At 37.2% G+C, this 141,330-nt stretch overlaps 12 protein-coding genes across 19 annotated transcripts; 5 read left to right on the top strand and 7 right to left on the bottom strand.

The window, feature by feature from the left end:
* Positions 1-2,220: 2,220 nt before the first annotated feature.
* On the top strand, positions 2,221-19,633 carry LOC137955999 (tRNase Z TRZ3, mitochondrial-like). 4 transcript variants are annotated; one of them, XM_068803273.1, is made up of 14 exons: positions 2,221-2,632; positions 4,089-4,109; positions 6,221-6,694; positions 7,470-7,559; positions 9,395-9,439; positions 9,525-9,579; positions 9,801-9,844; positions 9,968-10,462; positions 14,528-14,793; positions 14,868-15,015; positions 15,140-15,190; positions 15,334-15,812; positions 15,902-16,517; positions 19,278-19,633. In XM_068803273.1, the coding sequence occupies exons 3-14, from the start codon at positions 6,377-6,379 to the stop codon at positions 19,596-19,598; spliced, it is 2,928 nt and encodes a 975-aa protein (XP_068659374.1). In that variant the 5' UTR covers positions 2,221-2,632; positions 4,089-4,109; positions 6,221-6,376; the 3' UTR covers positions 19,599-19,633. The 4 variants fall into 4 exon arrangements, with proteins under 4 accessions (XP_068659374.1, XP_068659375.1, XP_068659376.1 ...); XM_068803274.1 differs by having other exon boundaries at positions 6,490-6,694; XM_068803275.1 differs by lacking the exon at positions 2,221-2,632 and having other exon boundaries at positions 4,047-4,109; positions 6,221-6,307; positions 6,490-6,694.
* Positions 19,634-26,115: 6,482 nt separating this feature from the next.
* Positions 26,116-27,454, top strand: LOC137957124 (peroxidase 24-like). Its single transcript, XM_068804846.1, has 4 exons — positions 26,116-26,397; positions 26,486-26,677; positions 26,784-26,949; positions 27,042-27,454. The coding sequence occupies exons 1-4, from the start codon at positions 26,116-26,118 to the stop codon at positions 27,452-27,454; spliced, it is 1,053 nt and encodes a 350-aa protein (XP_068660947.1).
* Positions 27,455-35,155: 7,701 nt separating this feature from the next.
* Positions 35,156-36,538, bottom strand: LOC137956947 (peroxidase 24-like). Its single transcript, XM_068804622.1, has 4 exons — positions 36,326-36,538; positions 36,011-36,202; positions 35,749-35,914; positions 35,156-35,609 (listed from the first exon to the last, which is right to left on the bottom strand). Exons 1-4 carry the CDS (start codon positions 36,536-36,538, stop codon positions 35,206-35,208), a joined length of 975 nt encoding a protein of 324 aa, XP_068660723.1. The 3' UTR covers positions 35,156-35,205.
* Positions 36,539-39,127: 2,589 nt separating this feature from the next.
* LOC137957019 (peroxidase 24-like) lies at positions 39,128-40,530 on the top strand. The gene is made up of 4 exons (XM_068804720.1): positions 39,128-39,340; positions 39,464-39,655; positions 39,753-39,918; positions 40,058-40,530. The coding sequence occupies exons 1-4, from the start codon at positions 39,128-39,130 to the stop codon at positions 40,459-40,461; spliced, it is 975 nt and encodes a 324-aa protein (XP_068660821.1). The 3' UTR covers positions 40,462-40,530.
* Positions 40,531-45,483: 4,953 nt separating this feature from the next.
* LOC137954813 (probable 1-deoxy-D-xylulose-5-phosphate synthase, chloroplastic) lies at positions 45,484-49,922 on the top strand. The gene is made up of 10 exons (XM_068801716.1): positions 45,484-45,937; positions 46,571-46,696; positions 47,028-47,192; positions 47,309-47,459; positions 47,700-47,971; positions 48,117-48,390; positions 48,483-48,790; positions 48,868-49,149; positions 49,232-49,516; positions 49,600-49,922. The coding sequence occupies exons 1-10, from the start codon at positions 45,800-45,802 to the stop codon at positions 49,747-49,749; spliced, it is 2,151 nt and encodes a 716-aa protein (XP_068657817.1). The 5' UTR covers positions 45,484-45,799; the 3' UTR covers positions 49,750-49,922.
* On the bottom strand, positions 49,896-54,182 carry LOC137954814 (NPL4-like protein 2). The gene is made up of 2 exons (XM_068801717.1): positions 52,948-54,182; positions 49,896-50,444 (listed from the first exon to the last, which is right to left on the bottom strand). Exons 1-2 carry the CDS (start codon positions 53,929-53,931, stop codon positions 50,190-50,192), a joined length of 1,239 nt encoding a protein of 412 aa, XP_068657818.1. The 5' UTR covers positions 53,932-54,182; the 3' UTR covers positions 49,896-50,189.
* A 9,622-nt stretch (positions 54,183-63,804) lies between these two features.
* Positions 63,805-75,581, top strand: LOC137955599 (serine/threonine-protein phosphatase BSL1 homolog). Its single transcript, XM_068802611.1, has 21 exons — positions 63,805-64,302; positions 64,431-64,491; positions 64,592-64,670; positions 64,764-64,843; positions 65,082-65,176; positions 66,458-66,557; positions 67,514-67,583; positions 71,143-71,244; positions 71,538-71,619; positions 71,718-71,888; positions 71,967-72,153; positions 72,258-72,480; positions 72,588-72,758; positions 72,835-73,073; positions 73,301-73,385; positions 73,463-73,561; positions 73,639-73,838; positions 73,928-74,003; positions 74,705-74,840; positions 74,926-75,065; positions 75,128-75,581. Exons 1-21 carry the CDS (start codon positions 64,098-64,100, stop codon positions 75,206-75,208), a joined length of 2,682 nt encoding a protein of 893 aa, XP_068658712.1. The 5' UTR covers positions 63,805-64,097; the 3' UTR covers positions 75,209-75,581.
* Positions 75,582-75,770: 189 nt separating this feature from the next.
* Positions 75,771-78,721, bottom strand: LOC137955849 (uncharacterized). Its single transcript, XM_068803024.1, has 8 exons — positions 77,947-78,721; positions 77,687-77,781; positions 77,474-77,577; positions 77,261-77,361; positions 77,073-77,176; positions 76,556-76,993; positions 76,306-76,437; positions 75,771-76,227 (listed from the first exon to the last, which is right to left on the bottom strand). Exons 1-8 carry the CDS (start codon positions 78,193-78,195, stop codon positions 76,044-76,046), a joined length of 1,407 nt encoding a protein of 468 aa, XP_068659125.1. The 5' UTR covers positions 78,196-78,721; the 3' UTR covers positions 75,771-76,043.
* Positions 78,722-80,822: 2,101 nt separating this feature from the next.
* LOC137955895 (nodulin homeobox) lies at positions 80,823-100,070 on the bottom strand. 3 transcript variants are annotated; one of them, XM_068803101.1, is made up of 19 exons: positions 99,874-100,070; positions 99,128-99,180; positions 98,986-99,037; positions 88,603-88,728; positions 88,352-88,510; positions 87,789-87,872; positions 87,552-87,680; positions 87,082-87,306; positions 86,823-86,954; positions 86,588-86,683; positions 86,343-86,504; positions 85,942-86,221; positions 85,726-85,851; positions 85,568-85,637; positions 85,137-85,197; positions 84,905-84,985; positions 82,086-82,580; positions 81,955-81,989; positions 80,823-81,867 (listed from the first exon to the last, which is right to left on the bottom strand). In XM_068803101.1, exons 3-19 carry the CDS (start codon positions 99,025-99,027, stop codon positions 81,318-81,320), a joined length of 2,853 nt encoding a protein of 950 aa, XP_068659202.1. In that variant the 5' UTR covers positions 99,028-99,037; positions 99,128-99,180; positions 99,874-100,070; the 3' UTR covers positions 80,823-81,317. The 3 variants fall into 3 exon arrangements, with proteins under 3 accessions (XP_068659202.1, XP_068659201.1, XP_068659203.1); XM_068803100.1 differs by having other exon boundaries at positions 84,905-85,018; XM_068803102.1 differs by lacking the exon at positions 82,086-82,580 and having other exon boundaries at positions 84,905-85,018.
* Positions 100,071-100,684: 614 nt separating this feature from the next.
* On the bottom strand, positions 100,685-108,509 carry LOC137956444 (NADH dehydrogenase [ubiquinone] 1 alpha subcomplex subunit 8-B). Its single transcript, XM_068803943.1, has 3 exons — positions 108,369-108,509; positions 108,089-108,285; positions 100,685-101,289 (listed from the first exon to the last, which is right to left on the bottom strand). Exons 2-3 carry the CDS (start codon positions 108,274-108,276, stop codon positions 101,154-101,156), a joined length of 324 nt encoding a protein of 107 aa, XP_068660044.1. The 5' UTR covers positions 108,277-108,285; positions 108,369-108,509; the 3' UTR covers positions 100,685-101,153.
* A 9,186-nt stretch (positions 108,510-117,695) lies between these two features.
* Positions 117,696-122,790, bottom strand: LOC137956297 (probable protein S-acyltransferase 17). 2 transcript variants are annotated; one of them, XM_068803736.1, is made up of 11 exons: positions 122,675-122,790; positions 122,089-122,249; positions 121,393-121,486; positions 120,566-120,635; positions 120,259-120,358; positions 120,099-120,171; positions 119,938-119,990; positions 118,591-118,682; positions 118,452-118,504; positions 118,255-118,380; positions 117,696-118,171 (listed from the first exon to the last, which is right to left on the bottom strand). In XM_068803736.1, exons 1-11 carry the CDS (start codon positions 122,750-122,752, stop codon positions 117,911-117,913), a joined length of 1,161 nt encoding a protein of 386 aa, XP_068659837.1. In that variant the 5' UTR covers positions 122,753-122,790; the 3' UTR covers positions 117,696-117,910. The 2 variants fall into 2 exon arrangements, with proteins under 2 accessions (XP_068659837.1, XP_068659836.1); XM_068803735.1 differs by having other exon boundaries at positions 120,259-120,426; positions 120,541-120,635; positions 122,675-122,789.
* Positions 122,791-123,193: 403 nt separating this feature from the next.
* On the bottom strand, positions 123,194-130,460 carry LOC137956994 (serine/arginine-rich SC35-like splicing factor SCL28). Of its 2 annotated transcripts, none has more exons than XM_068804686.1 (7): positions 130,133-130,460; positions 128,714-128,791; positions 128,325-128,489; positions 128,167-128,228; positions 127,413-127,449; positions 123,536-123,950; positions 123,194-123,448 (listed from the first exon to the last, which is right to left on the bottom strand). In XM_068804686.1, exons 1-6 carry the CDS (start codon positions 130,309-130,311, stop codon positions 123,560-123,562), a joined length of 912 nt encoding a protein of 303 aa, XP_068660787.1. In that variant the 5' UTR covers positions 130,312-130,460; the 3' UTR covers positions 123,194-123,448; positions 123,536-123,559. The 2 variants fall into 2 exon arrangements, with proteins under 2 accessions (XP_068660787.1, XP_068660786.1); XM_068804685.1 differs by having other exon boundaries at positions 128,167-128,231; positions 130,133-130,459.
* Positions 130,461-141,330: the final 10,870 nt, after the last annotated feature.

Raw genomic sequence — 141,330 nt, forward strand, 5'->3', positions numbered from 1 at the left:
TTTGTATTTTAAAATCAACCATTATATTGAGCCGGTTTTTAAGAGCTCCCCAATTTGAAATATTAATTCCATCTTTACATTGTGTATGTTTTGCAAATTTCATTAAAAAACTTTCCTGAGTTGTTGATTACTTGAGTAGGTGCATAGGAACTAGAGTATCTATTTGTTTGAGCATAGATTGTTAAATTGGCTTATTAAGAAGCAAGTTATGTTGAACTACATAGTGAGCAAGAAATCCTTGTTACTTGGGTCAAGTCATAGGTACACAAGACCTTTCTTACCAAAAATTGTTTGACAAAAGCTATAATGGTTGAGGTATTGAGGAGGAAAAGGTTTATTAGTTATTGAAGGGAATTTGTGAGAAATTCTTTGTGGTTGAGGTGTAGTGGCTAAAGTGTAGTTGTTGAGAGAGTATATTAGTTGTTGAATATTAAGTGAGAGAAGTTGACAAGCGGCATTAGCTGTTGTAAGCTGTAAGACATTGTGTAGGTAGGCGGTGCAAAAAATCCTTTTGTGGGACTAAGTTGGTGTGCCTAGTGAGTTGCTAAAAATTCTTGTGTGGGTCTACGCTTGTATAGCCTAGTGAACTATTGGAAAAATCCCTTTGTGGGTCTAGGCTAATGTGCCTAATTAGTAAGCAAATGAGTATTATTGTAAATTGGTTGTTATGGCAAAATTGAGTGGCATAAGTCCTTGTATGGGTAGCATTTTAAGTAGTCTTAGAGGTAATTTGTTGTAGACGTGGTAGGACAACCAAAATTTAGTGAAGCCTCAAGCTACTAAAAACATCTTGGGTCGTGGACTAACAATCCGTTGAAGGATTGTGAACCACCTACAAAGCCTTGTATACTTTGTCAATGATTGTTTTCACTTATACTAATTATTGTGTATAAACATAAATTATAAGATTGACCCTAAACTTTTATTATTTGAAAGGATGAAAACACACACATAAGGATTGAGAGAAAAGGGTTAAATCATAAACAAAAATTAACTATCAAATATTTTTTTATTAAAAAATCATTTCCCAAATATATACACAACTGAAAAAAATAAAAAAATTAATCAATAAGATACACATAAATTCATTTTAAATTAATTTAAATATTTTAAATTTTATCTAAATTAAACTCTAAACTAAACATAATTAATTGGTTCCATGATTTAAGTTATTATAAATCAAAGTATAACAATATTTTGTATGGTCATGATGCACATTATATATTGATCGAGTCATGTTAATGTAATATGATTTTAGTTAAGCAATTAGTTGAATTATTGGTTAAGTAATTAATTAATTTTAATTATTAAGTATAATCTATAGTATAACAAGACTATTGTTATTAAAAATGTATACATTAGGGATTAATTAATCACCAATAATCGAGTAATTAAGTAATCGATTAACTAATTCACAGTAAGTAATTAACTAGTTGGTACTTAAGTAACTAAATAACCATTTTAATTAAATAATTGAGTAGCTAATTAAGTAATTAACCGAGTCATTACTAGATTGATATTTTGATTAATCATCTAATTAATCAACTAATAGAATAACTAATTAATTGAGTGAGAATTAATAATATAGACTCATTGAGTAACTAATTAACTAAGTAACAATTAATAATGCAGATTAAATAAATTACATAACTAATTAAGTGATTAATATTTTGATTAATTGATTAATGAATTGACTTCATAAATTATAATTAGCAACATAATAATAAGTGAACAATAATCTAAATAAATAAATAAACTAAATTAGTTAACTAAAAATGAATTGGTGATTAAGTAATTAATTTAATAAACTAATTCATTAGTAATGAATTAATAAATATTTTTCATATAATAGAGTAATTAATTGAATAATAATTAATTAATTAGAAATTAATTAAGTAACCAAGTAACTAATCACAAGTAATTAATTAATTAATTAACTAATGGTAAGTATTTAAGTAAATAATTAATTAATTAGATAATTGATTTATTAATTAAGAAGCTAATTAATTAATTAATTAATTACCTAATTATGTATTTAATTAAGCACTTAACTAATTATTGAAAATTATTTATAATACTAGTTTATTATTTATTAAAAAAATTTCGGGCACTTAACTAATTATTGAAAATTATTTATAATACTAGTTTATTATTTATTAAAAAAATTTCGGGCGGGATTTTTTTCTGCTGGCTGGAAGCTCAAGGCGAAAATCCCATCATCCCCTCTCTGCTCCTCTACTTACCTCTCGACACTGCCTGTCTGTTGACGCTCTTCTCGCCGACGCTGCTTTCTTCTCCACACTTCCAGAGCTTCGACGCCTTCCTATCGCTCTCTAGCCTTCTCGCCCTGTCGTCGTCCCTGCTTCCCTCTCGCTCGGCCGCTGCTCCCCTGCTATCGCCGGTCGTCCTCGCTCTCGACGCCTTGCTCCCTGCTGCTCTCTCATCCTCTCAACCCAATCTTCGTCTCAGCCACGTCTCTCACCCTTTTTATCCGTTCCCCTCTGTTCATTCTCTCGCCGCCCCCTCTCTCAAAACCGAAGCATCCTGTCGCCGCCCTCTATCTCTCAAAACCGAAGCCGTATTCAACACCTCTAACCTTCTAAAGCTGAATTTAAGAAGCCGAGTGACCCAGGTAATTTTTTAGGGTTTCTGTTAATTTTGATGAAAATATTTTTAAGGTTTCTGTTAATTGAATCTAATTTCTGTATTTAATTACTGCATTGATTTTGATTTAGGTATTTAATTACTGTATCGATTTTTTGTAGTGATTTACTGTTTAATTACTGTATTGATTTTTCGTGTGATTTACAGTATAATTTCTGAATTTCTGTTAATGAAATTTCTGTCAATTACAGATAAATTGAAGTTATTACTGAGTTTAATTGAAACTTGATTGAATTGATATCTGCATTTATTAATTTTATGTATTTTAGTTTACAGATTTTCTATGCCATTGAATGTTGTATTTTATTTCGGTAAATTGAGCAGATTATTCAATAATGATTATTTTGAATTTTGTATTTATTTCTGTTAATTAAATGATGATTTTGTTTTAATGGATGATTTATTGAAGTTGATTTCTGTTTTTTAATACAAATTGTAATTTTGTGTGTTTAGGGCTTAAACCCTTTCCAATTTTTTAGGGTTTAGGGTTTGAAGCTACCAACCTACCTTTGAAACCCTCAGCCCTCAACCCTAAACCCTTAACCCTTAACCCTAAACCGTATGCCTTATGCCCTATGCCCTAACCCTAAACACTAAACTCTAAGGCCTAAATGTAAAAATCTAAGCCCTAAGCCTAAACCCTAAAAACCCTGTGGCCTAAGCGTAAAAATCTTAACCCTAAACCCTAAGGCCTAAGCCTAAAAACCTAAACCCTAAGCCCTATGCCCTAGGCCCCAAATCCTAAACCCTGATTTATGGAAGTTGATTTTTGTTTTTTAATAGAAATTGCAAATTTGTGTGTTTAGGGCCTAAACCCTTTCCAATATTTTTAGGGTTTAGGGTTTTTATTAGTAAAAAGTTAAATAAAACCATCTTATAAAAGTAAATCTATCAAAGTATTTTCATATAAAAAATACCTGATTTATGTATTTATATATATCCATGACTTTTAATATTATATTAAATTACTAATTTAAGAGTGATAATTTAGATATTTTAAAAGTTAGAATTTGATTAAGTATCTAGAAATTATAAAAGTAACCATGTTTGTTTAGGTATATTATTTTTTATATTTAAATAAATTAATATTTTATTTTTAATTTATAAATTATTTATCATATTTTATTAATTGAAAAGTTACATAAACTATCTTAATAAGGTTAAATCTATCAGAGTATTTTATTAATAAACTCATTCTCCTCTTTCCACCACATTTTCCATTATGCACACTAACACAAGAAGGTACTTTACATTGAGCACACAAACACAAAAAAACCTTTCACTTTTAACTTTTACTTTCACTAGTTCATTCACCTTCTCTTTCCATTTTACTTTGAAAATGCACTAACCCTCCTTTGCTTTTTTATCTTTCCTTCCTTTCCTCTTTTGCTCGGTCCTCTCTATATTGCGTCGTTGGCGTCCAGTCATCGTTCCACCGTCACCAGGTAAGCCGTGCATATTTTTTATGGCTGTGTGTTTTTTTGTCGTCATGCTGCTGCTGGGGGGTCGAGGGGGGAGGGGAGGAAGGAGGAAATCATAATTTGCAATTTTTTAGTATATTATTTTAATTCCTGGATTAAATATTTATGGAAACTATAATTGTGGATTAAATTGCATTTTAAGAGTGAAGGAAGGGGAGGGGAGGAGGGAGGAAATCATAATTTGCAAATTTTTAGTATATTATTTTAATTCCTGGATTAAATATTTATGGAAACTATAATTGTGGATTAAATTGCATTTCAAGAGTGGAGGAAGGGGAGGGAGGAGTGGAGGAGGGTGGAAATCATAATTTGCAAATTTCTAGTATATTATTTTAATTCCTGGATTAAATATTTATGGAAACTATAATTGTGGATTAAATTGCATTTCAAGAGTGGAGGAAGGGGAGGGAGGAGTGGAGGAGGGTGGAAATCATAATTTGAAAATTTTTAATATATTATTTTAATTCCTGGATTAAATATTTTTGGAAACTATAATTGTGGATTAAATTGCATTTTGATATGTTTGTTACATTTTTTTGAATAACGATGTCTAAACTATTAAAAAAGAGGGAGAAGAATACAAACGATATGTTTGTTATATGTTTGAAATTTTATAAAAATATTATATCATTACTCCAGAATTATAGTAAGTATTATAACTTAATATTATTTATTTTAATCCATTAAGTTAAATTTAAAATTCAGAATTATATAATCTGTGATTTGAATTATCATGTAATTTAGTTGATTCATTTATTTTAAAAATTCATTGATTTAAATTAAATTAATATATTTAAAATCTTTTTCTTTTCTTTTGTAAAAAAAGAAAAGCGACGATGCTTAACCCATCCAGTAAACAAGTAGGTTTGCATCTACTAAATTAGGTTTGCTTCTTCTACAAACAATATGCATCTACTATCAAGGAGAAATCTTTTGTGAATCCTTGGAGTTGGTGCGTACATAAAATCTTGACTCTTACATGATAATGATAGTTGGGTTGGGATCTGTTGCAATGTGATAAGTGCACAATGCTACAACAGCCAATAGGTTTGCGCTGTGTAGGAAACTGCCGTGGTATGAGTCATGTGGGTTGTTGAGTGATTTCGCGTTGGTAGCCCCAATAATGTGAAGTCTCTACCGTTGCTGGATCAAGGGTATATGCGCTTTTGACTGCGATATACTGAAGTTGGAGTGAATACATCAACTTTTGAATGCATACTCTTTTTTTGGGAAAACATATTTGATTTTTATGTACCCAAGTTAGGTAGTGGTGGCGTTGGATTCATTTCTAGTGGAGTTGAATTCATATCTAGCGGTGCTAGATTCATTTCCAGGGCTTAGCATTGGATCCATTTTTAGTGGCGCTAGATTAATTTTCAGCATTATTGGGTTATTTTTAGCAGCATTAGATTCATCTTCAGTGGCATTGAATTCATTTTCAGCTGTGTTGGATTCTTGGTGGGCTGTTTTTTCACGTAGAGTCATTTGACATTCCATGTAACTCATTTCATGCATTCATTTATGCGGCATTCTCCTATTGGTGGTTTCAATATTGCACACTTATTCAATTTCAGCCAACAAGAACTCAATTGGTAATGTACTTTGACATGATAGAACTTTTAACTTTTGATACGTGACCTGGTTTTTTTAACTGCTTTTGGTGGAAAAGGTAGACATAGATGATTGATTGATTGTCTGGTCTACTCTATAAAGATCATTATTGTTGCACTTGAAAGTATTAAAGAAAGACAAAAATAAAAATAAAATAAAATATTGTTGTAGTTACTCCAGATGTTGGGAAACGAGTCTTAGTTTTGCTTGTTAAGATATTTTCTGAAGGAGTACTCAATTAAGATAATTTCATAATAAATTATTAACCAAATCTGTAATCAGACTAGTTATCTAATATTGATATTTACTTTATTGTCCTATTGCCTAGTTTACTTTATTCTTTTTATTTTGGCCAATGCCTTTATTTGTTGCACAAAGTGTAAGCTAGTTATTTAAACAATTCTTCTGGTGTAGACTCTTGAACAAATAATTTTTGAAAATTCACTGTTTGATACTACCAGCAGGATCATAAATCCAGGTGATAGAGTAAAACGAATATCGGCTGGAACTTCGGTTCGTGGTGCTTGTGTTTCAAGGACTTCAATCTCAGGGTCTTCTCAATCTTTGTGCACTAAGTGGTTCTTAAACACATAAAGAAAACTCAAATGAATGTCTGAAAGATGCCTCTACCGCGTCTTTCTTCTTCCTCCTTTCTCTTCTGTTCTCATTCTCTCCAGTTTCAGCAAAAAACCTTAAAACCCTTTCTCATCACTGCTTTCTCATCTGCTGCCAGAAGAGAGAAAAAAACTGCTCCTTCTAGAAGAAGCCACACTACTGTTAGTGAACCCAAGGAGAAGTCAAACTCACCACTGATGGATGAAACAGAGAAAGTGGCCTTCAATCGAAAAAGAGCTGAGGGAGGAGATAAGAGTAGCACAAGAACTCTTCAGTTGAAAACACGCAAATTGAACCCTGTTAACACAATATGCTATGTTCAGGTGAAAATATCTTTCCTTCCATTTATCTCGAATTTTACATGTGTCACTTCTTGGTGCCCTATGGATTTTGTGATGTAAATTCTTGTTTAGATTTGAATATTTTTTCTCTTTGTTTGAAATTGGATTGTTTGTATTTATGTCCAATTATTTCTATAGTTGAACCCTTGTATTTTTGTATCTAAATCTCTTTGTAATTCTCCTTTTCTTTCAATGAAATTTCATCATTCTTTAAAAAAGGAAAAAAAATTGTATGCTTGCAATTTGTTTCTTTGCTTCAATCTTTATATTTCTGATTCTGCTTGGATAACTTGTTATTCCTTGCTCTTTATTTTATCTCATTTTTCCTTGTTATATTTTATTTTTTTTGGTTTTGATGGTAGCTTATTTGCTGTTCTTTGTTGTTCATTTGTGCATTCTTACCCCCCCCCCCCCCCCCCCCCCCCCCCCCCCCCCCTTTTAATAAATTCTTTCTTTTTTCAAAATGAAAACTTTAATTAGATTGTGTTATACCATCTGTTTTTCGTTTTTGGTTGTTTCCTTGTGTCATTTCAATGTTCAGATTTGGTTGGAGTTCTTCATAATATCTCTTCGTACCTCTATAGTTTTTGGATGCCCGGGTCTGCTGTTTTTCATTACAATTCACAAATATAAGATTTTTGGGATTAATTAGATTGGAAGCGTTATACATATGCTCTTTTTTCTGGTTCTATTTTCTTCTGCAAGCTTTATTTGGTAAATTGTAGTAACTTCTCCCTTTTTGGGTTGATTTTCATAGATTCTTGGGACTGGGATGGATACACAAGATACATCACCGTCAGTATTCCTGTTTTTTGACAAGCAGAGGTTTATCTTCAATGCTGGGGAGGTATGTATGAAATGATATTCAGAATAAATTTTTCCTTAAAGTAGGGAAATATTTGGTGGGGAGTCTCGGTACCATTTAGGTCAGCTAACCATTTAGCTGACACTCAAGCTAAATTAGGTGTTTCACTTCAACACCTTGTTGTGGAAGAAGGCCCTTTTAGAAGGTACCGATGTTTTGTTTTTTTATGAAAGTGCGTATATTGATAACAAGAGGGGAAATACAAACCTAGCTTTGGGGGCCTGACTCCACAACAAAGTGTTGGAGAGACACACCATCCTTAGCCTGAGAGTCTGCTAAGTGATTAGTAGAGTGAGGATTGTGGTTCCATATATAGTTTAATCCAAATGAAATTTGTCTCGGTACCAATGTTGACAATAATATTTTAGGTTTTCACAAAGAAAAAGATAACAATATCTCTGGTCTTCATGAGAAAAAAATAATGATATCTTATGTCTGAAAAATAACCAATGCTGGCCTCCCTTTTTTGAGTTGTATTACAACAGGTTTCTACCCAGTTAATCCCCGAATATTCAATCTTGAGACCTCCATCTAGAGATCCTCCAATGAGCCCACTTACCTCCTTGTATAAGCTCAATCTAGGGAGGGCTAGTCATGGGTACTTCTTCATGACCTGAGATTATATAGACGCTGCTTCTCTTTCACCCTTGTGGTGGAAGGATGATTCTTGCTCTAGTCCTTCATTGCTAAAACTAAGGTTTACAGCCTTAAGTGGCTGTTTTGCAAGTGAATTCTTTATCTAGGGATGGTACTCTTTCTATGTCGTTTGGGTGTATCTTTGGGATGGCAATGGGTCGGGTTGCTGTTGTGTTTCGCGAAACCTGACTCTATGCTACCAGCCCATCTCCTCTTAAACCCATACAGGGCCTGATGCAGCACTGTGGTTTAGATTCAAGGAATAACAAGTTGATGCTTCCTCTAGAGTGTGGGTAACTTAAATTTCAGCAACAACTAAGAAAATTACTATCTGAATTCAATCAATGGATGGAAAGTAGGGTTTCTGCAGCTATTAATAAAAGTAGCAAATAGAGACAAAAAAATAGTAAGGATAAGTTTATCCAAGAGAAAACCAAATCTAGAATTTTAATCAATAGCAAAAGAGTGATTTTTGTGTTTGATATAAAGGGTTTTTATAGGCATACAAATCAATAAAATAGGAAACTCCTATACTGTCCTCTCTAGGAAATAGACTCTAACTAAGACTTACTAAATCTAGTTTTACTTGTTAGAAGAGCAATTCAAAACAAGAAATAGTTTCTAACTTAAATACTTGCTAACTTTAGGCTATACTAATTTGGAAACAAGGATCCAAAAACTTTAAAACTATTACTTGAGAAGACTTTCTAATTGAAGTCTTTAACTAAAACAGCAAGTTGCTAGAACAAAAAGTTACTTATATAGTTAAAACTTCTTATTTCAGCATGCTTGAATTAGGAAACTGCAACTTAGTCCAATTAAGGACTTTCTATTCTTGGGACTTGTCATTACATTATGATGTACTGCATCAGAGTTGGATTACCAATGCCATCCCCGCCCTGTGAGCACTGCAAAATAAGGTTGCTAGACAAAGTTGTGTGTATGGACAACCCAGTCTTAGGGTTTCCACTACTTCAAATTCGTGACTTAAGTGATAGCACTTTTTGCCTGCCAACTTTTACTCTATTTATGTTAGATTCTTCTTCTTAGCACTGAATGACGTTGTGCATAACATTTCTTTTTCAAAAATCTTCTTTTTTGTTTTTAAAGTTTTAATTTTGGAAAATATAATCTCTATACTTAGTGATTGGAATTTTTTTTTTTTTTTTTTTTTTTGCCAGGGATTACAACGTTTTTGCACTGAGCATAAAATTAAGTTATCAAAGGTAAAATATTTCCTTTACATTTTTTGTACAAAACAATCTTATGTTATTGAAACTTATGGCAAAATTATTTCCTAATTCTTTTCAGATCGATCACATGTTTCTCACTCGTGTTTGCTCAGAAACTGCTGGTGGACTTCCAGGTATGCAGTTCCATGCTGGTGTTTCTTACATTTTATTCTGCTGATGTGGGGGTTCTTAATTGTGTATCCAAAATCTTATCAAAATGTGCATAACATAACTTAACCCGTCAAGTTTCCGTGAAGAAACTTCCTATTTTATGTTGGCAATCTAACTTCAGATGTTAAACTTGTAAAAATTCCCATGACCTAAATATTTTACCTTAATTTATTGTGCTGTGCAGGACTTCTACTAACTTTAGCTGGCATAGGGGAGGAAGGGCAGTCAGTATGTCATCTTTTCAATGAGCTGTTATGCAACTTTTGCTATCCTCCAATTTTATGGTTGATATATTCCAATTGTAACTTCATGCTTCTCTTTTTGATAAACTTTGTATTTTTATTCATGAAGGTCAATGTTTGGGGTCCTTCTGATATTAAGTACTTAATTGATGCAATGACAACATTCATTCCAAACGCTGCAATGGTTCATACCCATAAATTTGGTTCTACCCTCAATTGTGGTGAGATCTCTGATAAGGATTTCAAAGTGGGTCCCTTTGTTCTAGTAGATGATGAGGTTGTCAAGGTATCAGCAATTCTTTTGCGGCCAGGATTTTCTAATGGGAGACAAAATAAGACTGAAGATTGTGAAATTTTAAATTCTACTGATGAGAGTGTCAGTTCTTTTTGTACTCCTCTTGTATCATGTTCACAAAATTCACTTGGGAGGGTGAAAGCAATACTGAAGCCTGGTGATATTTCTGTTATTTATGCCTGTGAATTGCCTGAAATCAAGGGGAAATTTGACCCTGCGAAAGCTCAAGCGCTTGGTCTGAAAGCTGGCCCTAAATATCGGGAATTGCAATTAGGAAACTCTGTCCAGTCAGATCGGCAGAACATAATGGTAAGTTAAATTTGTGGTTTATTGATTCTGCAATTTTACACTAAATTTGGTTGCTTGTGTATGTCTCATTCTGCATTTCCTTGATACTTTCTTTCTGTTGAATTTCCGGAAAAGAGAAATATTTCATTGACGAATTGTAATTTAAGTAGAATGAGTTTCTATTTATAATAGAGAAAACAAGTAGAATCCAATTACAATTAAACTATATTTGTCCCAGCTACTTCCAAAGTTAAACACTAAAAGATAAGTTCTAAAACAATTGAATAACTGAATATAAATATAAAACTAATATAACTAAAATACCTTTAACTGAGATTTTTTTGTGAGACCTCCTCTTGTGAGATTCTTGTAAGACTCCACCATATTAGTTCTGGCTCTATGAGACTTTTTGCTGTGAGAGTCATGTAAAACTCTTCCATACCTACTCTTCAACACTTTCATTTCTCATTTAATTGTTTAGAACATCACATATGTTTATGTGAGTGAGAGAGGTATGATACTCATTTTTTGTTTCTTGCTTTCATATTTCAATTTTTAGGTTTAGTCAGCTAACACACTCGTTATGTCATGAAGAAATTAAAAGATACGCCCATAAGCATGTCAGTTTCTTGTCTATAATGTGTCATGTGATCTCTCTTACAAAACAATGATGTGAGCCCACTTACTCTAATTTAGAATAATGGGCCCATTTCAAAACAGTGGGCTCAACATTCTAACGTGGATCTTGTTAGGTTCAGCCACATAAGATGTGTAAGAACATATTGAAATGCGTTGACTGATTGGCCCATGTTAAAAAAGAGGTGTAGGAACGTTGCTTTAGTAAGTTGTTAAGAAAAATGTTACTCTACAATCTGTATTTTATAGTTTTTATCTTATGCATCCAGCCGAGGTTGGCTGCATCCAACTTTTCTTCATTAATGTAGTGATTATGGGAGTATAATTAAGAAAGCTCCCAATGGAGAAAAGTTCAAGCAAGAGAAGAAAAGCTGCACTCAACTTCTTCTCCATCTATATATGACATGAAAGCTTGTTGGATATGATATTTGTCTTATTTTTCGTCCCTGGAATTTGGTTTGGTGTTAATGTCAACCAGCAAGTGGTTCGTCTCATGTGAATCTCTAGATATCTTGCCAAATCACCCAAAAAAACATGGAAGCTTTATGGCTTAATGGGAAATTTATTAATGGTAAATTATGCAGAATTTGATAATGTGGTGTTGAACAATAAAATATGAGTCTTTCGGAAAAAAATGAGTGCTTACATGCTTATTAGTTGACCTAGCTTTTTGGAACTTTAAAGTCGTTTATTTAATGCAATTTCATGATTTTAGAGAATGATGTGGCTATTTTCCTATTTTGACTTATCTAAAAATATGCGTTAACCTTCCATGTAACCTGAACCAATAGCTCCTAAAATCTTGCTTTGAATTCCTCATATGAGCATAAGTAGCTTTTGTTTACTGTTGACATTTTGTGCTAGTGGCAGCAGTTTTTTGGATTTTTTTTTTGAAATGGTAGCAGTTTTTTGGATCGAGCAATAGTGAAGTGATAATTTTGCTAATAATATGGAGTATGTGTAGAATTCTTAAAGGGGAAAAACAACATTGCAAGTAAAACCTTATCTATTTTTATATGTTGAATTTTTGGAAAAAAAATAAAATAATTCACTAACTTAACATAAATAGAAGACTAACATAACTAAAACAATTTTAACTGCGACTCTTTTGTGAGACCTCCCACTCTTATTAGATTCCACCATATTAATTTTGGCTCTATTGTTGTGAGAGTCATGTAAGACACTTTTATACTTGTTCTTCAAAACTCCCCCTCAAGTTGGAGTTTATAAAGGTTGCAATGAAAATGATTCTATGATCTTCAATCTTGGTTTTCAATCTTTATTGGCTAATTTTTTCATAGATGTAAAATCTTCATATTTCGTTTTCCCCCTTTCTTGAATATTTTGGTCACTTAAAAATTACCACAATATGTGAAACAAAATACCTTTTTTTGTACTTCTTTTTTTACTTCTCCCCCCAAACTAGGGATAAAAAGGACATAAATACGCAACTTGGACAAAACATAATATGGGAGAAGAAAATTATTCCTAGTTGTATGAAAAAACTCTATACACCAGTCAAAATGATTATTATCTGAAACACACTTTGCTCAATTTTAAAGGCAGAAAACAACCCAACTTTAGGGCACAACAAAGAGACTATTCAGTTTTTAAGAGTGATTTAAACACAAATCACCTCTTGGATCAAGAACAAAAGACTTAACTCAAGATGGATGTTGGACACACTCGTATGCTTTTTAGGTAGTGGGTCTAGGCATTGCTCTGAAATAATGAAAACACAAAATGATAAACTGAAAAAATACTAGAGGAAAAACAATTTTAATCGGAAGGAGGCGACTATGCAACACTTATACTTCTAAACGAATCTACAATGTGACATTTTTTTTCAAAAAAACTAGGGAGACTATAATGGTAGAACTTAATAAATTTGACCCAAACGTTTTTGGGGAGAACACAATTTTTTGGAGTTGACGATGCGGAAGATACATAACCAAGTAAAAAAGAAGCAAAATTTAAAAACAATATCGAAACAGGATATTGCATACTTTGAATGAGCACATCATGGAGTTATTACGTTTGACCAAAACTCTCTGATTAGAAGAAAAAGTTGGCTAAAAAATTAGGAATTTAGGAGAAAAGAAAACTTAATTCACATAAATGCATGGAGAGATAATAGGAGAGAAAAAAGGAAAAAGAGAGATTTTTGGCAAAATTGACCTTGGTACTTCTAATATTGATATATCTCAAAATATAATACAGACCCACAAACGATTTGTTGATCAAGAAACTAGACTCAAATAGCTTTAATTTGATATAAAAACCTTCGTTCTTGAATATTTTTTGCTAGACTTGCTTCATTTTGTAACATGACCCTTGTTGACTCCAATGAATATCTACTTACATATAGATCAGATTGACATGAAAGTTACTCTTTCTGAAACTAGATTTTGATATCTTTCATTCAATTATGATATTTTTTTACGAAACATACTTTTTTGAGAGAAATAATCTAATAGATTTTCGACACTATAATCCGGCCGAATTGAATACTCTTTCTTTTTTGGCCAACATGACCATTGACGACTTGTCTAATATTGATCTCCTTCTAGAAAACTCAGATTGAAAATTGGGTTGATAGGTTAGAAAATTGATTTACAAATCTTTCTTTTGACATATAGTTTTTCATATAAAGTTTTGCTCTTGATGACATAAAACACCTCAAAAGTTGAAGTTTTCTATTGTTGCTCAAACCTGTCTTGCTGTCTGACCTTTGTTGTTTCATATATCTATTTCTCTTTGTAGAAAACTCTAATTGCCAAAATTATTTCTTCGTTCAAAAGTAAACTCTAAGATCTTTCCGACAATATATAATTTGCAATATGAAAAGTTCAGTATGGAGGTACGAACGCTAAAGAAAAAATGAGTACTGGGACAAGAAAGAAAGTAAAAGGTGGATTACGAACCTAAACCACAAAATATAATAAACCAAAAAAGAATCACATTATCTTTGTGAGTTGATCGAGTCAACTCATATAACTTATTTTGATACCATGTTGAATTTTTGGAAAATAAAAATACTTTACTAATTTAACATAAATAAAAGACTAACATAACTAAAACACTTTTAACCTAGACTCTTTTGTGAGACTCCTTCCATGAGACTCTTCTTAGACTCCACTATATTAATTCTTGCTATATGAGACTTCTTGTTGTCAAAGTCATGTAATACCCTTCCGTACCTACTCTTCAACATCATGTATATTCAGAGATGTGAGAAACCATATCACAGGTGGTCTTGTTGGACTGTCTCCTTAGGCATAAACATAATGCTAAAATAAGAATTGCCAATGACATCTTATTCCTTTGTGTGTGTGTTTCTCTTTCTTTTGAACCGTGTCACTTGTGTATGTTATATCCTAAGAAACTCCAAAGATGCCTATTACACAATAGCTGAATATCTAAGCTATTTCTTTTTGGATGTTTATGTAGGTTCATCCAAGTGATGTCCTTGGTCCGTCGGTCCCAGGCCCCATTGTTCTCCTTGTCGACTGCCCCACAATGGCTCATTTACAAGAGATGTTATCACTAGAATCACTTAATGATTATTATGTGGATTATGGTAATGCCAGTCAGATCTTGAAGTCTGTGAATTGTGTTATTCACTTGGGTCCTGCATCTGTCACAATGACTGGTGATTATGAGAAATGGATGAAAAGATTTGGTGGGGCTCAACACATCATGGCTGGACATGGAGTGTAAGTTTGTATGTGTTTTTTTCTTAATTTTCTGCTCATCAACATTTATCTAACTCCTATTGTTTTTTTAACAGAAAAAATATGGAAATTCCAATCCTGAAATCTAGTGCGAGAATAGCAGCAAGGCTCAATTATCTTTGCCCTCAACTTTTCCCTGCTCCAGGATTTTGGCCTTTTCAACCCTCCATTGGGTTCCTCCGCAAATCTGTTGGCATGAACAAAGTATGTTTTGATGGCCCTGTTTTCGGAATAAACCTTGTTACTGTTCTTCACACTCCACTTGCTTCTGTTGGATATGGACACTTCAATTAGGTTTGCAATTAAACCATTGATTTGTTCTTTGCAGGATTGTTCCACCACTTCCTTCGAAAGTGTTCCTGCTGAAAATCTCCTAAAGGTTTGAGAAGAGGCTGCATACCAAGTCAATCATCTAAGTCAAACCTTTATGGAGACATGTCATAACCTGTTTCGTGATGGATAGATACATGCTTGATGAATTTGCTCCATCTAATTTTAGTTTTCATTCTGTGTGTTTTACAGTTCCACTTGCGGCCCTTTTCACAGCTTGGACTGGACAAGTCAGGGATCCCTAGTGCACTGACTTCTTCACATATTGTGACTGAACTTCATTCAGAGATTCCTGAAATTGGAGATGTTTCCAGACATGTAAGCCAGTTTTGGGATGCTTCTCAGAAGGCTGATGAGATGACACCTTGTAAAGAGGAGCATGTCATGATGGTTGAGGAGCCATGGATGAATGAAGCAATATGCAAGGATTCATCTAACGACGAAACTTTTGATGTCAGTGGCATACAGACTGAACATTCTGAAAGTGAATCTGATCTCCCCAGTTGTTTGGAAAATATATCCAGAGAAGACATGGAAATAATTCTTTTGGGAACAGGTTCCTCTCAGCCTTCCAAATATCGCAATGTTAGTTCCATATACATTAACCTTTTCTCAAAAGGAAGTTTGCTTTTGGATTGTGGTGAAGGAACATTAGCACAGCTGAAAAGAAGGTAGATGTTTTAACCTATTTGTGAACACCCACTTATCTTGTTTACCTTTCTAATGTTGGTAATTGAATCTCTTTCTTTTATTTGGTCAGATTTGGTGTTAGTGGTGCTGATGATGCCATAAGAGGTTTGAGATGTATTTGGATTTCTCATATTCATGCAGATCATCATACAGGTCTAGCAAGGATACTTTCAGTACGATCCCAGTTGTGGAAGGGTACACCACATGAACCATTAATTGTTATTGGTCCTAGACAGCTCAAAAGATTTTTGGATGCATATTCAAGACTTGAAGATATAGATATGCAGTTTTTAGATTGCAGGGATACAACTGAGGCTGCATGGGGGGCTCTTGCAGCTCGTTCTGAAACAGGGGGGGCTGCAAATCAAGATTTCGATACAAGTTTATTTGTGAGTACAAAAATGGAAAAATACTGGAAGAGAATGCCAGGTCAAGTCGGTTCTCTTGGAAACTTCACTGTCTTGAAGAGGTTGAAGCAGGTTCTACTTGAAGCTGGACTGGAGGGCTTGACTAGCTTCCCAGTTGTGCACTGTCCTCAGGCTTTTGGCATTGTTTTGAAAGCTGAGGAGAGAATAAATAGGGTAGGGAAGAATATTCCTGGTTGGAAACTTGTCTACTCTGGTGATACTAGGCCTTGTCAAGCACTAATTGATGCCTCTCATGGTGCAACTGTTCTTATACATGAGGTAAGTAATCTAATCCAACTGGTATCGTCTAAATTCTTGTCTTATCACTTGATATGCTTCACTTTCGAAATTTCATTTGACTGTTTTAAGTTTCGACTTGGAGATTATAATGGAACTTTTGATTTGTCATTTGTGTGTCTTTCAAAACAAGTTGCTTATACTTGCCAAAAACTCACTATTGGTGTAGGATATCAATTTCTAACTAAGCACATTTCCTGATCAAACGTGAAGCTTTGGACCATATATAACTGCTTCAGCAACTTTAAGAAGACTTTTTTTTTTGAAAAATGTGAGATTTTAATTAATGAAGAGAAAGGAGATGCAAAGAATTACAGATGACATCTAGGCTGAAAACTAACAGGCCAGGACACAGAAGGAACAACCATCATTTAATTATAAACCAGATCCAACATCAAAGAAAATTAGAAATTGCAAAATTCATCAAGATAATTCCAGCAAAAGAATCCCTCAGTAAGATAGTGCGTATGAATACTTGCATGTGCCAAAGAGTCTTTCATACTATTTGCACTACTCAGAGTGTGACACAGCTTCAAGAAAACTTGTTTTGGAGCTTAACGGTTTTCACTAGAGCTTGTTGCTTTTTCTTTTGTGTGAAGAATGATCTCGTTGGAAAATTGTTCTAACATTTTATACTGTTTATATTTTCTTTCAATTCAAAAAAATAAAATGTTCCAACTCTCTTCTCTTCGTCTTAAAAGAAAAAAAATAGGTCATGAATTTCATGATTATTGTTATGACGAATTTAAGTTAGACTCTTATTGAAGAAACTCAATGATTTGAGATTCTTGTGTTTTGAATAAAAAGTTATTTTCTTGAGCATTAATTACCTACTCGATTAATCAGTTATTAATAACTAACCTTATTACACTTGAAAGGGCAAGTTTGCCCTTAGATATGGTGTGTAGATATCTCTTTAGCCTGAATCCTTTATGAATGGAATGACAGTTTTCCTCAATACATGATAGGCTGGATTGTTAGCTATATGAAGTGCAACTTGATTAACATAGTAGAGAGGGATTTATATTAATACTAGAATTAACAAGTGAGTTTTTTATCCAAACAGTACTGCTAGTTTGAGCCATTGCTCAATCTAATATTTCTGCACTATTTAGTGACCTGATTCTACTTCCTTTTGTTTATTTTTTTTGAGAGAATGGTGTGAATGTATTACTAAAAATAAATATACATACCTTACTGTACAAAGCCTTCCTCTACAACAAGATGTTGACGGAAAACATCTAATTTAGCCTGATTATCCGCTAAGTGATTAGCAGATCTAGGAATATAATTTCAACTACATTGCAAATGAGAAATTAAATTACATATATCCTCAAAAAGATCCCAGTGCCTCCAAGGAGGTTTTAAAGACTTCTTGCACCAATTGATGACAACTTTTGAATCGCATTTGATGCAAAGAGGACCTACCATCCGTTGATGAAAAAATTTAATCCATTAATTGTTGAGTCTGATTCACCAATTGGCCCGGAAAAAGAAAGGAGAAGGTTTCCTTTATTGTCATGGATGACCCCGCCATATCCAACAGGCCTGGGATGACCAAAGCGCTTCCATCGGAATTTAATTTGAAATGGCCTAACGGAGGAGGAGACCAAGTTTTCATGGCCAGAGCGCAGGGAAGGTGAGACATTGCCGCTATAAGTTGCCAATTTCCACGTAAGTTTACTCCTTTGAGATTTTTAAAATTTTTCCGCATGAGAATCCAGGAGGTAACCTGATTCTACTTCCTATTTCCAAATAACTTGATTCTCACCTTAGGAAAGTACAATATCCACTTGTTGACCTACTATCTAAAGGAGAACTGCCCAGTCAGCTTCACATTATGTTACAACATCAAAATACCCATGTAGTCTATGAAGTAAATCTTGACCTAGTGCTTTATTTAAATATCTTATAAGTACTGCAAGCCCAGTGTGCAGTTCTTGGAGCACTAAGAAATTGGTTTACTACTCCAAAAAGATTACTATAAGATATATAAATTTACCTCCTAATCGCATATGCCTTGTGAGATCACCCCTATTTTTAGACTTTTTAGTACAAAGTCACCTAGGACAAGTTTACTGAAAGGAAAGCCACCCAAATCAATTGTCAGAAGGGGAAGACCAAAAAGAAAGGGGTAAAAGTGACATTTTTTTGTAAGGGAATAGGAGGTTGCTGGGTTTAATACCCTAATCCTAAGCCTCTCTGATTACGAGTTTTGAAAGAATAATGGCCATCATTTTCTCTCCAATTTCAGTTTCTTTTTGAGTTTAGGTTGGTTTAACAAGCCCTAGGACTGATTTATTGCAATTCTTTCTGGATCTGATTCCAGTTGAAGTGCAAATTTACTGGATGTTCTGTTTCCCTGGAGACTTTAAGTGCTAACTTGGTCTTTAGGGTGCGTTTTGATCACATTGACATCAAACTGTCTTAGCAGGAATTGCCTAATTCTACACTTACTAGATTCTGTCACTTAAATCTGCTAAAAATAGGTAAAAGACTGAGGTAACTATTCTGATCTAACAAGATTAGTTCCTTTTTGCTCATCTTAGAAAAGCCATCTCTGTGTTTGTAGACTTCGAAAATTGTTATTTCCATTAAATTTTATTTTATTTTTTAACTCAGCAACCTTTTCTTGAACTAACATTTTAAACATATCATGTGGCTCTATCTGCATGCTTATATTTAAATTACATTATGATGTGAAATGAACTGCAGACTACAACTAGGTTGTCTTTGTTGCAGGCGACCTTTGAGGATGCAATGTTGGAAGAAGCTGTTGCGAAGAACCACAGCACAACAAAGGAAGCTATTGAAGTTGGTGATGCAGCCAATGTATACCGAATAATCCTCACACATTTTAGCCAGAGGTACCCAAAAATCCCTGTCTTTGATGAGACCCACATGCCTAAAACCTGTATAGCATTTGACATGATGAGTGTTAACATAGCAGACTTACCCATACTGCCAAAGGTTCTACCCTTCCTCAAACTTTTATTTAAAAACGAAATTGTCCCTGATGAATCTGATGAGGCACCCCTTGCTGCACTGCAGCAGTTGAATTAAACCCAAAATCTCTTATTTATTTTTATTTTTTGGATTGTTTTATTGTCTGGTCAGTTTTATTTTATCCTTGTAGTCCCGGAGAGTGTTGGCTTCTCCCAACCTGCACTAATAAAGGGTAGGAGAGGAGCGGTGTCCCCACCCCCGCTTCCTTTCTTTGTAACAGAGAAGCTTTGCCTCCGATGCCCTCTTCCTCTGGTTTTCAAATGGTAATCAACGGAGGAAAGCTTCATGATTGAGTTTTTTAATGTTGAACGTTGACATCGTATTGGGTCAATCTGTTCTCAAACCCGGTTCAACAGAGTTGAGCTGGACCACATCACCTCACTGGGTCAGTTTTTATGACATTTGATAGGAGTCATTAATGATATACTTACTGCCGTAAGTCTCTTACCTGTCTTTGACTCGTGAAATGGTATGGATTTTCCAAAGCTGCTGCTTCTAAATTTCATTGGAGATTGAGATGTGGAGAGAGGAGAGTTACAAGCCCAATCGTTTAATTCTACTAAAAAAAGAATTGACTTCTACAAAACCTTCCTCTTGTTAAACTCTCCCCTTTCACATGATTCCCATTATATGTCTTCATTACTAATTCATAGTCGTCTTACTGGAGAAGCCAAATGCAAGAAACATTAACAATAATAATACTCTTAAAGACATATTTAATGCGAAGATGAAGTAAAAAGGAACAAGCAAACATTTGCAACAACGGCTCACGGCTCGTAGACGTGCCGAGAATCTGTGACGGTAATGCCTTGAAGATGCATTTCTAGAAGAAGAGCTGCTTGCATGCTGAGGACATCGTGAAGAACGTCACCTGGACTCTCGAAGCTGCTCAGGTCCTCCGCAGGAGACACTACCGTGACTGCTTTATCAGGGTACGGATAATACTGAAATTACGCCATTTCGTTGATAAAATTAAGTATTTTTCCGTGCATAAATGAGAAGCCATTTCTGTGCCCAATACTGGGTTCTGCTTACTAGCTAAAATCTGGATTCATATTTTGCAGGGCTGCGATGTGTCTGTATTACTGGAGTCAATGGCAAAGAGAAACCAGAAAGGGAAGCGACACCAAATCTCACCCTCAAAGGCTTTGATGTCATTGACAAGGGAAAGGCTAGAGTTGAGGAGGAATGCCCTAGGATCAGTTTCTTGTGCTGATATTGTTGCTATAGTCGCTTCCACAAACATGCAGCATGTACTGTGTAAATTTGCACGAGGAAGGCTCAATACTGTAACTGTAATTGAGCTGTAATAGATTCATGAGTGCAGTTCCGGAAACCCATACGAGCAGTCTTGATGGGAAAAGGGATGGGAATTCTCTAGTGCCTCTAAAGCATCGCCTAACTTGCCTTGCCCATCCATGGATTTCGCCGCTCGCCGGCAGCTCTTTGGGGCGAAAGGACTGCCCTTATCAGGTCAGTGTAGCTGCTGTTGTCTTTCCTTCCAAATTCAATCTATTGTGACCATGTAATGGGAGAATCAACTGCTTCAGAAATGATCAGGACAGGTGCACTTACTATTGGAGAAGCACATTGTGGTGCATTATAGAAGAGGCACCTCAGATTCACTGGAAAAAGGCGATGTCGATTCTATATTGGATTCAAAGTTTTGAAAATTATTGTGTAAAATCTGCCCCAAACCCCTCCAAGTCCAACCCTCTGCACCGTAGACATGGATCTGAGTAGTGGTGACACCATCAACAATAATTACTAAAGAACATAATATTTTTGACTCTGTAAAAATTCATCAACTAATTAATTGAGTCGTCCATAAGAATAAGACTCATCTGACTCCTTTGAATTACCCTTTTGTTTAGGTGATTCTTGTTGTAAATTGTATATAAATACTACTCTAAATCAACACAAATCATGGTTCAATTCGTTCTCTCTTACGGTGTTAGAGCAACTCTTTAAATCCTCTGTATTTGTTTTCTTTTGGATTTTTTTTAGATCTCTTACTCTTCTTCTCCGCATGTAACATCCTCTCTATAACAACCACTGGCGCTGTCACTGTCACTGGTGGCCGCAAACTCCCTATTCTTTAGCAACCCGTTCGAGCTTTTGTTGTCATCAATTGTTCCTCCTTTGTTGCCTACACTACCTTGACTAGAGGGACGACAAGGCAACAACAATCGGAAGAAAAAAAAAAGAGGAATCCAGCTCAAGCGAAAACTCTGAGCACTACACTCCTTCCAGCACAACCATGAACTTTCGTGCACCTCCAATGACCTTGGCCAAGCCTTCGGAAAGGTGTTCTGACGTACTGCAGTGGCTGCCCAGGAGCTAACGTGCAACCACTGCCGCTCTCGACTGTATCAACGGGAGGTTGAAGGTGAAGCGCTTGAGGTTGAAGACGAAGTATGTGCGCATAAGTGAGCCATATGTGAGAATTTCACACGTGTGGGAAAAAAAATTCTCTCATGGTCAAAGACTATCTACTCATTGTTTTTGAGTTCCAACTCACTGTCTATTTTACGTATGTCGACTTAGCCAGATCAATTACTATGTCCACTACAAATGAACCTCCAAATGCTCCAATACACTCAATAATGTTCAACACCAATGAATTTTATCTTATTACCATCAATATTTCTCTACACACTCCTCTCAAATTCACCTCTACCAACTATCTCTCATGGAAGCTTTAGTTTGAAACTCTCTTCATTGGGTATGATCTCCTTGGGTATATTGATGGCTCCAAACCCTGTCTATTGAAAACCCTCACTGTAAATCTCTCTCCAAATCTAGCTTACAATCTCTGGATCCAACAAGATCAACTGGTTTTACCCACTCAAACAAAAATCTTAAGTTTAGGAAGTTTTTCATTGTTACAAAGCCATTGTGGAAAATTAATTCAAAAGAAAAATTATCTTACTCTATTCAAACAATGAGGGAGAATATATGAGTCTCAAAGATTATCTTTCCTTAAATGACATCTCTCACCTAACTACTCCACCCTATACACCTGAACACAATGGCTACTCAAAAAGACGACATCATCATATTGTTGAAACTAGACTCACCTTACTTTCTCATGCCTCCCTTCCAATTGCGTTTTGGTCCCATGCCTTTGCCATTGTTGTCTATGTAATAAACAAGATGCCAACCACTACCCTCAATCTATCATCTCCCTATGAATTAATTTTCCATAAAATGTAAAATTATTCTAAACTAAGGATTTTTTGCTGTTTATGTTATCCTTGGCTTTGTCCATATTCATCTCACAAACTTGATCAAAGACCTAAACCATGCATATTTCTGGGATACTCGTTATCTCAAGTACTTATTTGTGTTTTGAACCATCTAATTCAAAAATATTTGTTTCTCGATATGTCAAGCCTGTAGAGTCAGTCTTCCTTTACAACCTTAATAATTACCTACCTTGTCCTACCTCCACCACCATAGATACTTGGATTCCCCCTATGCTTACTATTTCATCAACTTCGTCACCATAACCGACTTCTAACACTTCGCCTCAAGGGCCCCCCTCAAAACATGCCTCCTTTTGATGATAATTCACAAATCTCAGAGACACCAACACATAAAAAAAAAAGAGCAACAACCACGACATATCCAACCACCATCATATGTTAACCATCCATCCATCGAAACACAATCTACCACCCAACAACTCACCCAACATCTCATGATCACTCGAGCCAAAAATAATATTCGTAAACCAATTCAAATACTTAACCTTCAGACACACCTACCATCCCAATCCGACCTTGAACCTACTTTCATGACTCAAGTCTTCAAAGATCATAACTAACATCGAGCTATGTTTGAAGAATATGATACTCTTGCTCGTAATGGGACGTGGGAGCTAGTTCCTCTTGATGGTATCACTAGTCTTGTTGGTTATAAATGGATTTTTTGAATAAAAAAAATACTCTGATGGGTCTATTAACCGATTCAAAACTCGTCTTGTAGCCAAAGGCTTTCATCAAATACCAAGTGTAGATTACCATGAGACTTTTAGCTCGATTGTTAAGCCCACCATCGTGAGACTTGTACTTAGTATTCCCATTAGCAACGGTTGGTCTGTTCGTCAATTTGATATCAACAATGTCTTTCATCAAGACCAACTCTAAAAAACAAATTATATGGCCCAACCTCTGGACTTTGATTCAAATCATCCAACTTATGTCTGCAAACTTCATAAAGCTATCTATGATATCAAATAGGCCCCACGGGCTTGGTATCATGAACTGCATCAATTTCTTGTGGGTTCAGGTTTTAAGAATTCTTACTCTGATACCTCCCTTTTTACTCTCAATACTGGTAAATATGTTCTATTTCTTCTGGTGTATGTCAATGATATTATTAATACTGGTAATAGTGATGACCTTATTTCTTAATTTATTGATTGCCTCATTCAATGTTTATCTTTTAAAGATCTTGACTCTCTTTCTTACTTCCTTGGAGTTGTGGTTGCTCTGTATCACAATGACATATTACTCCCTTAAAGCAGATATATCCAAGACTTGCTCAAAAGGACTCATATGGAAGATGAACTCTTCATCACTCACTGTGATCTCAGGCTCTCCTCTTTCTGATCCATCTCAGTTTCGTGAAGTAGTTGGTAGCCTATAATATATCTCTCTCACTCGGCTTGATATTTTCTTTGTTGTCAATAAGATGTCCCAGTTTGTGCATCAACCGATTGATGAGTATTGGGTACTTGTTAAACGAATTTTATGATATTTATCTGATACATTGGATAAAGGGCTTCTTCTACATCATAAGTCTCCTATATCTCTACTTGGGCTCTCAGATGCCGATTAGGCTGATAACGAAGACAATTGCTCTTCCACTAACACCGACCTTATCTATCATGGGCGTAATCTCATTTCCTAGAGTTCAAAGAAGCAACACGTTATTGCTTGTTCTTCTATTAAGGTTGAGTATCAATCAATTGCTGCCACAATTGATGAACTTTGGTGGGTGTGCTCTCTACATTCTGAACTTGGTGTGACTTTACAGTTTTCTCCTGTTGTCTTTTGTGATAATATTGATGCCACTCAGTTAAGCTCCAATCTCGTGTTTCATTTCAAAACGAAACATGTAGCAGTTGATTATCACTTCATCCGTGGTCAGGTTTAATCAGGTCTACTTCGAGTTGCTCATGTTACTTCTACCAACCAACTTGCTGATATCCTTACCAAGCCATTGCCACGTTCACGGTTTAAGGTGTTAAGAGACAAAATTGACCTCTCTAAACCATGGCTTATCTTGAGGGGTTATAAAAAACATAATACATTGACTTTAAAAATTCATCAACTAATCAATTAAGTCGTCCATAAGAATAAGACTCCTCTGACTCCTCTAAATCACACTTCTGTTTAGGTGATTCTTGTTGTAAAATTGTATTTAAATACTACTTTTAAATCAATACAAAATCGTGGTTCAGTTCAGTCTCTCTTTATTACTATGTCAATCTGTTGCAGCACAAGGTGTTGTTCCTCTCTGAGGCAGCGCTTCTCACAAACAACCGGCGGCGAAACTGAAAACATTTCTTCAACATGTTTGCCAAATCGATCAAGAAGATGGGTGGCATTGAAGTGCTCACCGGGACTGCTGGATAGTAAATTCCTGAGTTAAGTTGGCTTTGTTAACTACTAGAAGTTGAAGCTGTTTGTATTTTCATCTGACCAGGTCCAAGATGCTGTTTATTTACACTGTTATAAGTAGGTATCTGTAAATAGATATACATAAAAATTTAAAACACATCATATAAAATCATGGTAAAATTTTAAAAAAGTTAATATAAAAATAAATAAAAGGAAGGGATCCTGAAAATTTAGTTTTCTTCACGCGTCTGCTAGCTGTATCTTCCCTTATTCAGATGCGAAGACTGGCAGAATCAGATTTCTGGTCGCAATGATGTTTCTATTTCCTTAGCAAGTATCAGAGACAACGACAATCACTGGTTTCTTTAATTGCAGAATCGAGGAGTTGACCAGCTGATCTCCAATTTAATTTTGCCACCACTTTGACGTTAATTTAAGACAAACTCACCTCCAAGCTCAATTCCCAGTTTTGAAGCAAATTACAACCTGAAGTAATGCATAAACTTTTCCCGTTGATTCTCGTTGACGAGGTTATCAGTCGATTCTCCTACGAGTAGGATGACGATTCAAGACAAAATAATGCGTCTCCCACATGGTCAGATTAGATTTGCGACGAGGAACCGAAGAATTTGAAGGAACGATTAGAATCTATTTTTCTAAAAGTCCATCACTTTTCCTTTTTACCGTCATCAAGCTCAACTCAGGCGAATTTCTTCTTCGTCAATCATCATCTCATCAAAGAAATCAGACGGATATTTTCTTAATCGTTAAAATGTAGGAGTCGAGCCTTGGGACGAACTCTTTCGTATTTGTTTACCGAAAGGAAACCCCATTCAGAAGCTAAGTTGATGAGACTTCTCGCCTATAAAACGGTACTGCTTTCTGCGTATTGAACGTGGATCAAGCCTTCCTTCTGTCTTTTTGGTTGCCTTCGTCGGGAGAAGATGAAGTCCACTATCCTTTTCTTGCTCCTCTCTCTGCTTGTATTTGCGCAATTGGGGATCAGTAGAGGAGACGACGATGGTTTCGAGACTGATCGCAGAAAACATGATCATAAGAAAGGTCGGGGGATCAAGGGAGGAGATAATTTGAGGATGAATTTCTACAAGCATAGCTGCCCTCTGGCTGAGGGAATTGTTAAACGAATAACATGGTTCTACACCTCACGTAACCCCGTCATGGGGGCCAAGCTGCTCAGGCTACACTACCATGACTGTTTTGTGAGGGTATGTTCTTCAATTCTGTAAGGACTGGGTCCCTTCTTCTCTTTTCTTTGTTTCTATGTGTCTTACTCCAGGGAACATGATTTTACAGGGCTGCGATGCATCCATTCTACTGGACCGAACTGGGGATGATCCGGTCGAGAAGGAAGCAAGGCCAAACCTCTCAGTGACTGGATACAGTGTTATCGACGCGATCAAGACCCAGATTGAAAATGAATGCCCAGGAGTTGTTTCTTGTGCAGATATTGTGGCTCTGGCTGCAAGAGATGCAGTTTCCTTCCGAGTAAGTCTAGACAAAAACCACGCACAGAACTGAACAATCTCCAATCTAATGTCATTTTCACCACTTACATGCAAATTCGTCAACGAAAATCGACTCATCCTTGCAGTTTCAACAACCCTTGTGGCAAGTCTTGACTGGAAGAAGAGATGGAAACGTATCGCTTGCCTCTGAAGCGTCTGCCAACTTACCTTCCCCTTTCGGAGACTTCGCGGCACTCATGGACATGTTTACACAGAAAGGGCTTGATCTGACAGACCTCGTTGCCTTATCAGGTCAGAGATTAACTACCGGTTCTGCTGTTATACATTTCGTAGTTGACAGACTCGAAGAATAACTTAATTTAATGTGTTATGTGATCAAGCAGGAGCACACACAATCGGACGAGCTCACTGTGGTGCAGTCGTAAAGCGGCTCTACAATTTCACAGAAAATGGTGAAGCAGATCCTTCTCTGGATCCAGAATACGCGGACGAACTGAGGAAGAGCTGCCCCATTACCTTCAATCCAAACACAACACTAGAGATGGACGACGGGGACTCTCGCGTTTTTAACAGCCATTATTATATTAATCTCAATGAAAACAAGGGACTGTTCCAATCAGATGCAGCACTGTTGACGAACGAAGAGTCAGCGAGCGAAGCGAAGCAGCTCGAAAAACCGGAACAGTTCTTTAATCAGTTCGCCAAATCGATGGTGAGGATGGGGGCGATGGAAGTTCTGACGGGAGATGAAGGAGAGATCAGAGAGCGATGCAGCGTCGTAAATCCCCCGGCTTAATAAGATGAAATTGTTCAGTTCTGTAATAAAACTACGGTCGATGGGACGTTGACATGTGAAAGACTAAGTGATTAATGCTATTGTTTATGATTATTTAGGGAGTCCATTTGAAGTGACTATCTAGATTTGCTAGTGCAACCTAGAATTGAATAACTTGTGGGAAGTTACTTATAATGTGCAAAGATTTTCTCTCATTGTGACAATGGTGTTAGATTTTACTATAGGTAAATCTAGAGGGAGGGTGAATAAAATCATCAAAATTTTAATGCTAATTCAAAGTTTGACTTCCTTTAAAAATAGTTTAACAGTCAAATAATACTTCGGATTGCTTATCCACGCCTTACGATCATCCACCGTAGAATTAAAAATCCACTTAAGATTGTAATAACCAGAGGTAGATTTTCTATCATTAGCAAACCCAGCCCAATCAGCATCAACAGAATATACAATCTCTATATGACCCTAACATTTATATAGCGGCCCTTGACGTGGACTTTTCTTGAGATATTGAAGGATTCTTTCCGATGCTTCCCAATGTGATTGTTATGGTTGATACATATATTGGCTGATACACTTACCACTTAAGAAATATATGCCTTGTGACTATGAGATAGATCAACTTCCCAACTAATCATTGAAACCGACCAACATCAACATCACTACTAGTTCTTGCACACAACTTTACTTTAGGTTCCATAAGTTTGTCTACAGGCTTGCATCCAAGCATATCGGTCTCTTTCAACAAATCAAGTATGTATTTCCTTTGTGATAGGACTATACTATGTCTGGATTGAAGAACTTCAATTCCAATGAGGTACTTGAGAAACATCTTGGTTTGGAACTCCTTATTAAGGTCATGCTTAACCTACTGAATGCTACCAAGGTCACTGCTCGTAATAACAATATAATCTACATATACCGCCATAAGAATGTTGCCCTTAGTGGAATTTCTGGTAAACGTTGAGTGATTAGTTTCACACCTCCTGAACCCAAAGTGTTGTAACCACAATGGTAAATTTATCAAACCAATCCAGCATATATTATTTCAACCCATATTTTGCTATATTCAGTTGACATACTTTCTCCCCCTCAACCACATAACCAAGTGGGTGACACATGTAGACTTCCTCAAAGAGTATACCATTCAAGAAAGCATTTTTGACATGTAACTGATGTAACTCCCATTTAAAATTAGTTGTTAGAGAAATAAGAACTCTGACCAAGTTCATCTTGGCAATAGGAGAAAAAGTTTCATCATAATCAACACCATAAGACTAAGTGTAATATTTAGCAACCAACCAAGCCTTTTATCTAACAATAGAACCATCTGGATTATACTTTAGGGAGAAGATCCATTTTCACTCTATCGCCTTTGTTCCTGGCAGAAGAGTGGCCCAAATGCCAAGTGGAATTGTGCTACATAGCTTGAATATCTTCATCTATGGTAGATTTCCACCTCGGATCAATGAAAGCCTTCTCATAGCAGGTAGGACTGGTGGAAGACGATACTGCAGACAAAAAAGAGACACAACTCGGACACAAACAATGAGTGGAAACATAATGAGAGATAGGGTGTGAAGTTGATGGAGGTCTAACAGCAATGGAGCGAGACTCTTTGCAAAGAGCAATGGGCATATTATCATAAGGTGGTCCATACACTACTGGAGATGAAGGAAGAGAATATACCTTGGGATCGTCTGAAGACTCCACAACTAGTTGATCAGTGGGTGTAGAGAGAGTCTTTAGAAGGTTGGTCCACGGTTTGAAAATCATAATCCACCGGAATAGGTGGCTTGGGCATCCTTGTACATGATAAGAAACCAGGAGGAGAGCTCAAAAAAAAAATAGGGTTGAAGCTATAAAAGGGAAATATCGGTTGAGATAAACGTTTTCTTCAAGGATGAAGAACCTTTTTGATCTTTGGAATACCCCAAGAAATGCAATTAACAGCCCGAGGAAGGAATTTACTCTGGGGAGGTCCCAAGTAATAAACAAAAGATGTGCACCCAAATATCTTAGGTGCCAACGAGAAGGCAATTGAATCAAGAAATAATTTGGAGAAGGGGGTGGTACCTTTGAGCACACTAGAGCACATAAGGTTAATAAAAAAACAAGTAATGAGGATTGCTTATGGCTAATAAAACTGGAGAACATTCATAGACAACATAATAGTTCGATCAACTTCTACAAGATGACAATGTTTTCTTTCACATACACACTATTCTATTGAGGTGTATAGACACAAGACAATTGATGAATGATCCATTTTTTCTTGCAAATTTTTTGAAAGGTAGAGGAAAAATACTCTTTCGCGTTATCAGACTGAAAGATTTTAACCTTGGTTTTAAACTGATTTTCCATCATAGCACAAAAGGATGTGAAAATAGGAAATACCTCAGCCTTGTCCTTCATCAAATATAACCATGTAACTCTCGAGTAATCATCCACTAATATAAAAAAATACTAAAATTGAGATATATTTGGGATATTAACAGGTTCCCACACATCTGAATGAACTAAAGTAAAAGGACTAGAAGCAATATTATTTTGTTTGGGTTGAAAAACCAATCTATGGTGTTTCCCAAACTGACAAGATTCACACGACAACTGTGAAACTTAAGGAAGAGAAAGAACTAAACTTTTTAAAATTGCTAATGTGGACAGGCCAAGCCTATTATACAATTTGGAAGCCTCTTTTGTTGTGATTGTTGTTACTGTTGTCAATGTTGTAGGATCCATATAATAAAGGCTCCCTCTTTCATGGGTGCTACACCTGTTTCCTCATAGTGTCTTGAAACACACAATGAGATGGAAAATAGGTAACATAACAATTTAGTCTTTTGGTCAAGTGTCTCACCAACATAAGACTCAATAGAAACTGAGAAACAATAAGACATTAGAAACTGAAAACGATGATGAAATGGTGGATGTACCAATACCCTGAATCCTAGTTTGTGATCCATCTACAATGGAGACAAAACGATCTAAAGTATATGATGGCACAAAGGACATATTTTCAGTTTTACTTGTTAGGTGCTCAAAGGCTTTGGAATCAATTATCCAAGGTGAATTGTTAGAGCATGAGAAAAAGTAATACATACCAATAGTGGCAACTTTGATAGTTGTGTTGCTTTGGGGAGCAGCCATCATACTTTTAAACTTCTGAAACAATTGATGCTTCACTTCTAATAGAGTCAATCTTTCTCTGGAGGACTCCTAGGGTGCTTCACTGTAGGTAGATGTAATAGAGGTTGATGCTTGATTAACCTTGAAGTAAGGTAGTTTGCCATGTAGGTTTCAACAATTTTTAACTAGATGGTTGTTGAGCCCACAAAAGGTATACTTCCTTTTTAGACCCCCAGTGTTAGATGTAGGAACTTTCTCACCTCTACCTGTTCCTTAGGAGAATATAGCTAAATTTTCCACTTGTTCTGGTTGACTGTTGGGCTCCTTAACTTGAATTCGTAGCAAGGTTACACATACATCATTAAAAGAAGGCTTTGTAGTAGAGCTAACTACCCGTGACTTGACAACATCCAAGTAGGGTGGTAAATTAGCAAGACATATAACTGAGACTAGGTCTTCCCTTTGTTTGTTTTTTTTGTGGCAACATCGAGTGCATATGGTTGTGTAACCTTTTACTCTTGTAGCAGCCCTCTAAATTTGGTAAAGTACTCATGAAGATTATCTTTATACTTTGTGTTGCACATCTTATAAAAAAAGTCATAAATCTTTTGTAGACTATCAGAGGTAGAATATAATTCAAAACATGTGTGTCCCAGATTGCTTTGGTTGACTCTAGGTGCACCACAATGTTTGCCATGTGTTTCTTCATACTATTAATCAACCACTTAATAACTAGTGTGTCTTTCCTCTTCTACTTATGGTAACATGGCTGATCCACATGCATAAGTGGCTGAGTTACATGCTCAACAAGGTTTCTTGTGATAAGAAAACTTTTTACACATAGGGACCCAAACAAGTAAATACTCAAGCCTTTAAGTGGAATTGTAGTAATCCTCAAGGGACCACCTTTGGTGAAATCAACATATGTAGTCAAAGAGGGAGTATTTGACAATTCAAACATTAGAACTTATAAAAGAAGTTTTTTTCTAAAAAATCAGCACCTTTAGGTTAACTTAGGAGGAAAGAGGACACGACTTTATCAAAACTAAAAAATATTTGAAGCTATGGAATGCAAAAATCTATAATGTCAAGCGATCAAATTCAACAAAGAAAACCAGCCAATAGGTCACACGAACATGACCTCTTTTTCAAATTTTTTTGTTGTTGTTTGATATTCTCAACTAGAATTATAATTACTCAAGAACCAATGATAATTAAAAAAAGGGGAAAATGAACTAGGTGTTGGTAAGAAAGCAATAGAAAATAAAGTAAAACTAGTGATTTCTTTCCAAAATTATTCTTCAAACCCTGACTTAGGGTTTTAACAACTTAATTGAGCAGCCACTCCTTCAACAAACTAGAACATAAGGAGAACTTCAAGAGGACTTTTTGAATTCCTAAGGACTTTTTGAATTCCTAAGGAATTTTTGGCATAAAAATCAAATAAAAAAAACAAGGAAAGAAGGAATCTCGTGCACATGGAAAAAAAGTGATTTCAACCATTCAATATGAGGGGAAAAAAATTTTGAGAGGGATAATTAGGATTGAGTAAAAAAAAGTTTGTGACTATCAAAAATTTGAATTTAATCCCCCATAATGTGAAGCATAGGGTGAAACTTTTGTGACTATCAAACATTTGAATTTAATCCCCCATAATGTGTAGCATAAGGTGAAACTTATTTTATTAAGGAGAAATTTTGCTGAATTGACTTTTGCCTTTTATTTCTCCTCAAAACAAGCCGAACCCTTTATTGCTTGAAGGCTGAATTGAGTTTTATTTCCACTAAATTTTCATAACTTGATCAACTTTACTTTAAATCCTAGATTTCCAGCTCTAATACCATGTTGAATTCTAGGTTTAATCCATAGATAACTTTGGTTTGAGAAGAAGAAGAAGAAGAAGAAGAAGAGAGAAGAAGAAAGAAAGAAGAAAACAAGAGAAGATGAGAAGGAGAAGGCAAGGGCATGAATTGAGGAGAGAAACTTTAGGGGTTAAGAGAAAGCACATGAACTCCTCCTCCCCTTTTCTTTATTATTCATATAGGGGGTCATGGACGCCCTAATACATAAGAAGTAAAAGAAAACTACCGACTAATTACAACTTATGCAACTCACTCTCATAATTACACAGAATACCATTCAAACTACAAAAAAATCAAAGGGTTTCTGTGTATTGATTTTAATATCAGTTTAATACTTGATTTTTCATTGGTGGAATTTGGTTTATTGATTGTCACATCATAATAAGCCTTGATTTTTACATTGATTGTTTGATTTGAAAATTTTACCCCATATTACAATCTCAAAAGATCTTTTGAATGCATTTAATTTAAAATCTCATACATTAGAGCAGTTGAATTGCTAGTAGATTTACTTTATGATCGGGCGTCAGCTTGCTTTTGACTTCAATTGTAATATTTGCCTTTCAAGAGGCTCTTTTGTGCTTTACCTATCTAAATAAGTATCCGTTGCTTTCGTAAACCTATCAAGACTTGTATAAGTTGATTGAGAGTTGTTAAGAACTCCTTAATTGGGTCTAGGTGCCTATATGTAGTCAATATTGGCCGTAAGTTCCAAGTGTTGGGTTGCTTTTGTAAACCCTTGTGATTTTTGGATGTAGATGTTATTTGACAATTTTTTAGTGGATAATTTAATTCTAGGGCAAGACCTCCCTAGGAGTGGAGTATCAATATGAAATATTGATAGTGAAGGCTCTATAAAAATTTGAGGTAGTGGTTATTGATTGAATTCAGTGTTAAATTATCTTTAAGGCATTCCTTTGATTGTAGGTATGATAAAAAAAAAATCAAATTATGCTTGAATTTGATAAACCTATTCACTACCCTTTCCCTTCTCTAGGTTTATCCTAGTGGGATCTTACAAATGGTCCCACAATGGCTAGCCATAACTCTACCCAAGATTTTGCCACAGGCATGTCTGTAATAAAACCCCCTTTGTTTGACAGGAATAATTATTCTAATGGAAAATGTAGAATGAAATATTTCATTTGAAGATATAAGTTTGATTTATGGAAGATCACTACTCAAACCCCTATATTCCTTTGAAAAGGGAAGGTGACAAAGAAGTAGTAAAACTTCCAAAAGAATACAAAGATGCAGAAAAAAATAAGGTATCCCTAAACCACAAAGCATGGAACTTGCTCTTGTCTTCTCTAGTGCTATGAAGCACTCCAGAGTTATTGGTGCATCTAGCACTAAGGAAGTATTCGACAAGCTTAAAGTGACCTCTAATGGTATCTGATGTAAAAGAAGTCAAAGTGAACTTTCTTATGAATGAATATGAAAACTTTAAAATGAAGCCCAATGAATCCATTGAGAGTATGTGAAATATTAAATGGAATCTTAAGTAAACTACATTCAGTGATAAACAAATGGTGGATTTCATTCTTAGGAACCTACCCAAGGTCATAGCTATTAATGAAACTAGAGATATAAAACCAGTGACCACCTATGGATTAATGGTAAGCTCCTAAAATATGAGATGAGCCTCAAAGAATTTTGCCTTGTTAGCGAATGACATTGATAACTTGAACTGTGTATTTGACATGGATGATGGAGTACCTTTTTTTTTTTTATAAAATTCAAAAGATTTTTCAAATAAAATAAGAGCAAGGGCAGCCATTGAAAGGGGGACAAACAAGCTGGAAAGAGGGTATACCAATGTTGATTAAGTTGGAAAGGCCTCTTTTCAAATATGGCTCATCCCTTCCAATCACCAAAAAGTGATGAGCTTCCAAGAAAAAATGCAAGAAAATAATCTCAATGAAAGTTGTTTTATACTAACAAATCTAGTAAATGAAGATGGAGAGATGGCCTTCTAAAGACTCCTTGGATCGCCATCTCACAAAAGTGATGCAAAATTATGAAATCAATCTAGACATCTCATGTACTTCTCTATGAAAATTTGGTTTTCAGAGCAGAGCAAGCCTTTGTGAGGTTCTTCTTCAAATATCTTACAAATATTACAACGAAGTAGAAGATCATCAAGGGATAATGCACCAATCAAGATGTGTTATCCCCTCAATCGGCTCCCCTCCTCCCTTCTTCCTCTCTCCTCCCTCTCCCCTCCCTCCTCCCACCCTCTCCTCCCTCCCCCTCCCCCTCCCCCTCCCTCCTCCCTCCTCCCTTCCCCTCCCCCCTTCAATGTCAGAAGTTAAATGCTAACCCATAGTTGATTGTGAATATTAACTCCTACATGGCTAATCCGTTTTGGAGGAAATCAGGCTTAGTCTTAACAAGAGACACCATAAAAAATAATCACATTAATGTTCCTTAGTTTATCTTTTCTATGATTTTTTATTTGCATGATATAAAACTAATTTTAAATCCTCTTTAACATTCCTGTCTTTTTCCATGTTTCCTTAAGGAAACCATAGGAAACTTCATTTTTTGTCATCTTTAACATTGTTAAAAGACAGGAGAAATTAAGTGGGAAATTTTTCTTTGATAAAAAGACGGGCATAAACTGCAGAAGCTTTTGGTCTCATAGATTAAAGAACATCATTGAACATGATAATTTATTGCAATCATGGAAAATGATAGTTTATTGCATCATTCTTTCATTTAGGCAATTACAGGCTTCCCCCCCATCAAACAGAGTAAGAATTAATTAACAACGTGACACTGCTTTCTAATCTCTCCGGGACTTCCCGTGAGTACTTGAATGGCTCCCATCTTCTTCATGGAGTTGGCGAACTGCGTGAAGAAGTCTTTCTGTCTCTGAAACTGTTTCACTAACTTGGCGGAAGCAGAGTTGGTAAGAAGTGCGGCGTCTGATTGGAAGAGACCCTTCTTCTGAGTGAGGATGAGGAAGTAGTTGGTGTCGAAGTTAAGGGAGCTCTGGGGGTCCATCTCTACCGTCGTGGCCGGGTCGGGGGGGTTGCTGCACTGGCTCCTCAAAGTCTGAGCGTATGCTGCGTCGAGCGAAGGGTCTATGTCGTTGTTTACGGAGAAATTAGCGAGTCTCCGGCCAAATGCTCCGCAATGTGAAACCCCGATGGTGTGTGCGCCTGCATTGCACTCAACCGGCCGATTAATTAATTAAAGCTCACCAATGTTGTGAATGCTTCATTACATGATCTGCAGTGATTCATTTTAAAATTTCACAAAGTTTGAAGAAGGAATTGAGCGTAAAATTAGACACCAAACCTGACAGAGCTACGAGATCCTTCACAGTGAGACCTTTGAGCGCAAAAAGCTGTTGGAGGGTGGTGAAGTTTGAGAATGGCGAAGGCAGGTTGCCTGTCACCTCCGATGACAGAGATACTCTTCCATCCTTACGCCCAGTGAATACATCCCACATGGACTTGTTAAACTACATCACCAGTAAAGCACATGAGAATTTAATCAAGTGAAAGCCAGAAAATACTTCTCAAGAGAAGGCAGACGGAGAAGCTAATTATATACATACCTGGAAAGACACAGCATCCCTTGCTGCCAAGGCGAGAATGTCTGCACAAGACACAATTCCTGGGCACGCCGCCTCCACTTCACTCTTGATGGTGTCTATAGCATCAAAACCTTGGAGCGACAGATTCGGCCTCGCTTCCTTCTCTGATGGGTCTGCCCCAGCCTTGTCCAGTAATATGGACGCATCGCAGCCCTAATCACCATGACCATGCCAAGAACGAAAGCCAACAAAAATATATATCAGATAAAATTAATGTGGGCACTGTGATATGACTCTGGAGGACACAAATTCATTAGAGGAATGGGCAATATATACCCTGACAAAGCAATCGTGATAATGTAAACGAAGCAAGTCTGCAGCAACGTCGGGTTCTGCCGCAGTGAGCCTCTCTGTAACGTTTTTCACTATCTTTTCAGCATTGCGGCAGCTTTTCTTGTAAAAATTCTTTTTCAGAGCATCTCCACTGCACTCCCCAATCAACCCAAACACTGAGACTGTAACCAGAAAGAGAAGACAGATTCCCTTCATCTTGCTTTCTTGAGTCTAGTGACTAAAGGCAGAGACAGATGAGTCCGGAAGAAAGAAAGAAGAAGATTACTATTGAATGTGTGATGTAGCTTTTGAAAGAGATGATCTATTTATAGGCAAAACCTGGCGGTTCAGCATCCAATCGTCATTTTGAGTTAGTGATTATGGTCTAGTCAACTGGAATTGTTTATCTTCCCGGAGCTTCTGACATTATGCATGTTGTTATATAAAAATAGAAGCAATAAGGTCTCATGAACAAGCATTTCAGTCCATCTCATGAACAAGCTTGGTGATGGCGACCTGGTAAAACCCAAGATTTCATGCCAAAATTAAGAGGGTTCGTGGACTTTTTTGAAGAGAATCATTTTTATCAGTCAGTCTCCCCTAAAGCTCAGATCAAATTACGCCCTTCTAGTCGGATTTCTTATGTAAAACAGAACGAGGGTCCTTCATTTATCATAGTAGTAAGGATAAGTAGAAGATTTTGAGTAGGAGCTCATCCTTTTTGGGGTTCTCTAATAGTGATATTATCACCTGACAACGATACAGATTAATACTGTAGAGACTAGGATGCCTTTGAAGCTTATTAACTCGAGTATGTTAATTATAGTATAATATGGATACCTCCCTTGTCTGTAGGTTTTAAGGATCTCTGTTTGCGAAGGCGAACCATAATCCACAATTCGTAACTTAGCATTTCGGGAAGCCTGACGGTGGCGAAAGTTTAAGATTCAAGAAATTTCTGTTTAGCTGTTTCGTCGAAGTTTTAAGTTTGAAGTTTAATTGAAGTCAAACATGAAAAAAAAATCTTCAAATATATGTCCGATATGGGACCATCTACGCGCTAATGTGAAGACCATAGACTAGTAATCTGCTATTATTTTAATACCGTATCGCCATTAACGTAAAGGGGGAAGATGGCTGCCATGATCACTGCATGATCAAGATGCCAGATGTGATTCTTCTCTTTTTAAAATTTTTTTTAACTCTGGAACATGTGACGTTTTTGAGCAGCCGTTGTTTTTTCTTCTTCTGGGTAAGTTCCTGAAGTAGTGAATTATAGTATACGATCATTGAGGGGAGTTATTGAAATAGCAAATCTCTTGATTAGTCCTGTGAATGTGATTAGGGATCGTTAAAAAAAAGAACTTCAAAAATATTCAACTAAAAAGATTTAAAAATATATATGTCAAGAACACCGAGGGGCGGGGATATTCATCCAAAATGATAACCAAAAAATTGGATCCATATTATCAGTATTTCTGAAAGCTAAACTTAACAACTTTTAACTCATTTAACCTTTTAATTATTGAAATCACGATCCAGAGCGAGCGGGGACGGAGGAGAGGTCGTTTACAAGAACAACGTTGACGATGATGTTTTAGTCAAACAATCGCGTTCGGACTTCATAGTTCATATTTATCCATGCTGTATCGTCGTTGACACAGCTATTTGTCTCATTTTCTGTCGTTCACTCGAAATCTGACGCGGTTTTGCAACCCAGAGGCGCCTACCCTACAGTTGCTTCAGAGTTACAGATACGAGAAATGCGGCAGTCTCCTCTCCTATATCCGGGAAGTACATTGAACGAAAGAAATGGCAGAGTCAACAGTGAAGGAATTGACTACGATAAAGAGGAATATCTATTTGGTAGCATTTAGTGAAACGAATTGTTTTACTTCAATGCGACAAGGAGAGTTTTCACACTTAAGAGAGTCATGAAGCGATCTTTAGTTCAGTTCTTCTTCATTAATATCCAAAAAAAAAAAAAAATTGCTGATCCAATCTCTTTCTTATCTTCTTCCTCTTCATGGATCGAACGTGGGTAGCTCCCATCGAACTGAATTTTTTCAAGCTTCTGACTTGACTTTCCCAGTCGGACTGCGAATAATTTTCTCCAATTATGTTCCAATTGTTTCCTACCGTCTTATTTACATCTCTTTAACGTTTCGTCTAAATGCTTAATAATTTTTTCTATAAAATCTTTACGGAAATTTTCAGTTTCCATTTCTTGGCAACTAATTAAGTATAATTACACAAGCCTTTAGTTGTTAGCAATTTCCCATTTAGATCGTCCGAACTTTAACGAGAAGTGCCGCTGAGAAATCACAATTATAACTAATCAACATAGCTTCATCTCTTTGTGATTTTGAAGTACCCTTAGAATGAGGATCTCAAGTCAATTGGTCCAACATGCACTTAATAAACTCTAATGAACATGATCTCCTGAGAAAAGTCCACGAAACCTCTCAATCTCTGCATGAAATCTAGCGTTTTACCAGGTCGAATATCGCCATCTTCTTCTTCCGATCATTTCATGTAAGAGTCTTCATGTTCTAGTGTTTTTTTATTAAGGCAAGCGGAAGATTGCCAGAAGCTCCGGGAAGAAAAATAACGCCCACTTGACGATAACCATAGTTTGTAATTCAAACTGAGGGATGATAGACGCCAATTTTTGCCTATAAATTGGGAGTCCCGATCAAATGCAAATATCGTGAACTGTGTGTAATTTTCAGTTGTTCTGTCGTTCTATTCTTCTGCAGAAATCTCTTCTCTGCTTTTTTTGTTTTCTGGGGAGGAAAAAAAAAGATGAAGGGAATCTGTCTTCTCTTTCTGGTTACAGTCTCAGTGTTTGGGTTGATTGGGGAGTGCAGTGGAGATGCTCTGAAAAATAATTTCTACAAGAAAAGCTGCCGCAATGCTGAAAAGATAGTGAAAAACGTTACAGAGACGCTCACTGCGGCAGAACCCGACGTTGCTGCAGACTTGCTTCGTTTACATTATCACGATTGCTTTGTCAGGGTATATATTGCCCATTCCTCTAATGAATTTGTGTCCTCCAGAGTCATATCAGAGTGCCCACATTAATTTTATCTGATATATATTTTTGTTGGCTTTCGTTCTTGGCATGGTCATGGTGATTAGGGCTGCGATGCGTCCATATTACTGGACACGGCTGGGGCAGACCCATCAGAGAAGAAAGCGAGGCCGAATCTGTCGCTCCAAGGTTTTGATGCTATAGACACCATCAAGAGTGAAGTGGAGGCGGCGTGCCCAGAAATTGTGTCTTGTGCAGACATTCTCGCCTTGGCAGCAAGGGATGCTGTGTCTTTCCAGGTATGTATATAATTTAGCTTCTTCGTCTGCCTTCTCTTGAGACGTATTTTCTGGCTTTCACTTGATTAAATTCTCATGTGCTTTACTGGTGATGTAGTTTAACAAGTCCATGTGGGATGTATTCACTGGGCGTAAGGATGGAAGAGTATCTCTGTCATCGGAGGTGACAGGCAACCTGCCTTCGCCATTCTCAAACTTCACCACCCTCCAACAGCTTTTTGCGCTCAAAGGTCTCACTGTGAAGGATCTCGTAGCTCTATCAGGTTTGGTGTCTAATTTTACGCTCAATTCCTTCTTCAAACTCTGTGAAATTTTAAAATGCATCACTGCAGATCATGTAATGAAGCATTCACAACATTGTTGAGCTTCAATTAATTAATCGGCCGGTTGAGTGCAATGCAGGCGCACACACCATCGGAGTTTCACATTGTGGAGCATTTGGCCGGAGGCTCGCTAACTTCTCCGTAAACAACGACATAGACCCTTCGCTCGACGCAGCATACGCTCAGACTTTGAGGAGCCAGTGCAGCAACCCCCCCGACCCGGCCACGACGGTAGAGATGGACCCCCAGAACTCCCTCAACTTCGACACCAACTACTTCCTCATCCTCACTCAGAAGAAGGGTCTCTTCCAATCAGACGCCGCACTTCTTACCAACTCTGCTTCCGCCAAGTTAGTGAAACAGTTTCAGAGACAGAAAGACTTCTTCACGCAGTTCGCCAACTCCATGAAGAAGATGGGAGCCATTCAAGTACTCACGGGAAGTCCCGGAGAGATTAGAAAGCAGTGTCGCGTTGTTAATTAATTCTTACTCTGTTTGGTGGGGGGGAAGCCTGTAATTGCCTAAATGAAAGAATGATGCAATAAACTATCATTTTCCATGATTGCAATAAATTATCATGTTCAATGGTGTTCTTTAATCTATGGGACCAAAAGTTTCTGCAGTTTATGCCCGTCTTTTTATCCAGGAAAAATTTCCCACTTAAAATTTTTAAATGTGTTAATTAGATTTGAATTAAGATTTTATTACACATGAGATTTTTAAAATTAAAATAATTTTTTCAAATATTTTTAAATTTTTAAATATCCTAAATCGATAATCAAATGTTTTAATCAGATTTGAAACGTGTACCAACAAATAAGATATTTAAAAACTAAAATATTTTTTTCTCATTTTTTAAATTAAAAAATATCTTAAATTGATAAAGAAATATGTTAAATATATTAAAATAAAATTTTTAATTAATTAATATACTACTTTTATATTTTATTATTGTAAATAGAAGGCCATAAAAGTTGTACCAACAAATAAGATTTTTGAAAAAAGTAATTTTTTTAAATTAGTTTCTTAAATCGAAAATGATATGAGTTATATACATTAAATTTTTTTAATAATTAATATTCAAATTTAATATTTTATTACACTAAATAAAAGGAAATGAAACGTACAAATAAGATTTTTTAAAACTAAAAGAATTGTTTTAATTCTAAAATATCCTCTATTGATAATGAAAGGTGTTAATCAAATTAGAAGTAATTTTTTTACTAATTAATTTATAAAAATTTATATTATAATCGATTACTAAATAGAAGGTAATAAAATATGTACTCACAAATAAGATTTTTAAAACTAAAATAACTTTTTTTAATATTTTTAAATTTTGAAAATATCTTAAATCGATAATCAAAGGCATTAAGCAGATTTCAAGATGATTTTTTTAATAATTAATATATTTTTTATATTTCATTTCAATAAATAGTCGGTAATAAAACGTGTTCCAACAAATAAGTTTTTTAAAATTTTAAATTAATTTTTACAATATATTTTGAAAGTGGAAAATATCCTAAATCTATAATGAAATGTGTTAAACATATTAGAAATTTTTTTTACTTAATTAATATACTAATTTTAGATTTTATTATTTTAAATAGAAGGTAACAAAATGTTTACCGACAAATAAGATTTTTTGAAAACTAAAATAATTTTTTATAATATATTTTTAATATGAAAATTTCTTAAATCAATAATGACATGAATTAATTACATTAAAATATTTTATAAATAATTAATATAAATTCTTGTTATATTTTTAAAATAAATAGAAGGTAATGAAACGCATACAAATAAATTAGATTTTTAAAAATAAATTATTTTAAAATTAAATTTATCTTAAATCGATAAAGAAAGGTGTTAAATAAGTAAGAATACAATTTTATAATTAATTAATATAAAAATTATATATTTTGTTATTATAAAAACCAAGGTAATAAAACATGTACCAACAAATAAGATTTTTAAAAACTAAAATAATTTTTAACAAAATATTATATTAAATTATAAAATATCTTAAATAGATAATGTAAGGTATTAATTACATTAAAAAAAAAAATTCATAAGATTGGAAGGCCTAACCTACTAAGTGGATTCTATCACTAAGGTTGCCTAGTCCAAGTCAGGATGAGGCATGGACACTTAATCACTTAATGATGAACTATTTAGGACAGGTATCATCAAATCAGTTTTGCTAAAGGAGACGAGGAGCATACTATTTTTCACACCCATAATGCCTACTACAAATTCATAGTCATGCCTTTCGGTCGTACGTATGCAGTAGTGACTTTCATAGCCTTATGAATAACTTGTTCTGATCCAATTTATGTAAGCTCATTTTTATATCCTTTTTATCACATATTGATGTATAAGCCTATTTGAGGAGGAAGAAGCTCAAAGATTACTCTTAAGTACCCACATTTCAATTATAACAAACAAAAGAAGTTGATTACTTTGCTATTGAGTGTGAACAAATTGATTTTGAACTGAAATTATTAAAAGAGTGACTCCATATCATAGGAGTCAAGCACATATTCAAGAAGAAGTCTATTGAAATAAAAAATCTAATAATTGTCACTTCAAGAAGAAAAAGGAGTTGAACACATACATACTAAGAAGGTAAGACAAATAATGTGAAATACAAACAATGGCTAGAAAAAAAAGGAGATGATCACATGCACTTATGGAGTCAAGTACATGCACATGAAGTTGGCCACATAAGCAAATGGTCAGAGACTAGAGAAGAAGAATTTTAAATCAAATCATCCTGAAACACAAAAATGAGTTGATGCCACATAGTTAGAAACAAGGAACAAGGATCCAAACCTAAGAAATAGTAAGTTTTTGAATAATTTAAGGATTTGACCCCGTAGGAAAGATCATTGTATAAGAGTCGACTACATAAAGAGGATTCGACCCAAGTTGAAGATAAAAGATAGGTAGGATTTTACCTCTACAAAAAATAGTCAATCATTGTCGGAAATAGAAGATAAAGGATTTGAATCAAACAAAGAATTCAACCACCAAAAAAGTTGTAGTAACAGAAAGGATCCAACCCCAAACAAAGGATTCAAACCCAAACTAAAAATATGAACATCCAAGACGTTCTAGAGGTCATAACCTTGGTTGTAGATCCAAATTTTGTAAGTGGTCTATCAAAATGACAAGAAACACAATTAGGATTTATTAAATATTTTTCACAATTTCAAGGAATATTTTTCATTGATTTTTTACAAAAGTTAGGAGCATGTCTAATTTTAAGCAACAGACTAGTTTTTTTAACTGGAATTTTGTCCTATAAATACCCAAATATTTTTTAACCTAAAAAAAAACTCCACACAAGAATTTTTCTAAGCTCTCTTATTATCTTCAGTGGTTTAGTGATTTCCAAGTGCTATATTATGAAATCACTTACTCAATGTTTAGTCTCAAAGAGGAGCTAAGTATTCTTAATTTAATTTTTATATCTACTAAATACTTTTCAAAAGTGATAGAAGTTTTAGTTACTTCCTATATTTGAACTATGGTTTTCAAATTCAAAATTTCCATTTTGAACATTACATGATTTAATTAATTTTATATATATATACAATTTGATATTTGTCTACAAAGAGCCATTTGGGAGTTTGATTATAAAAAGCAAATCACCCTTTCTCATAAGTCAATCAGGTTAAATTGACTAAGTTGTAATTTAAATCTCATTTAGGTCTAGGTGTTTGTGCCTAGAGTTGTTGACCATAAGTGTTAAGGTGTTTAGACAAGTGTTGTAATTGAACCCTGGGAGAGGAATATCAATCTAAAATATTAATTGTGAACCACTATAAAAATTCTTGCATAATTGATGTGCTAGTGATTTTTTTAAGAGTTGTTTTAACTTTGATAAACCTATTTACCCCCTCCCCCTTCTGGGTTTATCGTATCAAAACCTTTTCACTCTTCACTATAGGATCTAGTCAAGAACACAATGTGATGGAGATATAGTATGTTTCTTGCAAGTTTATGACTCAACAAGTGAACTTGATATATAAAGAATCTAGTTATTAAAAAATAAAAAATTTGCAGATGGTAGACTGAGGTCTCTCAATTTTATTTGAGAGTAAGCTTACATGGAGAATGTGCAAAAGCAAACAAAGTGGTGATTTGAAGGAAAACTCTGTAGAGATTGTTATTGATCCCCTATCTAAGAGATTGTGAACTACATGTGTTCATTGAATATTTCAATTGTATGGCCACTATAATTTATTCTCCTAGGTTTTGATTGGGACAAGTGGAAAATTGTTAGTGTTTTTGCTATGTGGCCCTATTATGAACATTTTCTTTTACCAATTTGTGCTGGTTTAATCATTGAGAGGTGGGTATCGTATGAATACCATGTCCTAGAGCCTCATGCTTAAAACTTTGCCCCTGTCAATACTGGTAAAAATAGGGACAATTCACTTCGACCTTTGTATTTTTAAATGGCCGCATATAGGGTGCTTGTAACCATGCATTGTCTTGATATCATATAACCAAATAATATCAATGCACTGAAGGGAAAGGTTCATCATAGGAAGGGGAGGCCCCCCTTTGATTAGGGTATTTATGCTTTTTTATGTATTTAGAAGGTAAGAGTGATTATATCTTTTGATGTAAGAGGGATTTGAGAAAAAAATTGTGAAAGAAAGAGAGCCAAAAATATACTTATTTCCATCATTTCAGGACTAGTTTTTCCTAATTTTTGAAGCATTTTAATGGTTGTGTTTAAGGCAACAATGCCCTCTGTAGACTTCTTTTGAATCTTTTCCTTGTCGATTATTTTGATGCTTTCTACAGCCAAAAGTTTGATATGGGTGTTGTTTGATCTTGGGAACTCGCAGAGCGACTGGTACCAAACCCATTTTGATTGCTTGTAGCGGTGAGCATCCACTGACCAATTAGAACCCAGTCCTCGGGATTTCCCTAATGACAACTGATTCGCTATTTTGTTACCGTAATTTTCATAAATACTGCTTCGCTCTGTTTCGTATTGTGCTTTAATGGTTAAAAGAAGCCGTCCTAACCGTGCTGTCGGCCACTTCAAAAAGGCATACTTGTTAGTGTCTCTCTCCGAACGGTATTTTTGGTAGCGTATGAATCGGCCGGGGTTTTGGGCTGATTTCCACCGGCGTTTAATTTCTGCAGAGATATCTGGTAAAAGGGCATCCGCTACTTGAGGGATGAGAGAATATAGTCTCTGAAAGACACGCGCGCCCTCATCTTTAGCTTTGGTGAATATAGCAGAAATGGATAGAAAAAGAGTGAAGGGAAAACACGCTTTCGCTTATGCCAGCTGAAACAGTAAGATTGTAAAATCTTGTAGCAATTAGAATCAAAATCTTAGTGTTGTATGATCTACCGACAAAGCTTTTATACCATTTTAGCTGATCTAAACACATTACTGTTTATTTAAGAGCATGCGAGGAGAGAAATTCGTCTCGGTACCGAATCTGTTCTCGGATATGGTGGAGAGAGACGATATTCAAAATAGTCGGGCAGGAAGGCGACTGCCTGCGCCGACCTCTCTATCCCGTTAGATAAATTGCCTGACGTGGACCAATATGGAAGAGATGTTTTCCACTTTTTGTCCATGGCATTGGTCTACTAGTATGGAGCACTGGGGGAAAATCCAAGTTGGGGTTTTGGTTGTTTCCGGACAAAGACGAATATGAGCCACACGACGCAAGCTGTTTAGTGTCTAATTGTCTGCTGCACTTTGGACTGTTGTATCCCACTTAATTCTCTTCCTGCACTTGTTGGGTCTCTGGGTCGCTTTGCTTCTGCTGGAGTTTCTCTAATGGCCTCTGCTGCATTGTCATTTCCTTGCCATTTGCTTCGTGTTGTAGCTTTGGATGTCAATAAGAATGTTTCCGTAGCGACTAACTGGCTTGGAGCTTCAGATCTGCAAAACCCATTTCATCTTAAACTTGTCAAGGTTAGTCTCATCTCTTCTCTCCCGTTGCTCAGAATTTATCGCTATTCATTTATTTTAAATACCAATTTCATCGTGAGCATCTGCAGTGCTTCTTTCTGGGCAGTACTGGAAAGTGTCGGGGATTGTGTTTTTGGTTGCGGAAAGGACTGCCGCCTCTTTCTAGGACTAATGTTTACTCATGGTCAACTTGGGCTTCGGGAAGCACTTCCGAGGATTTTAATTTCGGAGCGAGTCTTTGACTATTGATGGTTTTAGTGGGTTATTAGAGGAGAATTCTGAATTGCTTCATGAAGTTGGGTTTCGTTTGTTTTTTCTGGGTTTTTTTTTTTTTTTTTCCGTTTAATTTTCGTTTCATCGGTAGTCTTCGATGTAATCTGTTTTGTCATGATTTACAAACATCAGTTACTTTCTGGCTTTTGTATTATAGAGGGTAAAAGACGAGACGGATAATCTATTTCTCTATTTTAGTCTTCCTAAGATTTTTCTTATACTTTGCTCGTTCTTTGGTAATTTTAACTTTTCCGTTTTATAATTGTTCATGATAATCTGAGGATGGCTGAAACCACCATGAAAATTTTACTTTTAATTATTTGGGCTTAATCAAGAAATGGACTGTTTTGTTCGGATATGCAGGAAAAGAAAAGACAATATATTTGTGGATCACTTTCAGAGAAAGGAGAATATCACTCACAAAGGCCAGCCACTCCTCTTTTGGACACAATCAACTATCCCATCCACATGAAAAATCTTTCCATGAGAGTGAGCAATAAATTTCTGTTTCCTTGTGCTTTTAGTAAATTTCAACTGCTTGAAGAACAACAAAAAGAAAGCACCGCATCTCTTCTTTTTCTTTATGACAACGAGAACAGAGGATTCATTAAGAGATAGCTCCCAAGGGAGATTGTACAAACAAGCAAACTGAATTTCCATTTTTTAAACTCGAACTGCTTAAGTATTTTCTCGTACTTCTGGATCCTGCCTGTTCTTCTAATGCTGAGTAATTGAACTCTTTATTTTTGTTGCTTTGATGTCCTTTTTATTATTAGTTCTATCCACAAAAAGGGTAATTCAAACTTCAATTTTCAAGCAGGAGCTAAAGCAACTTTCCAGTGAGCTTCGTTCAGATGTCATCTTCAGTGTTTCTAACACAGGAGGTCATCTAGGTTCAAGCCTTGGTGTAGTTGAGTTAACAGTGGCTCTTCACTATGTTTTCAACACACCACAGGACAAGATTCTTTGGGATGTTGGTCACCAGGTATTTTTCTTACTTTAGGTATATGATGAGTATGTCACTTTTAAAACTGTGCCAAGAGGTGTCTCACCTTATGGCACTGGATAGTTGGGGATGCTGTTTGATTGTTGGTCTTGCAGTCATACCCTCACAAAATTCTTACTGGAAGACGTGACAAGATGCCAACAATAAGACAGACGAATGGTTTAGCTGGATTCACAAAACGTTCAGAGAGTGAATATGATTGCTTTGGCACTGGTCATAGTTCAACCACTATCTCAGCAGGCTTAGGTGGGAATTGTTCAATCTGGACTTCAATCATTCTGGTTGTTATCATGACCAACATATATTCTGGTTTTGACTTCTGAAGTTTCACTGTTCAAACTAGAGAACCTAGTCATGAGACCATCTTATTGTTAACTTAATCACTATGTAAAAAGCTATCTACAAATCCATTATCAATGTCAGAGTTCTGTTTACTTTGCATTTTTTTTCCCTTCGTTTCTTTAATAGTGTGTATCTGATTATCAGGAATGGCCGTGGGGAGGGACTTAAAGGGTAGGAAGAATCATGTGGTTGCTGTCATAGGTGATGGAGCCATGACTGCTGGACAGGCTTATGAAGCTATGAACAATGCAGGATATTTGGACTCTGATATGATTGTGATCCTCAATGACAATAAGCAGGTTTCATTGCCCACTGCGAGTCTTGATGGACCTATCCCACCAGTTGGGGCTCTGAGCAGTGCTCTAAGTCGGCTACAGTCAAGTAGACCTCTTAGAGAACTAAGGGAAGTTGCTAAGGTTAGTCTTCTGATGAAGGAAAACCAAATGTTCTGAACAATCATGTGTTAGCAGTAATAAGTCTGCACTATGATGTCGTATTATACTTCTTATGTTATATTTTCCTGCAATTGTTCTTTATTCAGCATGTCACAAAATGCTGCAGGGTGTTACAAAACAAATCGGTGGCCCAATGCATAACTTTGCTTCCAAAGTTGATGAATATGCTCGTGGGATGATAAGTGGGTCCGGTTCGACCCTCTTTGAAGAGCTTGGACTCTACTACATAGGTCCAGTGGATGGCCATAACATAGATGATCTTGTTGCAATTCTGAGTGAAGTGAAGAGTACCAAAACAACGGGTCCAGTCCTCATCCATGTGGTGACTGAAAAGGGCCGGGGATATCCATATGCAGAGAAAGCCGATGACAAGTACCATGGTAACTGGGCATGATTGAAATTTTAATGTTTCAAAATTTTTTAAGATGATCTTTCTTAACTTGTCCAATGGTTTTGCCCAACTTTTACATAGGTGTCACAAAGTTCGATCCTGCTACAGGAAAGCAGTTCAAATCCAAGACACCAACTCTGTCATACACCAACTATTTTGCTGAGGCTTTGATTGCTGAAGCAGAGGTAGACAAAGACATAGTTGCAATCCATGCAGCAATGGGAGGGGGAACAGGGATGAATCATTTTCTCCACCGTTTTCCATCTCGCTGCTTCGATGTTGGCATTGCAGAGCAGCATGCTGTCACCTTTGCTGCAGGTTTAGCCTGTGAAGGACTTAAACCCGTCTGTGCAATCTACTCTTCTTTTCTGCAGCGCGCATATGATCAGGCAAGAGCATGAGATTGTTCCCGTTTTTATTTGTCAACCCATATGGCAATTAACAAAATCTGCATTACAAATTACAGGTCATTCATGACGTAGATTTGCAAAAATTGCCTGTAAGATTTGCGATGGATAGAGCTGGCCTGGTTGGAGCTGATGGGCCAACTCATTCAGGTTCATTTGATGTCACTTACATGGCTTGTTTGCCAAACATGGTGGTTATGGCTCCTTCAGATGAAGCAGAGTTATTTCACATGGTCGCTACCGCTATTGCCATTAATGACAGACCTTCATGCTTCAGATATCCAAGAGGGAACGGGGTAGGAGTCGAGTTGCCTCCAGGAAACAAGGGAATTCCCTTAGAGGTGAAAGCTTTTTCTTGTACTTCTCATGTAACATTTTTAGTTTTGTACGTCTTAGTGTCATCTAATATAGAATCTGCAACAGGTTGGGAGAGGGAGAATTTTGATAGAGGGTGAACGAGTGGCTCTTTTGGGCTATGGAACAGCAGTGCAAAATTGTTTGGTTGCGGCATCTCTTGTTAAACAACATGGTTTACAAATCACAGTTGCAGACGCACGCTTCTGCAAGCCATTAGATCAAGCTCTTGTTCGCAGCTTAGCTAAATCACATGAGATTTTGATTACTGTAGAAGAAGGATCCATCGGTGGGTTTGGTTCCCATGTTGTTCAGTTCATGGCTCTTGACGGACTTCTTGATGGTTCTGTAAAGGTAACATGCCCATATTCTTCCTATGCAATGCAATATTTCTCTTTGTACTTGATGTCTACTAACAATGTGGCTCCCCCGTGCAGTGGAGACCATTGGTTTTACCTGATAAGTACATTGACCATGGATCACCGGGTGATCAGATGGCAGAGGCCGGCCTAACACCATCTCATATAGCTGCAACCGTGTTCAATATTTTGGGACAAACAAGAGAGGCCCTTGCAATCATGACCTAGGGAAAGAAAGAATACAGGAGGCAAAAACTGCCCTCAAAAGTGTAAAATACAAGTTCAACAGGAAGATATCAAACTTTTTTTACTTATGATGTGTACAATTTAGTTGGCAATGAACCTTTGTTGAAGAAAGTTAATGCACCAAAACCATTTCACTCGATCCAATGCACAGTGGGCTTTGAGTTTTCAAAATGCCTTCCCCAAATTTCTAATAGAAATTCTACAATCTTCATTGGTTTTATTTAATCCTCAAAGTAGATCGTGTATAAAAACCAAACATTTAACTAAAAACATGAATAAATACCCAAATTGACAGATACATCTGTAATGCCCCCTTGCAACCATCAGACAAATTTAATCTCTTCTCCACCACTGCGAGAGAGGGTGAATGAAATTTCTGTAATCCAGTTCCATCAAAACAACAAAGCTATAGAAAGCCACTCTTAGGAAGTATTGGCCAGTGATTCAATTAAGAGCTGGTATCCCTCTGGAACAGGAGTTTGAACTTGCACACACTCCGCCAATGCAGGTACATCAGAATTGACATCCAGAAACTTAGCCAACAACAGCAGCAAATGGAAATCAGAAATTCTTTTTACAAATGGAAGGCTTTTTGCACGGTCTAAGTGGGTCTTCAGTGCCCTCATGGTGACTGGATTTATTCGGTTCTCAATTGGAAAAGAGCATGAAAGAGGGCCCTGCATCCAACATCAACATTGTGGGTGAAACATATTATGATAATGGACCTAAAGATAAGTAAGAGTGGAACCAGAAATGAAAGATCAGCTACCACTAGATTAAATATCCATCGTGGCATCCAGATTCCAGAAACCTGGCTAGTGGAAAACAGTATAAAACTGGCCAACAGAATAAGAAGCTTCCAAAATTGTCTAACGTTTTAGTGTCTGTAACAAAGAACCCAAATACCAACCCAGCAGTAAATGCATGCTACGGTAGATGTAGTATAATGGCACACTTCTATAAATTGTCCAGTAAAAACTCAAATCGTCATGAAAAAGAAAACTTCATGCTATTAAAAAATAAGAATACCACTTGTTGCGGAACCTCTATTGTGACATAAACAACATTTCTTTATTTAAAAAAAAAATCAACATTATTTCTGAAGTGGACAAATACAATAATATAAAAAGTTAACGTTTTGGTAAAGGTAGTTAGTACATGCCCATGAAAGTGTCAGAATTTCACAATGAATCCAGCCTATTCTTACAAATCACTTAAGAACTCAATATGTTTGCTACCTATTAGGGGTGGGCACGAGTTGGGTCAACCAAAACTCGTAACTGAACCCGCTCCCTAACCCAGAAACTTGAACCCCCCCCAAAAAAAAAAAATTTCAAAACCCGGCCCGACCCGATCACCATCCTTGCAACCCCCTCCCCGCCTCGTTGATAAACCCGACCAGTCCCTACCCTGTTACCGTAAATCCGACCCATCTCAACCCCGTTTAATTTCTCTGTCTCGTCTATGGATTGAGTTCGGGTCAGGTTTGGGAAATGCTATCCCCGACTTGAAACCCGACAAGTTTTTTTCCCACCCCATCCCCGACCAGCGGGGATGTACAAAGGCAGTAAAGAAAAAAAGATGTAGATGGCACCAAGAAGTCAAGTCCACTATGATTTGAAGAGCTAGACAGAAAACTGTTGCTTGAAAGCTAAGATAAACCTATGCGGGTGATCAACATAAAGGTTCCAATTTCTCTAAAATAAATAAATAAATAAATAAATAAAGGTTCTAATCAACATTAAAAAATAGCAAAAAAATCTTGGATAATTCCAGGGCAGTGCATGAGCCTCTGATCATATTGCTTTAATAACTGTCAGAATAGGCTGCTCGTAAAAAAGAACTATTTTTAATTCTTTTTCCTGGTTTATTTGCCTTCCCTCAGGTCCATCAGAAAAGGAGATGAGAAGGAGGGGGACCTTATCATAACTTACAAGCCACAGATGACCTAGAATTACAAGGCAATATTGTTGAATGTTATGCAGCTCATAATTCCTTCCATAGAAGACCCAATATGAAGCATGTCAACTACAATTCAAGTCAAAATTAACTGCAGGAATACACATTATAAAAATGCATTCGGAAGAGTTTATCCAAGACTTAAATAATTTGTATAAGGTTATTATGATGAGAAAAATTTTCTTGAAACAAGGTTTTAAAGCATTGCTGACATTAGGATTTCCATTATCATTTTGACTTCATTTGGATGAAGTAATAGTTGTGGGCATCCAAGTTCTAACAATTAGCTGATTGTAAAGCCAATATACATGAATACCCTCTTCCATCTGCTCAATCATTTGCTACTTTCCATTTCTAAGTTGGCCTTCTTCAAGTTTTTCCACTAATTACACTCATACCATTTTCCCCTTCTTCTAATTCTGCCAGGTCCATTAACCAAGATGGATGAAACTCTTCTCACTAGGCACTTGTTTGGAGAAAAATAACTCAGCTCAATGTATCCAATAAAGTTGGATAACTTCTATGATTGAGAAATTTCACAAAGAGACAGGCACAAGAGCATCAAGGTTGGGAACAAAAGGTGCCAACAGAGAGCAAACGAGGGTTACAACACAAGTTTTATGCCACAACCCTATCCAAGACATTGCTAGTCCAAAATTCATCTTTAGTCTTCTCTATACGATTATTTGCTTTCATAAATAAAATAAATAAATCAGCTTTCTTTTTTGTGGCAAATTTCCCTACTTCACATCAATATTAAGGAACTTCTATGTGCATTACTAAATTCAAATCCCAATGGCACACACTTAATGGAAAGCGGAAGCATCTTGATAAATGGGAATAGAATCAGTTTAACAATGACAGGTGCCCCCAGACTCCTATTCAGCAGCTTACAAAAGCCAAAAACACTGGCGTTGACAATAAACTAAAATAAGAAAGAAAAAAAAAGCATTAAACTAAAATAAGCATTAAAACACTGGCGTTGACATTAAACTAAAATAAGAAAGAAAAAAAAAGCATCATGAATCTTCTACCGAGGATCATCTTCTTGAAAATTCACAAAAAGGAATTTTATTTTATAGATATGGGATCAAATTCACGGAATCCTTAACCACAATCAGGAGTTTTTCTCTCAGCATTATCATAGTGGAACTAGCAAAACAAGTTCATAGTACTTGAATAAGAACATTATCAGAAATACGTTTAGGTCATGTTACGCACCTGGTGATCCAATATCTTGACTACCACCAAAAAGAAATCATTATCCACATCTCTAGTATCCTTTCCCCCGACAACCACATCCTTCTTCATCTTAGACAGCTTGGGCTCAATGACATCGATCCCCTCAGTCTCGAACCATCCCTCCTTGAACAATTTCACACAAATATCACTCATCTGAAAAGCCTCAAAGTGCACGTCCGCCCCACCATCCTCGTTTACCTCCAGCTTAACCACCGCGGTGACCCATTCCTGCAGCCCACTCTCGGAATGCAGCTCCACCGCCTGCAGAACTTCCAAGTTCGACAAAGTATAGTCCATCTTATTCTGCCCCACCGTCTGCGTGAAAATAAAGCCCACCTTTCGGAGTCCCAATCCCAGGGCAATGGCCTCCACGAGATTCTCCTCTTCTGGGTCGCGCAGGAGGAGAAGATTAGACTCGGCTCCCTGCTGGGGAGGCTCGTAGATAAACTGAACCGACACTTCCCCGTCGGTGCTCACAGTGCCGTACATGAATCCTCCTCGTTTGACAGCAAACGCGAGGGTGTCATTAACATAAAGCTGGAAGGCGTTGGCGGCATCACGGTCGAAGGACACAGAAGAGGAGTGCGGAGTCTCCTGGCGGGAGACGCGCATCTGGCGGGCGATGAGGTCGTCCATGGTCATCTTCTTGCCGAAGGAGCCTGCGGGGGTGACCGGCGGCCTCCCGGTGACAGAGCGCTCGCCCTCGTAGGACAGGTAGACAATGGAGCCGTGAGAAATACCGAGGGAGGAGAGAGACACAGAAGGGTCCGACATGTCAGCGAGTTGCCGGAGCTGCTCAGGGGTTTTAGCGAGGAGGAGATTTTGGTTGCGCGAGAGGGTTTGATTGGAGAAAGGGACCCGGAGTTGAGACTCGATCAGGGTCCTGAGATCGCCGACGGTGGCATGAGGGTCAGGAACGTTTACTCGCTCCAATCCATCGCGGCTGCGAATTCTGATCATCATCTCGCTAAGCAAGAAACCTCTGCCTCCTGCTAGATGTTAAAGGAGAAGATACAAGTAGCAAATCAGGACTTTCCTAAATTCTGCTTTCTCTATCTGCCTCAAGATCAGTACGAATCAATCAGATTATTGGCGTGAAGGGGTAAGAGGAGGATGATATAAGAAGGTTTTGAGGATGGGAAGGAATCAGGAAATCCTTAGTGTAGACGGCGACGAAAAAACGAAGAAGAAACTATGCGGCTACAGTGATGCAAGGACTGCGTGTCCTAATTCTGCAAGGAAGGAAAAGGTTTTACTTTTACTCGTTCGCAAGGCCAAATAGGATCCGTGCTTTGATTCAACACTTGTCCAATAGGTTTTTTACATTAAAATCTGTGTAATACTATATTTTCACTAGGCCTAATCTGCATGCCCACAATGTGTAAATCCTTGTCCAATTCCTAAGTTAATGGATTGGATTAGTAAGTAGATGCCTAATCTGCATGCCCACAATGTGTAAATCCTTGTCCAATTCCTAAGTTAATGGATTGGATTAGAAAATAGATCAAAAAATTTCATTTGCATATAATATGGATGAATATTTCAATGTGTCATAGAGAAAACCTAATCCAAACTTATATGATTTGTAAACTAAAATAGTTTATTTTATTAATTATTAATAATTAATCTATTAGTAATTAAAATCGAAGCTTACAAATTTTTAGTATTTTAATTAGGTATTCCCCTCTTAAGATCTTACGTGTCGATCAATTCTTGACTATTGATTGGACAATGGCTAGTCGATTTATTATTCAATCCCTGGAAAATTGAAAGATCTCTAAAGGGATGAAAGGTTGTAAAACCTTATAAAGGGATGAAAGGTTATAAGACCTTATATTTGTTGGAATATGTGTCATTTTATACAAAAAAGACAAACCAACACGACCAAGAAAGGCCCAAATATCTAAGAGTATAATAAGATGGGTCACATGACTAAAGAAGGCCCACAAGATGGGCCCAAACCCATAAGAAGTAGGGCCCACCATGATTACCACAAGTTGGCATCCTTATGACATAAATTGGAAGATCAAGAAGGAGTTACAAAGGCATCATTTTCTTATGGTCATGTCCAAGAAGAGTTCTAGTTTGAGTTATGTTTGTCTTTTATCTATATTGAGTAATTTAATTACGCTAGGACTTATCTTTTAAGTGTTATAGTTTGGGTGTAATTAGGACAAATATAGTTTTATTGTAATTGGACTCTACTACATTGTTCTATTATAAATAGAGGTTCATGTACTCTAATTAAAGTTAATGAAGTCAATGAAGTATTTCTTTTTTTCATAAATTCAATAATATTTTAAAAATCCTTTAAAAATATCAATATTATTTATAAAATTTCTTAGTCTGTTCATTAGACTACCTCTCTTACTAGTCATAGAAAACAATAAAACCCAAATACAATTGTGCCACATATAATATCACCCACCTAAAAATCCGATTTTTATTATTTGAAAGTGAATATAATACACATCTCACTCTAACAGTACTTATATTAATTCTACATTTATGATGAAATATAGTAAGTAACTAACTTAGGGGTGAGGGGATAAATACTAAATAACTAACTTCATTGTCACGCAAATAAATAATGATTTATCAACTGAAACCTCCGAAAAGCCATAACGATGAAGCCCTTCATCGAACTTTAGGTATCATGATTAGTTGGAAGCTTGTTTAGATAGATTTTTTTTAAGTTGACAAACACTGCTAGGTCGATCTTATTCTTCAAATTCCATTAATTGTTCTATATAAACAGTCTCATGTAGATCCCCATGGAGAAACACTTTTGACTTCCAATTGATGCAAAAGGTCAATGAAAGGTGAGAACAAAAACAAAGATTGACTCCCAATGTGAAAATGTTGGCATCTAGATTGAAAGTCTCATCATAATTTATTCCATATTGTTGTGTGAACCTTTTTGTCACTATCCTAACTTTATATCTTTCAACCCTACTATGAGACTTATATTTAACCTTGCAAACTAAAATTTGTTGCCACGACATTCATTTGCAATGGGTGCAACACATCTAAGTGTCATTATCATGCATGACATCAATCTCCTATTGCATGTAGTTACCATAAAAGGGTCCTTTATATGTGATCAGTTCAAGGATCTAGTGAATTTGAAAAGTAAAATTAGGAATAGCCAAGAAAGTAACATACAAAGGAAGTAGATAACAAATAATAATAATAGGAGATGCTAAGAAAGAAGGGGACACTTAAGACAGGAATTGAAGTGAGAGGTGGCATTGATGAACTACTCTTGAGACCCATAGAGAGAAAAGCTTAGGAGAGAGAAGGAGAACACTCTAGGTGGCTGAAATAATTGATACACCTTCATTTCGAACAAGAAAAGGAGTTAAGGAGGGGACACAATCAACTGGAGGCTTTGCTCCTATGGGAGCTACAATAGCTAAAGTAGGAATATCAACAAGGATGAGATGGACAAGTCGAGGTGACTTGAAAGCTAGGAAATGTTAGAACTGATCACAAGTAATTCCATAACTAGTGGGTTATTGGAGGGACTTGTAGATTGCAACAAAGAAGAATCTTGTCCAAGACCATTAGTAGCTATGTGATTCATCTAAGTTACATGCCAAGAGACATGATAAGTTACTTAGTGTGAGGGTCATAACATCAATACCTTAAGAAGAATAATCATAATCAACAAAAATGTAGTCTATAACTTAGGTGACAATTTGTCACTCAATAGTTGTCCGAAATGAACATATGTTGTGGCACCAATGGGCATAAGTGGGAATATGGAGGGGGTTCCATGTACACACCATTTTGTTTTGGTGTCTATGTGTAGGAATGTTAATAATAAATGTTGTGCTTATGTAAATAAGATTAAAATGAAGTAGATGTATATATACCCCATCCATCAAAGTATGAATGGGTACATTGCATTGTTTTTCACATAAGTCTAAAATATTTTAAATATGATTATTTTAAATTTGTGTTGTACAAAATAAATCCAATGAAAATACAATAATCATCAACAAACAAAACATAAAATAGATTATGGCCATTGTGTGAACTACCTACAACACTTGAGTGATTTTATGCACAGAAGAGGGAAAATATTGCTTCAAATGCATAGATAATTGACATACTTGACAAATACTAAGATACCTAGGAAATGAAGGTTCACAACCAAATATTTTTTAACAATAGAGATCAAACAAAATGATTTGAATATAAGAATTGGTGTCAAGACAATTAAACTGATAATAACAACATTGGAAGTTGATGAAGTCTTTCGTAATTGGCATTCCCCCTCTAAAAGGTAAATATGATATTGACCTAGTTTGACTCAGTCTTGGATTTTGATGATAAAAGAACTTAAGCTAGTGAGCTGATGTTTGCACAAGAATTTTAGGATGCATTACTTTTATGTGACACAAATATAAGTTTTATGAGGAAGAACCGACAAATTCACCTCAAGCCAAAATGAAGAACAGATCATCTTGAAGGAGCACCTATGAGGAAGAATGAAGATTTAAAAGACTTAGAGTTTGAGTCACATGAAAAATCTCAAGAACTATAGTTTTGTAAGAGGATAGCCGACCCAATGCCAATTCTTAGATAAAAGTGTGTCTAAAATTGTAAGAGCATTAGGGCTTGTAATATTTTCTAAAACCATATTTTTAAAGCTCACAGAAATGTTTTAGAATAATTAAATCACTAAGTTTTTGTCTAAATAGCAATTAGAACTTAAATGCATGCATTACCAATATGCATGATCGATCATTCATTTAGTTGTATTTTTAATCATCCAGAATGCAACAAACTTTTAGCATAAAGCATGATTGATCCTCCAATGTGTAGGAAGGCAAGGCTTATAATGCATGGTCAATCAACTCTTATGGACATTATTGATCATACGTAATGCTACTAGGCAGATGTTATAAAGCATGATCAACAATTCTTTATAAGCATGAGCAATTATCTCTTTATAGGCATAATCCATTATCCAAAATCTGACTAAGCAAGTATAATAAAGCATGATTGATTAATGTTATAAAGCATGATCGATCATATTATTTTAAAATTAGGTGATCGATGGTAGAATTGTACCATCGATCATAAGGCGATTGAACCTCAAAAAATATTGTCCTTGGGAGTGATTGATTGATCAACCTCCTCATGCAACTTTTTGTACAATGATCTAAAATGACTAGTTTTACCAAGAAACTAATAAATAAGGATCCAAACTCGTCTGAAAACATTGAATGAGCATTTATTGCCATACCAAAGTTTTTTGCAAGGAATTTTTATACAAACCTACCAATTTTATCCTTCCCATGATGTAAAGCCTAAATCTACCCAAATATTCCAATTGTCTGCATTTTCTTAGTATTCCTAGTTCCATATACTTCATTGCACATGCATAAGGATTAGACTCTTGGAATCCTACTTAGAATGATTATATCTATAAAATAAAGGTATCGATTTTCATTTTCTCGTTTGCATTTTCACTTTCTTTCTAAGAGGTTTTCTAAAACTTTAAATCTAGAAGGAGTGTGTCCACTAAATCTTAAATCTAGTGGTAAGAAGATCACTTTAGGAGAGATTGGGGAAGTGTAAATGGCTATTATACTTCTCTTAAAGAAAGTTTGAATCTCTTTTATTTATTTTTTCAAGTAGAGCAACATTAGAGATTTTTTCCTAAACACGGGTTCTTAGGCAGTAATTATCACAGGAGAACATCGATTAAAAAAACTCTCTACCTTCTAGTGGTTGTATGCACACCCCCTCTCCCCTGGAAACGCCGCTTGGGCCAACAAATGACCTTATTTTTTCGCCTCTAATAAACATCCTATTAGTCAAAAGATCTTTCAAGAAAATATGAGTAAAACGACATTTTGTATCATGACTAAGGTGAAGGAATTGATCAACAGGGAGAAGATTCAAAGATTTTCCATATAAGTTAGGAGTGGGCAATCGATTCGATTAAAGTTCAAAAAAATACATGAAATGTTGTTGCTCAACTACATTGTTAGACCTATTTTTGCAATATGGTAATGTTTATGTTTTGCCACACCATTTTATTTTGGTGTGTATGTGTAGAAACATTGATAGTGAATGTTATGCTTATGATCGAACAGTTGAGATAGTCGTTTTGCATGTTTCACTCCAAATGGTTTTTTAATTAAAGTTATTTTCCTCTAATATTTCTTCAGTTTATCTTCTCGTGTTTTTATTATTTTAGCGCAATGCCTAGACCCACTACCTAAAGGGTATAGGAGTGTGCCCAATATCTAGCTTGAGTCAAGTCTTTTGTTAAAATATGGAAGAGTCTTACATGACTCTCACAATAAGAAGTCTCATAGAGTTACAATTAATATGGTGGAATCTAAGAATAATTTCATAGAAGAAGGTCTCATAGAAAAGTCTCAATTAAAAGTGTTTGAGTTATGTTAGTCTTCTATTTATGTTCAGTTGTTGAATTATTTTAGGATTTGTCTTTGAGTGTTTAACTTTGGGTTTAGGGTTTAATTAGAAATTTATGTACTCAAATTACAATAAATTAGTGAAATATTTTCTCTTTTCTAAAAATTTAATAGTATCTAACTAGGCTTCTCAGGGGTTAATAATGCATGTGGGTGCAGTATTTGATATGGCACTCGGTGTGAAGAGTGCTTGGGCTCGGTGAATACTAGAGTTCATAAGAACATTTAAAACATGTGGCCCCTAGAGCATTGGTTCGCCTTTCAAGTCTTGAATGCCTTCGAGTGGTTCGCCGCCTGACATAGCCCAGGAATTTACTTTGGCCAGGTAATTCGCTTTACAACTCGCTTTTTCTCCACTATTTTTGGTAAGATTTAACAAACGCCTCTTTTGTTTGTTTCCTTCTCCGAATTTCTTGGATTCTGACCCTCACAAGTCTCCTCAAGAATTCAACCAGGTGGGGTTGGGGTTGGACCATAACGCTTAAAGAGTTGGCTAATGGGCTACCTAGATTTTTTAATGCCACCATTATGCCCTTATGTTGTCTGCATATGTGCTGCCGAATTTAATGAATAATCACATGCTCCTGACCTATTAAAGGCCTCTAAGGTGCAGCACATGAATTAATTGAGTGAGATCGGCCTATTTTGAATAGGATCAGGCCAATTAATGGGACCGTTGGGGTGGTATCCAGAATCAGTACCTATTTATGTTCGAGCCTTTATTTAAATATTTTGACTTCGAGTTCGAGCCGAGTTTAATATTTTAATCGAGCTCGAACTTCAATATTTATTTAAATTTTTTTAAAAAATACAAGTCTCGAGTTCGCACTCTAACATACATTTAAATTTTTTCAAAAAATATATATCAAATAAATTATATATAAAAGTATACATACATTTTATATAAAATTGGGAATGACCTCTATTTAAAATTGGGCATAAGGGTGACATTGAATCCAGCTGAGTCTGAACCTTGTTCAAGTTGAGCTTGATTTAAATATTTTGAATTTGAGCTTGACCAACCCTACCCTCGAACCTAAAATTTTAATCAAACTTGAGACTAATAATTTTAACCGAGTTCGAGTTCGAACTCTAGCTGAGTTCGAACTTAACCTACATTTAATACTCTATATAAAATATATGTCAAATAAATTATATATAAAATTATGCATACATTTAAAAAAAAGAATGATAGGGGAGGTTCAGGATTGAATTTCAATAATAGATTAGAACGCACCAATATTAAATTTTTTTACTCCAAATGTTGTCTAACTTATTTTGTAATTTTTGAATTTGGCCATAAATTTACTATGGCCTCCTTAGTGCCCCTAGTTGAAAATTTATATTCTAGGAAAAACTAGAAATATTTTTCTTGTGATACATATTTCCAAAAAAACCTTTAAATAAAATCCTATTACTATCAGTGACTTATTAGAAAATTACAAGAAAAGTTAAATGGACCTCTTATTGCCTTTTCTAGGGAAATAAATAAAAATTAATAATCAATATAATATATTACTATACTTATTGATAAATTTTTAATCAAATAAAATATTAAACACAAAATTGATATAAAAATTGTCTCATGCTAAAAGTATTACAACATCAACTGTCAAATACTTATTCAAAAATTTTCTATATGATTTTCTAGTCCATCTTGGTAAGAAAATTTTACTTAGAAAATTATATGATTTTTTAATAAAAATTTTTAATTAAAAAAATATTAAAAAAACATGAGACACTAATAATCCATAAAATATGAGACACTAAAAACGCCCGTAGGGGTCCACGGTGACGCCTAACATAGCCCAGGAATTTACTTTGGCCAGGTAATTCGCTGTACAACTCGCTTTCTCTCCACTATGTTTGGTAAGATTTAACAAACGCCTCTTTTGTTTGTTTCCTACACCGAATTTCTTGGATTCTGACCCTCACCAGTCTCCTCAAGAATTCAACCAGGTGGGGTTGGGGTTGGACCATAACGCTTAAAGAGTTAGCTAATGGGCTACCTAGATTTTTTAATGTCACCATTATGCCCTTCTGTTGTCAGCTTATATGCTGCCGAATTTAATGATTAATCACATGCTCCTGACCTATTAAAGGCTTTATAATGGTCCCGACTCCCGTCCAAGGCGCAGCACATGAATTAATTGAGTGACATCAGTCTATTGAATCTGATCAGGCGAATTAATGGGACCGTGGGGGTGGCATTGAGGCACGCCTAGCCAGAACATACTTATGTTCGAGCCGAGCTAAAATTGTTATTGAGTTTGAGCCTCGTAATTTTAATCGAGTTCGAACTTCAATATTTATTTAAAATTTTTTAAAAAATATAAGTCTCGAGTTCAAACATACTTTTAAAACTTTTGAAAAAATATATGTCAAATAAATTATATATAAAATTATATAAAATTGGGAATGACGTCTACTTAAAATTGGGCATAAGGGTGGCATCAAATCCAACTGAATCCGAACGTTGTTTAAGTCGAGTTTGATTTAAATATTTTGAATTTGAGCTCGACCGACCCTAGCCTCAAACCTAAAATTGTAATCAAGCTCGAGCCTAATAATTTTAACCGAGTACGAGCTCGAGCTCAAGCTCTAGCTGAGTTTGAGCTTAACCTACATTTAATACTCTATATAAAATATATGTTAAATAAATTATATATAAAATTATGCATATATTTTAAAAAAATAATGATAAGGGAGGTTTAGGATTGAATTTCAATAATCGATTAGAATGTACCAATATTAATATTTTTTACACCAAATGTTATCTAGCTTAATTTATAATTTTTGAATCTGGCCATAAATTTACTTTGGCCTCCTTAGTACCCTTAGTTAAAAATTTATATTCTAGGAAAAACTAGAAATATTTTTCCTGTGATACATATTTTCAAAACAACTTTTAAATAAAATCCTATTACTATTAGTGACTTGTTAAAAAATTACAAGAAATATTTTAAAATTTTCTTAGGAAAGTTAAATGGACCTCTTATTGCCTCTTCTAGGGAAATAAATAAAAATTAATAATCAATCTAATATATTACTATACTTATCGATAAATTTTGAATCAAATAAAATATCAAACACAAAATTGCTATGAAAATTGTCTCGTGCAAAAAGTATTACAACATCAACTGTCAAATACCTATTCAAAAATTTTTTGTATGATTTTCTAGTCGATCTTGGTAGGCAAATTTTACTTATAATTTTATATGATTTTTTAATAAGAATTTTCAATTAAAAAAATATTTACAAAAAAAGAGACACTAATAGTCCATAAAAACTTATTTCTACTAAAAAGTATTTTCAATTTTTTTCAAAAAAAAAATTTCACTTATGATCTCGCACGTGTGAAACACATCTTCGCGTGGGGGGAGACAGAAGGTGGCCAGCAAGGCAACTATCAATGGCGACAGAGGTGGCTATAGTAGCACCCAGAGGGGCACGACAGTGATGAGGGGAGGAAGAATTTTAATTCGCTCTCGCTTTGCTTAGCGCTTCGGTCTCGCTCCCCAGTTCCGACTCCCTTGAATCCCACGCCGACTCGCGATCTTTCGAGCCAAACCTTAATTCGATCGAGTTAGATCATGCTCGAGATTCAAGTATAACGAATAGAACTAAGCCGAAATCGAGCCGAGCTCAAGCCGTTTGCAAACCGGCTCGATTAAAAGCCACCCCTAACTGTGGAGGTCCATTAGGCCCCACTTGCTGAGAAAGATTCGATCACACTGACCCAAATATGGAGGGGCAGAAGAGTCTATTTTTAACAAATAAGTCTTATAGGCCCTACACATCTCGCATGTTAGGGCAGAGTACCCCTTCATCACTCCTCCCATTCTCTCTTTCTTTCTCTACCACTAAGATTTTAAATATTTATGTTATTTTCGGGGATAAGAATTTTTTTTTGTATAATTCTTCATGTATTTAATAAATATCAAAAACTATAAAAATTAAATATTTTATTGTTCCATAGGAAATTATAAAAAATAAATTAAAAACACTAAAGTAGTTCTTAGCAATTATAAAATTTCGGTAAAAATTTAATAATTTTTTTTATTTTATTTCAACGTTCCAGGACGAGCAACTCCGACAAGGACGCGTAAAGCGACTGAAAGACTTCCCTACCCTAGTCTCAAGTGGCTACGTCCTAGGACGCTTTCGACCACTCGGCGTGCTGCTTCGTCCAACTGCGCATTCTAGGACCTACCGAGAGCGGACCCGGCCACGTCCGTCTTCACACCTGGGAAGCGAAAAACCGCCTATGAGATATTTATATGAGATGTAACAGTAGGTGCGACTGAGCCAGCTACGGTCTAACGGATTCGTGACTAGGCCCGGCCTGGCCAGCGATACGCAAAGGTGCTTCAGACAGTTGACTTATTTAGGAGCCGGAAGTAAGGGAAGAAGAATCTCCGGTGACTCTTCAACAGGTTTTAGAAAAAACAGAAAAGAAAAAGCCCATTATTCCTCGTTTACTCGTCTCGCTTCTCGGGCGACGAGAGCCAGCTAGGATTCGGAGCAGCCACACCGCCGATCTGGCCGTCGCCTGCTGCCCCTCTCCGCCTCTCTACCTAGGGGGCTGTCTCCCTCTTTCTCTCTTCCTTCCCCCGATGTGGCGCTCTTCTCCCTGTAGTGACTAACATCCGGTTCTCGCTGGCAATTCAAATGGGTTCGAAGTCATGGTTGGTACCGGCTTCAACCTACCGCTCGGTGGACACCTCGTGGGACAGTGAAGAGGACGCCCCGGGTCCCCGCTGTGGCCACACTCTTACCGCCGTCGCGCCCACCAAAAACCACGGTCCTCGTCTCATACTTTTCGGCGGCGCTACTGCCATTGAAGCCGGAACTTCTTCTTCTGCTCCCGGCATCAGTTAATGCTCACCTTTCTATCTGTTTTTTTTTTCTCTCTCACCTGTTTCTACGATGACCATGTGTATTCTTCAGGCTTTAGATTTAATTCGATTCAATTTACTCTAATTTTGCCTTCAAATTTTGTAGGACTTGCCGGAGTGACAAATTCCGTTCATTCTTACGACGTGCTTACTAGGAAATGGATTAGGTATGTTTTCATATCGCTTGTTTACTACTTTTTACTCGTTTTTTATTCTGTGTTCTTGATTGCGGGTCATCTGAGTCTTCCTCCCACTTGAGTTCGTTAGGATTCGGCCTGCCGGAGATCCGCCCTCTCCTAGGGCAGCACATGCTGCCGCTGCCGTTGGGACCATGGTTGTTTTCCAGGTAGAGAAAGTTATTCCAAAGCATTTCTTTATTATTGCTATGAAAAACAAATTTTAATTATTTCTTTTTTACATGGTAACCGTCTCTTGGTAGGGCGGCATTGGGCCTTCAGGGCATTCCACTGATGATCTTTACGTGCTTGATTTGACAAATGACAAATTCAAGTGGCACAGGTTACATTTGTTGATTTTATGTATTCAAATTCTACTTGTTATAATTGTTTTTAAAATAATACATACAGTTCTTTTTATTCTTAAACTAAATAGTACTTACCCAATCTTCTCTTTAATTTATTCTAAACTACGTTTCTAATTTCTAGAGCCTACATTAGTTATCTTTTTTTTTAAATTCTACTTGTAAAATATTTATTTTGGATAAGAAATTTTACCACTTTTTGTTGATATGTTGTAGAGTGGTGGTTCAAGGCCCAGGTCCTGGACCTCGATATGGGCATGCTATGGATTTAGTTGCTCAACGTTACTTAGTTACAGTTAGTGGCAATGATGGTAAGAGCTTTATTTATATTGCTTTACTCTTTTATTGGTGTTAAAATAAGTGATGCACTTTTAAAAATTAAGAAAGATTAATTGTTCAATTTCAAAAAGAGACAATGACTTTCTAGGAAATGAAGGGAGAATTTTGAGGATTTTTTTTTTATTTTTGAAAATGATGTATTAAGAATTTGAGGATTTATCATGTGGATTAGATGAAGGGGGCAGCAATTCTTGTGAAAAATTGTTCTTTCTTGGTCCAACACTGCTTTGAAGCATGGGGAATTATTTGTAGTCTTGGATGTTTATATCATTTACCCATTATAGAATGTTTTCTATCCTTGACCAAGAAAAATAGGAAAAGGGAAAAAAGCCACTGAGATTTCCAACTTTTTCTGAGGGTCCACGAGGCTTGATTGTTAGGACCCTCGTGTACTCTTGACTGTGGTGTTACTACATGTACTGAGGATGCACATTGATCAGCATGAATATGGATACAATTCCATTATTGTATTTGTTGGGGCTTTGGTTCAATGGCTACATGAGGGTTTCTAATGTGAGATCTAGGGTGCGTCTCACTAGAGGTAATGGGTGTAGTGTGCACGTGTAATCAACTTAAAAAAAATCATTATTCCATCACGTCCTCCTTGCTGTTCCTTAATCATTCTTTTTAATAAAATTTCACCAATTAAAAAAATCAGCATAAATAAGATATTAGTTAAATCTCAGATGTAGTCTCATGTTGTTGGTGATTTTTTTTTATTGAAATCAGTTTAAAACTATTTCATGGAGTATTTGTCTATCCATGCATTAGATTATCCCATATGCAGGAAAGCCTGGGACGATGAGAATGATGTGTGGAAATTTTAGATGAGGCAAAATGACACACGGACAATTCAAGAATAATTAAGAGTAAAGTCAATTTAGTAGAAAATAAGGGAGAGTTACTTGAGATGGTTTAAGAGTATTCAAATAAATACCTTACAGTTCACCAGTCAGAAGGTTCCTGTAGTCAGAGGGACCTACAAGAAAAAGGAAGACTGAAAATGAAGTAATGAGCAAAATTTGAGGAGGAATAATGAAGAGTTAGAGCAAGTTACGGTTTAAGAAGAACGAACAAGGATTTTTATAGCTGACCATAACATAGTTGAGATGATGAATACTGTTGCATGTCAGTTTAATTCTTCAGCTTTTCCTATTGATATTTCTATAAAAATGATATATCTGAGCTTACCATAACATGTTTTATGGATTATGGTCTTTGACAAAATTTACTGATCCGATTTGGTGTTGTAGGAACGAGAGTTTTGTCTGATACATGGGCATTAGATACAGCCCAGAAACCCTACAGGTGGCAGAAACTTAATCCTGAAGGAGACAGACCATCTGCTAGAATGTGAGCTTACAATTATTATATAATCTGAAGTCAACATTTGGCTGGGGTGTTTCAGTATTGAAATTGAGAAATCCCATTTGGTTGTTGGCTTACTATACTCAATTTTTTTGTAACATGGGAATGCTCTGCCGGCTTTTTGAAAAATCAAAGGGGTTGTTTTCCATAAGGAGATATATCTTCTCTTTTGGTTTTTGCAGGGGGAAATGTTTGCCTATAGTTTCCAAGTGGTCCTTATTTTTTTGCTAAATCCTAAAATTATGGGTATATTTATTTCATAAATATTATAGTTTTCATCAAACACTTTTTCATCAAAAAAAAAAAAAAGTTATCATCAAACACCTAGTAATTATGTAAAAAATTCTCTTTCAGAAGATTATTACATATTGTAAGTTGATCGCATTATTAGGTTTTTTCTTCCACCCAAAATCATTATAGTAATAATTATTGTAATAAATTCAAAAACAATAACTAAGAAATTGATAAGGAAATAACAAAATAGAGTAAAAATCATCACTACCATAAGAGACACGCAATTTACATGGTTTGGTTAGTAGTGCCTACTGCCAGGGGGAGTGCTAATGAGGAAAACACAAGCAACAATTGAAGATAGTGATGGATATAACTTACAGTGCAACTCTGTGAGAAAGAGCCCTGAAACAAAACCTCAAAAAACCCTTTCTCCCTTCTCTTCTTTCACGCTCTCTTCTTCTTCTTGAAACCCTTGCTCTCAGGTTTCCCTCTTCAGGTAGTGCAAAAAAGAGAACAGTTTACCTTCTGTGTTTTTTACCTAACCCCCTGCAAGAATTCTTATTAATATTGGAACTTTCTGGTTATCCTTATCAATCATCCCGATTCTATCTCCTTATTCAAAGAGTGGCCTTGGAGGACATCTGTTCAACCCTAATGTTGATAGTTTCTTCCTACATCTGTTTACCAGGTTTAACATTGGTTTGTAGGTATGCAACAGCTAGTGCTCGGACAGATGGGATGCTGTTACTTTGTGGTGGAAGAGATTCTGCCGGAACGGTATAATATATGCACTTATTTACCATGGGCATTTGCTAGCCTTTCCAATTATTGATGCACAACCATGTAACTGCAGTAGATTCTTCATTATACACTTGTTTATCAAAAATATGATTTTCAGCATGTGTCTCTCTTTGCTATCATTAAGTTTTTAAAAACTGAAGTTCGCTACTTGCAATTTTTCAGTTTCATATATGTGTCCTAGTTTCTAGTATGTTTGAGGTGATCTTATACAATTATACCTTCCTGTGAACGAAATGCACCAGTAGAATTTGGTTGCTTCAAATATTGCCAGTCCTGTACGAAATGGCCTTTTTGTGTGCAATTTTACAGTTTCATATATGTGTCCTAGATTCTAGTATGTTTGAGGTGATCTTGTTTAATTATATCTTCCTGTGAACGAAATGCACTAGTAGAATTGGTTCCTTCTGTTGAATTTATGGAAAAGAGAAAAACTTCATTGACTTTTTTTGTAATTAGAGTATATGAATCCCTATTTATAATAGAGGAAAATAGTAGAGCCCAATTACAATTAAACTGCCTTTGTCCCAATTGCACACAAATTCTAATACTTAAAGATAAGTCTTAGCATAATTAAATAACTCAACATGAATAGAAGGCTAACACAACTAAAACACCTTTAAACTGAGACTCTTCTGTAAGACTCCTGTTAAACTCCACCATATTAATTATAGCTCTACGAGACTTCTTACTGTGAGAGTCTTGTAAAAGCTTTTCATATCTTCTCTTCAACACTCCCCTTCAAGTTGGGACGTAATGGTAGTGATCCCAACTTGAACCAAATAACATAAATGTAGTAATAAGCTCCTCCATTACGGTGTCCCAACATTTGGCACCGATTCTCAAAGGTAGAAATGGGTGATAAAAGAAACCAAACTCAAAGGATTTCGAATAAATATAATGATAATAATCACTAAAGTGGTAATGCCTATCATTCACAAGACAACGATAAAAGACCCACGAGTACCAATAAAAAGTCTCAATGGACTTAAAACACCCATATAAATAAAAGCGACCAACCAAAGCAATGCTTCAAAACGGTTTGGCCAAAGGGGTAAGTGAGAGTCAAATAAATGACGGTAGGAGTAATTCTGCCAAATAACAATAACATGATAATGGGAATCAAATGCAGATAAGATGATGGGGCCACAATGTTCTTTATTCAAATCTTCATCAGAAAAATCAATGTTGACAATATTCGGCAACCGAGGAGTCCTCATGCCATAATAATGTCTCAGTCAAAGAGACACAATAGCAACAACGAATATGGGCCAATGCCCAAATAACACGTACCAAAATAATGAAAGTCCTTAATAAGGATACATGAAATAATCCGTTGCGAGTCCATCTCTAAATAAGTAAGCTTTAATCCTTCTGATACCAATATCTCTAAATATGTATGTATATATATATATTTTGGAAAAACCTTTCTATTTGTTGAAAGTCAGTGCCCGGTGTTGGGACACTGTGATGGAGGAGCTTACTACTACATATATGTTATTTGGTTCAAGTTGGGATCACTGCCATTACCTCCCAACTTGAGAGAGAGTCTTGAAGAGAAGATATGGAAGGCTCTTACAAGACTCTCATAGTAAGAAGTATCATAGGGCCATAATTAATATGGTGGAGTTTTACAGGAGTCCCACAGAAGGAGGTCTCACAAAAGAGTCCCAGTTTAAAAGTGTTTTAGTTATGTTAGTTTAGGTGTACGCCCTCTTTTGTGGGTCTACAAGTGGATAGTTTAGTTGTAGACCCTCTTTTGTGGTTCTACGAGTGGATAATTTAGGTGTAAGCCCACATATGAGTACCTGCTCTGATACCATGTAAAGTTGGGTCCAAGGCCCATCCCAAAATGACTAGCCAACTTAGGAACCTCTTTCCCAACTAATAAACTCAAGATCTTTGTACTCACTAATCCATGTGAGACTATTCCTTAACACTCCCTTTACGGCCCTCTTTTGTAGCTCTACAAATGGATAATTTAAGTGTAGGCCCTTTTTTGTGGCTCTACAAGTGGTTAGTTGATCAAGAAACTAGACTCAAATATCTTTAATATGATATCAAATTTGACTTAAAAATATTCTTTCTTGAATTTTTTATGATCTCTTGATTCTCTTTATTCTTTATCAAGACCTTTGCTGACTTCAATGCGAATATCTCCTTAAATATAGATCAGATTGACATGAAATTTAGGTGAAGGCCCTCTTTTGTGGCTCTACAAATGGATAATTTAGGTGTAGGCCCTCTTTTGTGGCTCTACAAGTGGTTATTTGATCAAGAAACTAGACTCAAATATCTTTAATTTGATATCAAATTTGACATAAAAATATTCTTTCTTGAATTTTTTATGATCTCTTGATTCTCTTTATTCTTTATCAAGACCCTTGCTGACTTCAATGCCAATATCTCCTTAAATATAGATCAGATTGACATGAAATTTCCTCCTTCTGAAAATAGACTTCAATAACTTTCATACAAGTATAATTTCTATTGATAAATTATACTTCTTTTGAGATAAAGAATTTGATAGTTTTCAGAATCTATAATCTGTCTGAACTAAGTACTCTTTCTTCTTTGGTCAGCGACCATTGACTCCTCCAAGATCGATATCCCCATCTAGAAAACTCAGATTGAGAATTGGTTGAATAAGTAAAAAAATAGATTTACAGATATTTCTTTGAATATATAATTCTCCCTGTAAAGTCTCGTTCTTGATGGCATAAGCCGGCTCAAAAGTTGAAGCTTTCTGCTGCTGTTCGAACGTCTCTTGCAATTAGACCTTTGCTTCTTCAAATATTAATTTCTCTTTGTAAAAAACTTCGATTGCCAAAATTCATTTTGCGTTGGAAAGTAGACTCGAATATTATTCCATCAATATATAATATGCAATATGAAAAGCTCAGTATAGAGGTGAAAACGCAAAGCAAACAACGGGTATAGGGACTGAAAAAAGAGAAAAAAAATAGATACGAACCTAAACTGTTAGAGATAATAGATCAGAAAATGATCACATTATCTTTGTGGGTTGACCGAGTCAACTCACAGAACCTGCTCTGATACCATGTAAAGTTGGGTCCAAGGCCCATCCCAAAATGACTAGCCAACTAAGGAAACCTCTTTCCCAACTAATAAACTGAAGATCTTTGTACTCACTAATTCATGGCTTAGGAAACCTCTTTCCTAACTAATATTGCCAATCTTGTAGGAAATGGCCTTTTTTTTTAAAATGAAGTTTAATAGTTCTCATTTCTACACTTCCAAAATATAAGTATTTCATATCTGTTATCATATGGCTTAATCTTGCTTCTCTTGTGAGCAGAATTTCCCTGTTTTATCACATTATGTTGTCAAAATTCTACGATTTGATTTCTTTACATTTGATTGCCTTTCATGCTTTGGAATAGAATCGTGTAGTTTAGTTCTTCAGTTTTTTCCTGAGAATGATTTGATTTCTTTATTTTAGGGTTTAGCTATTTCCTATTTAAAAGTTCAATGATCTGGTTACATATAATTTTGATTAAACTGCAAACTTGTACAGTCTCTGGCAGATGCTTATGGCCTGTATATGCATAGGGATGGTCGGTGGGAGTGGAATCTTGCCCCTGGATTATCACCTTCCCCAAGGTATCAACATGCAGCGGTAAGTACTAGGCTCTAAGTCCTTGATTGTCCTTTTGCTTTAAGAATATTGGTTATTGACTTACAAAACATGATACCTCTAACCAGCTGTGAACTTGAACTCACCTGCCTCCCTCCGTGCACACACACCCCACCACCACCACCCAAATGTGGCCAGTGAGCCCAATCCACAAACTATAAATCATTCACAAGTTGTTTAGATTTTACAGAACAGTCATGAAGAAGTGGTTTTAGTGTTTCTTTTAGTTTTCTGAGCTGATGAACTAAGGCTGTTGTGCTTCTTCAAGTTAACAGGTCTTTGTTGGAGCTCGGTTGCATGTCACAGGAGGTGTTTTGAAGGGAGGAAGGACTGTTGAAGGTGAAGCTTCTATTGTTGGTGAGTTTCAGCATTCTCATGCATTAATTGTTATATTTATTTTTGCTGCAAAGTACCAGTTTACTCACTGCCTTTCCATTATTTTTTCTTTGTTGAAGTACTGGATACTGCTGCTGGGGTGTGGTTAGATACAATTGGGATCGTAACTTCCTCCCGTATTAACAAGTCTGGCAGTGAATATGATCCTTCCTTAGATCTAATGTGTCGCTGCCGTCATGCTTCAGCTTCAGTTGTAACTAGGATATATATTTATGGTGGCCTTAAAGGAGGTAATAATACTAGAAAATTACATGTTGCTTCTTTCATCATTTTTGTTTGTGCCACATTAAATTTTTCCTTGTTTGCAGATATGCTGCTTGATGATCTTGTCATTGCTGAAAATTCACCTTTTCAATCTGAAAATAATTATTCTGCTCTCAGCTCTGAAAGAAATGCACCCATGACAAGCCCCAAGCTGGGTCAGTTCAATATGTATCCTGAGTCACCACCGGCTTCAGACACCAAACTAGATATGGCCTCCTCAAGTGCTTCAAGGTCTTCATTTTGAACCAATCCTTTGAGTTGCCTCTGGAATGTATTTTTTGTTTTAAGGAGTTAGTTTGGTAATTGATTTTTTTTTTTATCTGCACTGATCAAAGATCTATTGAGAAACTGGTAGAGGCTTCAGCAGCCGAAGCTGAGGCAGTTACTGCTGTCTGGCAGGCTGCAAAGGCAGCATCCTCAGTCCCTGGTGAAGGAGGTCTTTCAGAAGGTAAGTCATCAACAGATCAACTAGAGAGTAAGTTTCAGGCTACTGAAACTTCCTCAGATGGAAGTGAAACTGATTCAATAGAAAGAGATGTCTGTCTCCATCCCAGAGCTGTACGTTGTTATCCAATTTTCTGCTGTTTATGTGAATGCTTTATTTATCTGTTTCAGTCTGCCCCTTCCACCAGTTTTAGATTAACTTATCCACTCCTATGCTACAGGTAGTTGTTGCTAAGGAGACTGTAGGTAGCTTGGGTGGGCTTGTAAGACAGCTTTCACTGGATCAGTTTGAAAATGAGAGCAGAAGAGTGAGCCCGTTGCCCGGTGATCAGTCAAATCCTTCAAAGAAGACATACTCTAGACAGAAGTCACCTCAGGGCTTGCACAAGAAGGCAAGTAATTTTCAAATGTAGCATGATGGATGTAATGAGAGATGAGTCGGCAATTAACTGATTGAACTTCGTGCAGATTATTTCCTTGTTGCTCAGACCTCGAAACTGGAGAGCCCCTGCTAGCAGGAACTTTTTCCTGGACTCTTATGAAGTTGGTGAACTTTGCTATGCTGCTGAACAGATATTCATGCAAGAGCCTACAGTTTTGCAGTTGAAGGCACCTGTTAAAGTGTTCGGTGATCTCCATGGCCAGTTTGGGGACCTTATGCGCCTTTTTGATGAGTATGGGTTTCCTTCAGCAGCTGGAGATATAACGTATGTTTCAATATTTTTTATTTTGTAGATCCTATCTTTTTTTAGGAGGACTCATAGAAAAATTAATTTTTTTGTGATTCATTTTTCTTTGCTTCCGAACTCAAACAGTCAGGATGTGCTGTGAAGTTGATTTCCTATCAGCCATTGGTCATTCACTTCCCATGCTTTCGTACTGATACTGCAGCAGACGTTTCCACTCATGATTGATGACCATTTTGTTGCCTCAGGTACATCGACTATTTGTTTCTAGGGGATTATGTTGATCGAGGACAACATAGCTTGGAAACTATTACTCTGCTTTTAGCACTGAAGGTGAGTACCCATCTTTGGACTCAATTGCTATATGTCCATCAGCATCTTGTCTGATGCTCTAAATCCTATATTAACAGATTGAATACCCTGAACATGTTCATCTGATTCGAGGAAATCATGAGGCAGCGGACATAAATGCCCTTTTCGGATTCCGGCTTGAATGTATTGAAAGAATGGTATGAAGTGATATAAATTTCTTTCTGATTTTGTTTTTTTTCAAAATTATTAATACTGATATGTTAACCATTTATAGGGGGAGAGTGATGGAATTTGGGCATGGACTCGATTCAATCAACTTTTTAACTACCTTCCCCTTGCTGCTCTTATTGAGAAGAAAATTATTTGCATGCATGGTGGCATTGGGAGATCAATAAACTCAGTTGAACAAATAGAGAAACTTGAGAGGCCCATAACAATGGATGCTGGGTCAATTATCTTAATGGACCTTCTCTGGTCTGTAATCTAATGGTTTTTTATGTTCTTGAGGTTAATTTTTTTTAAATCATGTTATACTTTAAAATAACATATTTATCTGATTACAGGTCAGATCCCACAGAAAATGACAGTGTAGAGGGTCTAAGACCAAATGCAAGGGGCCCTGGCTTGGTCACTTTTGGGGTCTCTCTCTCTCTCTCTCTCTTGCTACCACTTATAAGCTTGATTTTTTTGCTGTTAATTATGTTTTTAACATTGTTTGCTCCCATTTGAATTTGAATGGATTTTATTTTATTTTATTTCGAATTTTAATACCAAATAATGCTAATTGGATCTATTCAAGTATTTCCTAAAAGAAGCTGAACTTGTTTGCAATTTTTTTTTTATGTTTTTTTGAGGTCCATTAAAATATGAAATATTGTCCTGGGATTCATAAATCTTAGTTCCAAGTTTTTCATGTTCTCTTCCCCTAATCTTCGTAGCCTCTTCTGCAGACCATTTTCTGTGGTCTCTTATACCGTTTGTTTAGATTCCTCTTCTGTTAATCTAGACCTACTGTCGTCTGTGCTGGGCACCCTAACTGACTCTTCTTCTATTTAAACCAAATTTTACTGCATTTGAGATTGCCATTTAAATGTTATTTGGAAAACCCACTTCACTTCTATGTTCGACTATAAGCAACTGAAACATTTAGAAGTTCTTAGGGAGGAAGAAGAGTTGAAAACCCAAACGAACTACTTTTATGCACAGAATTTCAGTTCTTTTGATTTGTCCAATTGCGTTAAAAGTTACTTGGAGCTTGTACCATATCATGATTGTTTGTCGAAAGACGTTTCCATGATGCTATTTAGGATACTCAGTAGTGTGTTGTTTGTTCTTTGCAGCCTGACAGAGTCACAGACTTCTGTAGGAGAAATAAATTACAGCTTATTATAAGAGCTCATGAATGTGTCATGGATGGTTTTGAACGATTTGCTCAAGGACAGTTGATAACTCTTTTTTCAGCAACCAACTATTGTGGTAAATGAATGATTTTTAGATTTCACATTCATTTGCTTGTTTACATGTTATCGTACTTACATTCTGAGCTGCTGGACTGTATCAGGGACGGCGAACAATGCGGGAGCCATTCTGGTGGTTGGTCGGGGACTAGTTGTGGTTCCAAAGCTTATTCATCCTCTCCCTCCTCCACTGCAATCTCCAGAGATGTCTCCTGAGCGTGTCCTCGAAGCCACATGGATGGAGGTGAATATTTTTACTTCTCTCTTTCTCTCATCATATACTTATATTCATGATTGTTTACGCAGGAGCTTAATGTTCAAAGACCACCAACCCCAACGCGGGGCCGGCCACAAATGCATGATCGGAACTCGCTTGCTTATATTTGACTGAACAGACCTGTTGCATGTCTTTGCCTCGTGGACATCTGCCATAGCCCGAGTTCCTGGCGCTCTTTATGTGCTTTAAGTGATTCAACATCAAGAAGTTTGTGAATGCCATTGGCCTCACGCAAGAGGGGCTCTCCAGGGTGCGGGATGAGGATGCCTGTTTTCCTCTCAATTGTGCAGGCGATGGAGAATAATTTATACTATGCCAGATTGGCATGACGATGAGGTATCTTGGCAGTCTTTCTCTTTCTCATTTATCTGTATTACTATTACTTGCAAAATGCAAAAGAAAAAGGAAAAAAGGGGGTTGGACATATGTGGGGAATCTTTGTTGTACAATTGTTGCCAACATAATGAAATCATTGTTTTTTCTTCTTTTGTTCCTTCTGAAACTTTGTTTTTAATCCAAAGTAAATATTTCATTTGTTATAAGAAGTGGAACGACTTCAGTTGCAACTGGAAAACCATTTTTTGACTTCAGGGAAGGCTTCAATCTCTGCCTGCAATTATTTATTTTAACGTGTTGCACGTAGCAAGATTGAAATTAAACAGGGGTGAGCCGAAAAACAATGAAGTTTATCTTGTTGTCCAATTCTAAACTTTTGCCTTTGTCAGTGGTGCCCATAGTTCGAAGCAAAGTCTTGGCTTTTGGCTTTCACAGAACTTGAACATGGTTGCCTGTTTACACATTTGAATCTATTGATGCAGAACTAAACCTCCAAGACCCCCCCCTTACAAGATTACAAACAGGGCAGCTTGTTTCATGGCGGAAAAATAGAGCAGTGGCAAGAGAAGCGATCCCTCGGAAAATTTCCCTTTCCTCTTCTCGATTGTGTCAGTGATCGATGTGATCGACTGCTATTTGAGGAATTTCGTTAGGTACTGTTGGTGGCGGTCTTCTAAATACGTGCTTTCTGCAGCGTTGGAAGATGTCATCATACATTAAATCGAATTGAACTCCTGCTCTTTCCCGGTTCACAATGAAGAAAATATGGTCTGCTTCTACAATCTTATAGTACCTGTACACGGCCATTATCATGTTAGATGGGAGAGACCAATGGTCACAAAAATGAAGATAACAGAGGAAATTGACATACCAAATGCCTGGCTGAAGAGGTTGGCATTCCGAATGGTTTACAACAAAACGACTAGGATGTTCGACAGGGATGCGAGGATGGGTCATGGATATGGTGTTGAGAGCCCCGTCATTGTCCTGCCAGTCCTCGTCCCTGCCGGTTTGAAAGCAAATCAGCTTATAACTCGATTTTCATGAATGAAATCCGGATTAGCAAAACCTACAATATCTGGGTGTAATTTTGCCGGTAAAAGGCGAGGCAAGCGACCCACCTGTAGCCTTTGAAAGGCGGCAAGGCATCTGGAGGATGGCGCCAATGGCTCATCTGGAGCACTCTCAGAAAAAGCATCGGATGGATTCCAATAACTGAAGATGGCACTGTGATACCCATAATTTTCCGCGTCCTCTTGGTGGCATAACCGAAGTAGAACGTGTGGGGAAAGGTCTTAAGCTGAGTGTTCAGCTGCATAGAACCCTGAATTGTAAGGTCAGGGAGGATCCAATCTCCTGATGCGAATGGACCTGTGTTTCCCAGAAGGGAATCTATGAGACCCCACAAGCCAGACTTGGACCAGGACATGTTGAAGTGATCAAACCCGAAATTATAGTACTTCTTCAACCATGGAATGTCAAGCCAATCATACATTATCACACCTAGCCGGCACAACTGAAGTAAGCATATGGGTTTCATGGTTCTCCAATCCTCAGGTCTGAGACAAAAACGTAGGATTAGAACGGTTCAGGCAGATAATCCTAAGTTGAGGATACATAAGACAGATGATCACTTACTGCATTCCATCTAAGTAGGTTCTTGTTGTTCCATTCATGGCGCCTGATAAGGAAGTCAGACTCAAAACCCAGTTCTCATTGGTGTCCTCGTAACCAGGAAAGGCCTGAAACAGAGCACACAGGTTTTAAAGCTCAAGGTCCAGTTCCAGTTTTCTATAACATAGATCGATGAATGCAATGAGTTTTACGTTATCAGCCAGCATTTGTTGCAAAACTCTAATAACTTGAGCTCCAGCAGAGTGACCAACGAAGTGGATTGGGTGGTGTTCGTCCCACTCAGGGTACTGCCCTGCATCGTTTCCACCTCTGAGAAAGTCAGAAAAAGAGGAAAAATCTTGGGAACAGATAAAATTTTATTGAACGGATGAATGAACAATGTGAAGTCGTTAAGATAATACAACCTTGATTGTAAACCTTTCCGAATCGTGAGTGGCCATAGATTTTGCTATGCTCTTCCCCGTAGTCCACTTGGCCCCCTTTCAGGTAGTAAAACAAATCTCGCGCCCTGAAACCTGCTACCCAGTTAAAGAGTTTTGCAACAAATAGACGAACAGAAACATGAACCCAGGAAGACAGAAACCCCGACAATTCATCAAGGTCATGAGCTTACCCACCTATCATGAACACTTGTCAAGGAACCCAAGTCCGGGACCAATACCCGGTCGTCCTTCTTCTCTGCGCCGGCGAAGTAGGAGAGCCCTCCAAGCTTCTACAAACAAATGGTTACATCTAAGACCAGATAATGGAAAAGCACTTAAAAAAACAATGAAATTTTAATATAGTCAATAGATTGTGGTCACAGATCGTCAGACCAGATGAATCATCTATTCAGGTTAAAAAAACTCAATGATGTGAGTCGAGACGCATTACATACCCCTTGTCCAAACCCAAAGATGCCATGAACAAGCACAATCGGAGGCACATCCAAATCCCCCTCCCTCTTTTCGCTCTCATCTTTAACCAAAATCTCCTCATTCCCGGTGGTTCTCAGACACCAATAAAGAGATTGAGATATATCGGACGCAACTGCAGTGCTGAATATGTAAAATCCATATACCAAATGTACCACAGAACTCACAAAAAGCTCCGACAACGTGAGAATCCCAAACCAAATCCGCCCCATTTTCCTCCTTGTTCTCCTCCTCCAGATTCCGAAGCCCACCCTTAACTTTCCTCCCCCTTTTCCTCCCGCCCCGACTCTCTGAGGAGAGAGAGAAAGAAGAAGAAAAGAAAAAGGAGGAGGAATCCCGCAATCTGCAACACCAGCGATCCACAAGGAATTTTTCAAAACACCGCCGTGTGTTCAACTTCAAAGTTGAACAAAAAAGGCGAGAACTCAAAAAACCGCGAGTCGGATAGAGAAGTCAGCCCGCCATGGCAGGCTTCACCGACTCCGAGTAAATTGGGAGCCGATGCGCACAATTTCTCATTCTAGATGCTTTCACCCATCAAAAGCGCAAATCCTTTGCTGTCTCTTTCGGCGTTGCTCGGCTCTCCTCCTTTAAAAACCGTGCGAGAGGGAGTGGCTGGGCGATATTGACTCACGTGGCGCCGTCGCATCCCCCCAATCAGTTCGTCCAATGCTGGAGCTACCGAAGCGCAGCATGCCCTTGTTCTGGTCGACTCTTTTATCCGAACACAAGAATACAAATGACGTACCCGTCTTTACCGAAGAAAACGCGTCTCAGGGCCGCACGTCAAACAAAATCGATCCTTTTTGTCCTCCTTATTGGGGTTGAATCAAGCCTGGGCAATACTTAACTAACAATATAATTTATATTTACTATTTATTGGTTCTAATCTTTTTCTGGGGAAGAACTAAAATTTCCTCAATAACTCCGTTCGGATAAGAAGATAAGATGAGATAAAACAAGAGTTGTTAAAAAATTGAAAATGTAAAAAGTCTAAAAGATGGATTTACCTGTAATATTTAAGGGAAGAAAGAAGCTCCGGGCTCCAGCTATTCCCAGCTGCCATGGGAGCACCTCTGAATGAATTCGGCATTTACTTGCTGTTTGCCTAAAATACTTCAAAGAAGAAATTGGGATTACTGTAGACCGCAGGAGGGACTCCATTAACCGCGTTGTCCAGTGATTCTGTCGCTTGCCCGCTTTAGCCAACAACGGGAAAAAAAAATGTTATAGAAGTTTGTGTGTCTGCTCTTTCACTTCCAGATACGCTACGAGATGCTGCGAAAGGAGCTGGCAAGTGGCCAGCGGTCCAATCAACGGAAATTCCAAGTACCAGAAGCTGCCAACAGCTTCAACGTCCACAAAAGCCACTTGGCTCTTATCCACCCGCGATTTCCTCTTTTTGTTGGTTACCTGTAAACAAAAGATAAAAGCAACAATGGAAACACTATTTTAATCAGATTCGTAACGTGTGTATTCTACGGGGTGGGTGGCTGTTGTTGCTGCACATGGTGGCTTTTGATTACGCGTGGTTCCGTTTCGGTAAACCACTTCTCAAACCAGATTCTTCTGGGAAGCTGAAAGTGGAAAAAACAGGGAAGACGAAATACCCAAATTGGTTACACCTTCCGTTCTGCTCACTTGGACCAAAGATCAAACAGGTTGGGCTCAATCTCATTACCGAGCCGAAAACAAGACAGAATGCATGATTCTGATGCGTTTTAATCAAGTAATACCCATCTACTAATGGGTAACCTAGCTATAATGTGACACAAATCAACTGCTCATTACTGCAATGTATGGGAAGAAATCTTCTGTCAAAGAGATTAGGGAATGAGAAGTTCCTTATTTTTCTCGTGGTTGGGCTCATTGAACCAGGTCCTGTGAATGCATCTCAATACATTAATGCGGAAGGATAGAGAGTCGTGTACTCAAATTATATCCAAGTCGATAAAGTTTTTTTCTTTTTTCTTATGATAGATTCAGTTCGAACTCAATGCTGTTTAACTACCACAGTGACCAAACTTGCAAACAAAACCATTTCAGCAAAGTAAATTCAGCAAATGTAAGTAAGAAAAAACAGTCATTTCAAGTAACACAATGTAAAGCCACCTTCTTCAATTTCTCCAGTAAATAGCAATACCAGAAAGTAGAGTTCAATAATGGGTACGAAGATTAAATAGTTTATATTGCAAACCTAGTCACTAAGCAGTTGCCAAATATGGGTTTCTTGAAGATATTGGGTGATCGGGAGAGCAGAGTCATTGTAGAATTAGGAGTTTAAAAGTTTCAGTCCTTATAACCTTAAAAATTAGGACTAGTAGTTTTAACCCAATTTGAATTTTTGTAAGGTAGGACGCCAATAAATAGATTACGAGCTTTGAGTTTGAAATAAGAAAGAGAAAAAAGAGGGAGAAAGCGGAGAAAGAAGGTACAAGAAACAGTTTTTTTCAGATGAAAACCTTCATTTTCATTAATTTGAGCAATGTAGAAGACGATCTCAAGTCGACTCAAGCAACTGAGTAACAGAGAAAAGGGTTGAAGACGATATTGAGATAGTCCATCTAATTAACAGGATAACAGCAACGAAAAAATACAGCCTCAACGAAGCAATCACTACAGTTGCTGACTCACCAAAAATGAAGCGTTAGCAAATTCTTGACTCCTGACAATGCAAAACCTCATCTTCCAACATTAACAACAGGGAGAGCTACCAGGTGCAGATCATCCATGCGTGTAAGGAGCTGCCAACAAAAAGTCGTCACCACCTCAAAGACGAGGGATTTCTTACAGCTCTCAGTTGACGATCTGGTGGGATCTTTGCAGGTGCATGAGAAAACAAAGCTGACAGATTTGGATACAAATCGGCTCCCCGATCCAGAATTCTTGTAAGTTTGGATACAACTGAAGGTGAATTTAGTATACAGGATTGCAGGCGACAACAGCGAACAAGATCAGTGATCCCAAAATTGGAACACAGTCGCTTTCGTTACAAGAGACAGATTAACTAAATAACTGCACAAGATGTTACAGCAGGAAACCTCAACGCACATGAGAATACAAAATAAACTGCAATAAAGAATTAACCCATATGGTGCAGGTGCAGGTCCTGATGAGTCCAACCGCAGCAGCCGCCAGTCCAAGAAACAGAATGCTTCTCCCATGAATACTGATGGTGGATATCATAAATCTCGACAAACACTTTGCTTTCCATTCTTCTCTATCGCACGTACAAATTCATCGATCCCCAAAACACACCAAAGTAGTTTCCATCAAAGGGTAGATGACGTCCTCCGGGCTTCATCGACGTACTCAACAGAGACATCTTCCCGTCTTATTGAGACAAAGGCATGATTCTATGTGTGTCCCATAAAACTCTCATGACCCCATTCTTAGCTTCAGCCTCATCAAATGTCATTCCTGCATGCTCTGAAGGGTGTGGAACCCTTGTCCACCTCTCAACTTTAAGCTCAACAACATCCACGACGCATATTTCATCTTCCTCCAAGTCTTTCCCCTGCCATCTACCTTCAACTTGACACACTTTACCTCTACCTATTTCCTCATCGTTCCTATCTGTCAATGCAACATACTGACCTGGTTCACATCGAACTAAATTGATGGATGGGATGTTGTTTTGCATGTCATGCTGTGCAGAAAAATCGACAAAATCACCATGTCCGCCATCAAACTTGGATGTGCTTGGGTTACTATTTCTTGCTGTTGTGGTTGGTACATAATAATCTTCCCCAGGGCTCTCCGGTGAATCATAGAGATGACCCAGGCAGGGCCCAGTACCCTTATCCGGAAAGGCATTCTCTCCTTCAGAAGGTGCACGAGCTTCTCGAGCAGCACGAGCCAACTTAGCCTTTCGATTGTTCAGCCTAAAAATTAACCCAGATATCAGGTAAGTGTTTAGTCACAAACAGCAGGGTTTTTGTCACACAAATAGGAGGGAGAGAGAGAGAGACCAGTTTTTCAGTTGAGAAGTAGTAATCTCAGCACCCTGCATAAATGGGAACACTTTGTTAACAACAAAGAACCACAACAATAGAAGCATGAATAAAAAGAAAAAAGAGAGCCAAAGCATATTTCTCCATACATGAGCACTAAGCTTATCTACCCATGACTGCACCAGAGCCGCATTTCTTTGCATTTCTGGCTCATCCACAAGGGCTCTCTCTATTAGCATAATTTGTTTCTCATTCATGATATTCCTCTTCCGTTTTTTTGTTTGTTTTTCCTCACACTGTGAAGCTTCTGCTTTTCCATTTTCCTGAACTGTCCCAAACTCGTCTTCCATGTGCTCTTCTTTTAATTGTGGAAAGCCTTCATTATCAAATATTTGGTCAACGCTACTCTTTCCCCTCATGGAGCTTACATCCAACCTACTTGTTTCACCATCTCGGGTATCCCTATCAACTTCTCTGAAACATCCACTAGTGCTCCCACCCATAAATGACAAGCCCTTGAAATTCATGCCAGAGAAGTTCGAACTATCAGAGGCCCCTTTTAGGTCACCAGTTTCAATGTCAAAACTGGGTGCCTCTTCCATGGCCGTTGGATCTACTTCTCTCTTTACAGATGATGCAACCTCCTTTTCAAAAAGAACTTCCGACTCTCAGAATGAATGTCAAAAGAAAGAAGCACACAAACAGTAGACACAAAAATGGGGAAAAAACAAAAACAAGCACTGAAACAAAAATAAGAAACCATAAAAGCAGACGTATCAGCCAGACACAAACCTCTATACATTATTTGCATGTCATATACCCCTCAAAAAAAGAGCCACAGTCAAACCCCCTCTAGCCATACTTGTAAAGAAAAAGACTGAAAGAACAAGGGTGTGGATTGTTTAGCATACTAGCTTTCCTTCCTCTTCGATGCTAATGCTCTCACATCTCATATGGTTTTTACAAACTTTTTAAGTGCAATGTAAATAGTTCATTTATCACCGACAACCCAAATACATATGAATGAGACCTAACTCGCCCAGATCAAATCATGCTACAAAAGAAAGACATCAAATAGAATACCAACTTAATACCATGTACTTGATATCATATAAGCTAATTACATGTCTGGTTCAATTATCACACCAAGAGATAATTTTCAGCTGCATTTTAGGTAATGGAATTAGCTGCAAACAAGTAATTTCTTCGTAAGGTTTTATCAAGTGGGCTGTGGACACAGCACCACAAAAAACATACCTATACCATCTTTCATGCAAGTTGATATAATTCAACATTCACAACCTAATCTCATTAAATGCCGCAATGCACAAAATCCATGCTCTGTACCCTTTCAACATTTCTAATCACTTCGGGTACAGATCAGAAAGTGAACTACAATTTAAACAAGAATATGAAAATTAAAAGTAACTAACATCCTTCATCTTGAAGCAACAAGCAGTAATTGACAAACATGAGTGGATAAAGGTTGTCGTTGAACCCGGCCACACAGTTGCTCATGGTTGGAAGACATGTCCTTGTTTCCTTCTTCTATTGCAAAGCTTTAGGCACTTGCAACAAACTGGGATCGTGGCAGTGTTTTGCAGTTGCATCCCTCCTCCCTCACAAAAAAAAGAAGGGAAAACCCCGGTCCAGGATCTCCATAGTGTGAATTCAAGCAATTAAAGCACCTAAATGCCTTTAACCTACTCCAATGGATCAAGTAAGGACATGTTTCTATGGAATTTTAAGCTACTCTTCTACTTTCTTTCTTTTTTGAAATGAACTCTTCTACTTTCTAAAAACTACTTTTCAACTTTTGGAAGAAAAAATAAATCTGTTCCACCATTTGCTTTTCCACTATTGTTAATTGCAGTCAGAAACAAAAATTAGAGATGCCACAAAATACATTACTTTTTTTTATAATGGCACAAAAGACATTACTTGCAAGAGTAGATAAGTGTTCACAAACAATTTTTTTATTTAATTTATAGTGGAAATTTTACTTGAAAAAAAAAAGAGAGCACAAAGGCAACATCCTCAAGGCAGAAAAAACAATCACACAATTTTTTTAAAATGATTAAATCCCAAAAAGCCCAAAACACAAAATAACACCGAAGAAATACAAACTAATTGGGCACTAAAGAAATGATTAAACCCTGCTGAGAATAACTCATCTTTACGTAGTGATCAGCCTTAGAGTTTGCTTCTCACGGGACAAGAGAGCAATCAATCTGAAGGCTTTGAAAGTATCAAAGTAGCTTTCAATAATCCACCTAAATGTGGCCTAAAAGTATACGAGAACAAAGTTGAAAAGCTGAAACAAACACAAGTAGAAGAGAGGCATATTTCATATTTCTAGTTTTGAGGATCAAGGAAAGGAAAATAGACTAATAGTGCCAATTTTTCTTGAGCATAACTGCTTGTCGTACCAGTGTGCACAACAGCTCAGAATTGTCTAATGCTTTAAGAAAAAAAAGCATAATAGCAGTGAAAAAATAATTAATAAATTTCATTAGTGTTGACCACACAGGGAAGCTGTACAGCAGAACACCCCCCATCCCCCCCACCACCGACCCCCCTCTCTTTACCCTGTGGGACTTGAACCTAAGACATCAGACTAGACAACCCCACATGTGGCCATTGAAATGGTTTGGGTACAATTTCACTAACTCACAACCTGAGAATCGCTAAGAACCCAAGACATGTCTCTTTATTGACACATCAAACAACTTAAATAAAATCATTGGTGATGCTCCAGATGCACCCTTATTCCTGTACAAATTCTTATCTTTCATTAAGATGGCCAGAGGGGGTAATTTCATTGTCTCTTGAACTCTGGGGTAATTAGCATCTTAATAATGTCACTGTTTAAGGCAAAATTGTCCAGCTTGTACCAGGTCTGAAATTTCCCATCAGAAAATAAATCAGATAAATCATAGTGAAGAACATGAATTGTACTTCCATTAACCTGGGGCCTGTCGCCTAAATCAAGGTTTGGAAACTTAGCCCAGCCTTCTGCATCATGACATGAAACCTCAAACTTTGTGTCCTGTATATCTTCCACACCTTTGATGTTAGACTCCTGCAATATTACTTGAGCAAAGCAAGTTTATCCAGTAGATATTCAACTATTGGTTCAACAATGTACACGTAAAGAGTTTACACAGGGAAACAGTAATTCTCAGACTGGAGAAAAATACCTCTTTGCGATCATCTTCATATAGTGAAGGAAGTAATCCCTGGAGTTTCTCAAAAAATACGCTGCACACAAATAAAAGTTGAGAGAATAAGCTCCGTTTGAAATAAAACAAAGGAAAAAAACCTCACGACAACAAGCCTCTTACAAAAACAACCAGATAAGTGATAGGAATGTTGATCTTTAAGTTAATCCCAAAATAAGGATCTTGTATATCGCTTACAAATGAGGTACATCCTTTTTTCTTGGGGTGATAATAATGAGAACATACAGAGAGTAAGTCTTCATTTATCTTTTTTACCTTTAATTTTTTCGTGGGATCAAGTGAAACAATCATGTTTACTTCGAAAAATACACTTTCAAGTTCAAGATCATAAAAATTCCATCGCTCTAGAGACCTTGATCTACCAAGCATGTAATATAGATTCTCATCACCTTAAAAGCTGTAGATCCTCTTCATTCAAAAATGTAGGAATTAACGATACAGCATGATCTAACAAAGAACCTGCACATGGATCCCACCATAACAATGCTAAAACAAATGTAAAGATTTATTCAACCAACAGTGATATCAACAAGGAAGAGCTACTTACATAGGTTCTGGGAAAATGTTAAAGCTTTTTGCTCATCATAACTTAAGGAAACTCTTGACGAAGATTTGCTTGTGCCAATTTGCAGACACTCAACAATCTTGTTGATAAATCGGTCTTTCTCTTGCTCTGAGGATGAAAAATGCACATTCAGAAATCCACTGCCACAATCAGCTAAATGCTAAAATATTTCTTAAGTACATGAACAATCTCAGCAACCTTCACATATGCTAGGAACAAAACAATGTAGGTTTGCAATAATCTTGACCAAGAATGCTGTTCTTTGCTGTGCAAGAGAAACCAATCTCATGTTGTGTAGAATAAAAGGGCGTGCAGCATTCATGTCTTTCTCATGATTCAAATTCAGGACCAGCCCAGCCGCTATAACTGGGTCATACTCAAGAGTAGCATCTTCCTCCATTACCGGGAAATCAGAAGAACACCAGCCAGATAGAAAATCCTCATGAGGCAGAGACAAAATATCAGCCAAAATTTGGGTCTGTAAGAAAAGAAATTACATAAGAAAACAGATAATTTTCATTCTGAACATCCAGAATTGTGAACTAGTGAAGCTTACAATTTTATTTATTTATTTATTAATTTTGAAAGAGGAAGCTTACAATGTTAGCAACAATGAAAGATCGGAAATTTGAATCATCTGAAAATATATCAGCTAGTCGCATTGAATTAAGAAGCACCAGACCCCTTGGGTTAGTGTTGTCCAAAGCATTGTCAGACTGTCTTGGTTTTGCACCAAAAGCTGCCTTCAGTAACTCAAGAACCTGCATCAATAAGACTTTAATCAATAAGAAAAATCAACTAGTTCTCCTAATTAAATAGTTGCATCAAAGTATCTGGACATTACCTCAAATCCAACAGATTTTGCTAAACTCATACTCCTGGAAGAGCTGGCAACCTCGTCCAAGTAAGATATGCTTTCGGTTTCACAGAGAAGCAACAACTGCATGCAGAGGAAGAAATACTCGGTAAACAGTGAATGCATTTCCAGATATCATGAATATGTGCTCTGAAGGGTCTAAAGATGGATGAAGCCTTCAAGCATTAGAGTAAGACACGACATCAATCTGAAATGAACTTACAATAGACAGAATTTTGGATTTCATCCTAGACACTGCAGCTGCAATACTGAAGGACTCTTTAAAATTCGATGGAATATTTAACTTCAGAATGGCTTTGGCCATCAAAAGAAGGTTCCCGTTTCTGCAAAGTTCCTGGGAAAAATAAAGACTGTAATAATTCATTAAAATAACAACAATGAACTGTAAAGTATATTAGCATCCAACTTCCCAAATATTCTAAGAAAACACTTCATCAAGGCAGGGAAAAATGAAAAGAAACCTTATGCTTAAGAAAGCGCTCTCGGAACAATTTCTGTTGGAACAACGACTGCAGAAACTGCAAAGATGCCTCCAACTGTAAGCAGAAATTGTGCACTGTACTTTCAGCAGTGGGCAGACTAGATTTGTTGAATGACACAGCAGTGTTCAGTGCTGACAACTTAATCTGGAAGAACTTAACAGCAACACGTACAGCATCAAAAGAGACATCCATAAATATATCCACCTGCCACACAAAATTGAATGATCATTAGATAAGAAAAGAAACAAATGAAGACAACACATAGGAATGAGGTTTTCTTAATGCAGGCTCAACACAGACAACCCTGCACGATCAATAAAAAATTTCTCCCACTGCTAAGAGCTCAACTTTTTTTTTTTTTTTTGTGCACAACCTTTGACCATTGAGTCAAAGGCTCAAGCCACAAGAGCTCAGCAAATGTGGAACATCAATAAACACAACATGCCTACCTTTGGATGCAAGAGCAAGACATGTACAAGATCTTGCCACTGGGAAGAAATATATCCTGTCAATAGATAAAGACTGCAAGCCACCAGTGCTGAATGCACAACAGGTACAGCACTTCCAATGCAACTCTCCTAATCAAACCAATTTTTTTTTGTTAAAAAACAACAATCAAACAAAAAGAAAAAAAAAAAAAAAAACAGAATTTTCATAAACATAACAGGCAACAGACATGAGAAAACCTGTTCACAACTTGCTAAAACAACAAGCATATAGAACACCAGGTCTAACATCTGTTCGGAGAATTTTACGTCTTCAAGCAAAATCTGCAAATAAAAAGCAAGTTATATGAGATAGAGCTATATGTCAAGCAATGACCCGCACTTTACATCTGTCGGCCAACTGAACTCATGAAAGAAAAGATGCAACTATTGTAACACAAAATTTCAAGACCATTCTGACCATGTCAACCAAGTTGATGTTCTAGTTAGGCTTTTCTATTCTGAATCATGGACATCTTATCGTTATGGTTTTAACTTGGTATGGACTGAAATATGTTCAAATATGAGCCAGGTCTTAATAAGGAAAGTTGACAAACATATGTTGAAGCAAAAAGATTAAAAAGCCAGCAAGTTGTACAAAGTACCAACTGGCAAAAACTCTCACCAGTTACATGGAGATAAGTTCAGAGACATTTAGCATGAAAAACTAACAGCAGCCTCAGTAGAGTGAAGAAGAAATTCCACTGATACAACATATTATACAACAACCCTTCAAGAACTTCTACCATAGAAAGGCATAGTACCTGTTCAAGTCTTGCATACCGAGACGCAAGGTCACACATAGAATGTAAGAGCCGTATCCCCTTAAGTAAATATTTCAACTTAGTAATATTGCCACCAGGAGAGACAAGCACAGCAAGAAGGTGCAGAGGCAAAGACCAGGCAAGCTTTTCCATATCAATCTGAGATGAGAAATAAAAAAAATCTTCAGACATGCAATTTATATGCCAAAAAAAAATCTAAGCAAGAAAAAAAACAACATAAAATACATCACCTGCGGCATTGAACCTTTGCTGGTTGAAAGTTGTATGGTTAAGTTATCAGAATCCTTCAGCAACTTATTTAGCTCCTGCGAACCAAGTTTATGCAACTCCTCTACTGCTGAATTGAAGTCCATGACCTATCCACGGCACAGAGACATGATTTAAAAGATAGATAGAGGAAAAAGCATCCATCAATGATGAAACAAAGTGGTAATTGCTTTAACTGGCTGAGTATTTATAATATGGTATATTTTAAATGCTAGGCTCCAAGGCCATTAACATCGTGCACAACCTATTCATCAACATGTGAGGCAAATTTTTAACAGCAATCAAAGGATGCCCAACTAGGTATGAGAAAAAAAAATTAGGACAATAAGAAGAAAGAATTCATTAAGAGGGCCTAAGAAGGGGAAAGGTACAAGAGAGGAGCAATATACACGCACAAGGAGAAAAAAGGAAACTAAAAAACTGAAACTACATGGCCACCAAAGAGCAGAAAAGAGGCCAAAAAACATAAAATAAAATAAAAATCAAAGGAAAATGCTGAAAGCGGGCTGTTGGCAGCTGTATCCTTCCCCAGCTACGCTATCGGCAATTCTGTTGGCACTCTGTAGAACATGCTGCCAACAGATTGATCTGAATCTACTGATATCCTCGACCTCATCAATATACCCCAAGAAATGCCCAGGCAGGGTTTTTTTGTCCAAGAGCCAAAAGATGACCATTTGAGAAGCACATTCGACAACTAAATGGATCCCAAATCGCTTGAATTATAACCTGAGACCCTAGAAGAGAGCTCCAAACTCTACCACTATGGACTCACGCTGCCCAAAGGGCACAAACACAAACCCGCCACCCACGGGTCCAGGATTCCCTCTAGAGCAACCATCAAAATTGAATTTTTAACCAATCCTCTGGAAGAGGGATTCAAGCAATAGGGTAGACAGCCACGTGAATGATTGATTGCCAATTCTTTCTGATTTCTGAACTAGAAAGATAGGATGTGTCTTTTAATTTGCTTGCCCACAACAGTATATTGTGCATTGTTTTTTCAATGATTCCTCCCAGAGAAATTTGCTTACCTTCAAAAACTCTTTTATTGCGCGCATTCCAGAAAGTCCAGGAACCGGCCGCAATGGTGAGACCCCATAATGCCCATCCAATTTTGCCCTTGGGCAGGAACACCGCTATTAAGGAGGGAAAAAGCTGAGGGGAAACAAAATGGAAATCTGAATTTGAGGGTGGAGGCTGCCCAAATCTGTTGGGTAGTTGAGCAGTTGAGGAGGAGGTGATTGTTCGATTGTTAAAAGATGGAGCCCTTTAGATATGATCCGCAATGAGGATTTACCCTTATTGGCACACCATAGGAAGTGGGTCACTTTAGGCAGGGTTGGGATTTTCCAAAGCAAGCCTCAACTAGAGGAGGATCAAGGTTGGCCAAATACAAGAATGCGCATTGGAGGCAACTGTGTACCCATCAAAGGGATCATGGTTCCAAACCATGGTATCCAACCTCCAACCCCAAATGTATTTGAATTCAAGGAGAGCACAGAGGTTCATTGCATCAGATAACTCCTCATTTTGAGAGCTCGCCTAAGGTTAGGTTTCCAATCTTCTTCAAAAAGAGAAAAAGCGGAAAAAAAAAGAAGAATTAAGGTTCCAATTGCAACCATTGAGTTGTTGGGGATATGAGTTTGTTACAGTGACAGGCGGATATGACCCACCCTAAAGATGGTTGGGTAGGCAATGGGGTTAATGGAAACAATTCCACATTGAAATGTGTTAAGAAATGTTAGTGGTTTATAAGTGTTGAGTGGGAAATGTTCCACATTGAAAATTGAGAAGAAAAGTTATTGGGATATAAGGTTGAGCAATATGCCTCCTAAGTGTCTCGTTATTAAGAGGCGTATCGCTCAACCTTATAACTTAGTAACTTTTCTTCTCAATTTTCAATGTGGGACCTTTTCGCACTCAACATATGTTGAATTTTGGGTTGAGCCGGGTTCCATCCCAAAATAACTAACCACTTAGGAGGCCTATGGCTCAACCTTATAATTCATTAACTTTTCTTCTCAATTTTCAAGGTGAGACTTTTTCCCACTCAACAATCCCCCTGACGTCCAGGCTTACATATAATGGGTATGAGACGTGGGCACAAACCCTCTAATGGGGCATATAGACTCCTTCATGGAGCCCACAACACTCGCACTCCTACCTTATGAAGCTCACAACACACAAACTCCTAATTCATGGAGCCCGCAACTGTTAGAGGTGGTTCCAGTCCACCTCTCTTGATTAGTTTGGCTTTCCACACTTAAACGACTAGTCTTTTAGGTTGTATTGCTCAGCCTCTTGACATGGTATCAGAGCCAGGTCCGGCACGTCCCGCCTTCGAATCCCGTGGGGAGCGGTAAGAGGTGGGGTGGGTGTCAGAGGTGGTTCCGGTCCACCTCTCTTGATTAGGTTGGTTTTTCGCACTTAAACAACTAATCTTTTAGGTTGTATTGGCCAACCTCTTGACATGGTTTCAGAGCCAGGTCCGGCACGTCCCGCCTTCAAATCCCACGGGGAGCGGTAAGGGGCGGGGTGGGTGTCAGAGGTGGTTCCGGTCCACCTCTCTTGATTAGGTTGGCTTTCCGCAGTTAAACGACTAGTCTTTTACGTTGCATTGACCAGCCTCTTGACATGGTGTCAGAGCCACGTCCGGCACGTACCGCCTTCGAATCCCGCGGGGTGGGTGTCAGAGGTGGTTTCAGTCCACCTCTCTCGATTAGGTTGGCTTTCCGCACTTAAACGACTAGTCTTTTAGGTTGCATTGGCCAGCCTCTTGACAACAACACCTAAATAACCTGGGGAGCACAAACTGGGCCTTGGCCTACACACGCAACCTCCTCTAATACCATGTTGAGTTTTGGGTTGAGCCCGATTCCATCCCAAAATAACTAGCCACTTAGTGTTGAGTGGGAAAAATCCCACATTGAAATTTGAGTTAGATTGTTTTCCTGTGCATACACGGATTCTAGGAACATCCACATCTCTTTTGCAATCTCACGATTCATAATTCAATTGCAAGATTTGGAATCAACATTGTTTACTATCCATGTCATAATCTGAAAGTCCTCTGCCTCTCAATCATCATTGATAGGCACAGGGGAGTCAATCTCTGATATATTTTGACTTTCGCTTGGCATTTAAATACATCTGTACCGATTTAGACAGTTAAGATAGTCCTGCCCATTCAATTTTTCCAATGTTATGACAATGGTATCTTTTCCATTAGAATTTCCTACTTACCTAGATGGAATATATACCTCATTAGAATCAAACATAAGTATCACAAAGCAATCACAATTAAACCATTACAACTTCAGGCAAAAAGATAGGTGAGTAGGGCATGTGGGCCCCACTTCACAAAAATTAGGGTTTTATTTGATTTGCGCTTAAACCCAAATTGATCCAATTTCCACCAATAGAAAGTAATTCTACACTCAAAAAACACCAGATCAACAATAAATAGGGTTGATGTCAACTTCTAGGAGTATGACGCAATCACGGAACCCAGCATTAGGCTACGCACCAGGCCGAGGATTTTCCCCAAACAAGAAGTCCTTCTAGGACTCTACCTCATCAATAACTGCACTAAATTTAGTACTAGCTAACAACCCTAAGGTTTTGGTAGAAAAAGAGAAGAAAAGTTGATTCTTGTCAAACAAGTAGGGCATGAAGCATGAGGAACCTCCTTTTGAGATGTCGTAGTTTACAATGAAGTGAAACAACAAAGAATAGAAACTCCCAAACTAGAATTCAGTACTCTGAAACCATGTTGTATGTGGCTTGATTGATAGTCTTGGCAGTGTTATAGTCTGTCCTCAGACGGCTGACCGGATGATCTGGCTCCCTAACGACAGCGATTGATTCTCGGTCTCCTCGGCCTACCGCCATCTTATGGGATGGACTCGACCACCCGCCCCCCACCTGGTAGCTTTTGTTTGGTGCCTCTCGGCCCCGCCCAAGGTGAAGTTTTTCTCTAGAGTGTCTACCATAAGAAGATCCTCACTGCAGACAACCTTATTAGGCGTGGTAACACCACTCCCGATCCTCTTTGCCCTTTCCACAGGACGAAGGCTGAAACTATGAGTCATCTTCTACACCATTGTGGTTTCGCCTGGAAGGTCTGGACTTACATGATTAACAGTATGGGTCTCAGCTTCTGCATCCCACTTAACCTGAGCACCATGTGTCGTTTCGCTTTTGGGACCCGCCATCCCAGCCTGGGCAAACTTCTGTTGGCTGCCTGCATTGCTTTCGTCACCTTGGTGCCTTTGGAAGGAGAGGGACTCCAAATAGTTTGACTGTACTTTATGCTCTACTGCTGAGGTCTCCTACACTACGACAAGGCTCATCTCTACATGGATCTGCACCCGGAAATAATTCGCCTGCCTCTTTCGTTCTCTGGTCCGCACCAACTGGAAGATTATTGCTCAGATGTTCGTCCCCTCTACCCCCCACCGAGTTATTGTTTGGGAGCCTCCTCCCACTAGACATTATAAGCTGAATTTTGATGGTAGTGCCTTTGGGAACCCAAGTTTAGCTGGCTTTGGCGGGGTGATTTTTCGTCCGGGTGGCACTGTTATACTCTCTTACTCTGGCCCTCTCGGAATTACTAACTGGACCACTGCTGAGCTCTCTAGTCTCCTTGACGGCTTGCGTATTTTTCAAGACCGCTTCAGTGGTCCCCTTATCATGGAGGGAGATTCCAAGGTCGTCATCGAATGGTGTTCCACCTCTTTCTTCCCCCCATGGCGTCACTGGCAGATTTTTCTTGATATTTTAGACATTGTATCCACCATTTCTTGTACATGGTCTCATGTACTCAGATCAGCTAATTTGGCTACTAATTTGAGTGCTAAACTTCCTTCAATCTCTTGTTGTTAAGGGAGATCTCCCTTGTTGTATCTTCCCTTTCTTTGAAATAAAATTATAATCTTTTCAAAAAAAAAAAAAAATTGTGCCAAAATTTCTAGCAAACCTATTATTTGCAAGTACTATTACTAAGCCTTGAATTGCTTAGTCACATTTTGTGTCTTACAAGACTAGCAGACAAAAAGGATGATTGGTTGCAGACATGAAAAAGGCGAACTCTAATTCGTGGATGATGTGTCTATTATGAAAGTTATAACACTCTTAACAGAATCTTCACCAGATGTGTGGCCAACAAAGTTACACAGTTTTTTCCTTCATTGTTGTCTAATCTCTTCTTCATGTGTGAATCATATCAACTTGGGAAACAACAGAGAGCTAGTTTTCCAAAAAATCATTAGTCAGAGTTTGAATCTCTTTAAATTAGTTCATTAAGATGTATGGAACCCATGGAGGGTCCCGAGTGTGTTTGGTTTTAAATATTTTGTGTACTTTATAGATGATTTCAACAAAGCCACTTGGGTGTATCTCTTTTATGAGAAGTCAAAAGTCTATTATATTTATGAATTTTTCAATGACATATTTTAGAAAAAAAATTACAATGACATATTTTAGAAAAAAATTACAATGACATAAAAAACTAGTTTGGTGCTTCCATTCGCATCTTTCATACAAAAAATCGCCTTGAATTTCTCTATCAAGGAATTGCTTCTATTTTTTTTTAAATGTAAATTTGCTTCTATTTCGTGCATAACATTAGATTATTCACCAAACATTTTGTGTATACACCCCAAAGCAAAATGGGTGGCCAAAAGGAAAAATGGTCACCTACTTCAGGTAGCACACATTGTTGTTTGAAATAAATGTTCGTAAGTCATTTGGGGAAATATAGACTTAACTTCATGTTATTTGATCAATCATATGCCATAAAGAGGTGTATTCCTATGCCAGAGTTAAAACCACAACAAAATCTTTGAAGTATGTCCTCAAGTATTTGGATCCACTTTTTTTGTGCACTCATTTAGTAGTTTGCCTAATAAATTGTATCCTTGTTTTATCAAGTGTGCATTTCTAGCTATTCACATCATCAAAAGGGTTATCAACACTAAGATCCTACGACAAGAAAAACATATACCTCTATTGTTTTTTAAGGCACTCCTTACTTTGTCTTCTTAGAAGAGTCTCAATCCATGGTTAAACTAGTTAGTGACAGTCATATTCTTATAGCTACTATGGATACTTCAACTGCAAGTACCAACTCACCACCTCCCATGCCATTGCAGACGTCATCATGTACTCTCCATAACTGCATCAGAGGCTGCATTTAAGAAAGACATATAGGTACAAGAGCATCCTACTTTAGTCAAGTCGTTGTCTTCTTTATGCACAGAGCCTGAATTTTCTTATTTTGATCTTCCTATTGCACCCCAAAAAGGTTAAAAGATCACACACTTCTCATCTAATGTAAAAATATGTCCTTTGAGTTTCTTTCCCTTCCTATAAATCCTTTGCCTTCTTCTATTCATAATAATATGTAGGATGCCCTATTATTGCCTAAGTGGAATAAGCTAGACATGAGGAGATCGAGGCCTTAGTTTTTAGGGGCACAATGAGAACTTTATGGATGATCCACCTAATGGAACTGCCATTATGGGGTGTCGGTAGTGTTCACAATCAAATATAAGGCAAATGGGAGCATTGAACTATTCAAAGCTAGGTTGGTAGCAAAAAACTATACCCATGGGGTCAATGTGTTTTAGACATTATCCCCAATTGTTCACCTTACTTTCTTATGGATTTTGAGTTCAATGGTTGCAAATAAAGGGCATCCACATTTCTTTACGGTGATCTAAAAGAAGAGGTGTATATGGAGCAACCTCTTGGTTATGTTGCTCAAGGAAGACTAAAAAAATGTGTTGAATAAAGAAAACTATTACCTCAACAAACTTCCAAGGCATGGTTTGAAAAGTTCAACAAGGTGGTGATAACTTTTAGGCTTCTAGGAGCCATCCTGACCACTCTATGTTTGTTTTATGGAGACAAACACGAGTAGTAGTGCTAGTTGTGCATGTGGATGTCTCTAAAGAGATTCAAGAAGTGAAGAGCATTTAGCAAACAATTTCAAACAAAGGACTTGGGACAATTAAAATATATTCTTGGCATCAAGGAACCAACAAGTTAGAAAGGTGTAGGTAGACGAAGTATGTCTTGGATATGCTATAGGAATATTGACTATTGGGTGCTCGACCAGCAAAGACACCTATTGAATTCAATACAAGTCCTATTTCAAAAAAAAAAGTCAATACAAGTCTTTATAATAACCAAAGTCTTGAACTCAAGAATAAGACATAGTACAAACAATTAGTGGATAACTAATTTATGCCAGTACTGCAAGGCCAACATTTTCTTTGGAGTGGGAGTGATTAATCAATTCATGGAGGCTCCACGCAACTTAGATCTAGAGGCACCCCATAATTCTGAGGTATCTTAAAGGTGTTCTAGGAAAAGGACTGTTGTAACACCACATGAGAAGATTAATGTGGTACTCAGGTGTTGATTATGCAGGATTGGAAGTAGATAGATAGTCTACAATAGGGTACTACCACTCCGTAGGAAGCAACCTGGTTAGCTAGAAGAGTAAAAAAACAAAATATGGTGGCCAAGTTAGGTGTTGAGGGGGAGTATAGAGCCACGACTCACACCGTGAGCAAGCTAATATGTATATATGCAGGTCTTATAAAGTTGAGGTTTGAAATCAAAGAGCCTATGGTCATGAAGAGCAACAATTAGGAAATTATATATAACTTGTAACCTTGTCTTCCATGAAAGGACCAAGCATAATGAAGTAGACTGCCATTTATCAAAGATGGGGTGATGTAAAGGAAGATTTTTTTTTTAATGATGCTAAATTTTATTAAGAGAAGCTCAATGAGAGATTGTTGGGAGGTTCCGAATTTTGCCAATTTATCAGCCAAAGAATTGGTTGATCTAGGAACGAGGTTCCAATTACAATGAATGGATGACACAATATCAACAATACAACCAATGATAGGTCAGTGGCACCAGGGGGGGGGGGGGGGGGGGGGGGGGGGGGGGGGGGGGGGGCGAATAGAAGATGCCCACCCGGTCCTGCATAGGATAGAATAGAGTCTTCACTACTGTCTCTGAAAACACTACCTTCTCCAGCCGGCTCAAAACAACCTAAAGCATTACCATCAAAATTGAGTTTGATGCAGTCGCAAGGGAGAAGATCTCAGGTAGCCATAACCGGAGCCTTGCAAGGGCCCATCATATGCGCGATCAAACCCCAATTTTCCCGAAGGGAAACACCCGATAGAGAGGCAAACTCCTTCCTGGTATGTAACCAACCCGAGATGAGGCCCACTGCATGAGAAGTCATGTTTTCCAAGGTACTAGCCTTGGAGTTGAATCTCCGGTTATTACGCTCGAGCTTGCCCAACCTAGGAAGGCAGATCCCCATAACCATCTCATAGGTGCCAAAGAGGTCCTGATATTGCCCTATTTGGAGTCCAATCTTCAAAAAGATTTTCATATAAACTTGCCAAGAAAAATCACAATGTCATAGAACATGCTGGACTATCTCGTCGCACACACCACAGAGGGGACAAGTACGATTTGGTGTTGTGTAGCCTTTGCTATGGAGGTTGTCAGAGGTTAGGATTTGCTCCCTAATGGCCGTCCACACGAAAATTGTGATTCTGTTAGGCGCTTAGAGCTTCCATGCCAAGTTTGCCTTGTGCTCATGCATACTGTAATCTTGCTTTCTAATATGAGAGTAGGCTGATGCAACTGTGAATCGACCATTAATACTGGGCTTCCACGCAAAGGAAGATTGTTACACTTTACGTTCAACAACTTGGAGATATTTTTAACAAAGCCATTATTGTAACAAGGTATGTGATATGTTGTAACAAGGTGGTACTTTTTTATAATTATTCTCCAGTAAGGGGGAGTGTAAGAAAATATATGGTCAAGGGTATTTTGGTCATCCCACTTATGCACTTGTATTTGATGATGGTTAGAAGGTGCCATTATTAGGGGTCCTTAGTCTAGTCAATTTTAGTATTTTCTAAAGTCTTAGAATGCAAGATGTGACTGGTGCATGTAGTAGAGGCATTATTGTTCTTACTTGTTCTTTTAACTAAATTGATATAAAAGAGAAATTAGGGTCTAATTTTTTCAATGCAGCTTCTTCTTCTTTCTTCTATCTTCTATCTTCTATTTCTCTTCAATTACTGGTTTTTCACATGATATCCGAGCAGGACATCCGCCTGTACCTAGCCCTTGTAGAGTTTTTACCCATCTATATTGTCTACGTCTTAGGCATATAATTTGAATGTATAAGCTTGGATGTGAGGGGGAGTGTTAATAAGAATTGTCACACATTGAAAAGTGTTAAAAAATGTTGTCGGTCTATAACGTTGAGCGATAGGCTTCCTAATGCTAATCATTTGGGATGAAATTGGGTTCAACCTTAACAGGTAACAGACCCAATCCAAACATCATCCAAAGGTCTCCACTTCTAACATGTATGGAGTATCCGAGCTCTAAGGAAGGGATCAACTTGCAAATGGTATTTCAAAGGCTTGATGCATGATTTGGAGGGTAAGAGGGGGTTGCCACGTGGAGTCACCATGATGGTACTTTGCTTGGACAATCATTCGTCACGTGCCAGATCCAAAATTTCCATAGCCACTTGATGAGGAAAGCAGAATTCATTGTTTGTTTCTCTCGATATCGAGGCCCCCAAGATGCTTGGGTTTGCAAACCTCCTCCCAATTGAAAAGGTGGTATTGAAAGGCATCAGATGTTCCTCCATCAAAGAAACCATTGTATTTGCATAAAATGATTTCTACAGCCAGTAAGACAATACCTTGGAAATGCTGAAGCCACACATTCACACACAACCATAAGATTCTTTAACTCAATTTTTACAGTCAAGAAAGATAATGTTTCTCAAATTCACACATTTAAGCAACAAAAATCATCATCAGGCATGCACCACTGCAATCATTTTTTATTACTACTTTTGAACCATACAAAGCTGAACCTACTGTGGGTTGAGTCTTTGAAGTAATATCTACATGGAGGTTTCTTAATTTGGAGCCCTGGATTCAAGTCTCACATATTTTATGGGATACTGATGATTCTGTTTAACAGGTATTAAAAGATAATTAAAAAATGAATCTACTGCTTTTACTTTCCCCTTTTGCAAAATTCTGTTTACCACTCTATGGATTAGTAGAAGCTATGGCAAAACATGCAAGAATAGTTTTTTTCCATGTTAATTCCAAACTTAATAACAATAACAATAATAATTATTATTATAATAATAATAATGGGATTAAAATAAAATTAGTTAAAATAACCTTGTAGAATACATGTGATATCAACCCACTATTTATGTTCCCTTTAAAAAATTACTAATGTGCATTAAACTTTAAGATACTCACAGAGTCATTGTTGTATGGCAGTTCTTCTTTAACATGCCTCATCTTTGGGAATCTAAAATCCAAGAAGGTCTAGGTGAGATAGGAGCAACCATCAACAACCAATCCATAACGAGTAATTGAATCAACTTGAACAAGAATCTACCTTCTGAAATTATTTGGGGTTTAATTTGAATGCTGAATATAGAGTAATTTGTCCTGCAAAAATATGAAGCATGAGTCACCTAAAATTTTATCAGACTTAACATTAAAGAAGATATAAATATAGGTTTTTTTCCAAATAGAACAGACTTAACATATCAAATAAGAAACTGAATAAATCCTTCACTTAATCCGAATGAATAGTGAGCATCAATTTAAACCAAACTAATTGGATCCCCACCGTTTGCCTAGAAGGGAGACGCCCTTCAGCCTACTTCAGATGACAACAACAACATGATTATTACTTAACAAATAAACAGTTGAAACGACGCACAAGCCAGAGCAAACTCTTTGCTCCCCTCCACGAGACCAACAGAAGACGGGTCATCAATAGTGTAATCAACTGCAAAAAAACTAGCTCGTAGAAGAGGAAAAGCAAAATCGACATAGTGCATGACAGAATGCTGTGAGCGCGTCTTCATTCCCTCGACCTCATTTTCGATAAATATGAAGCAAACTCGGAAAGAGAGAGGAAGGAACGGGAGCAAATAAATGAGAAAAGGACGCTTTTTCGTTGCTTTGGAAGGTAGAGCTCCAGAGTAACGTTCGCGCCATAAGCCCTAACGCTCATGAAAAAAGGCACAGGCAGAGACAGCCAAGGCCAATTTAACGCCAGTCGTAGCAGGAAACTAGTTAAAACCCCAGAAAAGCATATCTTCTCAGTCAGATGAAAGAAAGAGAAACACTTACAGACACCGCCACCCGGACCTCTCGCTTGAAATGGGTTCATGAACTCGAAATGGGAACGTTCAGAAGCAGAAGCATCGACCCCCGCGCTTTGGTTGAGCTGCGTGATACTGTAAATACGAGGATTTGATCTTCTGCCGATACCAGAACAATGGTTAGAACTCGGAAAACAAACCTAAGCGCCAGTGGATTTAATGACATGCGACATGGTAAAGGCAGGGAAGGAATACCACAGCGGGCTCCAAGCTATTAAGAGGGGATCACGCAGTAGTCAGGACTCCCAAAAAATGAGCTAGTACGTGCCCTTAGATTCGTACGAATAACCACAGCCACCTGTCAAAACACTAAAATCTTTAAGGACATATTTTATTATAAAAAGGCAAAAAATAGGGTGAACGAAGAGGACCTTCCCCGGACCAAACTAATTGGATCCCCACCGTGTTTGTATTTTGATATAAGAACCTCTAAGAGGTTCTTATATGAAGATTGCCCTGTGATAAATTATCTAAGTGGGTTTCTAAGTCATGGTATTCGTTTTTTTATAAAATTATTGATTTTTAATATTACTATCAAAATAAACTTACTGAATTTGATCTAAACAAGGCAAATCCAATACGAAAAATTATTTTGGTGCACAACAAGCGAAACGGTTATCTCAAACATCCGATCATGATCAGGCGGCTCAGATAGAGGTTTATCAGACGGCTAAGATAGCAGCTTAATCAAATGGTTAAAATAACCATTGATCATGATGAGATAACCGTTTCGCATATTTTACACCAAAAATCTTTTCGTATTAGATAAACCCTCTTGATATAACATACTTATACCTTTGTAATAGCAAAAACTAAGTTCAAACCTAAGTCCATCTATGTGTCCACCTTAGTTTTTGAGTTTACTTCAGTCTTCTTCCTTCTCTTCTTATTTTTTCCTGTCTTTCCCTCTCTGAGCCTCTTTACCAAACTTCCACACGGGATACATTGTTTCCTAGACTACAAAACGGATATGTGCATTCGCTAGGAAACTGTAAGCCATCGGCACAATTGCATCTAGGCGAGCAAGTTTACAATCACTGTGCAACAAATTTAAAATCGACAAATATGCCCTTGCAGCACTATTCATGAAGAAGAAGAACAGACACGAACCGTATTTCATCTCACTTCCTTCAAAATGTATTTCAGCCCAGAAAGGAATTTATGGGAGCAAAGAAATTTCTTCACCGGTAGTTCTGCTTCGGGGTGGTCTTCAAATTATTCATAAACATCAAGACACTTTGTACTAGACTATTCCGACCACGGGCATGCTTTCTCAAACTCTTCTTGCTCTTTACGGCAGAACTCAAACTCGTTGGTGTGATAGTACATGCAACCTGCATAAGCATCCATCTCTTTTGAGCATCTATCATGAAGCCCTTTCAACCTGCAGGATGGGACAGAATTATTCATGCGGATCGGTAATGGCCAAAACCAACAATTCTAATTGGCACATAAATTTGAATGAGCCTCTACGCTCATATGCCCAAAAAATAGCAGAGAACCATCAACTAAAAAACTAAACAAAGTCTGATTATCGAATGACAAAGATGATGAATACTCCAATTTGACAACTTGAAACAGCACTGCCATGTCACTTCAGTAACGTAAAAACAATCTGTTGAGGAAGTGAATGCTATGGGAAAAGCATAGTAGGCACATCAGGTAGGGGAAATATTTTTTTATGGATAATATGGGGGGAAAATGATTAATAGCAAAAGGAAAGGAAATTACAGCAAAAGTGTATAACTGCAGATGCTTGCCAAATTACATGACTATCTAATGACTGATAGAGTCATTCCTGAGTGGATCCAATGATCCTTTTCAAAATAATTAAATAAATAAATAAATGTTGATCCTACGGCTGTTGACAAAGTAATACATCAGAACTGGCAGTAATATTATAAACGGCTCAAACCAAAAAAAAAAAAAAAAAAACTAAGGACTCCAGGAGAAGGAGAAGAAAAGCCGCTTCACATATAAGTCAGGTTTCTTGAGAAATACACAAATTGAGAATTATAAGAACTGAAATGAAAATATTCAAACTGATAGAGCCTCCAATATTTTACTAGGGTAAGGATTGTACCACTACATCAAATCCAGTGAGGGAACAATTATTAAACCAGAGAGATACAAATAGACATAATTTATATTTCACTTCAGTTCTAGAAACAATTACGTTTCCAAGTTAAAGATCCCTTCCTAAACTGATTAGATTCTTAGAAACCTATTACAATCAACATCAGAATCCGACTAGTGCTAACTAATAAGCAGTTTCTAACAAGCAGAATTCAAAGCCCTTAAGTACCAAGAATCTCCCAGTGATTAGATCTTACTAAAGTTGTAGCTAGGTTTCGTATAAGAGCCTCAATATAAAGTGGAAGACAATAAACAAACTAGACTTCACATCCATCAAAATTCAAGATGTGGGAGACCAAAATGACCATGGACTAAGGGGTAAGGAAATACTAAAAAATGGAGCTTAGTGATGTAGCTAGGATAACGTGAAATGAGGGATGGGGATAGCAAATCCTACAGACACAGGTTATTACAATTGCAAAAATTGAAATGGATTATGATGGTGATGATGAAAGAAAGGATTATTGTAAGAAGAGGAAAACGAAGAGATGGAAGAAATTCTGTAAGAAAAGGGAAACGAAGAGATGGAAGAAATTCTTCTTGTATTCAATAATGAATCAAATGGTTACAAGTTTACAAAGGACCAAATATATACAACAATGACAGCTACCTCAATAACAGAGTCTGACATCCCAATACTAACAAGAAACTGACAGAACCAATTACAGCTATGACAGTTACCTCTATAACAGAATCTGACACCCCAATACTAACAAGAAAAATAACAAAACCAATTACAATTGTACAGCACAGTAAAATAGGAAATTCCAAATTAATCTGGTCCATCCTTATGCGTCTGAATCAGAGTGAGTGATCAACTTGCAGCATTGTCAGCAGCAGAAACAGGGTGCTGTAATGTGTACTGAGCAGCAGAAACAGGGTGCTGTAATACCCCCCCACAAGATGGAGAATAGAAGTTTACTATTCCCAACTTGACCAAGTGAGAGTGAAGTGTTGTAGAAGGTAGAGCCTTGGTGAGGAGATCAGCAAGTTGTAAGTGGCTAGGAACATGACAGGTGGAAATGGAACCATCAATGATTTTATCTCGAATTAGATGACAATCTAACTCGATATGTTTAGTAAGCTAATGAAAAACTGGATTGGCAGCGATGTGAATGGCTGCCTGATTATCACAGAAAAGATGAGCAGCTTGAGGATGAGAAACTTGAAGATCTGCAAGTAGAAATTTGAGCCAAGTGATTTCAGCACATGTTGCTGCCATGGACCTGTACTCGGCTTCAGCTGAAGACCTTGAAACAACGGTTTGCTTTTTAGATTTTCAAGAGATAAGTGAATTGCCAAGTAGAATGCAGTAGCCTGTTACTGAACGACGGGTGTCAGGGCAAGAAGCCCAGTCAGAGTCACAATATGCAACTAACTGCAGGGATGAATGAGCAGCAAGAAAAAGTCCTTGACCAGGAGCTGCCTTAAGGTACCTCAAAACCTTATGAGCAGCAGCCATATGTGCAGTAGTTGGCTTGGACATAAATTGGCTGAGTGTGTGAACTGCAAAGCTGAGATCAGGACGAGTTATGGTCAAGTATAGAAGACTTCCAACCAGCCTTCGATAAGTGGAGGGGTCCTGCAATTCAAGGCCAGAGTCTTTGCTAAGCTTTAAATTTTGGTCCATCGGTACTTTGACTTGTTTAGATCCCAAAGTGCCAGAATCTGCAAGTATCTCTAATGTATACTTGCGTTGAGAAATATGGATCCATTTGGAAGTTCTGGCCACCTCAATACCAAGGAAAAATCAAAGAGGACCAAGGTCTTTGATCTTGAAATTATCATTGAGAAAATCCTTGAGTGTAGCTATAGAATCAAGAGAATTAGTGGCCACCAAAATATCATCATCATATACTAAGAGAGCTGTAAAAGTGTTGTCAGTGGACTTAATAAATAAGCTGTAATCTGCCATGGATTGGAAAAACCAAAATCTAACAAACAAGCAGTGAGTTTGGCATACACTGTCTTGAGGCTTGTTTTAAACCATAAATACTCTTCTGAAGTTTGCAAACTTAGTCGGGCTTACCTTTAGTATACCCTGGTGGTTTGGTCATAAAGATTTCTTCCTTTAAGTCACCATGAAGGAAGGCATTATTTACATCGAATTGATGTAAATACCATCCATGAATGGCAGCTATAGATAAAAGACAACGAACAGTCACCATCTTAGCCATGGGTGAGAATGTCTCAGTGTAGTCAATCCCCTCTTGCTGGGTGTAACCCTTAGCCACCAAGCGGGCCTTCAACCTTTCGATACTACCATCTGAATTGCGCTTTATTTTATACACATACTTGCAAGCTATAGGTTCTTTACCAAGGGGAAGGTCTGAAAGGACCCAAGTATTGTTTTGTTCCAAAGCATGCAACTCGGCATCCATGGCTATGCACCAGTTGGGATCTTTAACTGCTTGAGAATAGGATGTTGGCTCACAAACAGTGGAAAGTGAGGAAGAAAAGGCTTGAAAGGAAGGTGAGAAATGTTCATAAGACAAGTAATCATGTAAGGGGTATTAACAAGGAGAGGGAGGAGAATTTACCTGAGCCAAAGATTGTGATGTTGAAGTCAAAACAGCGTGTTGGCAGTGGAAGTCATGTAGGTAGGCAGGTGCAGTTCGTGGTCTAGTTGACCTTCGAAGTGGAAGAGAAGGGGAAACATGTTCAGAATTAGTGACAGGTTGTGGTGAAGGAGAATTATGTGAAGATGGACTTGTCAACAGTTCAAGTGTATGTGGTGTTGAGGGAGAAGTATATGAGGGTAGACTTGTGGGCAGGACAACGGGGGAGTCAGGTAGAGGTAAGAAAATGGGAAAATCAAATGAATTTGGTGGAGGTGCAGAAAAAACAAGGGAATGGTGAGGGATAGAAGTGGAAAGATCAGATTGAGGAGTGTGAAGAAAAGGAAAAATACCTTCATAAAAAACAACATCCCTAGAAACAAAAGTGGTATGAGACTCAAGATCAAGTAGTTTATAACCTTTAACCCCGAAAGGATAGCCTAGGAAAATGCCTTTTCTGCCTCTTGGATCAAACTTTTGACGCCCATGGGACAAAGTAGTTGCAAAACACAAGCATCCAAAAATTTTGAGGTGATGGTATGCAGGTTTAGTGGAGAATAAAATCTCATATGGAGTTTTATTGTCAAGAAGAGGGGTGGGAGTTCCGTTAATAAGGTAGACAGCTGTCAAAATGCAATCATTCCAAAAATATAAGGGCACACCTGACTGAAAACGCAATGCTCTTGCAACATTGAGGATGTGTTGATGCTTTCTCTCAACAATACCATTTTGTTGAGGTGTCTCAACACAAGAGCATTGGTGAATGATGCCTTATTTATTAAAAAAGTCAGTCATTTTGAACTCAGCTCCATTATCACTTCGAATGATTTTGATTTTTGCGTCAAATTGAGTTGTTGTCATATTGTAAAAGGATTCAATTCATGCCCTTGTTTCTGACTTTGTATGTAGTAAATAGACCCAAGTGGTTCGTGAAAAATCATCAACAAGAGTCAAAAAATACTTGGTTCCATCATAAGCAGGTATAGAACATGGCCCCCATATGTAAACATGCACTAAATGAAAAATTGAAGGAGATTTGTGATGGCTGGTAGGAAAAGAATTTCTGTGTTGCTTAGCAATTGGACAAACTGAACAAGGAGAGATTTTATTTGCATGGAAATTGTCTTTTACATTTGGATCATCAATCAAGACTAGTCTAGAATTGAAAATATGACCAAGGCGACAATGCCAAAGGTCAGAACTATTACTGCTAGTCATGACAGAAGTAGCAAAATGTTTGGAATTAAAAGACAAAGAAGATAAAGCTTTTGTTAAAGCATGTGAAGGAGCAACCGCCGGCAAAAGATGATACAAGCAGCCTTTGACTTCAGCCATCCCAATCGTGGTCCAGGTGGAAAGGTCCTGGATGAAACAATGGTGAGGCAAGAAAACCAAACAACAGCAATGAGATTTTGTTAGTCTTTTAACTAAAATTAGATTGAAGCAAAAGGAGGGCACACATAAAGCATCCTTGAGCAGAGATGATCTTGTGTTGTTGTTCTTGTTGTTGTATAAGGGAGAAAACCTTATTAACATGAGGTATATGGTCTGACATCATAACTCGATCTCTAACATTAGAATACTTGTCATTCAGTCCCATAAGAAATTGAATGACATTATCTCTTCGATACCTATCATTCAGGATATTCAGTTGTCCACAAGTGCAAGCAGGCATTGGATCATACACAGCAAGTTCATCCCATAGAGTCTTGAGCTTACCATAGTATGTGCTCACAGAATCTTGTTGTTGCTGAAGACTTACCAAGTTTCTCTTCAATTGTTGCGAGGGCCATTTTGCTGAGTGAATCGATCCCTGAGTTCATTCCAGATATCACGAGCATCGTCCACAAAGGTCACACTCAACTTCACGGTGGTGCTGATGGAATTCTAAATCCAAGTCACAATCATATCGTTGCATCGTCCCCATGCACTGAATAGGGGATCCTTAGATGAAGCAGGTTTGCAAAGGCTCCCATTAATAAAACCCAACTTGTTCCTTGCTCTGAGTGCTCTACGCATAGCTCGAGACCAAGTCACATAGTTCTCTGATGTAAGAAGATCAGTAACAAGCACAATGGTGGTATGATCTCCACTATCAACTCTGTATGGGTTATTTGGGTCGTTGAAATTGAGAAATGAAGAAGGAGGGTTCATAGGAATCTCTTCTTGTTTCTCCATTGCAGAAAAGGAATAAAGAGAAATCAAGAACAGAAAATGAGCCTTAGCTCTGATACCATGTAAGAAGAGGAAAACAAAGAGATGGAAGAAATTCTGTAAGAAAAGGGAAAGGAAGAGATGGAAGAAATTCTTCTTGTATTCAATAATGAATCGAATGGTTACAAATTTACAAAGGACCAAATATATATAGCAATGACAGCTACCTCCATAACACAGTCTGACATCCTAATACTAACAAGAAAATGACAGAACCAATTACAGCTATGACAGTTACTTCTATAACAGAATCTGATACCCCAATACTAATAAGAAAAATAACATAACCAATTACAATTGTACAGCACAGTAAAATAAGAAAGTCCAAATTAATTTGGTCCATCCTTATGCGTCTGAATCAGAGTGAGTGATCGACTTGCAGCATTGTCGGCAACAGAAACAGGGTGCTGTAATAATTATAATTAACTAAAGCCTTCATCATTCATCACATTAAATAAATTCCAGACAAATGTATTAAGGCATTAGAAAACAGTCATATTAGAGAAAATGATGAATTCCATTAAGAAACAGAAGAAGATTCAATGTCTCTGCACGGTCAGAATTCTCATTATAGGGTATAATCTTATCATGACAGAGCATAAAAATTATGGAAAAGCAGGCAGTATTCAATACTTGAATTCAGGCTCAGTGCCAATGCAACAATTTCCATGCTTTTCTGTTTCAGCTGAAAATAACTTCCAAGACTTGTCACCTCAAAATATAATGAACTGCAGAGCATCTCACGTGCAGTTCCTTCCTCCAATAATAAGGCAATGTGAGTATTTCAACTCCTACAGAGGCAAAACACTTCAGAGAACAGGAGAAAATCACGAGTCGTTTCCAAAATCTCAATTGCGTATAGAGTTTTTTAAAAAAATATAAAAAATTCTTCAATAGTTCATAGAGCTATTTGTTACCGACTCTACAATTCTTGATCGCCGCACGGAGCCGGTTTCTCGCATTTCAAGTTGATTGCCTCTCATCTTATTTTAAATAATCCACTTAAAGGACTAAATACTCCTCCTAAACACAGGTCGTGCACTCTACGACGTTCTATTCCATAAAAAATAGATTAAAATATAGTCTTCAAACAAATTGCAAACCGCTATTAATTTGCAACAAAACAAACTACCCCAAATCAACAGCTAAACGGTGCCAAATGAAAGATACGGAAGTCTAAATCCAACATGAGAGCCCTCTAACCGCCTCCACCAACAGAATCACAGATAAACAAGCAATCAAAGTAACAGTATCAAAATGGGGCGCTTCGCTTACAAGTTTAAGACGCAGCTCGTAACTTGCTGACCCTTGTCTAGGCATTTCTCCGGGTTTGGGTCTCTCTTCTTGCATTTGATGAAGGCCGTGTTTTCAGTTCTGCACTTCTCCGCCATGTGCTTCGAAGATACCATAAGAACGGCGGAGGTCGGGATCGGATCTCCGACGGCGTCGACCGTATTTGCCATTGGAGATTTCTGTGCTCAACAAAATGCAAAGTTAGGGCTCGGTATCGAAATGCAGCGAACAGAGCAGATGACAGTAAGTGGACAACTGCAACCTTGTGTTGGGTAACGAGGAAAAAATTGTGTGCTGTGCAGGCGAAGAGGGAGTTGGGAGTTAGGACGCCAGGAGAAATGGCCGATGGATGAGACGTGCAATCACCATATTGCCGATTCGTTTTTAGGAAAATTTAGCTGTGTCACCCTATAAATTGATCAAACCATTTTATATGAAACTTGACTTTTGCATGTAAAACATGTAAGCAATATTTTTCACTGATAATTCAACTTCAAAAGAAAGCTGAAGTACTCACAATTTATTGCAAGGATGTAGATAAAACTGCTGTGGACGAATAAAGAAAAAACCCTTGGATTCACTTTCACATCGATTACTACACATACTTCTACACCTACAACCACAACCATCTTCACTTCTCTCGAGTAATTTTTGCCATGAAGAATCCACTCCATTATGCAAACCATTGGAATCATTCTCAACTTTGATATTTTTCTATGCTCAACAAAATAAAAGTGTTAAGTATCACAAATTAGATAAAAAAAAACAATAGAGTTGAGCATGAGACTTAAGTTCATACCAGTAATAGACATATTGGCAACAAATGAGAACTACAGAAGCTCCCACCAGGGTCCATGCTTTGATGCTAAATACCTTGTAACATTGGAAACTAACCCTACAAATGCAGTAACCGCAGAGTGGAACCCAGTTAAGGTTGTGGCAAAAGAAGCAACTGATAGAGATAAAGATAAAGATAGAGATAAAGGCAACTGGTGATTGAATTAGAAACAAACTCAAATTGTAAACTTCTAATCATCTATTGTCTCTGTTGTAACTTTATAAATAGTGTACACCTAATAAATAATAATCACGACAATATTGTTCTTCATTCATATATTCTACATGGTTTCAAAGTTCCCGATCGATTAATCAAAGCCAGTTTGTCGTCGCTGGAAATATTTATCAGAAGCAGCCTCCGTCGTCGTAACCCACTGCCGCCGCCCATACCTGGTACTTTTCTCTTCCCCTTCTCCGTATAAACTTGTCGAAGATATTCTTTAAAAAAAAATCACTGTCAACGATCACCCTCGTCAAATCCGCCAGCCATCGCCCTCACCCCTCACCGGCGCCACCCCCCCCTAGATACCTAAGTTGAGGGGGAAATTTTCTCCTCGATGCCTCGTCCCACACAGCGTGTGAACTCGCACATGTGACAAATAATTTTCTTTTTTTATTTAAAAAAAATAACTCTCGCAACAGAGCCTCTTTTTCCCGTCCGGACGATGCAATTTTGTCCGCCCCTGCTGTTACCCTTCCTTCGGACGATGCGATTTCGTCCGCCCTAGTTGTTGCCCTTCTATCGAACGATACAATTCTGTCCGCCCCAACCGCTACTCGTCTACCAAACAATGGGATTTCATCCACCCCAACAGCCTCTAGTGCCACTGTTCTTCCTCCAAACGATGAGATTTTGTCCTCCCCAGCCGCCTGCATTGTCACTGCTCTTCCTCCAGACGATGCGATTCCATCAGTCTCCAGTGTCGCTGCTCTCTCCAAACCACTTTTGAGAACATGTTTCCTCTTTTTGAAGATCAATATTGGATTCTCCTCTCGGAGCTCCATCTTGCGGGGGCATGATAGAGATAAAGACAACTGGTGATTGAATTAGAGACAGACTCAAATTGTAGACTTCTAATCACCTATTGTCTCTATTGTAACTCTATAAATAGTGTACACCTAATCAATAATAATCACGACAATATTATTCTTCATTCCTATATTCTACAACAACAACATATCAAATGTTAGTAATATAGTTTGCCTATAAAATAAAGGGTAGTCGAATCCAAAAAATGTCTTTCCTTATGCTCAGTAGTGGAAAATGTCAATAGCAAACCAACTTTATTATAGATAGTGAAAAATGACAGTAACAGCAAACCCCAAGAAGTTCATAACTAATTCAATGCTTCTTTTGAGATTGTTGGTCAAAGACCAAACTATGTCACGTCCAAGACAATAATAGCAGTAAGTGTTGGCAACAAAATCTAAAATGTTGTCCATGTCACATCCCACTTTCTTTTTCTTTCTAGATTCAACTTCCATAACTAATCATGCAATGGTATGTTATTATTGTTATTTTATAATCTCTAGTTATTGTAGCATGTGGAATCTTATCATGCAAAGGCACTTTGACAAGCTCCTTGGACAATTGATACAAAAAAAATTGGCTCCTATTTTATTGGATGTATGTGAAAAATAATTTATGACTCAAACTAAATAGGCCACGAGTCATGAATCACCAGGCCTAAAAATCACAAGTGGATGTAGTACTTGTAGTGATTTTGTGTTTGGTGGTTGAATTTATGTTTCGTAATGGTTGTAATGGATGAGTCTTGTAGTCTCTCTTTCTCCTTGTCTTCTCCTTTCTTTTATCCCTCTCTCTTATTATGTGTTGTTGTGGTTTGTGATTAGTGTAGTTGTTAGTGTTTTATTTTATGATTTTATAATCAAAATTAAGTATTGTTATGGGTTTTAGATGGGTGAAAAAAAGGAAAGGGTATCTTGGTGGAAGGTCCCAGAAGAAATTATGATTCATGGATGATTGGTGAAGATAATAAAATGCTTGATTTACTCAAAAAGTAAATCAATTTGGTCAACGAGTTAACTAGTAGTGTTTGGAAACATGATGTTTTCTCTAATTATGTGAATAATTTTAATAAGGATGAGATCAATAAAAAAACAAGTGATCAACTGAAAAACTGTACCAATACATGGAAGAAAAAACTTATCAAGTTGTGATAGCTTATTTGCATATTAGTGGGTTTGGATAGGATTCGATAAGACAAATAGTTAAAACAAGTAATGCAACATGACAAAGATATCTAAAGGTTAGTAAATGAAATATAGGAAAATGTATTTGTTGTGTTGATTATTAGGAAAATAGGTTTTGTCGAAAAAAATATTATAGGAACATAGAGAAGTTGATAAATATAAGCGTGAAGGATGCCTACTTTACGAAAAGTTGTCTTAGTTGTGGAAAACTACGTAGCCATAGGAACAAGTAGTTAAACAAATATTTTAAGTTGATGAAGATCTCCCTCCTACAGTGGAATGGGCACTAATTGAAGAGATAGATGAAGTTGATAAATATAAGCGTGAAGGATGCCTACTTTACGAAAAGTTGTCTTAGTTGTAGAAAACTACGTAGCCATAGGAACAAGTAGTTAAACAAATATTTTAAGTTGATGAAGATCTCCCTCCTATAGTGGAATGGGCACTAATTGAAGGGACTTGAGTCATCTCATAGCTGTAAGGAATGCAAAATTGAAGATCAACAAAAAGGCCATGCTTCATCAAAATTTAAGTATAGAGGAACTTTTGCTCGTTGTAGGAAGATATCTTATGATCTCCTAATAGTACTGAAATATTTATTGATGCTATTAATAATATGATATCAACACTTGTAGAGATTTTTAAACTAAAAAATGTCAATGCAAAAGCTCACATGGTATGATGCTCTTCTAGGAGTCTCTAACTTGCCGAAATGAGTGAAATTTCGTGATCCCAATTGTTGGACACTGTAGATAAAAAAGAAATATTCACTCAAATCACATTAGAAAAGAGGCATGAATGACTCATATTTAACTTTAATAAATTGTCATAGACTAACACAAGATTGTTAACAGAGTAATTTATGACAAGATTTGTGGTTGTTTGTTAATTTTGAGACCTTAGATCTTTTTTTTTTGTTAAGAGTATGGATGGAAATATTGCATACAAAAAGACTTATAGTATATTTTTTTTGAAGTTCTTAGGTCTATTTTTAAATGAATGTTATCTTCTCTCACTGTGAAGCCTTTGGTTAGATTTTGAATGAATGTTGTTTTGTTGTGAAACTTATTTGATGAAATAAGTTGTCCTTTGTTGTTAGCAAAATTGTAAAAAAATTTGAGAAACTTTGCAGATACTCATGGATATTGATTTTTATTTGATATTTTAATTTTATTACTGAATGTTCAACATTATAGGTACTCATAGATATTTTTTCAAACAAAAAAAAGATTAACATTATAAAATATAAAATATATGTTTATATGGGTTAAATTTATGACATTAGGATTGTATGTTATTGATAGTACTCATATTAAAACGCATATTCAATTTGGTAAACAAGTAAGATATTGGAATAAGAAAGTTTTCTCTCACAAAATGTAATGGTAGCTTGTATGTTTCACATGCAATTTACTTATGTACTTGTTGGATGAGAGAGATTAGTAGTGATTCACGTATAATAAAGTCATATTAACGAGACAAACTCTGGGTTCTTGAAGGTAAATAACATTTCTTTCCAAATATTATTTAGTTTATTTCTATGTATTATTATTTTCAATCAATTCATGTAGAATACATTCTTTATTATAGGTACATACTATTTGCTAGATGTTGGATATGTAAATCTTCTAGGGTTTTTGGCTTCGTAGTAGGGGACCAATTATGATTTGCAAGAATTTGAAGATAACCCTCCTATAAATCTAAGAGAATTGTTCAACCAAATGCATTTATCTTTAAAGATAACTATCACTTTTGGGGCTTTAAAAGCTCGTTGTAAAATATTAAAAGATGTTCTTCCTCCAGCTTTTGATATTCTAGTAAAAATTGTGATTGTTTGTTGTGTTTTGTAAAATTATATATACAAGGAGGATTACATGAATATATTTAAAAATAAAGATGATGATTCAAGTAATAAGTTTAGTAGAGAAGGTAATCAGGGTCATGATATAAGTGAAGATGGTGATGATTTTGTCGATGACCTAGATAAAAAAAGAAATACTCAAAGGGAGTGTACAATATTTTGCAAGAGCAACTTATTTTCAAGAATTATTAGCATGTCAAATATAGAAAAATTATCGATTACTACATATTAATGAAATTGAACATTTAGGATATATTTCATAGTACTAACTTGAGGTATTTTATATTAAACATTTAAATGTATTAGACTTGAGTTCTTTCATTAATATTATTTTGTCATTGGGAAAACATATTGGAAAATGAATCAAAATAATGAGAATTTTTTTTACAAATTCTATCAACACTCATATAATTAAAATTTGCCTTATACCCAAAATAAATAATCAATATATTAATATTGACTTTAAATATATTTTGGTAAATTTATGTATGAATTGTGCTCTTTTACAAGTATGTAGTTTCTTATTTTTACATTATATTTAATTTTTTTAGAGATAATATGTAAATGTGACATTAGCATTAAATTAGAATTCCAAGATAGGGCCATTTATTAATTTTTTATAATAAAATTGTATGCTTTTGTATTTTTATGATTTCGTAATTTTCAATATTATATTTAATTAATAACCTAAGAGTGAGAATTTAGATATATAAAATTAAGCATTTCATTGAGCATTTAGATATTATAAAAGTAAGCAATTGATAAAGAATTTTATTTTTATGTGTTTAATTAAATAAATAACAAAATTAAATATAATGTAAATATAATATCAAACCATGGAATTAAGAGGCGAAAAAAGTCGGAAGAAGATAATTGAGAGTTGTTACTAACCGAACGTCGAATTGATGAATCAGCCACCGGAGAAGGATTATCCATTCTCGAATTTCGCGGTCGGCGAACAGTTTGTGCAAGAGAATTTATCGTCGCCTGCTTGACCTAAGCATTTTGGAGATGTCAATTATAGGCGAAGCTCGACGACTAGAAGAAAGAGAAAATGAAACTAAGGGGGGGTTAGTCAACAAACTATAAATTTGATCTTCATCTTCATCTCATGCATCTACATGATCTTCATCTTTGAAATGGGTGTTAGTGTGGATAAGTTCATCTTCATCTTCATCTTCGAAATTTAAAATAATTGATTTTATTAATTATAAAAATAAATAAATTAAACCAAATGTTTGAGTTAACAATATTTTAATTACCACTATTAAATCACTAATACAATAGAGTAAATAAAATATAAATATGATTAATAAATAAAAAAGTGTTATATTAATAACATAAGATAGATTTTTACATGGTATTAATTACTAATATATTTTCACAAAATTAAAAGTAATTAATTAATCAAATGCATATTTTAATTATATTTTATTTCCTGGAACAATAAATATGAAGTTTAATATGGTTATAAAATTGAACAAAAATAATAAATAAATACATATACAACTTTATTAATAACTTAAAATAAAGATTATTCAAATAACGAGTTCATGCCTTTAATATTAAAATCATCAAGTTACAAGTTTAATACATATGAACGACACATGTTCAAAAGTAATAACATACAACCACCATTTATCGTTCCACATGGAAGTCGATATGGCATCTCGAAATTGTGTGGCTCATATGGATTCTAATGTATGCTGCCTCCAAAAGCTTGTTACTTGGTTACCCTCATCCTCAAGACCATCATCTTCGTCGTTGTCTGCATCATCCATTGCACCTTGGACCGCATCACCTCCTCCACCGAGCTCGCCACCTGAATCATCATCTTCATCTTCAAATATATCATCATAATCCCGTCCACGTATATAATTGTACAATATGCAACAAGCGTGTACAATTTTCACCTGGATCTTAAAAGAAAATGGAGGAGCGCCTTTTAACATTTGAAATCGAGCTTTTAAAGCACCAAAAGTTCGCTCAATAATATTCCGTAAAGATGAGTGTCTTCGGTTGAATAATTCTTTTTCATTTCTAGAAATATTATCTCCAAATTCTTGCACTTCTTAGACTTACAAACGTACCTTTGAAGGGTTTTGGGAGAGAACATTCATCATTTATGTTAAAGCTAGCGGTGAACCTTAAATTTAGCTCAGTAATACCATTATGAGATTCAGATTTTAATATTATCTATCAACTTGCCCAATCTAGCTGACTTCACTATTTAACCTGAATGGAGAATTGTATTGGTCTGAACCATAACCATTTTCCAACTAATCAGTTTGCTCTTTGCATCCATTGACACCTAAACCCTGATTCCATAGGTATAATGCCCTAACTAACTAAATTACATTTTTCATCTTCTCCATTCCTAACCACAATTCCTCCTTAACCTAACATTACCCCACCTCTTAGCCTCTCCCTCTTTCAATTTCTATGGAGATTACATAAACAACTGGTGTATAATAGGAACAACATAAACAATGATATGAAAAAAAAATTATCACACAAAATGAGAAATTATATAGCTTCTATACACCATTCTCACTCCTACCAGCTTTAGGCCAATAGCTTATAGAATGTTTATAGGTAGACCAAAGCAAGTAATAGATATACACCAAAAACCCCATAAAGAATGTCATTTTCACTCCTACCAGCTTTGGATCAACAGTTTATAGATGTTTATAGGGACACCACAGTAGGCAATATATATAAACCATAACCACATAAATAATGAAATAACATCAAATATATCCCATAAAATGAAAAAACTACATAGCTTCTATATAACATTCGCACTCCTTCCTGCCTTGCCATCCGACCTCTTCCTCTTACACCTATAAACTTAATAAAAACGGTGAGTAATTTCACTAAGCCTGCATCCACAACAACTTTCCTCCAAAGAAACTACTTAATGCCCCTCCATATTCTAAGATAAATTAGTTGCTACAATTACAGTGGGAACCAGAGAAGTCCAATCTGAAGGCTCAAATAAGAATAGGACCTATATGCACAGGTAATGATCTCATCTCTCCTTCTGGAGCTTCTCTTCAAAACAAAGAAGTTCAGGTTCTTCAGATCCTTTTGTAAATTGTAGTAGGGAATCAATCATGAGAGGGAAGTATAAGAACAAGCACTCACAAAATCAGTTCCTATTTCTACATGTATGTCTCCCATTCAAGATGGTTCCTTGCCCGTCCAACTACTGCTCGGTTATTTCACTTGTATTATGAGCAAGAAGTATACAACAATTCACAAATAAATCCCACAATTATGCACAAATAATCCCTAATTAGGCACTAAAAATAAAATTAAATCAAATAAAACACTAATTTAATGAAAAAAATTAGGGTTTAGTCATACCTTTTGAAATTTTAGGAAAACCAAAGTCGAAGGTTAAATCGATACCGAATGGGGAAATTGATGCCCAATCGAAGTAGAAATTAAGCAATCGATGCCCAAATGTCAAAATAGAAGAAAATCGAAGAAAATCGAAATCGAAATGGGGAAATCGAACGAAATCAGAAGGTATTTTGGGGGGAAAGGAGAATAACCAGAGAGAAGGGAGTGGGAGGCTGAAAGGGAGAAGGGAGAGAAGATAGGGAGGTCGAGAGGGATAAGAGAGAGAGAGAAGCGAGAGAGAACAACGAAGAGCAAGTCAGAGAGAAGAGAGGGCGAGTCCGAGAGAAAACCGAGAGATGGAGGCCGGAGACGAGAGGGAGCAGAGACGGAGGCCGGAGACAAGAATCCGAGAGAAGAGGGCAGCAGCGATGTCGGGGGCGCAGGGAGACGAGAGAGGGAGTGCAGGAGAGAGGAAGAAAAAACAGGGAAATGAGGATGCGCGAGAGAGAGGGGAAAAGCAAGCGTCGTGCGTCCTTCATCTCAAAGAAGATCAAATATGGCCTTCTTGAGATGAAGGATTTTAAACCGTGGAGATGAAGGACCGCTTCATCCCCTGCATCCAAATGAAATGTTATATGCGCTCCACTAATGACTTCAAGTGTTGAAGGGCGTCATGCGGTTGAAGATCTTCTCGGACTTCAAGTTGACTAACCCCCCTTAAGAGGAACAGAAGAAGAAGATACCGCACCTTGTTGTCTGACGAATCTTGAATTGAGCTAGTTGTTGAAGTAAGCAAATGAGACGAGGAAAGGGCAAGCAAAGGTACCAAAATTTTCGCTTCAAACAGTTTTACGAGCTATATAACTCAGTTCAACTCGAAATGAGTCGGGACTCGAACAACTAAACCCATCAATGTTGAGGTGACAAAGTGGACCAGAAAGTTAAGGTAGAAGTATATAATGTGCTTCATTTTTGTGCACATGATTGAATCTGAGATTTCATCATTCACAACGAAATTTTACATTCTACCATTTTGTTGGGTTAACCAATTTAATAGAAAAGAAATTTCAAAGGATTATTTGTCCAATTATCACCTTCCCTTTCAATATAAACAAGTCGACTATAGGCTATTGGTTTCGCTCGGCTGTAAAAGAAGGGACCCTATGTAAAATTGAGTCCAAAACTCATCCCAAAATGACTAATAAACTTAGGAAACCCTTTTTTCCAACTAATAAACTCAAAATATTTGTACTCACTGATCTAAATAAGATTATTCCTAAACACTCTTGAACCAGGGCATTTCTTGTGATCTTGAGAAAGTAGATGAAATTTAGTGACCAAAGAGCCTCTTGTTTAGACAATTGTAATAAGAAAGTGGTTCACCCAAATTTGCCAGCTCGAAGTGAGACCCTAAATGGAGTTCAGGATTCAACCTCGACCAGTTTTCATATAACTCCTGACAAGATACTAAAAATAGGTATTGACAACAAACGTTCAAACATATTTCACATCTTATGCTGAGGCCCAAAAACCATGAGCTGTCTTTACTTCAATTTCCGCTGTACGAATGCTCTCCCGGACAAAGGATACACAATCTCGTACAGATTATGGAAAACTCCCTTATCATAAATGTTGTTCTTAACGACAGCAACCCCTTCAGCTTCCAACAGGGACTTGCGAAAAAACATCTTCCATTTGCCCTCCGGATGCTTCATCCCACTAATACTAGCTCTCAGAGCTGCACTACCGACCTTTGTTTCTTTGAGTTTCCTTCTCCAGCTTATGTAGTCCTGCCACTTAAACGTCTGCAGTTTCAAGTGGGAAAACGACTGTGAGAAACATCACATGCTGCATTTAGAAATATTTGTCAGGAGCCACTAGTACCTACCTCATTAGTAGTTGTGTTTGTGAGACAGAGATGAGCATGGTATCCAAAGAAACCAGCCAGTAGCAAGGACACAACGGCTAGAAACACCATTAGGAGTATTTGAGTGTTAAATGATCCCAACAACCACTGAAACATGCCAAATTATTGTTTAGGAGAAAAGGCTTCATCTGAAATGTATTTGTAAAATTTGTTCTCACCTGTACAACATGCGGAGCTAAACTGGAAAAAGAATTTTCAATGCCATAGTAAACTGTATACATAGAGCAAATGAGGTGTCGGAAAAGGTCAAAAGCATTTCAAACATCAAACAGTATCCAAAGATACACAGAAGGGTACCTGTTAAAATGTAAATCACCTGACGGTCCTTTAGCTCACCAGCCAGAATTAAGCCAAGTAGAACAGCTCCATATAGGCAAAGACAGAAATGCCTGAAAAACAGCAACTCTCATCACCTATAACCATGCATAATCAGAATGAGTGAATTTACATGAGATGCTACCGCTTTAGGTGCTTTCTGTGTGCCTCATGCATATAACAAAACAGTTACAAGACCTATAATATAAAAAAGGAACTTTATTCATCATGAACTTAAAGCTGGTAACTTTAAAAAACGAAGATACTGACTCAAAAGACTCAAAGCTGGGTGATAAGTGGTCACATGACAACTAAGTGGATGCCTTGAAATATTGCTTGAAGTTAATCCATTTTCCATATGCCAGAAGTGGTTACTGTTAGAGTATATTAAGTAAAGTGTTTGACATAACAGGGAAGAATACTCCTTTCAGGAGGAATCCTAACTTTTTCTTTATTAGACTTTTATTTACTCTAGAGAACTTGTTTATACAAATACAAATTAACTGAAAAATTGATTACATTATGACCATCAAACAACCATACCCAGCCAAGACTGTTTGTGAAGCTTTCTGTGAAACAAGGTGCAAGATAAAACCAAATCTACACAAATGTTTCACTAGCTTCAATGTGAAGGCGTATTTAACCAAAGCTTCAGCATCAACTCTAATTTCATTTCTTCATACCAGGAGAGGCATTTGATTCTTGCAAACTAGGTATCTGTGAACTATGTGCGCTAACGTAAGGGAGAATGTTAGAGTATATTACATAAAAAAGGGTAATCTCATTGTAGAATTTAAGCATAATAAGGAAAACACTCCTAGTAGAAAGATTCCTCATTTGTTTTTAGAGTATCATTTAAAATAAGAAAATGATAATATGCAAATATATAATAATCCTGTGAAGAGCCAAACAAATTATCTTCAACCATCATTTCTTTTCATCTTTCTCTCATATTCCTATTTTCCATAATGATTTGCAATCAAACAATTATTTTAGCTTTTTATTTGACTTTTTGAAACGGGTTATCAACAATACTAAGAGTATAGTGATTGTAAACTTTCAGATCTAGCTTAAAAGAGAACTGATGATGCTTGGGTAATAGAGACCCGATTCCCGTTTTCTTCTTGACAGCAGCATTATCCATTTCACAAGGAAATAAGAGTAAGGGTGATTCTTAAACCTAGAACTGAGTGCCTGGGAGTCTTTAACTTGGATGCTGACCCATAAGAGCATATATAGAACAAAAAAATCCACAAAAGCATTAGGAAATTCTCAAAGCATATGTTAGGTTTTAAACGAAGAAAGCAGAATGATTCAATAAAGCCTCACCAGAGTAAAAAAGCCATAAAGTACCGGGTATTTTTTTCACCAATACAATTGTTCTGCAAAAGGTTTAAACAATAAATAACTCCATGATCGGCTCCATCAAATACTCAGACTAAATATTTCATCCAAACCTAGAAAAGGAATTGAGTCAACCCAATACCTACCATCCATCCACAGTGGTGATCAAATCGGGCAATGCACCGATCACATACACTGCAATGCTTGGATCGAGCTGGCCTAGCATTAGCACAATTAGACCATCAGAAGAAATATAATACTCAGAAAAAGATGTTTCAGAAATACTAAATTAACAGAACAAATTACTTTGGGATCTTGCATGTTGAACATAGCTTCTCTATAAATATGATATTGTCATATGGATAGGCAGATAGGTATTCAGAAACATTTCCACTGTTCACTGTTCCTGGATCAGAGAAGCTAGTCAGTATAAAGAGGATAACACCCACACCCACTGCCACCAAGCTTGTGAACCTGTTAATCACAAACAAGAAAACTAATAAAAGTCTTATACAGTGAATCAACTATAATTTTTTTTAACAGCAAATCAAGAAGGAAATAATCAGATAAAGTTAATTTAAAACATACTTGTGCACTTCAGAAACATAATGACCTGGAATATAGCTAAAGGAAGACTTGACGATGAAAAAATATGCCACTCCAACAATTCCCACATAAATGATCTGCAAATAGGACCATAGCAAAGTAAGCAACAGAGCTTGTAATCATACTGACATAATCACTCAGATACATTTTCATATTGATAAACTAATTGAACCACATAGAAACAGGAGAGTGATACAATTTCTTCTTTTGAATGATAGTGCTGCATTATTTCAGTAGATAGAATTTGAACCAGATATGCATAAAGAAAAGGGTTATATCATGAAAGATTGACCAAAGAAAAACAAGGTGAGTTAATCTCTGAGGAAGCAAATCCAAAATGAATTGGCAATAACAAATTGCACCACCTTAACAGCTGAAAAACTGAATGACTCATTCTTTCTTCCAAAAAACAGAGAAGCAAACTGAATGGCTAATGCCAGACCTGCTGGAACTTACTACCAAGCTACACAGAAATCAAAATGGCAACAATTAGAACTTCTCTCAAAGAAAAAGCTAATGACTGGACACTTCTTTTTCTTATGAGAACAGAAGGTCAGTTGTTGAAGACACATATAAAATAATAAAACCAAATTTGTGACAAAAGCCTCAGTTTTTGGACTGTCATCGAGAATCTTTCTGGCCAAGAGCCTATGAATCTATATAGCTTCCTTTTACTAATCTCAATTTGTAAATGGAGGACAGGAAGACAGGATTTTAACAGTAGTATCAGTAAAACAACCAAGATGATACAACAACCACATATGTAGCAGATGACTCAAGTAGGCCCTGCCTAAGACGTTTCATTCACAGCAATCACCCGAATTATGAACATACTTGTAAGATCGGATTTGGCCGCTGACAACAATAATGCTCGACTGAAAGAACCGCATTTCTGCCTCTGGAACCACATACAACCTCTGAGATTCGCCTGCAAAAACAATAAGATAATCATTTTCGTTAAAGAGTGGTAGGAAAATCTTTTGATGAAATCAACGATGGAAAATACTGCATAACAGAGACCAGCTCAATGCTTAAGTGAGTATCAGGACCTAAAAGAGACTGAATCTGGAAACCCAATAGACTCAACTTAATAGTTTCCCAATTGGTTCTACACAAGCACTCACACGACTGTTGCAAATGTAGATGCTATTACAGTCACTCTTCTCATGCGTGACATGGACACGCATACGAGAAACAACGTCTGTTAAGGAAACGACTGAGATGGACAATTTCGGCAATGTCGTAATAAAACCACAATTATTTCATAGAAAAAATTAGACTTGCATACTTGAGCTTACCACAAGCTCCCTAACGTTAACCGAATCGATAACACAAAAGCAAATTCAACTGCCATTCCACCAGATTTTGGGGGATTTCTGAAAATAGACTGCTTTCTTTGCACTAACACATCAATTATTTGACTTAAAAGAAGAAAAAAAAGTAACAATAAATGTTTTAATTTATCATAAAACACGGGAGCAGCTCAGAAATTAGTTAGAAGAAGGGGAAGAGAAAGAAGAAAGATATTACAAGAAATAGTCGTAAGCACCAACGGTGATGAAGTAGTTGATCTTCTCAATGAAGGTTCCTTCAAAGATTGGCCACTGCCCGCACAGAAACGAGACAAGAACAAGGACAGTAAGGCAGAGATGGCACACCAGAATCCACTGTAACGCCATTTCTCCGGTAGCCTGGAGAAGACCGTACCAAATTAACACCTCACCAATCACGCTTCCGACGACATTAAGAAACGAGAGTAGGCAGAAACTGCCGTTGCCGAGAGAAGAAGATAAAAATTTGCGGTCAAAGATTAAAAAGAAACATTGTTAAAAGAAAACCAATCAGGCGATAGCAACTAAGATTCATTTTGATTGTATGAAATACGATTTTACGAACCCATACAATGTAACGAACAAAATGAGATCAGGGGAAAAATATATTTAATTATACTTCCTGAATTCTCTTTTACCTATTTTGGTAGGAAAACATGTTAATCAATGGTGTCAAAATCGGATCGGAAAGAAACCTTTTTCTTGAATTAAAATCTCAATAAATCAATAAGACAAAAGTAGGTTACAGAGCTCAGATCGTTGGATTCCTGAACTGATTGACCTACATGAGCAGGCAAAGGGTCCGTATCGGTTTTTTTAAAACCCGAACCTAATTCCAAATCTTGACCTTGAAATCGAACCATTATCCACTCCCTCAGACCTAATAAGACAGGTTAGGGGTCACCGAACCTCCCTTCAACCTTTTTGGATGATGAAAGAAGTGCTCCCATCCTTTTGTAGACCTTATTCCCTCTCATTCTTATCCTTATTCAGGTAAAATGTGCAAGAGAATAAAAAAACAGGGAAGCCCCACCTTTTCTTAAAAAGTAGGCATGTCCAAAATCTAAATTGACTAAATTCATTTAGATATTGGCATTTCAGATCAGAACTCGAATATTTAAATCCGATCCAATCAGCTAGTATCTGGGATAAAATCCGAAAAAAAAAAAAAATCTAAAACTTTTTTACCAAATCAACTAGTGCGAGGAAGGTGTTTTGTACCGCCCATCACGGTCTTAGGATGGAATGGAGCAGGGCCTGGGTATTGGAAGACCGGAACAATTATACGAGAAGCTAACAAACAGAGTGACGCTCCATATTTATATGAAACTGATGAACTAGACATTCGTTGTAATCGCTACACCTTGCCACACAAGGGGAACCGTATAATAGTATCATTCATAACAAACCATAGACCCAAAGAACACTGGTCCTAAACTACCAAAATACATCAACCTCATCTACCTTGCAGACAAAGAAACCTACAAAATACATGGAAGAAGTCAACCTGCTCCACTTCCACTCCACTCCACTCCAAATCAGAGCTCCATCAGCTTGGACTGTACAGAGAATGTATGAGGGCACTTCAGTTTCAAACTCAGGACTAAAATTAGAGAAAAAAATTGAGATAAAATTCACATTCATACCTGTAGGATGAGAGCGAGATGCGATCAAGATCTAGACGGTGAAGGACTGCGACTCTTTCCCCTTGGATTCGATGATCTGCCACCTCTGCCCCTAGGGCTCAAGGAGCCCCCATTATTTCTCCTGGCCCTTGGAGACCTCTCCCCATTTGCCCTAGGTCTCAAGGACCCCCCACTGTTGTCCCTAGGACTCCCAGACCTCTGACCATTGTCAGTGGGGCTCAGGGACCTCCGACCATTATCCCTGGGACTAACAGATCTTTGACCATTATCCCCAGGGCTCAAGGACCTCCGTGCTGATAAGGACTCCCTCCGACCAAGAGGGGAGGGTGATCGGGAATCCTGCTCGGCAAGTGGTGATCTTGAGATAGATCTCCTAGGCGAGTAATAGTCATCCCTTCTGCTTCTGTCCCCATCTCTGCACAACACGAACAATAAAATCTAATAATCTAAGATATTGAAGTAAAAAATAAATAATTTAATATGAAGATCAGACTACATGGCAGGAAAAGCAAAGACCTGTAAACTCTGATGACGTCAAGAAAATGGCATTAACAAATCCTCAAGGTTTGAAACAGGCCATAAGATAAAATTCTTCCTTTTGCAATTCTATCAACGTTTCAATATACAAAGGCTCCAAAAATTTTATTCCAAAACATGACTAAAACAAAATTAGATAACAAAAACCAAAAACAGCTACTTCATGCGAACAGGAGAAATATGATTGAATGTTCTCAAATCTCTTCCAATTAGAAGCTAAATATTAGATTTACCTGCTCAATTTCAAAGATTTCCGAACAAATTTATGAACTTTGGCGCAAACACTTTTGAGTTAGGCTATAAAATGGTAGAGACTGGTTGAACAGCATCTGATATACTCCGAGGCAGCTCTGTCCCCACCTTTCTTATAGTCAATCTATCTTTACTTTGACATAAACCAAATCCAGAAGATTCTCTACTTCTAGCCCCACATCCTTTTGGAGATCAAGATTCTTTCTCTTTTGGCAACTCTAAGCTCTAGATTCTTTCTTAACTGGATAGTATGCAAAACCAATATATCAAACTTTAAAATGTAAACAAGAGAAAATATCTGTTTCATCAATAAGCTATAGTTTTGGGAATTCCAGCTGAAACGGAACCTTACAAGTCAAAGAAATAAATAATGTTATAACTTGGTACTTCTGGAATAGCTTTGAATGACAAGCAAGTAATCAGGTCACTTTGGGGTCTCTTTTCTCTTTATTCTACTCTTTAACTAATCCATGGATTCCTTACGCTATCTTTTTCACTTTAATGATCTGCATCAACAAGACCACCACATACACATAATTCAATTATCTTGAATGTGGTACACTCCAGCTGTGACACTTGGACAAAGAGTTCTTCAAGATCAGAAATAAAAACCTGTGATTTACATATGAATTGAATTCACAGAGAGAAACACCACATTGTATAGATTTTAAGATTTAAGTCCGTGCTATTTCTCAGTACAGTTTTTTCATATGTTACCATTGTTATTCATTCGAATAAAGAAAAAGGGAATAACATTGCAACCACAATAAGCTCTAGCAACTCAACCACAAAAGTACTACAATGATGCAACAACTACTTATGATATATTTTTTTTTAATAATGGTGCATATACTACTAATGATATATTAACAGCAAAACAGTATGAACACCTTAAACATCCACAAATCCAAATATTTTTACTAATAGTATAGGACCAACTTCATGCAAGCAAGTACACGTCGGTCATTCATAACACATACTAAAAAAATGAAAAGCCAGAGTTCTACGCAATATGCTGTATAATGGTCATTGTAGCATGGGACATGCTGCAGAAGCATAATTGCAATGAAGCCTCTGTAACCATGAGGTGAAAAGCAATCATTATATTGAGAAATGTAGATCAGGACAAATCAGCCAATAGTCAAGCAAGCTTCAGACAAATAAGCAGCATAGAATGCATAATTGAAATGAATCTTGCATATAATTTGAGAAATTTGGTTCTTGAGAGCTAATCCACTCACATCGGATTAAAAAAAATGTATTACTGGCTAAGCATTATGAGCCAAACCACATACATCACTAAGTTACAAAGACGATGTGAATAAAGATCAAATTGCACCACTTTCTAATTGAAATGTGTCAAACTTGGACAGATATAAATTCCTTGACGCTTTCATTTTTTTTTTGTACAGAATATTCCAATATCAAGTCAAGTACTCCAAAAGGAACCTAGGCCACACCTCTGGAAATTAAGCTTGAACTATGGTGTTCATCAATTACTATGGCAACAGTGAGGCTTGAGCTAGATATTTCCTATTGACAAACATTGTATTTGACAATCAAGCCAAGATTCAATAACATAAAAGACATTCAGTTTTAGGACATAAAGATATCCAGCTTTAAATTGCCATACTTGACAATTTCTTTTTCAAGGAATATTCAATGGCACAAAAAAGGGCCATGAGGAATGAAATGCTAGCAGCAAAAGCAACATACAACACGCCCATGCAGCAAAATTGGTGAGAAAGGATGAGAACAATGCAGGTAGTGCAGAGGAATGCATAGTAGTTCGCAAGGGGCTTAAAAACACCATTGAAAAAAAATGAGAGAGTAAAATATCAGCAACCAGTTTGCAGATATAGCCTCGAAAAAATTGTTAAAGAAGAGTCTTATATGAACCAATGAGTAGGAAAATCTGGTGTTTATTAGTGGGAAAAGAGGCTTCCTAATTTGTCTAACCAATTAGGGATAGGCCTTGGACCGACTTCATATAATATCAAAGTAGGTGCTCTTACATGGACCTCCATCCAAACTATCCATGTATAGGAGCCACACAGAGATTCCACATGTGATGAGAGTTTTAGAGAATAGTTCCGCACAAACTAATGTGAGAAAGATCTTAAGTTTATTAGTTAGAAAAAAGACATCCGAATTTGGCTTGCCATTTTGGAATAGGACTTGGACCAAACTTCACAAAAGTATTATTCTACAGCAATCCATGAATATGAAATAGGAAATGTTATCTTATAATTCTTCTCTTATTCACAATTTTATTTGTTCCTTACATCAGTTTTTTAAAAAGCAAACATTTCCTTCAAAAAACAATTACATGTGTCCAACATTAAACAATAAACCTAAAATAGTCCACAAGCTTCTTTTTCCGCAAAATACTTCAAAGTCTTATCCGGTAAAAACCCTTTAACACACTTGTCACATATTTCTTACTACTTGAATTTTTAGAAAGAAGAAGTAAAGAATAAATAAAAATTAAGACAATTCATCTTCCTTAAAAAAACCCACAATAACCTTTTTTCTTTAAAAAATCAATGTCTTCTGCATTTTCTATCAATCAACAATACAATTCATGCACAAAAGTGCAGAAAGAGAATAATCAATTGAAGGAAGAACTAGAACTATTCAACAAAACCATAGTTGGAACAGTAACCTCTCTTCTTGAAAAGAACAGAAAAAAATTTGAGGTATTCAGAGTTAAAAATAAATAAAAGACAGCCAAAGTAATGCTACTTCTACCAGAATCATAGTTAAAGCTATAACAAGAAATTATATCTCAAACAAAAGATTAGCACACAAATACACCCGCGTGACATGTAGGGGCTACAAACACAACAGCATTTTAACCAAAATGCAAGAAAACGGATGTTAAAGTAGAATGCTACTTTAAACAGATAAAAAAGTAATTAAACAGAACTAAAGAAGTATCTCAATGCCTACTGGACACAGTAATGTACAAGCTAAAACCATAACAACTCTTGGCAAGATAAGAGAGCACATACAAGAAAATAATAACATTTGAGAAAAAAGAGTACATGATTTAATAAAAAATTAAATGAGATGTGAATTTCCAGACCTTGAATCACGCCTAGGAGATGGAGATCGTGAATATGCTGTCGAGAAGACAATATTGTTAGTTTGCTTTTAAAAATGAAGAAATAATTAAAAGTTAAGGCTGCTCAATACCTTGTTTTCTAGCACAAATCACATTTAAAAAAAAAAACACATTGAGCTCATTTACTGACAAAGTCAACATTAAAATTGACAAAACAAAATCTTTCTCCAGCCCCATCCCCAAATTTATGTGATCACAATAATTCAATTAGAAAAACGTGAAATAAATATCCCTCAATCATTGCACTCACAGCCAGCTTTGGAAAAACATAGGAGAATATCATATTCAACATTTTCCTTGGGCATACGCCCGTGGAGGGTGGGGGGCGTATGGGTAAGTGTGTGTGTGTGTGTGTGTGAGAGAGAGAGAGAGAGGAATGCATCTTCACAAAGGAAGACATGGTTGTAATGCTCCCAACGAACTCACGGTAAATTCCATTATTCATGAGTAAATTTCTTTTGGAAGTTAACCATGATTAAAGTTGGCGGATCAAAAGAAGGATCTGTAAAATACATAAATAAGATAAGGCCTCTTCTACTTTCAAAAATGGCTAAGAAAAAATGTTCACCAAAGAACTGAGAACCTATAAAAATTATTACAAGAGAAACAATTTGAAAAGCAGTAACTAGACATAGAAATCGCTACTTAAGCAAAAGATATAGTACTTGATTTGATTTTTAAAAACAAAATTTGACAAAATGCATTAGATACTGACAACGATATCGGCGCCTCGGGGATCTAGGTGGGGAACGCCTCCGGTGACTTCCTCCAGATTTACTACTGCATGATGCGCATCCAAGTAATCAGTAAAGTCTTGATGAGAAACTCAATGAAATGCCAGCAACATGAGAACTAGTAGAAAAAGTTCATTACCTGACACGTGCATTCGAACGCATTTCTTGAGGTGTTTTTCTATTTTCTTCAGCATACACAATTGAAATCTCACGTCCTCCAATTATCTGATGATTCATTTGCTGCTTTGCTTCTGCCGCATCATCAGCATTGCGAAACTTTACAAATCCAAAGCCTCGTGGCTCTCTACAGGTGAAAAAGGAGAGACTCACTATAATTTTCTCATTAACATTATACAGAGTGTGTATTCAGCCAAAGAATAAAAAGCATTGAAGGCAGGTCACAGGATGCTTCTATGTTGATGATCAGAAAAATATTAAAAAAAACAAAAAAAAGAAAAGAAATGCCATTCTTTAAGAATATTACAAGTTCATATTATTTCCTCTCTTATGGCAATTAAATAAACATACCCAGTGTAATAATTTTTTGGAAGGTAAACATCCTTAACTGGGCCAAATCGCTCAAATGGCTTCCTAAGATCCTCAGGCCTGCAAAAAAGACAAGAAGGATTTGAATGATGAGCAGAAGAAAAGAAAACTGAATTAATGAGACAGTGCATATCATATCAAACTATACCCAGTACATTATTTAGGGCACATAATTACATAATACTGGCAATGAAGTCATGAGATTGTTAACCAAAACACGACGTAATGCAATGTGGCTTAAAAATTGTGGCAGGTAAAATTAAAAACACAATCAAAGCAGCATTGCTACAAAACAACTTCATGTGTTTGATGCTGATGCACATCATAGAACTACTTGTTTTTTATTCCACTAATCATATTGGTCCATAGGTCAAATTAGGTGAATTTTTATAAGTATAGAAATTAAAAAAAATCAGAATAACCAAAGAACATTAAAGATCTCAACAACTAGGAAGGCACAGTACAAATGAATCAATATATAGGCGTGAGTGCATGGGTACATAACGGAGTAAAGTGAAAATATTTAATTTCAATTGCTCCAACACAGTTCACAATAAATCAAGCCTTGCATTGGATGGGATAGCCACAAAAACTCCAACTTCTAAATATTGCAAGAATGCGGTGAAATACTAAGGAAGCAAGAAGCGCTTTTTACATGTGAGAAAGCACTCAGACGAGGACAATTGGACTTTTTCATAAATGAGATCTATTTAAGCAGACAAATCCGTGTGTGGGGTCCTTTTACACTGTTTAAGTATCATACACGAACTCTTAAAGAGTATAGTATGAGGCAGAACAAACAAACAAGCACAAACAGCAAGCCATACCAAAACCGTGGAAACAAATTTGCTCATTATTGATTCATCTGAAGCATATTAATTAGACAACTGAAACAAAAGAGAAAAACTGTATTATACTTTTTCGGTCCCCAGAAAACATAAAAATATGCCACAAGTGGAAACTAGAAACGAGATAATGCCCTAACCTACGCTTTCGAAGCCGAAAACCAGCAAATAGAAAAGGTCAAAAAAAAAAAAAAAAAGAGTAATACAGACATCGAGAGATGCATTCAAGAAGTTGGGAAGGAAAAAAAAAAGCCAAACACTTGATGTAACAGGCCAAACCGCTCTTCGACCCACTGAGCGTAGACGGTGCAAATTTTTAAATACCAAAGAAGGACACATTAAGCAACAAGACAAAAATTAAAAATCTCAAAGCTTAATACAAATTTCTGAGCACCGAAACACATAATCTACAACAGAAACGCTCGAGCAACTTCAATACCGCCCAAGTGTGAACAGAGAGAATGCTAGGAACAAAGGGGAAAATAAAAAAGGAAGAGTTCCAACAAACAAACATAAAGCCCTAATGAAATGTAAAGGGTAAAATAGAAAAAAGGACCTGGCATCAAGAGATATGTTTCGAACAAGAAGGCCAGTAGGACCAGAGGAACGTTTCTCTCTGTGAGACCTACCGCCGCGGTACCTCTCACGGGGGTCATCATACCGCTTCCGCCGCGAAGGGCTCCGGCTAGAGCGGCGAGGGCTGTGACTCCGGCTACGGCTTCTGTATCTTCCCATATTGCAGCAAACAAAAAAAACGCAAAGCGAGCAGAGACGGGCAGAGTCGGATCCGGAAGGAAAAACCCTGAGCGCCAAGGGAACGAAGCTTTTATATACCGTCTTCACTTCAGTCTGTTGGATTTTGTCGGATGGATGAGAGAGGTTTGAAGCTTATTAGGGCGGAAAAAATAACTATACCAAATTATGAAAAAAATCATACTTATTAGGACGGAAAGCTAACCACGTAAAGAAATGGATCCATCCATGTAAGCCCACACAGTTAGTATGGGCCTTCCTACGGTCTTAACTATTTAGACTGTATTCAGTACAGCCCATCTCACCTGAGAATCAGCTTTCTTCTTTGAGAAGCTCTAAATTGACTAGTACTCGTATTAATCGTGCAGGAGAAAAAAATCATGGAAATTATAAATAAATAAATAAAAACAAACCTTGTCAATATCTGCAAGACCTCCTTCTCTGTTGCAACACCCGCCAGTGCTATACTCTTAAAAACTTGTTCAGCATCTGGATGGGGGAGATGATCACATGACTCCTAGAGATGTCTCCATTACAGGCATAAAAAAATCTTTTCAAGCTGTAAACTGGTTTGTAGAAAAGAGCAACCATAGTCTCAGCATTTCAAGATGAATTTTGTCAGCAGAAAGAAATTGAAGGTAAAAAAGGTTTAGAGCTCATTTAATGATTTATCCAAATTTACACGCTTTCTGCACTAGTAACTCGTGCTATTTTCAGCAAATCACCAGTACGCAAATGGTGTCTGGGGACTAACCTTTGCAGATACTTTTCGTGCACTGACCTACATAATGGGGTATAATGCATTCATAAATTAAACTTAGTAGTGACTAGAAATAGAACTAAATAGAGCAGAGTAATGAATTAGAGAAGTCATGTAAAAGCAGTCTGCTCTGTACATGCCATAAAATCAAAAGAAACTAGAATACCATTAAAGTTTACTCATAATCGAGCATTTACTGTTCAGGCTTACAATTGACTATTCAAAATGATTGTGCTAATGCACTGGTCATTAATAGGCAATTGCAACAGAAGAAAAGTGGGCCTCGGCTGACATCCAGATCCTGGACCAACTTTTTAAATGTGGAAGGGTAGTTTCACAAATATGGGAGCAGCCCCTGATGATACACCTGTGTTTTAAAACATGAATCCAAGGCCTGGTCATTGACACACACCAGAGGCAACTGCCAAAAATCATCATGAATCCATACAGAGATCTAAAACATATTTATCCTTAAGAATTTTTTTTTGCTTGAGACTAAAGGATATGAAAGAAAAAGAATGCAATAAAAAACCCCTTTCAGAACTGCACCCAAAACATTGAGAGCAAACAGACTGATAGAAGCTGAAGAAAAGGCCTCAATTACATCTTTCCCATTATAAATAATTACCAAAACTAAAGTCCAATTTGAGGGGAGAAACAAAAGCTGAAAAACAAAATGAAGTAGTTTATCAAACAGAAACAACCCTCATCAAAACAAAATGCAGCACCTTAATGGTAATCATGTAAAAAATCATTAGAGTGAACTTACTCCATCAAGAAACTCAAAATCCACAAAAGAAGTTCCAGCTTGTATATTGAGGGATCCTTCCTTCCTCAGTGCTTCCAAGCTTGATAATATATATCCTCTTAAGCACTCCAAGCAAGTAAGCCATCAAAAAGTGACCAGCCTCATGCTGCAAAATAACCTCATTAGGTTTGACATGACCATAAGGAACTTGACATCAGAAAGCTGACATCACAGAGCACAAGAAACTTGTTTAGTCATTACACAAATGGCAGTGATACACGGCCCACGCACGCGCACAGCCCAAGCGTGCACGGCCCAAGCGTGCGCGGCCCAGGCTGCCTATGTGTGCGCTTGGCCCAGGCTGGCCTATGTGCACGCACCTATCCAGATGGTTGGCTAATGGGTTCAAAATTCAAAATTTGAAGTTGGGAGCCTATCCAAATTGATTAGGATAGGATTTTTTAGGGATTTTAGGCATATCGCATAATGCCTTATTTGAATTTGAATAAATTTGAGATTTGGCTTGCTTAGGTGGTAATTTCTCATTAGTTAAAGAGTGAGAATAAAGGATAAGGGGGTTTATCCCTCTTTGGCCTATAAATATGGCCTTGTAAACCTGATGTAAATATCTTCAAATTCGTACTTATAGCTCCCCACTAATGTGAAAAGCTCATTTCTCTTCATATTGGATTAGTTTCTTAAAAGAGAAGCTGGCTAGCTTACTTTTCACCCGAAGTAAGTTAGGCCGCACAGTGAGGGAAGAAGAGTTTGTTCTAGCTCGATCTAGCAACGTGACAGTTGGTATCAGAGCAGAGACGTTCCGCCCATGGCTTCCTTAGAACCGATGTTGGAGGTTCAACAGAACAAAGGTAAAGAAAGCCTCTGAAACCAAATCTCGTTTAACTTCTTTTGAATCTAGGCTTGAGAAGGTAGAGTGTCAATACTCGAGAGGAAAAGATCAAGAAGTGGCGGACGTCCGAGAACATAGCCTTGAAGCGGTTCACAGGCTAGAGGATGATGTGCAACCCGTCATTGCAATTCTAAAGGCGGATACTCGCAATGATTTTGACGAGATGAGAACGGAGTTAGAAGATATGCGAACGAGAATGGCGATTCTCGAGTGAACCGTTTTGAATGGGGAAATGGTTCCTACACATATTAAGATCAATGTTCCTAAGCCCAAACCATAGGGGGGCGTACGAGATCCAAAAGCGATTCAGAACTTCTTATGGCAAGTTGAATAATACTTCAAAGCTTCAAATCTCACGGATGAGGACGTAAAAGTTAGTACCGCATCTATGTTTCTCATTGATAATACTATCTTGTGGAAGAGAAGAAGGGTTGGTAAAGCCAAGAATGTTGAAAAATCAGTTGACATTTGGGAAGATTTCAAGCAAGAATTGAAGCGCCGTTTCTTTCCTGAAGAAATCAATTACCTAGCTTGAAATGAATTGCGTGCATTGAAGCAAAAATGGATGATTCGTGAGTATATTCAATCCTTTAGTTCTTTAATGTTAAGCATTTCTAACATGACCAATGAGGATTGGTTGTTCTTTTCTTGCAGGACTTCATCCTTGGGCTGAACAAGAGTCAAGGCCTCGGGAGGTGAAGACGCTTGCACCTGTTTTAGCCATTGCAAAGAAGTTGACGGATTTTGAGAGAAAATCCAATGATAATGCAGCCACATCCACAGATAGAAACGGGAACAATGAGAACCATAAGAAGAAATTTTCTTGGAGACAAACTTCCAAGAAAGATGAAGGGAACCATAAGAATGGAGAAAAGAAGAAAAACTACATGAAAAAAGGTAATCCTAATAATAGAAAGAATACTTGTTTTCATTAGGAGATCACTTGGTGAAGGATTGTCCAAGTAAAAAGAAGTTACTCAATGCTATCAAAGTGGACGATGGAGTCAGTCAATCAAGTGACGATCAACATGTTGAAGAACGTCGAGTCGGTTCGTTAATGTTGTCAACTCAATCCAAGCAATGGTTGAGAAATCGGTAAGACCTAACTGATTTTTCGTAATGCATTGCTAAATGATGGCAAGGTGAAAGCTCTCGTGGATTCGAAAGAAAACTTCATCTTGGAAGAGGAAGACGATTATGCTTAAGGTGGGAAGTAGCAAACAGTCGAATAAAAGGCTATCAATTCCAAAGCCAAAGCCAATGCCGTGCTTGGGTGGCCAAGCACGTCCGAGTCGTTGTTGGGAAGTCGGTTGGCTTTTTAAATTTTGTTGTAGCTCATTTGGACGATTTTAATGTATTTTGGGGTGGATTTCTTTTGTAAAAGCAAGGCCTTTATAATGCCCTATATGGGAATGATAGGGATTACAGACGAGAAAGGACCTTGAGTAATTTCCGATGTAAGGGACAATGTAAAAGGGAAAGTGGCAATGCTTTCAGTCTTCCAACTTAAGAGAGGTCTTAAGGGTGGAGAGTCCCAATTTTCTTGTTTCTTTAGCAAGTGACGACCAATGGATTAGCCGATCCATGCCAATTGAAAAGGAGGAAGTCCTAAAGAAGGATTTCATGCCGAAAATTTGCCAAAGAGCTTGCCTCCATGGAGGGAGGTTACAAACATGTCAGGGGCGATCAAAGTCCCAAAACAACAACTTTGGCACAAATCATCTTTGATCCGAAGGTGCATCAAAGCAACTCGAGGAGGAGCCAACTAATAGGTTTTCCGATGGGCATATTGCTCATGCCGAACGAGTATGCGGCAGAGGAGGTCTTTGCGACAGGATAGCAGACCCTTGTGTCACTTCACACATTTCCGAGCAAGTTTGGGAGGAGCCCAATTAACTTGTGTTTTGCCAAGGGATCGAGGGAGCCCATTTGTCTGATTGGTATTTCTTCTCAGCCATCAAGGAAGGTAATATCCAGACGGCTGGCTGATGGGTACAAAATTCGAAAGTTGAAATTAAGGGGCCTATCCATACAGATTTGGATAGGATTTTTGTGGGATTTTAGGCATGTGGGATAATGCCTTGTTTGAATTTGAATAAATTTGAGATTTGCCTTACTTAGGTGGTAATTTTTCATTGGTTAGAATTTGAATAAGGAATAAGGGAGTTTATCCCTCTTTGGCCTATAAATATGGCCTTGTAAACCTGATGAAAACATATTCAAAATCTTGCTTAGAGTTCCCTATTAATGTGAAAGGCTCATTTATTTTCATCTTGGCTTAGATTCTTCTTAAAAGAGCAGTTGACTAACTTACTTTTCACCCAAAGTAAGTTAGGCCGCACGCTGAGGGACTACGAGCTTTTTCTAGCTCGATCTAGCAGAGTGACACAGTGTATGTATTAATGTGGCTTATGTATCAATCGTGAGAATTAGATAAGGTAGCAACAAGTTCATTGTGAAACTGATGTCGTGGAGGGTTTGGAAAGTCGGAAAGTCATTGTAAAGTAAGGAAATAAGAGAAATAATAATATTATTGTAGGTGAATAATTGGAATCGAGTAAGAAATGTTTTGAATGAGTAGATTTAATTAGCTCATTTTAGTTGGAGTAATGCTCAAACCTCTCAAGCTTGGAACCTTGACCAAAGGACAAAAGAAACCTAACAATAAGAGTTAATATTATTTTCCAATCAAAACTGCAACCATGAAGATGAAGATTTTCGTTCACTATCTTCATCTCCCTTTATCTTCTAATGCTTGCTAACTGGAGTCTGGACTATTATCATATAAAACAAGTCTTTACATACTGCAAAATAATTAAGTTCTAAGCAAGCTAAAGAATAAGACAAAGTTGTGATACATGAGTCAATGTTTAGTCACTAGAACTAGAAGTAGGGTGGCATCAAACCGAGCCAGCTCGGTTCGATTCGATTTATTTCCAGATCAAGCTCGTTCAAGTTAACGAGCCAAGCTCGAGCAAACCATGGTTCGGTTCGAAAGCGCACAAGCCAACTCGTTAACTTAACAAGGGCTGGAACGCGGAGCGGTCTTCAACTGTTTTAATCTTCGGAATCGGGATAGTCGGGATTCGACAAGTGGCAGTTGTTCACGATCAAGCAAAAATGGGGATTTGAGAGGGAAGATCGAAAGGATAATAGGCAGGGCAAGGGAAAGAAAGGGATCGGAGGAGGCGACAGTGTCAGCATCATTGGTGGAGGAGGATAGAGGGTGGTGAGTCTTGGTGAGAGACGTCATCGCGGAGCCGTTGTCCCTGTAGGCTGCCAGAGCTACCGAAGGCGAAGGCGAAGGCGAGGGGTCGTCGAGGACAAGATTCTCCATGTCTTCAAGCGAAGCGAAAGGTTGCGAGTCCTCGTAGTCGTTGTTCTCGGAGCCCATCAAAATTTTATAAAACATAATGGTAACTCATTCGCATGGGTCTCATTCGCCCTCTTGTTTAGTACAAAGGATTAACCCAATTCATACTCCATGGAATGATGCCAAAAACAATTTTCGTTATTGTGGTAGGACTAATCATATTTCTGAGAAATGCTGGGACAAATTTGGTAAACCTACCTAGGCCAATTCTATAGTCACAGATAAGGACACCTCCTCACACACTAGATCGTAGGAAATTCAGCAGTTATTACAGCGACTGGGTCAACTGACTGCTTCATCTACTACTTCTCAGACTACCGAGACTCCTCTTTCTTCCTCAGCGAGTGCCACGATGGCTAGTACAGGTATGAATGCACTAAATGTGTTTCATTCCCCCTCTTGGATCATTGATTCAGGAGCCTCTACACACATGTCAGGTATGCCCTCTCTATTTCAGTCCATTAGTCCATCTCATTCATATCGTCGAGTTACTTTAGCTGATGGGTCCACCTCTCCCATTCAGGAGGAGGGTATAGTTCGCACTACTCCACAAATATCCTTAGATTTTGTTTTATTTGTACCAAAGTTTCTAGTTAATCTCTTGCGTGTGAGTCATATAACTAAATCCTTAAACTGCTCAGTAACCTTTTATCCTACTTCTTGTGTTTTCCAGGACTTGCAGACGAAGAGGACGATTGGTTCAGGACATGAGAAGGGAGGGCTTTACATGCTAGATGATGTATCCATTTCTCGAACTATAGCTCTCACTACTACAGATTCTTCTTACTTGTGGCATCTGCTCTTGGGACATCCCTCACCAACTAAGTTGCGTCAGTCTTTTCCTTCTCTACTAGCCAATATTTCGTTTGATTGTGAATCCTATCAGCTGGGAAAGTATCGTCGCTCCAGTTTCCCAGTTAGTTGTAGTCAAAGCACCAAGTTGTTTGAGTTAGTCCACTCTGATGTATGGGGTCCATGTCGGGTTCCTAACCCATTTGGTTTTAAGTATTTTGTGTCGTTCATTGATGATTTTAATAGAGTCACTTGGGTGTATCTCCTACGGGAGAAGTCCGAAGTATTTGATGTATTCCTCAATTTTTTCAATGAAATAAAAAATCAATTTGGTGCATGTGTTCATGTACTTCGTACTGACAATGGTTTGGAATATCTTAACCATAAATTTTCAGTATTTTGTGAGTCTCATGGTATCAAAGCAGGTACTCATATGTGGGCCTGCACCTAAAAACTATCTACTTGTAGAGCCACAAAAGAGGGCCTACACCTAAAACTATCCACTTGTAGAGCCACAAAAGAAGGCCTACACCTAAACTGCCTACTCCTAAATTATCCACTTGTAGAGCCACAAAAGAGGGTCTACACGAGAGGGGAAGTGTTAAGGAATAGTCCCACATGGATTAGTGAGTACAAAGATCTTGAGTTTATTAGTTGGGAAAGAGGTTTCCTAAGTTGGCAAGTCATTTTGGGATAGGGCCTTGGACCCAATTTAACAGAGGATAATGTCATCGCAGCAAATTAACGGGTTTTCAGTTTCTTTTTAGTTACTGAACTGTGTGTAAAGATTAAAGAGTTCCTTGTCAAGACCTTTCCCTCACTGAAGAGGGATTCCCGGCCAACATCAAGATTCCTGCAGCAGAAGCAGAGGAAGAGAAAGTCGGGGGAGAGGAAAAAGAGGAGGTCGCCCCGCATGTGGTTTTGGAAGAATAGCAGATTTGTTTCGCAAACTTTCGAATTTATGTTTACAAGATATGTGTTGTCTTCTGCGTTTCAATTAGGCAAGTCTGTTGTCATGTAGACACTGGTCCGCAACATGGACCAATGAGAAAGGTGAATTACTTTTGACATTTCAATGATGTTTTTGTGTTTGATAATTAAATAAAGTTTATGCATAATTATGCAGCTTTTATGAATAATTTTATGCAAAGTGTATAAATAATTTTATGCAGGGTTAATGTACAAAGGTTATGCCCAATTTTAAGTAGAGTTCATGCCCAATTTTATGTTAAATGTATGCATAATGTTATATACAATTTATTTGACATGTATTTTATGCAAAGTTTTATATGTAGGTTGGAGCTCGAACTCAATTAAAATTATTGGGCTTAAGCTCGATTACAATTTTAGGCTCGAGGCTAGGCTTGGCTCGAGCTCGAGTTCGAGTTTGAAATATTTAAATCAAACCAGGTTCGGGCTCGGCTCGATTCAATGCCACACGTAACTGGAAGTTAGCTACCATTGCACATCCTCAAACTATATTGCTCAAGACGAGTGACGGTATTACTAAAATAAAATTTGTTATGGTCCTGGGTTAAGTACCTATGTTTTCCACTCCTGACAAACCTGTCTTTTGGGTAGTATTGGCTAGGTGTTTAACATTTGGTATCAGAACGGGCTCCCACGTCGCGAGTTCAAGTCCCGGAACACGTAAAGGCCAAATTAAAATACTGATAGGTCCTTGTGATAAGCCCTGGGTCGGGCCAGTGTCTTTGCGCGGGCGCAAAGGCTGGATTAAAATACTGGTAGATCACGTCTAGGTATTATCGCAATCGGGCTAATTTCGTTGCGCGGGCGCAAAGGCTGGATTAAAATACTGGTAGGTCACGTCTAGGTATTATCGCGGTCGGGGCAATGTCGTTGCGCCGCCATGGTCGTCAACTCGCAAAGGTGGGGTGTGATGTTATGATCCTAGTTTAAGTACCTATGTCTTCCACTCCTAACAGGTCGGTCTTTTGGGTAGTATTGGCTAGGTGCTTAACATTTGGTATCAGAGCTAGCGCTACATCGCAGGTTCGATTCCCGTGTGCTGCAAGCGGTGTGTAGAGGTGTGTAGCCCTGGGCGGAGGGGGCGACCTAGTGGAAGGGGCAACCAGAGTGTGTTCCCGCACCATGGGCCATCCCTATAAGCGGAAGGGGAGACCTGAGTGTGTTCCCGCACCTTAGGGCCGTCGCTAGAGTGGGTCATCATCAGAAGTGGGTCGTCGCCAGTGTAGGCCGTCGTGGGCGTCGGCCTAGCGACGGTGGGTGTGATGTTATGGTCCTGGGTTAAGTACCTATGTCTTCCGCTCTTGATAGGCCGGTCTTTTGGGTAGTATTGGCTAGGTGCTTAACAAAATTGCATGAAACAAAATATTAGGTGTTCATGCCCAAGATGTGCACAACAATCAACTTATATTAGATATAAAGCTTTGGAGATTTGGTTAGATGTGAACACATGGAAAAGAAGAAAGAGAGGAGCAACACAATCAATTGAGATCACTTTACTTTAGGTTTCACCAAAGCTGGAGAACTTTGATGATGTTGGCACATAAATTGCATATATATACAATATTTGGCCACAAGAAAATATGGTTCCACATTGGTTGTCTGGGCCTAAAGATATAAGATTTTTGGGCTCCTAATATAGTAATAGTGAATTGTACCAATATATTATGGCTTAGGGATCTAGCTTTGATGTTCCAAGCTCTGTTGGCATTACTAGCAAACTACCTAATAATTAGTGCTGAAGCTAGCAATATGTCCTTAGAATGAATTCCAAACAGGGTATAGAACTCTCTGGTGCCAAAGTGAAAGCCATCATCAAGGTAAAATGGCTACCCAAACCAGAGTAAAAGCAGCACCATACAGCCCTACATAATAGACTGCCATGCATATCAACTTCCTAACAAGTTGGTGTTATATGTATCAGCAAAGACCGACCATGTGCCATGGCCTCTACTTTTGGCATCTTAGAAATTAGAATAGGTTGGCTTAAAAGCATAGTTTTCCACATTCAGACAGATCTAGAGCGCTTTACTTTAAAAAAAAAAATGGAAGCTCTAGACCATTTAATCTATTGATTAGTTACCCAAACAAGACCACCGCATTGCAACTTGTTAAAATGAATATTTGGTTTACTTTATTTTTGAAAAGAAGTTGTTTCTAGTATAGGGAGAATGGACAAGGATGTTATTTTTTATATTGTAAATAGGGGAAAGGCGTTTGTAAACCCTAAACTCTCCCTTAGAGCAAGTCTAAGGTTTGTCTGCGGGTTTGAAAAAGATGTGTATATATATATATATATATATATATATATATATATATATATATATATATATATATATATATATATATATATAAAAAAAACAAGAAAAATAAATAAATTACAAAGAGGGGAGCAACTCCCTGACAACCAGCGATTGTAGGGTAGCTCCATGCTTAGCAAGCGCATCAGCTGCCGAATTTGCAGATCTCGGAATGTGAGACCAAATACAAGATAAAAATGAACAAATTTCAATAATCTCCCAAAAAATGTCCCAATGGCGCCACGGGGTAGGGGATGCACGCTCGCACCATCCAATGACCTCCTTCAAGTCCCCTTCAATATGGAGGGGACCTATGCACTTATTTTTGAAGACACATAGCCCATTGAGGAGACCATGAAGCTCCACAGACGTAGAGTTGGTGATTCCTAAAGGGTCGGCATATGAGTAAATTTGGTTGCCTAGGTGATCTGAGATAACCCCGTCGAATCCAAAGAGCTAGGGATTACCAAAAGAAGAACCATCAAAGTTCAACTTAAGGTAACCAGGATCAGGAGGGGTCCATTCCTGCATAATCCAGACCTTTGCCCTCGAGTGCATCCTAGCCAAATTAAACCAGTTCTCACAGATAGGGGTCCCCACAAATGAGGAGAAAGACTTCTTCGTCAAGAGACAAGAAGAAATATGCCCTACCACTCGGTCTGCCACCCGGTCCGCTGATTCGATTTTACCTTCGAACTTTCTACGATTGCGCTCATTCCATAGACCCCACGGTATGAAACTAGCACAAGCCGAGAGCATCAGCTTTTCGAGACCAGGAAGGGACATACCAAGTAGCAACTTACTGAATGAGAGCAAATCGGCCGCCATACAGAATTGAATCCCCAACATACTAAGTATGGATGTCCACACCTTCCATGAGAAGATGCATTGAAGCAGAATGTGACTTGTGGACTCAGCTTCTATATTGCAAAGAGGACATAAGGGGTCTACTGAGGGGTGCCCTCTTCTTCTAAGCACGTCTGCCAAGAGAATCTTGCCGTGACAAGCACTCCACATAAAGAATTTAATCTTAGGAGGAGCACATAGATGCCATACAAAAAAGATCTCATGATCCTGATGAGGTGCATTCCAGCCATTGATGGAACTGAATGCAGATGATACTGAGAAAAT

The sequence above is a fragment of the Aristolochia californica genome, unplaced genomic scaffold (assembly GCF_029961685.1).
Source record: "Aristolochia californica isolate CCGP_79_NKW_82.1479 unplaced genomic scaffold, dmAriCali1.0.hap1 SCAF_2, whole genome shotgun sequence".
Lineage (NCBI taxonomy): Eukaryota > Viridiplantae > Streptophyta > Magnoliopsida > Piperales > Aristolochiaceae > Aristolochia > Aristolochia californica.

Coding starts and splice junctions, on each gene's coding strand:
- LOC137955999 (XM_068803273.1), top strand. CDS start 6,377: ATGCCTCTACCGCGTCTTTCTTCTTCCTCCTTTCTCTTCTGTTCTCAT. Junction 14,794..14,867: donor ATCATGGCTGGACATGGAGT/GTAAGTTTGTAT, acceptor TTTTTTTAACAG/AAAAAATATGGAAATTCCAA. Junction 15,191..15,333: donor CTGCTGAAAATCTCCTAAAG/GTTTGAGAAGAG, acceptor TGTGTTTTACAG/TTCCACTTGCGGCCCTTTTC.
- LOC137957124 (XM_068804846.1), top strand. CDS start 26,116: ATGAAGTCCACTATCCTTTTCTTGCTCCTCTCTCTGCTTGTATTTGCG. Junction 26,678..26,783: donor GAGATGCAGTTTCCTTCCGA/GTAAGTCTAGAC, acceptor TCATCCTTGCAG/TTTCAACAACCCTTGTGGCA. Junction 26,950..27,041: donor AGACCTCGTTGCCTTATCAG/GTCAGAGATTAA, acceptor GTGATCAAGCAG/GAGCACACACAATCGGACGA.
- LOC137956947 (XM_068804622.1), bottom strand. CDS start 36,538: ATGAAGGGAATCTGTCTTCTCTTTCTGGTTACAGTCTCAGTGTTTGGG. Junction 36,203..36,325: donor ATCACGATTGCTTTGTCAGG/GTATATATTGCC, acceptor CATGGTGATTAG/GGCTGCGATGCGTCCATATT. Junction 35,915..36,010: donor GGGATGCTGTGTCTTTCCAG/GTATGTATATAA, acceptor CTGGTGATGTAG/TTTAACAAGTCCATGTGGGA.
- LOC137957019 (XM_068804720.1), top strand. CDS start 39,128: ATGAAGGGAATCTGTCTTCTCTTTCTGGTTACAGTCTCAGTGTTTGGG. Junction 39,656..39,752: donor GGGATGCTGTGTCTTTCCAG/GTATGTATATAA, acceptor CTGGTGATGTAG/TTTAACAAGTCCATGTGGGA. Junction 39,919..40,057: donor GGATCTCGTAGCTCTATCAG/GTTTGGTGTCTA, acceptor AGTGCAATGCAG/GCGCACACACCATCGGAGTT.
- LOC137954813 (XM_068801716.1), top strand. CDS start 45,800: ATGGCCTCTGCTGCATTGTCATTTCCTTGCCATTTGCTTCGTGTTGTA. Junction 47,460..47,699: donor CACTATCTCAGCAGGCTTAG/GTGGGAATTGTT, acceptor TCTGATTATCAG/GAATGGCCGTGGGGAGGGAC. Junction 49,150..49,231: donor ACAAGGGAATTCCCTTAGAG/GTGAAAGCTTTT, acceptor AATCTGCAACAG/GTTGGGAGAGGGAGAATTTT.
- LOC137954814 (XM_068801717.1), bottom strand. CDS start 53,931: ATGATGATCAGAATTCGCAGCCGCGATGGATTGGAGCGAGTAAACGTT. Junction 50,445..52,947: donor TCAAGATATTGGATCACCAG/GTGCGTAACATG, acceptor TGTTGGATGCAG/GGCCCTCTTTCATGCTCTTT.
- LOC137955599 (XM_068802611.1), top strand. CDS start 64,098: ATGGGTTCGAAGTCATGGTTGGTACCGGCTTCAACCTACCGCTCGGTG. Junction 71,620..71,717: donor AGGTGAAGCTTCTATTGTTG/GTGAGTTTCAGC, acceptor TCTTTGTTGAAG/TACTGGATACTGCTGCTGGG. Junction 73,562..73,638: donor TTGAATGTATTGAAAGAATG/GTATGAAGTGAT, acceptor AACCATTTATAG/GGGGAGAGTGATGGAATTTG.
- LOC137955849 (XM_068803024.1), bottom strand. CDS start 78,195: ATGGGGCGGATTTGGTTTGGGATTCTCACGTTGTCGGAGCTTTTTGTG. Junction 77,362..77,473: donor CGGAAAGGTTTACAATCAAG/GTTGTATTATCT, acceptor GAAACGATGCAG/GGCAGTACCCTGAGTGGGAC. Junction 77,177..77,260: donor AACAAATGCTGGCTGATAAC/GTAAAACTCATT, acceptor GCTCTGTTTCAG/GCCTTTCCTGGTTACGAGGA.
- LOC137955895 (XM_068803100.1), bottom strand. CDS start 99,027: ATGAGGCATGTTAAAGAAGAACTGCCATACAACAATGACTCT. Junction 86,955..87,081: donor AGCGCTTTCTTAAGCATAAG/GTTTCTTTTCAT, acceptor TATTTTTCCCAG/GAACTTTGCAGAAACGGGAA. Junction 85,019..85,136: donor ATGAAGATGATCGCAAAGAG/GTATTTTTCTCC, acceptor GTAATATTGCAG/GAGTCTAACATCAAAGGTGT.
- LOC137956444 (XM_068803943.1), bottom strand. CDS start 108,276: ATGGCAAATACGGTCGACGCCGTCGGAGATCCGATCCCGACCTCCGCC. Junction 101,290..108,088: donor ACGAGCTGCGTCTTAAACTT/GTAAGCGAAGCG, acceptor CCCATCCTGCAG/GTTGAAAGGGCTTCATGATA.
- LOC137956297 (XM_068803735.1), bottom strand. CDS start 122,752: ATGGTTCGATTTCAAGGTCAAGATTTGGAATTAGGTTCGGGTTTTAAA. Junction 120,427..120,540: donor TATGTTTCTGAAGTGCACAA/GTATGTTTTAAA, acceptor TGTGATTAACAG/GTTCACAAGCTTGGTGGCAG. Junction 118,381..118,451: donor TAGCTCCGCATGTTGTACAG/GTGAGAACAAAT, acceptor GGCATGTTTCAG/TGGTTGTTGGGATCATTTAA.
- LOC137956994 (XM_068804685.1), bottom strand. CDS start 130,311: ATGGGAAGATACAGAAGCCGTAGCCGGAGTCACAGCCCTCGCCGCTCT. Junction 127,450..128,166: donor CCCGAGGCGCCGATATCGTT/GTCAGTATCTAA, acceptor TCTTCTCGACAG/CATATTCACGATCTCCATCT. Junction 123,951..127,412: donor TCTCCTAGGCGTGATTCAAG/GTCTGGAAATTC, acceptor CGTGTTGTGCAG/AGATGGGGACAGAAGCAGAA.